This window comes from Brassica rapa, chromosome A09 (genome assembly GCF_000309985.2).
Source record: "Brassica rapa cultivar Chiifu-401-42 chromosome A09, CAAS_Brap_v3.01, whole genome shotgun sequence".
Taxonomy (NCBI): domain Eukaryota; kingdom Viridiplantae; phylum Streptophyta; class Magnoliopsida; order Brassicales; family Brassicaceae; genus Brassica; species Brassica rapa.
The window spans coordinates 29,592,737-29,736,915 of NC_024803.2; the positions used below are offsets into that span (position 1 = coordinate 29,592,737).

The following is a 144,179-nucleotide window of genomic DNA, read 5'->3' on the forward strand; positions in this document are numbered from 1 at the left end:
TCATGGATTATATTTTAGTCTTAATTTTTTTAGATAAACATTAGTTTTGTATTACTAAAAAGATTGTGATTAATATAAAAAATAAATTAGAGTTTAGTCTGCGATTTAAAAGCGCAAGAGTATTTTTAAGAAAATATAATTTAATTAAAAGAAATAAAAATGTTTTAGTGTATATGATAATGTTATATAATTTTATTGCTTCATATTTATATTAATATATATATATAACACTATTTTCTTTTGTTTTCAATCCATACTACGAATTCTCATTATGAACTATTATAAATCGATGTATTTCAGTTTTAAAAATTATGATAAATAAAAGTTTGTTATATTTTTTTTAATGTCAAGTTATTGATTAACATCTTATTTATATAAAAATTAATTTTATATGCAAATTTATTTTGTTTAAATGAACATGTTTCATATATGCAAATACAAAAAGACTAATCAGTTAATTAATTCATATTAAATAAAAATATTTTAGTTTTTAAAGCTGCAAAATTTTAGTTTTTATAAATTATTTGACTGTTTTAATAATTTTTTTATTTTATCAATAATTTGTATTAAGATTAATAAGAAAAATTATTAAAAATGTGAGACTTTATGTTTATGTTGTTTGGACACAAGTTTAATTATTAAATTGTTTGGAAACATGATTAGTAGTATAATAATGTTTTATATAATATCCTTAATGAATTTCTATTTTTTATTAATTACTAATGACATTTATGTAATATTATACATGACTAAGAGTTAGATCCAATGTAATGCTTTTATTTTAATAAGGTAGAAGGTTAAATTTTATATTTAAGGACTTAGGACTTTTAATCATAGTATAAATAGTGAGATCTTGTATTATAAGAGTCACCTTATTTGATTTTATAAAGCTTATAAGAGCTTTGCATACATTCTTGAATCTTTATTTTTGGGTATTTTTTAAGAATTGTTTGAAAATATTTATTCAGTTAAATATGGGTTTTGGTTGAATCAAATAATCAAACTGAATATAATAAGAATCTCAAATATTTTAATTAGATAAAAATTCAAATATTTGAAATGTGAAATTTTACGTACTCAATTTGTTATTATTAATAACTTACTCAATGTGCACGTGACTCGGTATATAATCTAGTAAATGTATTAAAATGGAAAGTTCAAAAAGATATATGAAATCTTCCATTAAATTATTAGTGATATAACACATCATTTAAAATATTGGTAAAATTGTCTTAAGGTGCTAAGAGCACTATTGAAACCAAAGATATGATCGCAGCTCAACAATCAAACTCAATATCTCAAACTCAAGAACTCTTTATTGCCTTTAGAAAGTCTCAAAAACTAAAAGCTCTCAACATGTTGAGTTCTATCACATCATGATAGCTCCTTATATAACAACTCATAGTTTCCTAAACTCATTAGGATAAACTTAACTAGATAACTACAAACCAAGATATTCAAATCCTAATCTCATTAGGATAACAACAAGATAACTTCAAGCTTAAGTTAGGTCAACATTCTCCCCCTTAAGCTTGATGTGTTCTTCCTTTACTTCTTGAATGCCAGTGAAGTCTCTCATCTCTTTGAACTTGCATCTCCCAAGTGCCTTAGTCAAGATATCAGCCTGCTGCTCCCTACCGGCTACATGTTTCACGGTCACCAGCCCATCCTCTACACACTCTCTAATAAAATGAAACCGTTTATGTATATGCTTGCTCCTACCATGAAACACAGGATTCTTAGTCAAGGCTATAGCGGATTTATTGTCAATCAATATCATAGCTTTGTTAGACTCGTCCACAATCTCTCCTAGAAGCTCTTGAAGCCAAATAGCTTGTTTTGCTGCCTCCGTCGCAGCCATGAACTCAGCCTCGCAAGAAGACAGAGCCACGATCTCCTGCTTCATTGAACACCAAGAAACAGGGCACTTGTTAAAGTAGAAGATAAAACCGGTTGTGCTTCTTCCATCATTAGGATCCACATTGTAGCTGCTATCACTGTATCCTATAAGCCCTTTCTTGTTCTCTTTTCTATAAAACAAACCGAGAGAACAACTTCCTCGAACGTATCTCAGCACTTGCTTTAACGCCACTGAGTGTGAGACCTTAGGATTATGCATATATCTGCTCAGAACCCCTACACTGTAGGCAAGATCAGGACGTGTATGAATCAAATACCTAAGGCACCCAATGTTCTTCCTAAACTCTGTCTCGTTGACGTCTTCTTCTTCTTCTGCCTTAGATAGTTTTACGCCTGAGTCCATCGGGATTTGGACTGCATTACACTCATTCATCCCTGCCTCTTCTAAGACCTTTAACGCATATCGTTCTTGCTTCAAAACAATGCCAAGCTCAGACTGGATCACTTCGATCCCTAAGTAGTAGGTAAGCTTGCCAAGATCAGTCATTTCAAATTTTGCCGCCATCTCTGTTTTAAACTCTCGTATGATCTCCACGCAAGATCCAGTTACCAAAAGATCATCTACGTAAACAGCAACTAATAACTCACGCCCATTCGTTCTTTTCTTGAAAAGCGACGGTTCCTTAGAACACTTACTGAAGTTTAACTCTTTAAGAATTGACTTCAGTTTGATGTTCCAAGCTCTTGGAGCTTGTTTTAGACCATAGAGAGCTTTATGAAGCTTGTACACCTTATCTTCGCTTCCTCTTGTCTTGAAACCATCAGGTTGAGACACATATACTTCTTCAGCCAAGTCTCCATGCAAGAATGCTGTCTTCACATCTAGATGGTGAACTTCCCATCCATTGGATGCCGCCAATGCAATGATAACTCGGACAGTCTCTATCCTTGCGACAGGGGCAAACACTTCTTCGTAGTCAATACCATGACGTTGTATGTAGCCTTTAGCTACAAGTCTTGCTTTGTACTTACTTATACTTCCATCCGCATTGCGCTTTATTTTAAAAACCCACTTCAATCCAGTAGCTTTACATCCAGCAGGAAGCTCAACCAGTGTCCATGTCTTGTTCTTCTTTATAGAAGCTATCTCATCTTCACAAGCTTCTCTCCAAACTTTCTCATGCTTCGCCTCGTTCCAGTCCCATGGTTCCTCATTGATGAGTAAAAGAAGTCTCTCATTCTCGACCACTTCTATTTTTAGGACGTAATCATCCAAGTAACCCGGCCGTGTGATAACTCTTGTTGATCTTCTAGGTATTGGGCTATCATTCTCCTCATCTCCACCGTCACTATCTTCTTCATCTTTTTCAGGTTCACTATCTCCAGTCTCAGATTCAGCGACTGTTACCTCTTTATGAGTTGGTAACGTGATCTCACACGTAACTCCAGAAGATTTTCTCTCAATTTTATCCCAACTCCAAACCTTGCTTTCATCAAAAACAACATCGCAACTGACTACTACCTTGCGACTCCTTGGATCATATAACCTGTATGCCTTTGTGCCTGGTTCAACCCCGAGATGTACTAGCTCTCTACACCTATCATCCAGCTTCTTAAGGAGATGAGTGTCACGTTTAGCATAACATACACAACCAAATATACGTAGGTGCCCCACGTTGGGCTTCTTCTTCTTGAGACACTCATATGGACATTGATCCTTCAGCGTTCGAGTAGCGACCCTATTGATCAGGTAGGTGGAGTGTCTCACAGCTTCTCCCCATAAGTAGTGTGGCACATTCATAGCTTTCATGATACTTCTGGTCATCTCCATTAATGTCCTGTTACGTCTCTCAACTACGCCATTCTGTTGTGGAGAATATGGCGCGGTCGTATGTCGTTTAATCCCATGCGTGTCACAAAACTCTTTGAACTCTCGAGACATGAACTCTCCACCTCTGTCAGTACGTAACGTTTGAATGGTAGCTCCGGTTTCTCTTTCAACGAGTTGCTTGAACTTCTTGAAGTGCTCAAGAGCCTCACTCTTTTCACTCAGCAAAATTGACCACATGTATCTTGAATGATCATCAATCAAAACAAAAATATATTTACTTCCTCCGGCTGTTGATGGTGAGATTGGTCCACAGAGATCACCATGAAGTAACTCTAGAATTCTTGTGGCACGGTAGGGGCTAACTTTAGGAAAAGACGCTCTTGTTTGCTTTCCCATAAGACAGGAGGCACATGTTTCTTTCTCTACACTTATCTTTGGTATACCAGTGATCATCTCCTTGTTTATCATTACCTTCATGACATCCACACCAACGTGTCCAAGCCTTCCGTGCCATAGAGCCGAGTCACTAACCTTCTCAAGTTGGAGGCACTCTGTTCCTTCAACCTCCATTGTGACCTTGTATAAACGTTTTTTTGATCTTACTGATTTGAGTAACACGTTTCCCTCTCGATCACGGAGTGTTAGGTACTCATCTCTCATCTTAACCTCACAGCCAGACTCTGTTGCTTGACCAAGACTGATTATGTTACTCTTCAGTTCAGGTATATAATACACATCGGCCAAGACCTTCCGCTTTCTGTCTCTAGTAATGAACAAAATCGACCCCTTGCCTCTGATGTCAATCCTTGAGTCATCTCCAAAGCGCACCTTTCCAGTAATAGACTCATCCAGACTTGTGAAATATTCTCGATTCCCGGTCATATGATTGCTAGCTCCATTGTCTAGGTACCAAATATTATCCGCACCAGATTGGGTCTCAAACCTACTTGGTACTACCTTTTCTTCGTTAAGATAGATCAGCTCATGAACCATCAGATCTTCAGCCTCATGTGTGCTGTCATTCTCAGTTTCCTGTGCTTCCTGCAGCTTAAGTACTCGTTCAGGACAGTCATAGACGTAATGTCCAGTTTTATCACAGCGGAAGAAAACAACTCTGGATGCATCTCTCCCTTGCGTCCAGTCACCTGCTTGTCTCCAGTTAGTTCGACCGTTATATCGTCCTCTTCCACGTCCTTTGTTGTTATAGCGACCACCTTGGCCTCTTCCTCTGCCATAACCTTCTTGTTGTCCTTTAGGATCAGTATTAGTATATAGAAGCTTCCCTTGATCATCTTGTTGATCATCATCCTGAACTCGTTCTTCATAAGCCTTTAACCTTCCCACAATATCCTCAAAGCCTGTAGTGTTGAGGTCAAGCACTTGCTCAAGCGCAGCTACAATATGTATGTATTTCCTCTTTGGAAGACTGCTGAGGAATTTCTTAACCAGCTTCGGTTCATCAAGAATCTCGCCTAATGCTGCTGATTTGGAGGATATCTCAGAAATTTTACCAGAGAACTCATCTATGGTTTCTGTGTCCTTCATCTTCATCCTATTGAACTCATCCATAAGCGTCTGTAACCTTGCCTCTCGGACCCTATCAGCTCCTACGTTCCTTGCTTTAATCGCATCCCAAACTTCCTTTGCGGTTGCTAAAGTACCAACTTGAAGAACCAAACTTTCAGGGATAGATTGAAATAAGAAAGCTCGAGCCATATCGCTTTTGTCTTCATCATCACCACCTGGATCGATTGCTTCCCAAACCTTATGCACTTTGAGTAGAACGTTCATATGCATACTCCAAACCGTGTAGTTGGTGGTGGTGAGCATCGGACATTTGATTGCCGAGGAACCATTCTCTTTAGATTTGAAAGGAGTTGTCGACAGATCCGCCATGTTTATCTTCTCTTCTCGAACGTTTTTGATTTCAATATTAAAGCTCTGATACCAATTATTGAAACCAAAGATATGATCGCAGCTCAACAATCAAACTCAATATCTCAAACTCAAGAACTCTTTATTGCCTTTAGAAAGTCTCAAAAACTAAAAGCTCTCAACACGTTAAGTTCTATCACATCATGATAGCTCCTTATATAACAACTCATAGTTTCCTAAACTCATTAGGATAAACTTAACTAGATAACTACAAACCAAGATATTCAAATCCTAATCTCATTAGGATAACAACAAGATAACTTCAAGCTTAAGTTAGGTCAACAAGCACCCCATTGGTCATTTATAATAAAGGATCTCAAGACTAAGAACTGAAAAAATACAGATAAAGCAAGAGAGATAGAGAATCGGTTGAGTGCAGAGATTTCTTTTCTGACTTTTTAGAATCAATTTCTACATCTGTCTTCATCTGACTTGTAGGGCTTTAACCAATAAGGTTGATCTAAGAAACCGCTTCGGTCGCTTACTCTAAAGCCGCGGCATAGGGAGGTGAAGGACGTCTATGTCGACGTGGATCTCTACAAGGTTCATTTTTTCCACGGATATTGACGCTTGGGATAGGAGATCCACAATTCCGAGAGGGCGGAGTGGATATCCATATAGGAGGAATGCGAACTTGGATACATTAAAAGATTACACACATAAAAATATCAGTTTAAAAATATAATAAAATATCACTAAACCACCCGTAGACGATTTAGTTCGATTTGACTTCTTGGAGTTATGCGTTAAGAAAAAGGATTACAAGCTTGGTTTTTTTTTGGTGAAATACAAGCTTGGTTTTTTTCGAGACCATTCACATTAATCTTTATAAAAGTTGTAGTATGTTGTTTATTAAGTTTCGTTCTTAGCAGAATTTTAAGTTTAAAGACCGCATCACTGATGTAGATATGGTTTAGAAAAATATAGTTTAGCAAATTCATTCAAAAAACATTATTGCTAATTATTTAAGGCAAATTTTAAGAAAATCACACATTTTTATATATTTTATATCATAATAAATGGTTAAAAGAATACCTTACCTTTTTCTGAACTAAAAAATATAAGAAAATTAAAAAATAATAGACTTTGAAGTTAGAAGAAGAAGAATAATATATTCAAAATTTATTGTTTCCTAATTTTCTGGAACTCTAAAAAAATAAGACATAATTTATACACAAATTAACAGAATACATCAAAAATATTTAAATTAGTGAAATATGCCAAAAGTAAACTTTGAACCCAAAAATTAAACTTTCAGTCTTAAAATCTAAACTCTGAACCCAAACCCCTCAAATTTTAAATTTTATTTTATCTTTAATTCAATGAAAAATATACTTAAATGAATGAGAATAAAAGAGTAATATGAAGAGGTCAATTGAGCTATTGATTATTTTAAGTAATTGTATTTTCATACAAACAAATAATAGGCTACTCTTCAAAATAAATAGTCGAAAGATCAATTGGTGTTTGGAACAAAAACTAAAATTAAAATTGTGGTATTTTAGGATATTTCTAAAAAACTTCTGACCTTCATCACGGAAATGGAATGGTGTAGCCTGCGTGACTCGAACATGAAATAGACATAGAAGTATAAGTAGACATGTTTGTATATTCTTCATCGCCATTGCTCCTCTTCTATATCACATGTTAGACTAATTTTGAGTTGTATAAATAGAACAACTGAAATTGCCAGAGAAAAGAAAAATCAATCACATATTTATTCAATAATTAATATTCAAACTTAGTTATTAGTATTACCATTGAATATGTGTTTGATTTTTCTCACCCACTTTTTATTGAGGAGACTATTATTTATTGAGAAGACAGAGGCACGGAAGAGTTGTCTTCTTTAGCTACATCTAAAGATATTTTTTAGATTTAGACATTTGGGTATTCGCTTGGATTTGGATCCGTTCCTTCGGGTTTTCGCTATTTAGATACATAGATCTAGGATTCTTTTGGATATTTTAGAATTTTGGATTGAATCACGGTTCCATCCGAGATACAATGTAAAATAGAAAAAAATGGATTCAGTTCGTTACATTTTACTCAAGTTACACGAAAGTACCCGGAATATCTGGAAAACTATCCAAAGGACTCAAAAAGCCCGGAAGTTTTTAAAAAAGTTATTAGGAAAGGGAATCCCATAGATAAAGCTTACCTTTGTGTTTACATTTATGTACTTAGGAAATATGTTAGTATTCCTTTTGTTAGGGTTTCGACCTTATACAAGTTGTACAAGTTGTATATATTCTCGACTATGTTCATGAGGTTAAGACAAGTTCATATTTTACAATATCATCACCACTTTACATGGTATCAGAGCAATAAAATTATGAGACCTTAAATCGTTGTTTCCGAAGTTCGGAAACAGTCGTCTGTCAAAAATCTTGCTTTGTGCCTTGTTCTTTGTAAGAACATAAGTTTCCCGTCATGGTCGACGGAGAAGATTCGTCTGGTGTTAAAAGCTCGACGAGTCAAGAAGAAAATGTCGTCAACACACGGACTCCTTACTCGTTGTTCGCATCCGACAATCCATGAGCCTTAATCACTTTTATGGTGTTTACGGGAGAAAACTACAACGAGTGGTCTGCGGAGTTGGTTAACGCACTGAGAGCCAAACGCAAGCTAGGGGTTATTGACGGGACAATACCAAAACCACCAGTCAATGAATTAAACTTCGAACTCTGGTCCTCAGTCAATTCTATGATTTTTGGCTGGATTCGAACGTCAATCGAATCTCGAGTTAGGTCAACTGTTACGTTTATCTCTGATTCTCACAAGTTGTGGGAAAACTTGAAGAAACGGTTTTCTGTTGGAAACAAAGTTCGCGTTCACCATCTCAAAGAACAAATCGCATCGTGTAAACAAAACAGTCAGTCAATGATGGATTATTTCGGATGGCTAGCTAAGATGTGGGAAGAGCTTGACATGTACAAACCTCTCCCAGCTTGTAGTTGTAATGCAGCCGCTGAGTATGAGAAAGAACGTGAAGAAGAAAATGCTCATCAGTTCCTCATGGGCCTAGATGAATCAAGGTTTGGGATTGTCTGTCAAAGGTGGTGTGCGAGGAACAACGTCTCATCTCTGCTAAGGATCGTGAAGCTCAGAGTAATGCTGTTGGCTTTGTTGCAAAGAAGGAATCGACGAGGAGTTCCTCAATGTGCACATTGTGGTAGTCGTGGTAATAAGAAAGCTAACTGTTGGCAGTTGGTTGGGTTCCCAGATTGGTGGGACGAAACACCACCAAATCGCGGTGACAACAAAGGAGGCCGTGGTCGTGGGTCATCTACATCAGACCGCAACAGAAACAATGGAGTTTGAGCTAACAATGCTCATGCAACATCCTCCAACTCATCCGCCTTTCCAGCTTTCACCGAGGAACAACTGCGAGCGCTTACCCAGATGATCAATGAGAAAACCAAATCATCGGACAGGCTCACTGGTAAGAAATATGGAGATCTCATTCTAGACACGGGAGCCTCTCACCACATAACGGGAGAGCTGTCATTTCTAGAGAACGTTACGAGTATACTGCCTTGTCCGGTCGGGTTTGCAGATGGGAACAAAGCATATGCAACACATACTGGCGTGTTACACTTGTCCAATAACATAAGGCTGTTGAACGTGTTATTTGTTCCTAATCTAAACTGCTCGCTTATATCTGTTGCAAAGCTTCTACGTCAAACTAATTGCTTCGCTCTTCTTACTGATACTTTGTGTGTTTTACAGGATCGTTTCACGAGGACGCTGATTGGGGCAAGTGAAGAGAGAGATGGGGTTTACTTCTTCAAAGATGTTATGGCTGCACATGTTCAAGTTGCTGATAAGCTACACACATCGGTTGATTGGTTCCTTTGGCACCAACGGCTAGGACATCCTTCGTTTTCAGTATTATCATTTTTACCTATGTTTTCCGAGTCAAATTAAACTGCTGCTCAAAGTCCTTGTGACACTTGTTTTGAAGCTAAGCAGACTATAGAAGTTTTCTATGAAAGTTTAAATAAAACTAAAGAGTGTTTTGAGCTTATTCATTGTGATGTCTGACGACCGTATCGAACTCATTCATCCTCAGGAGCTGTCTACTTTCTGACTATTGTTGATGATTTCTCTAGAGGAGTCTGGACATATTTACTCCTAGAGAAATCAGATGTTAAGATGGTTCTTCAAAACTTCTTAAAGATGACTGCGAAACAGTTCTCCAAAGATGTAAAGACTGTTTGTAGTGATAATGGTACCGAATTCATGTGCTTGTCTCGGTATTTCAGAGAGAATGGAATCATTCACCAAACTTCATGTGTAGCCACAACTCAACAAAATGGAAGGGTAGAACGGAGACACCATCACATACTGAACGTTTCTCGATCATCACTATTTCATGGCAACCTTCCAATCAAATTTTGGGGTGAGGCAATCATAACTGCTGCTTATTTGATTAACCGAACTCCTTCAGCAGTTCTTCACCATCGGTCTCCTTACGAAGTTCTGTACAACACCAAGCCTAGTTATTTTCAGCTCCGAGTCATTGGCAGTCTATGTTTCGTTCACCATAGAGCTCGTGACAAGGACAAGTTTGGTAAGAGAAGTAGACGATGCTTGTTTGTTGGCTATCCATATGCTCAGAAAGGATGGTGATCTCGATAGACATGAATTCTTCATATTGGGTGACGTTGTCTTTTAAGAAACTGAGTTCCAATTCGCCTCTCCACCAGACACCAAATCGCCTACTCTTCCGTCTCCTATGACTACTGTTGATTATATGTGATGTACAATGCCATTTGTCTTGAAGACCCATCTCTCGCGCTTCACTGCTCTGCATCCTCGTCCTCTGAAACAGTCCAAGGTAAATCACTCTATCCCTTAACCAATTTTATCACTGACGAGAACCTTTCAGTATCGCACAAAGCGTTCCTTGCGGCCATTACTGCTGAAGTCGAACCACGTTACTACTCACAAGCCGCTAAATATGAAATATGGTGTGGTGCAAGGAAACATGAAGTCTTTGCACACGAAGAGAGTGGTACATGGGACATCGAATCTCTTCCTCTAGGAAAGACGGCAATTGGCTGCCAATGGATATATAAGTACAAATACAATGCTGACGGCACTATCGAACGTCCAAAAGTGAGATTGGTTGCGGATGGAAATAAACAGGTTGAGGGAGATTATTTCGCATAGACCTTTTCTCCAGTTGTTAAGATGGGTACCATTCGTGCTCTTCTTGGTCTTGTTGATGCAAAAGGTTGGGAAGTCCACCAAATGGACGTTCAAAATGCGTTTCTACACGGTGATCTTCAGGAAGAAGTGTACATGAAGTTACCGCCTGGGTTCACACATTCTGATCCTACTAAATTATGTCGTCTGCGTAAATTATTATATGGTATTCGTCAAGCTCCGCGTTGCTGGTTTGAGAAGCTGGCAAATGCGTTAACAGAATTTGGTTTTGGGCAATCTTACTCAGACTACTCTATTTTTTACTACACCAAAGACTCCAAGAAACTTCGTGTCCTTATTTATGTTGATGATTTAGTACTGGCCAGTAATGATCTCCATCTCCTCACCAAATTTAAAGAGTATTTGGGTCAGTGCTTTAAAATGAAGGATGAAGGATGTAAGTAAACTTAAATGTTTTCTTTGCATTGAAGTGGCTCGGTCAGAGGAAGGTATCTTTCTATCTTAGAGAAAGTATGTTTTGGACATCATCACAGATACTGGTATGTTAGGATGCAAGCATGTATCCATTCCGTTAGAACAGTATCATCAATTAGCTAATGACAAAGGTTCAGTTCTGGCTGATCCGAAGAAGTATCGACGACTAGTCGGGCGTTTAGTGTATTTGTCAATTACACGTCCAGAACTCTGTTACACTATCCATCTTCTCTCAGTTTATGCAAAAGCCACTTGAAGCACATTGGAATGCAGCTCTCCGTGTGGTTCACTTTCTTAAAGGATGTTCTGAACAAGGTATACTACTCCGAGCTAATAGTGATCTTCAGCTCTCTGTTTATGTCGATGCCGACTGGAGTACCTGCCCAGAGAGTCGCCAGATCCCTCACTGCTTATATAGTACTCCTTGGAGGTTCGCCGATTGATTGGAAAACTAAGAAACAAGACACTGTTTCCATGTCTTCCGCTGAAGCTGAATACTGAGCGATGGCTGCAGCTACTAAAGAAGTTAAAAGGATCATTCCGCTCATGGCTGATCTGGGACTTGAAGCTACCAAGCCTATTAAGTTCCACTGTGATAGTAAAGTTTCTATTCACATCGCCTCAAATCCAGTGTTTCATGAACGAACAAAACATCTCGAACGAGATTGTCACAGTGTACGTGATGCGGTCAAAGCAGGTCTTATTTCTATGATTCATGTCCGAACAAAAGATCAGCTCGCAGATATTCTCACCAAAGCACTTGGTCGTCCACAGTTTGAAGTCTCATTGTCCAAGTTGGGAATTCAGGATCTTCACTCTCCAATTTGAGGGGGAGTATTAGGAAAAGGTATCCCATAGATAAGGATTGCCTTTGTGTTTACATTTATCTACTTAGGAAATATGTTAGTATTCTTTTTCTGTTAGGATTTTGACCTTATACAAGTTGTATATATTCTCGATTATGTTCTCATATTTTACAATATCATCACCACTTTACAAAAGTTGTTAAATTTAAATTAATTTTGGTAAGAGTTTAACATATATAAGTAAAGAAATTTGGTTTAAAATATCTACTACCTTCGAATGTATAATTGCATTTACTGGTACTTGGGTTATGTCAAAATTATATAAAATTAATTTTTCTGGATATATAACTGCATTTCTGATATTTCGAGCAACCATATGGTTTTCGTTTCAGTTTGTTTGGTTCCCGTTTTCTAAAATCCATCCGGGTATTTTGTCGGTTTCGGATAGGTTGGATTCCACCTAATTCAATTTGTAGGTGAGAAAATATTTACATGCATGTGATATGTAATCTTGGTCTAATCTCCAACGAATATTTACATGCATGCGATGTTTTACATTCTTCTTTTGTTCAAAGAGTTTTTTTTTTCTCAAAGAGTTATTTTACGCTCATGTATCATGAATAGTTATGATAATGTGATCTGTGGTCAGATAGTAATAACGGAAGATTGGATCTTAGTTACATGAAATGAAAATACTCCAAGATAAGTCATCGTCTTAGTCTTTCCAGTAAGAGTGATTGATAATGGGAATTGTGATTCTTAGTCAAAATTGAGGAATTAGTGGGTTAGTGAAATATCGGATTAGTATAATGATTTAATATCATTTTGAATAGAGTTTTGTAGAATAATTGTAAACTGCTATGAAATAATTTTAGTAGGTTAGTATCGTTTCGGTTTTTTTTAATAGTTTATTTAATAAATTGCAGAAAAAAAGAAAAAAAAACATACAAGTCCAAAGGCTTAAGTTTGTTATGGGCTTAACCCAGTAAAAAACTCTTAAGGAAACCCATATTGGAGGAACTAAAACTCAGTAGCATTGTCAAGGTCCATAGTGGAAGTTGTAACGGTGGAGAAGACATATTGCTTCCTTGTTTCCTCCGCAAGCAGTTATGATCGGAGAAACCAGAGTTGAGTCATCGCCGATGACGCCCTGGGATTTGCATGTCGGAAACTCTGAAGACGGTTACGAATCTGCTTATCAATAAGTGAGATTAAAGCTTCAGGCTGTTTGAAGATCTGTTGATGGAGTCTTGCGTTTCGCTCAGACCAAAGCCAGTAGATCGTGGCTTGTGTTGCTAGCAGTATGAGGCGGAGAGTGTCGCGATTCGTACGGAGTGCCTGGAGTTGTAGGACAGTGTCTTCCCAAGAGGGGAGTGCTTGAAGATCACAATGCTCCGTGATCTTTCTCCAAACAGTTTCGCTATAGCGGCACTCAAAGAATAGGTGATTCATGCTCTCATGATCAGTATTGCAAAGTAAGCATAAAGGATCAACATTTAAAACCCATCTGTTTAACATGACTTTTGTAGGACATCGATCGAGTAGGACCAGCCAAGTCATGAAGTTATGTCTCTGGATTCCATATGAGAACCAGACGATCTTTGCCCAGGGTACTTGTTGGCACTGACCTTTTAAGTATGTGTATATCTCGCTTGTGTTATATCTCTTCCTCAACCTTCCATCTATCGACCATTCATACTGATCTTCCATGTCTGAAAACACCACCGTTGTTAAGTGTACGTGGAGCGCCAACTGATTCTCAGTTCTCGCCGGAGGGAGACGCCATCGTCCACCAATGAAGAGTGATGCCACTGTTGCTGTCTTCGGGATTCCTAGACGAGTAGAGTTAGCATTCAAGAAAGTATAGAGGTTCCCAAATGGTGACCAGTTGTCAAACCAGAAGCGGGTGCTTTCACCATTACCAATCTGTTGTTTAAGCAACAGGTAAATGAAATCCCTTGCCTTTAACATCTTATTTATCAACCATGAGTAGTTCACACTTGGATTTATAGTCCAGTAGTTTGAGATGTCTCCTCTTAAGATTACCTCTTTAAACCAGCAGACCCATACAGATTTTGGTCGAAAGAAAAGCATCCAAATCAGCTTCAGTATACACGCGAGGTTCCAACTATGACGGTCTTTAACACCCAGTCCTCCCTGATCTTTAGTAAGTGTTACTGTCTCCCAACTTACTCTAGCTGTATGGTGACCCTCAATGGTCCCTTTCCATAGAAAATTCCACACAGAGAGTTGATTCTATTTATGCAGGACTTGGACAAGATAAAAGTGGAACATCCAAAGGTAAAGACTCTTGCTATCACCGTTTTTGTCAGTAGTAGCCGTCCAGCGAAATAAAGAGCTTTAGCCGACTAAGTAGAGAGACACTGCTTTGTCTGCTGTATTAGAGGCTCACAGTTCTGGAGGTTCAGTTTCTTTGTACACAAAGGGACCTCAAGATAACGCATGGGGAGGCTTCCACACGGCATACCAATTGAGGCTTGTATTACTGCAATTTCTTTATCTGTATGTCCCGATTCAAAGAAACTTGATTTATGTAGGCTTACCGCTAGCCCTGATCTCATTTTAAACTCATGCAGCATCTGGAGGACTCTCTGAACAGATTCCATAAACCCATCAATGAATATCAATAGGTCATCTGCGAAAGAGAGATGAGCCAACCGCGTTTTATGGCATTGATGGTGATAAGATAAGTGTCTTGTCCTTGCTTATGTATCCAACATCATAGACAAGTAGTTCATTGCGATGACAAACAAGTACAGAGACAGAGGGTCTCATTGCCTTAGTCCTCTATTGCCTTTGAAGAAACAACTTACCATTCCATTATAACCCACCATAAATGTTGTTGTGCAGATACAAGCTTTGAGCAGGCGAGTAAAGGGAGCAGGAACGTCTAAGTTTTCCAAAGCTGCGAAAAGGAACTCCCATGATAGAGTATCAAAGGCCTTTGCAATGTCAACCTTGATGGTAATCTTCTTTGTCCCCTTTTTTTTTATGATAGTCGTTAACAAGTTCACTCGCGAGTACTGTGTTCTCTCTACAAGCAGTCTTCCTTCCACAAATGATGTCTGGTTTGGCAAGATGAGTTGATGTAGTATAGGTTTCAAACGTCTCACCAGTAACCTAGAGATGACTTTATAGAGTGTATTCAAACAGGAGATAGGACTATAGTCTGATATACGAGATGCACCAGTGAATTTAGGAACCAACAACAAGATCGTTGAGTTTGTGGTTTTTGGCAGGAAACCTGAATCGAAGAACTCTTGGATCGAGGAGATACATTCGTTCCCCAACAGTGACCAAGTAGCTTTGAGAAAACTGATGTTAGGAGTTTTCAAGGCTCCTAAAACAAATGTTGTAATATAAGTGAATGTCGAACCAATTCTAAGGGATTTCAAAGCACTGAGAATGCAAGACTTACTTAATCTAAGTGCAACCGATGATTTAGAAGATTTCTAAACTAGTGATTAATGCTAATGCAGTTGCAGAACAATAAAAGCGATAAATGAAGTAACTTTCTTTACTAAGGGAAAAGAGAACTCATGGGCATAGGTATTAGACCTTGGGTGATCAATTTTCGAACTAAGGATGGCAAACAATCAATCAAACTATCAACCTTAAGCTTAGACACAATTCTAAACAAGCTCTATGTCTAGATGAATGTTCATTTACTAACACATTTCAAATATCAAATGTCTTTGGTTGAATAATATGAAAGCAATCATTACTAACAAGTCTAATGGCTATCTTAGCACCTCTAACAACAAATGTCTTTGGCAAAGTATGCTAAAAGCTTAGAAGAGTTGTCTCAGGCATTTCATCAAACACCTTTTGGGTGGGAAATGCCTAAAGATCAACTTTTGAGAGGCCAACTCAGAAGATGCATTATGAATACTCTACTAGCAAGGATTAAGAATGATCTATACTAAAACATCCTAGCTCTAACCTAATCACCCTTAATCTCCCTAACCCATGAATTCAAAAGGTGATTACTCACTAATCTCCATGATTCCTCTTAAACCCATATTGGATTTCAGATTAATCATGTAGAGAAATACAGATAATAAATTAGAAATCAACAGGATAACATATGATCAAATCAATCAAAGAGATGAACTTTTCAAGAGGTTTTTGGTGGTTTTCTCCAAGATAAAGATAATCTGCCTCCTTGGCTTACAAAAGGTACTTAAACTTAGGTTTAGAAAGTGTAAAACATCAAGATAAATGACCAAAAGGTTCCTGGAAAATCATAAGTTTCGACTGAGTAAATGACGCGCAGAGACTTCGTGGTGTCGCTCCGGGAAGTCGCTCTGGCTTGGGAGCGACCTCAGGTGGTCGCTCTGGAAAGTCGCTCCAGGCCTATTTTTGTGCCTCCAAAGTGATGAAAAGGCGAGTGACGTAGGTGGGTCGCTCTGGAGGTCGCTCTGGGTTGGGAGATACCTTATGGTGTTGCTCTGGAAGGTCAGTCTGCGATGCTCGACAAGGATGGATATGCCTCTAGTAAATTTATCATAACTCCTTCATTACATCTCCACATGACTTGAAACCACTTCCACTAGAAAGCTAACTCAATTTGCTGTGTTTCCAAAAATTCTTAGCAACAGAAGATTTCTATAAGGTCTCCATCCATGCTCATCTTTCACCCCCTTTTAGATCACAATGCTCCCAAACATCTCAAATCACTCCATGGCACACTCCAACACCTAATAAGGACAATGAATGCAATATGGACTCTAAAGATTCCTAATTCTTAATCTATATGATCAAAATGTACAAGAATTAATTGCTAAAATCATGTAACTATACAAGATATCATAAACTAGAATTAAGCCCGTCAGGTCCTGGCGCTTTGTTTGGGTTGAGGGAGAACATAAGTTTAGTGATTTCTACATTTGTAGGCATCAAGAAAATAATGTTCCTTTGTTGATGGCTACATCTGAACGGTGTTAGACTCCTGAACCAATCAGACGGGGTACAACAAACCAACGGTAGGTGATCAAGGCCAAGTACGGCCTTGAAATGGGCAATGGCGTGAGCACACATCTCTAACGGATCAGTAATGATAGCACCAAATAGTAGAAGGAACGAGTGGATGGCAATGAAGTTAGCTCTCACTTGACAGACACGATGGAAGTAGGTTGTATTCAAATCGCCTTCCCTAAGCCACATTATCCTATACTTTTTCTGGAAGAAGCATTCCTCTATTTGCCTCAAGAATTGCCATTTCAGGTTCAGTTCATGTTCTTCAGCAAACGTTTGAGGAGTTGGATCAGTTAGAGCGTGTACCTGCACAAGTTGTAATAAACAGTAAGATTCATTAACTCTCTGTTGAATATTTGAGTAATTTTCTTTATTAAGAGACTTGAGAGTCTTTTTATATTTTTCAGCTTCCAACACAGAGACGCAAGGTTGGCAGACACATTTCCGACGAGCAACCAAGCATTTGTAACAACCTCTAGGAAGCTCGGATGTTTGGTTAGGTAGTTTAGGAAACAGAAGGGTTGGGTACCGGCTCTGGGAAGTTGGAAAGTGATATTACGTGTATACGCACACCAAATAACCTAATGTGCACACTACCACAATCGAATGGTATGTCGATGTAGCACTTTAGGATCGAATCCACAGAGACCAATTGTTACACTTTATTTCTATATGATCAATATTAAGCTAAAACAATATGGGGGTTTTAAGATTGAGGTATTATAACAGAAAATAAAAGACTAGTTAAAAAGTTTTCAGATGATTAAAAGAGCTAGGTTCAGGGTGATTCATTGGGATACTTAGGATCATGAGCTACACAACTATACAGGAAAACAATACGAGCCAATCTAGAACTTGAACAACAAGAATAGATAAACCCACTGTCGTGGTGTCTACCAATTTATCAAGCAATCCTAATGCCTAAACTGTCTTTTGGATCAGAGAATGATGACAAGCATTAAGTTCAGATTCAATTGGTTCACGATTCGCCTTAACATCAGCTTTCGTTGGCTAAGGACAAATCGCCTATCTATGCTATTTCCAGTAACCTAAAACACTTTTGATGAATAGATTAAACTTGTGATAAGATGTTAAATGGCCAGTTTAACATAAGCAATAAGCATAACAATATACAGAGATATCAAAGAATAGCAATCCTATTTGTGTCTAGCTCATTGATCCATGATCCTTAACACCCTAAACCTAACAAGCGACTACTCAGACATGGACAAAGAAATCACAGAGAAAAAGACTGAATAAAACATCATGCAATTCAATAGAATAAGAATAGGGTTCAGGATAATCTTCTCTATGACGAGAGAGATGGAGCCTTCTCCCTTTACAATAAGCAAATCCTCAAATTCTAAAGTCTCCAATGGTTTCTTTTGTCTAGAATAGCGTAGAATGATAAAAAGAAGCAGAAAATATGATATATCAAAGCCACATGCGGCTGGGAGAGAAAATAGGGATAATTATGGCAAATCCCGTAATGATTGTAGTTTCCTTAAAAATCTCTGCCACGGGAACAGTCACTCGGGTTGCTCCGCTTGGTTGTTCCGCTTGGTCGGAGCAGTCGTCAGACTGTTCTGCGTGAAAAACTCCAAATTGTACTCTTTTCCTCCAGCTGGTCCATCGGCCATCCAATGCAACTCCAGACCTGTAATGACTCGGAAAGGACTAGGAAGACTCGATAAAGACTTGAAAACCAATTGAAAAGCATATATAAAAGATGTATAAAACACCATATATCAGAAAGCAAGGTCAATAAGGCAAGGTGCATGATCTGAAGGGACCGAGGGAAGAAAGGTAGCAGTAGCATTAGGAAAACTGGTGAGGCAGTCACTGTTGATCAAGCATCTATCAAGATTCTTAGCAGTTGGGGTGTCATCGCCTTTATTTGTCCATGTGTGAATAGGTCCATAGAACCGAAGATCAAATACACCCAACTGAAGCAGGCTATCACGTAATTGGAACATTTGTGAAGCGTGTCTACTATGACAGAAGGAGGAATGCTCATGACAGTGAAAGATCTGATTAAAGTCACCACCTATCATCCAAGGTCTTGAGTCTAGAGCATGGGCAGAGTGAAGATTCAAGAGCTCAACCCAAAGGCCAGTTCTTTCATCACTAAGATTAGATGCATAGATGAGGCTGAGTAGGTGATAGGAGTACAATTAGGTAACTCGAGTTCACAAGTAATCATTTGCCTTGACTGAGAGATCACTTTAACTTTAGCAGGGCCTTCCCATATAAGCACGATCCCGTCTTCATCAGATAGATGATTAGAGATGTAGTGCCAATCCTTGCATAGGGTAGACATCAAACGAGGTAGAGATAATTATTTAATATGTGTTTCCAAAAGGGCACCAAAATAGGTATATGGCTATAGAGCCAATCCAAAAATATCCAAAGTTTGTACACGTCATTAAGATCACGAAGGTTCCAAAAAAAAAAGAGTTACTCATCAGGAAGAAAAGAGGGGGGGGGGGGGGGGGGGTGGGGGTGGGGGGGGGATCTCTAGAAGACTGGAGAGGGTCATCAACAATTAGTAGAGGCAAAAAAAGTTTTTTTTTTGTGGAGGGTCAATGAAAGGAGAGTTAGCTAGGTAGTTCAAAGTACCAATCTCAGGGAAAGGCGAGATATGGGGAGGTTTGGAAGATTGATAGTGAATTTTTGGACGAACAGGGGATAAAAACGTAGGGGATGAACAGGTTCTTTTAAGTGAAGGCTTTTGTGGTTTGTCAGAAGGAATTTCAGTGGAGATAGGGATAGTTTTTTTTGAGATGGAGTTAAGGCAAACTGATGAGATTTAGAAGCAGAAGGACTAAAAGGTAATGAGACGGAATGGGAACATGGTGGGGGAGTAGTGACAGGAGGAGTAGTAATAGGTGGAACCGACTTCTTGACCACATACTGTTTGCTTTTTACAGTATTTACTTGAGTTTTGTTTGCATTGACTGGACCTTTTTTTTGTTGTTTCTCCAGGATCAGTCACCACATGAGGAGGGTCTTTTGGTGGTGCGTATAGCAAGCAATTTCGGATCACATGGCCAAGCTCATGACAATGTGAGCAAATGGGAGGCAGCCATGGATATTCCACTTGAACCTCAACGACCTCACCGCTTTGTCTCTCAAACTCAACAACGGTTTGGTTAGGTCCACTTCGACCTTAACATGGGACAAGGTAAGACTGACTAGATTAAGAGTAAAGTCATCCGTTTCCTTAGGATCTCCAATTAGCCCAGAAACCAAACTTAGTCCTTATTGGTATCGTAGGTCAAGGGATACACCTGTGAGATGAGCCTAGATCTTGATGGAGCTGAGAGGAGGAGTTGCGGAAGAGTGCACAGAAGACCATTAAGCGGTATGAAACATCGAATCTCCCACGTACCAAATATTTTTATCCAAAATTTTATGTCTTAGAAAGTCACTAGGAATTCTAACTAGGATCGAACGCTGCAGGGGGTTGTTATGGATCTCAAGCCTCATACCTTTACCCCACATGTGACTGAGAACGCTTTGGATTTGTTTAAATAGCGGAGGTCTGCCATTAAATAACAGATAATGAAGTCTTTGTGTAACTCAGCGCCCTTGAGGAAGACAAAGTCAGGAATGAGTGTACGGGAACGACCAGTATCAGACACCATAGCTGGGGCTAGCCTATGAAGTGATTTATCACCTCTCTCACACGAAGTTTTTCTGCGAGAGTGGGAGTGGCTGCTGAGGGAGGAGGAGGGTGATGGATGGGGGAGGATTAGTTTGTGGCAGTAAGGGAAGGGTAGGAGAAGGGTTAGTGGTGAGAGCATGATTTTTAGAGGCTTGGTTTGAAATCAAAGGAGAGTTGTGATTTAGATGAATGGTTTTTAAACTGTTGGAACTGGTTTCTATAGGAGATGGGACACGATGTTCCTGAAGAGGGGAAGAGCTAGAAGTTAGAAAAGGGTTTAGTGGATTAGGGTTTCCTGTAGAAGGAACAGTAAGTAAAGATTTAAGTTCAGCTAAGGAACCAAACTGAGTTGTAGTTGTAGAAATGGGTACAGCTGTAAACAGTCTAAAGCTTGAGTCATAACAGTGTCAGCTAAAGGGGAAATAAGATGAGATCTGCGGATTTCAGAACGAGAAGGAGGAGGACAAGAGGCTAGGGGTGGGAAGAGGTGAGGGGAAAGAGGGGAGAAAGGGTCTGGGGTCAGGAGGTAACGGTGGAGGGAGAAGAGAATCTCCGGAGGTTGAAGACGATGGTTGCACGGCAGAAGCACATGCAGGAAGAGCCCAGTGATTCTGCATCGGTAAACGTGTCAAGAAGAGTCTGACTTTTTTGATTAATGTCCCCACGTAACGTTTCGTTTTCTTATTTTCTTTTCATCAATAGAAGAAGATACAACAATTTAAACAGTTATGAATAATTGCCTAAGCTATTATACATAATTTCTGAAACACAAAAATATGTGTCATATACTGAGAAATATACAGCGGAAACGAGCTAGATGGCTCTCTATTGTAAGGGTCGTCTTATACGCTAATCGATTTGATTTAGGTTTAAAAGTCTTATAAAACATTATAGTATAAATATCTAAATCATAAAATTGAATAAAGTAAAATTAGTTAGTCTATTTAAATTATCTTTTTAGATTTTTGATATCATTTTAAATATTTTATAAAATAATATTAAAACTAATTATTAAAGGGCAAATAAGTTTTTTTGCCCAAGGGCCCTACATGGTAATGAGCCGTCCCTGATATGTTATTCTCCAACTTCATATTTGATTTTTCTTTGATGTGATTTGTATGCAGCATTTATGGCTGACATTTCTTGGTACAAACCATCTCTTGAAACCAATTGTTTAAATGTGATTCTGAAAGTTCAACGTATTGGTACCGACACTTCCGTACCATGGTCTTTCTAGTAGTTCATGACTCTGTGATTTCCTCGAGATTATCTTACAAAAATTGGGTTCAATAAGATCTTTAAATTTCTTGATCTCAGTGAATAGAATCACGTCAATTGCAATTGAAGATCTCAGTGCGCCTATGTATGTAGATATATCTTCTTCGTTCTTATTATGCTTTGTCATGTGGTATCTCATATCTTCATCTTCTAGATATACATTCACAATATTTTCTCTTCAAAAACTTCCCAAATCAGTCGATCCCTCGTATTCGGTGGAGAAAGGAAGAACAAACAGTATAAAATCCATTGTAAAGCCAACATACACATGATACAATTGAGTCATCGAGCCGGTCACAGTGAGAGCGGCAAAGCCGATGCTCATGGACCTTCTTCGTGAAACATGTTTTATGAGACACCATTTCTTAGTTATAGTCACGTCTATAGCAGAATTAATTTTGTACACCTTAAAATGCACTGCGGATTTCTACGTTGCTCATTTATTAGTTCACGAGGGTAAAAAGCAAGAATCGGGAAAAGCAAAAAGAAACACCAAACCGATTTAACTAAACCGAACCAAAACCATATCAGACTTCCAAATTAGAAACAAAGAAAAATCAAAATTTGTGGTTCAACTTTTCTGAATAAACTATGACAGTGGTTAAACCAAACCGGAAAACAAATATAGTGTAACAACTTCTTTTTTCTAAATACTACCAATATCAAACCGAACCATAAGCAATCCAAAAAGAGTTTTTAGGCTATGTCATATCTGGTGTTCAAAAAAAAAAGAAAGGCTATGTGATATCTATAAGTTTACTTCATTTCATTGTATTCTTTTATTTCCTGCAATCTGATCATTACAAAACCTCTTCTTTTTTTTGTTATGCCTCTACTTTACTTTGGTACTAGGTGATTCTTCCGTATTCATGCACGAGAATAAAATTTTAAAAATAAATAAATTATAGTAGTGAAAAATATTTGGTTTTGTATGTTTATAGGTTTTAAGTAATTTTGTAATTTGTTTGTAAGATAAAAATTGTATTAAGTATCTTTATGTTCTCATCTTAATCAGATATGTGATTTGACATATAATGTTTTGTATTAATTTAACTATTCATTACGGTATGTTGATTTGCATCTATTATTTTAAATTGATGATGATTTTTTTTGTTTCCATCAGGTTAAAATTGGTTTATTAGTAGGTAGTTCAGTTTATCTTCTTATATTTGTAAATATATTTTATAAAATTTTGTATAATTTGATATATGTTGTTTTGAAAATTTAAAAATAATAAATATTAAATCAGATATGCATTAATAAACATAATTTGTAATATTTTGAAAATTATTAAACATATATAAATTTATATATAATAGATAATTCATAATAATTGGTTGATTTAATTGTTCATATTTTGATTGGTTTTGCTATTTATATTTTGGTATTGGGTTATATCATAATTTTTTTGTTATAATTAGACTAAAATAAGAATAATATTGTTAATTATACTTTGTTTAGTTTTTACTTTGGTTGATAAATATATATATATATACATATGTATATATATAGAGATATATGTGATTTTATAAATATATTTCAATAAACTATATGTCTATATTTATAAATTTATAGATATTTCTTTTTGTTTATCATTTTTGGAAAAATAAAATGAAAAATAATATAATTTACATTTTGTAAATATTTAATTGTATTTTTTATGTGCTATTGTAAAAGGGAAATTTAAGCTAAAATTTAAGCTATAAATTTAGTTAGTGAAAAAACTAAAATTTAGTTAAAAATTTTATTCAAATTTTATCAAGAAAAAAGGAAATAAAAATAGTTGTTATTAACATAAATTATATAGAATACTTTTAGCTGTTATAATAGCTTTTAAATGTAAAAGTTTGATATATTTTTATATTAAAGTTATTATTTTTATTAAATCACATACTTTAAATATAAAAATTGATATATATTTATATTTAATTAATATATTGCCTTTTATATTAAATTCCTTTTTGATTTGTATAAATTTAAATTCGTTTTTATTAAGTTTATAAAAGCTATATGTTTATATGAAATATATTGTCTTTTCAGAATAAGGTGATTTGGAAACAAATATTAACAAAGAAAAGGTTAAATAAAAATGTTAATAATGTCATTATAATAATTAATTTAATTCATTAAAGTTATCATTGTAATTAATCATTTTAAGAATCAATATGAAAGCTACACATAGAAAACTAACTTTTTAAATAATATTATAGAGATATTTATAGTGTAATTTGATATTTAAGTATTATTGTGCACTTATGTGCATTTACAGTCTTTATTAGTGGTTAAAATCTGATCACATCTTTTTCACACTCTGACCGTCAAGAACAATAAAGATGATAGGATACAGAGTAAAACCGTTTTCCTAAGTTTTCTAGTCTTCAAAACACGTTTTTTTTTTTTGCAAACTTGAAAAGTTACTCCATTGTAACGCCGATCGACCAATCTATCGGGCGATCGACCGATCGTTGTCAAACATGATCGATCAAATCCCAAATAAGGATCGACCGATCCTCGTTACTTTCTAGCACATCTCTACTTAATGATCCATTTTGTCCCAAATTCTTGTCCAAATGCATTATTTCCTAACAAGTTAACATGTAATATAACTGAAAAGTGAAAACAATAGAACTTTTCAAGAAGACTAAAATACCTTTAAATCAATCATTATTTATTCAAAACTGAGTTTAAAAGTGTTAAAATCACAACACGTCATTTTCCAAAAGCAATTCTTAACAAGTAGTTTCAAGTCTCTTTCAACTTTTCAAATCAGATCAATTGGCTTAGCTTCAAAACATTGGAACCCCACAAAAAAACATCAAACTCATGAAGAGTCTTGGTCTTCGGTTTAAAGGAAGAAAATGGAAATTGGAAATACGTACCAGTAATCATCACTAAACCACAAGTGTCATGTCTTTGCACAATAAAATTCACCCAACACCAACCTAACTTCCCTACAACTATCAATCTATCATCACATATTATATAACACATGTTGCACAAAAAAAAAAATTAACACACAAAGAGAGAGAGATAAAACCGATTTGTTATGGAGAACAAGAAGAAGGCCAATCATGGAGATGGCTGGCATGATTGTGTCCTTCCTGTACATAGCCAAGTAGTGAAGATCAAGAAAGAGTTTGAGAAGATTCATCAGCCGCAGATGCTGAGGGTGCTTCGCTATATCACAGGTCCACAGCGTTCCCGTTCTCCTCTCGGGTTAGGGCAGAGAGACCGCAGACCTATCACCGTTGGAAAATTGATAACAAAGAAAGAGCAATGGAGATAGGTTACTATCTGTGTATTTTAGGCTCTCTTTTGTCTTTCAATGTAAATATCTTTAGTTAATGTCATGAGTCTCCTATGTCAACAAATCTTTTCCTTCTCTGGGATAAACCACAACTAATTCATAGAGAAGGGCTCAGATAAGCTTAAACAGAGGTTTTGAAACAAGCAAAAAGACTAGATAACTTATCATTATCACGAAGCATTAGGTGTCTCCTGAGCTGATAGTAACTTAACCCTTCTTCTGAGGTCTTCGATGACACCAGAGAACACTGATTTTTTCTGGATTCGGTACTTGATAATCAGTTCTGCTGTGTCTGAAACACCCTGTTTCAGTATAGCCTCGTGATCTTCCAGTTGACTCAATACAACGTTTGCAAGCACACAAAAAACCATTACAGTTTGGAAAGTGGCAATCTCGTTGGCAATTCCAAGAGGGGCAACGGAGGATAAAGATTTGAGCGCTTCTAAGTCATGCTTCTCTACTTCCACCAGTTCACCGGAAAGCAGTATTCTTATGGCTGCCAATAGTCGTCCATCTACTGTCTCTTGACCTCCTAAGGTTACCTAAAGATGAAAAGAATTAGAGAAATGGTTCAGTTTCTCTCCTTTGATTCTTATTCTATGGGAATAAAGACTGTTTCAGCTATCAAGTTAGAGAGATGAAGGTACCTTGAGGTTTGGCATTTTGCCAGCTAGATTCAATTGGGAAAGCAACTGATGTTGCCATGGAGCTGGTGAAGAGAATTTTCCGGAAGCAAAACCAACCGCCAAGCTTGCAGCGTCCAAGAGCCCTTCATCGTAGTTAAGCTCAATGGTGTCGTATGGGTTTGATTCAACCACAAATCCATAGTCCAACAGGCAACCATAATTGAGTAGCAACTGATCGTTTTCTTTAACTTGAGTCTCTGCAACAACCTGATTCACAAAGAAAGAGTGAGATAAATAAAATAAGAACACTTAAAAGAAACAGAGAACCTAAGACACAGAACCTTAACAAGAGTGTTTGAGTCAGAACCATCGTCCTGGTCCTGAATGATCTTGACATTGGGCGAGAAGCTGTGGTTGCACATATCTATTAAAGGAAGCATCATGGGAACATGATCAGAAGACCCACCTTGAACCACCTTTCTATTACCATGTAAACGAAACGCTCTAGTCGAAACAGCCGACAAGGCCCAACGAAGGTCCGATGCATTCACATCTTGACCTCTAAAAGGGTGATCACTAGCCTGAACACCTTCGAGAGTCTCTCTAACCTCTTCCTCGAAATGAAGAAGAAAACGGCATCTTTCATCAAACTGCTCCCAAAGAACAACAACCATCAACAAACTGAAAGGGCAGAGAATGAGACTGACTCAGTCATCCCGATAAGGTCTTATCTAACCTAACCTGGTATTGAAAAGGTTTAAGCGGCAAGTTCTCGATGTCTTCTGGGTGAAAGAATATGGGAACGGTGTAAGTCACAGGAAGATTGCTAATGTAAGGCCACCAGAAAGAATCAGCATTGGCTCTTTCTTGCAATAGTCTCAGTCCCAGTTTCATTGCCCACAACTCCTCTGCCAAATCAACATGATTCTATGAGCTAAGGACAGTATCACAGTTAAACTTCACATAATTGGGCCTGAGAAGCGTTAGAAGAAATCAAGCCCAAGTCCTTAAACTAGTTTAACTCGATCTTATCACTAAGCTTCATATTCAAGATGACTGAATAATCAAATTTGATTACTCTCTAAACTCACCTATTAATCAAAACTATCTCTATTATTAAAAGAGAAGTACCAATATAAATTACCCCTTAGTTTTCAAAGTTATTTACATTTGAATGCCACTAAAATAATAAATTTACCTATCTTTTAGTATTCTTGTCTTTTATAGTTTAACTAATGCATTTTCCTAAAATAAAGTATAACAAATTATGTTTATTTATTTAAAAAATGTTTCCTATAATCTAGGTAAACAATAAATTATACTTAATCAATGTCAAAAATATAACAAGATTTTATTATTACGGGGGTGATTATTTTTATTTTGGTATATTAATGACGTCTAAAAAACATAAAAGTGTTATAAAAATACATAATATAAACCACAAAATTTTAAATAAGATATTAAATTATTTAATCGTATAAATCAAATATAAAAATAGATAACCATTTTATTTTACATTAAAATTTTGATCCATAAAAAATACATTTGCACGAACACACGAGTTATATTTTAAAAATATGGTTGTAACAGTTGACGGATCAAAAAAATAAAATAAAATTATTCATTATAAATTCTAAAATGATTGTGTTTAGAAATATATTAAATAATTATTTAGTATATATATATATAAAAAATTTAAAAACATATATTACCATTTATATAAGATAAATATTTTTTTTTGCAAACCAAAAATGAATATCCGCGCGGGTGCGCGGATCAAGCTCTAGTTTAAGCTAAAGAACATTGAACAAGAGCGAGAGATATTTAACTCTTACCGGGAACTCGACGGGATAAAGCGGCAAGGAGAGGAGACGGTGGAGCATCATCTGATTCGAAGCGTAAGGGAACGTGAGGAGGGAGAGTGATTAGGTCTGTGCCTTGAGGGATTTGTTCGGTGGAGATGAGACCGAAGCCAAATGGAGTATCCTGAGACAGCTTCACGGCGTGGTGAACGAAGCCGCCTTCTCTCTCGATCCAACGGACGAGATCCGGCGGATGATGAGACAAACGGGGTGGACGCTGAGACGCGCATATTAAGCCACGAATGTTAGCTTTTAGAAACGTTATAGCTGCTTTTAATGTGGCCATGGCTAGTTCCAGTGTTATGAAGAAAGTGTTAACACTTTAATCAATGTACGTGGAGAAACAGCGAAGATTATGATAAAAGAACAACTTGGCTTACCAAAGAAGCCAAAATCTTTGGCTTCATTGAGAATCTAAAACATCTGATATTTAGTCTAGTGCTTTTAATTGCGCCTACCTACTGGATACTGTTAATGTTGGCACGATTTGCTTGCTGTTTTAATTTTGTCAGACCTTGTTAGATGAAAAACTTCTTTATCCATATATTATTTAATAAAACAGATTTGATAATTGTTAAGCATTTCTATTTTATGTAGTTTTAGAAATTAAAATTACACCTTACCGAAATTTCCCCTAATGTTTTAAAAAGTTTGATGTCCAGAAATTCAAAACTAATCATTTTCATGAAGGGTTTTCAAAAGCTTACCAACCGGTCCGACCAGTTTAGCTATGAATCATCTATGTAACCGAGTATGGTTTAAGTTAAAACCTAGATATGACTTAAACCGCTAAAACCGATCGCCACAAATATCACATTCATAGTACTACTTTTCATATTTACACTAATCACTTTTATCCGCAGTTTTACTCTTCAAGAGTAAAAGACACTTATACTCCTAGAATTAACTAATCTAGACTTAGGGTTTAAAGTTGAGGGTGAGATATGGTTTTTGGAATGTGAAATTTAAGATCTAATAAATATATAAAAAAATACTTTAAAAATAGGGCAATTGTCAATAATAGCACTTTTTTGAGTTTTTGTCTCAAAAATAGCACTAGAAGGAGAAAGTCACAAAAATGACATTCATTAAAGGGTAACATATCTTTAATACCCTTGGTTTAAAATTAAATAAACAAACAGAAATAAATAAAAATAAAAATAAAAAAATGAATTTTTTTTATAGTTTCAGTTTATATGTTTTCAGATTCGAAATTTTTTATAAATTTCTTTTTGAAATTCTTTTTTTGAAATTTTTTTTTATTTTTTTTTCAAATTTTCTTTTTATAATTCAAAAATACTTTTTGAAACTGTTTTTTAAATTTTTATTTTAAAATTTTTAGTATTTATTTTTTATTTTATAAAATTTTAAACCCTAATTCCAAAACCTCACCCTCCTTAACTCTAAACCTTAAAGTTTGGATTAATTAACCCAAGAGGTATAAGTGTATATTTACTTCTTTAATGAAACCTATTTTTGTGACTTTGAGCCTTGAGTGCTAGTTTGAGAACAAAAGCTTGGTTTGATGTTATCCTAGTCTTTTTCTCTAAAAAATATTAAAAAATTTAAAAAAATAGTTTCAAACATAATTTTTGATTTTCAAAAAGAAATATTGAAAAAACAAATTATAAAAAAGTTTGAATTTGAAAAAGTATAATTCGAAAATATTATTTTAAAATTTTAAAAAATAGTTTCAAACATAATTTTTGATTTTTTTTTATTTTTTCTATTTCTTATTTATTTAAATAATGATTTATTGTATATATAGAGAACAATGGTATAAGAGTCTTGGGTATTTTTGAAAATGTTTTTTTAGTAGTGGTAAAGATGAAAAGTGGTACCATAAAAGTGGTAAGCATAAAATTTCCCAAAAGAAAAGATTGAAACAATGATGGAATAAACTTTAGGAAGAAAAAAATAACTAGGAAATACTACAAAGCAAAAACAAGGCACATTACAAAAAAAAATTAGGAAGAAAAAAAACAATGATGGAATAATAAACAATGGATGAAGAAAACGAGGAAGACGAACATAGTTAGGGTTGGGTATTTTATCCGTTTTTTTTTTTTTTTTTTGACGTCAAAAGACCATTCTATTACTCAAACTTGAGGTGGTCTGGATAACCAAACCGGAATAAAACAACCAACAAAATGTAACTCCCTATGAAAAGATCTAGCAGTCTTAGCCAAAAAATCAGCAGTCCGATTGTGCGTCCGTGGAACGTGGGAGATTTTGAATGCTGGGAAGCATATCTGTAGCGTCTCTATCCTTTCCAATTCTGTCGAAAAGCTTGGCCACGCCTGAGGGTCCTTTACCATTGCAATTAGTTCCTTACAGTCTGTCCCAAAGCTTTGGCAGGTCGAATATTGTAGCATATTCTCCATCGCCCACCGCAGTGCTTCTACTTCCGAGTGTAAGGCTGATTCGCGTGGGGGAAGGTTCCTTGTTCCCATAAGTTGCGTGTTCCCAGAACTATCCATCCATGCCCATCCGCTTCCACTAAAGTTAGCAGAAGATGTCCAAGATCCATCTAACAAGCAAATATTTCTCAAGCGTACGACTTGGAGTTCCTCATTTATATTATCGTGTGCCACAGGTTGTACCACTTCATTAGCATCAAACCAAGCTTGACATTCCCTCTCTGCATGTCTAACTAGATCCAATGGATCTCTATCTATTCCCCTGAAGAGCTTTTCATTCCTAGCTTTCCAAATGTACCATATTATCCAGGGATATGGGTCCCTATCTTGCTCTGGCCTAATGATACTATTCTTTCTCCAGAATAGATAATCCATATTTGCGTAGACGCTCGAAACCGGAAAAATATTTGGACCTGTCGGAGTAGATGATAGAGACCACACTTGAAGAGCTGGCGGGCATTCAAAAATTGCATGTGTAACGGTCTCCTCCACTTCTCTACATCTTGGGCAATAATTATCGCACCTCATATTACGTCTAACTAAGTTCCTCGTTACTGCCACATGACCAGTTAACAACTGCCATATAAGATGACATATCTTCGTAGGAGCCTTCAATTTCCACGCAAAGGCTTGGAGCTTTGTAATACTTGGCTCTAAAACATCCTTTTCCTCCGCTACCTTTAATAGATTCTGAGCCACCCAATATCCAGATTTGACCGTGTATTGGCCATTTCTTGTAAAGTCCCAGCAGAAAGTATCACGACGATGAGTTGAACTTATTGCCAAACTCCTTATGAGTGGTATATCCTCAGGATGAACATAATTCTCCAATAGTCCCACATCCCATTCCTTTGATTCCTGATCAATAAGATCGCTTACTCTCATATTAGGATGCATCACAGGCGCTATGGAGACAGCTGGCCTCGCGGGGGTCGATGGGATCCATGGATCCTCCCATACCTTAACTTCATAGCCTGAATGAATCTTCTGTCTAATGCCCAATAATAGCAATTTTCTTGCAGCAGAAATGCTAGTCCACACATAGGATGGGCTGGTCACAGCGTTTGCTCTCAAGGGAGAGCTCAATCTATAATATCTTCCCCGTAAAACTCGAGGGACAAGAGAATCAGGAAACTGTACTAGTCTCCATAGTTGTTTAGCCAGAAGTGCCAGATTGAACTCATGGATCATTCGGAAGCCAATTCCACCCTCTTCTCTTGGTAGACACACTTTTTCCCATTTTGCCCAGTGTATACCTCTCTTTGGTGGATTCGAGCTCCACCAGAATTGGGCGATGGCACTGGCTAAATTTTCGCATATCTCCAATGGGAGCAGGAAAGTCGACATGACGTATGTCGGGAGAGCAAGCAGGATGGATTTAATCAACACTTCCTTCCCACCTTTTGAGAGCCATCTACCTGTCCATCCATTCACTCTATGCACCAGCTTATCTTTCCGGAATGCAAAAAGTTTGCATTTAGATCCGCTTATGTCTTCGGGGATGCCCAAGTATGTACCCATTCCACCTTCATTCTGTATCCCAAGTGCATCTTTGATCTCTTGTCTAGTGGTTGCATTAATCCGCTTACCGAAGAGTAAGGACGATTTATGAAAGTTGATACATTGACCAGATGCTTTGCCATATCTTCTGACTACTTTCATTACTTCTTCACATTCACGGGGCTCCGCCTTACAGAAGAAAAGGCTATCATCAGCAAAGAGAAGGTGGGATACCGACGGACACGTGCGTGTAACACGCATCCCTGTTATCTTCCCTTGTATCTCTGCATGATTAAGAAGGCTAGCGAGCGCTTCCGTGCATAGAATAAAAATGAAAGGAGACAAAGGATCTCCTTGGCGTAATCCTCTACCTGGAGTAATATTCCCTCTTGGCTCTCCATTCATGAGAACTTTATATTTCACCGATGTAATGCATCGCATGACCCAGCTGATCCAAGTCTCTGAGAATCCCATCTTTCGTAGGACAGCTTCAATAAAGGACCACTCCATCCTATCATATGCTTTGCTCATGTCTGTCTTGATGGCCATCCTTTTATTCCGTCCACTTGGTTTTGTTCGCAATGCATGGAACATTTCCTGAGCGATCATAACATTATCTGAAATCTGTCTCCCAGCAACAAAGGCTGACTGGGTTTCCGATATCAAGCCTGGTAGTACTTTTTTTAACCTCTGGCATAAGACCTTAGAGATTATCTTATAGCTGACATTGCACAGACTAATGGGCCTAAACTGAGCCATTGCATTCGGCTTGGTTACCTTCGGGATGAGACATATATTTGTATCATTCAGTCCACTCGCCATTACCCCCTCAAACAGGAATTTATTAACCATAAGAGTTAAATCCTCTTTTACTATATCCCAGAATTTCTGGTAAAAAATCGCAGTCATCCCATCTGGTCTTGGGGCCTTCTCTGGATGCATGGCAAAAAGCGCTAATTTGACTTCCCATTCAGAGACCGGGGCTGTAAGGTTGGCATTCATATCACCAGTGATCGTTGTTGGAACTTGAGCTAACGCCTCCTCAATTTCCTCTGGATTCGATGATTCAAAAATTTGCCTAAAATAACTAGTAGCTATGGCTACTAATCCTTCTTCATCCTCAACAATATTTCCATTCTCATCTAGGAGCTGTATGATCTTATTCCTTGCTCTTCTTTGCTTCGTCAAGGCATGGAAAATTTTTGTATTTCTATCTCCTTCTCTCAACCAAAACACCCGACTCTTCTGCTTCCAGAATATCTCTTCTGCTTCCAGAACATCTCTTCTGCTTTAAGGGCATCTGAGAGTTCTTTTAGGGCTGCTGCAATTTCCTCAGTTGTGGCATTATCATCTGCATACAATCCTTTCACCTTTTCTTTAAGCTCCTCCACTAATTTTGCCGAATTGACATTATTTTGCCTTCGCCATTCACTCAAGGCTCTCCTACAGCTGGAAATATGTTCCATGATAGACGCATTGGGAGGAAGATCAGGAGATTTCCATCCCTCAAGGATAACTTGCCTTAGCTCTTCATTATCCAACCATTTTTAAACTTTTTGGATCTTCTCGTTGGCTTTATGAGTATATCTGCAAGAATCGGACGATGATCCGATCCCCATAGCCTCATGTACTTTACAGCCGAGTGGGGAAACTTCTCATGCCAGTCTGCATTTCCTACAGCTCTGTCTAAACGACATCGGACTGTTGATCCTCCTGCCCTCTACCCCACCCAAGAAAGCATATCACCTGTGAAAGGAAATTCTAGCATACCACAATCATTAAGCATCTGCTTAAAAGGAAGAAAAGAACTATCAGGACATTGTCTTCCTCCTGCTTTCTCATCATGACATGTTATTTCATTAAAATCTCCTATCATGAACCAAGGTCCATTTCTTGTTGTTGAGAAACGCGTAAAACGTTCCCAAACTTGATCTCTTCTTTCTAATACATGGTCTCCATAAACAAACGTCATATAGACTTTTATTCCATCAATGACTGCCTCAATGTCAATCATACGATTATTTGAAAATAAAACATTAACTTGAAATTCATCCATAAAAAATAAAACTAAACCTCCGCTGAGTCCAAGTGGCTCAACAGTAAACAAATGATCAAATCCTAAGTCGGTCTGAATGTTTTGCAACAGCAGCCTTTTATTCTTCGTCTCAGAAAGGAACACAAGTCTTGGGCGATGCTTCTGACACATCTCCGTAAGGCGTCGAACTGTGAGGTCGTTCCCAATCCCTCGACAGTTCCAACTGAGTGTCTTCATGGATGATGTCTGGAGGTGTTTTTGGACCCCTCCAAACCAGAATCGTTGCGTGAACTGTCCCTATGGATCTTCTTATGTCCCGAACGATGAGTTTCTGAGCGTAGTACGTCGCGAGAAGATGATCTACGCAGCTTCGGAGATCCCCGACGGAGGAACTCTGCTTTCTTTTTCGGAAGGCCGAGAGGGATGCCTGCCCTGCTTCCAATTTTGCGTGAGGACGAAGCTCTAGGCTTCCCTTCCGTAGTCTCCACTCCCTCCGCACCAACTGCTGGCGCGTCCTTTGTGGCTTCAGTATCCATATCCATAAGTTCATCCCCCAGCAAGTCATCATCATTATCCACAACCATCAAAGAATTCTCGCGATCCACATCCTCCATATTACTTGTGCCAATGATCTCCATGTCATTTAAAGCCCCTATTATCTGAGCGTCATCAAGCTGTTCTTTCTCCTTAGGAGAGAAAGACAATAATCGAACTGTTTCTCTGTCTCTTCTAGTAACATTTTCATCACGGCCCTGTCGAAACGGAGTTACTATTGCACTTGCGATCTTTTTTCTGCTACTGCGATCCTCCATGCTTATATCAGCTGACCTTTGAGGAGTCGGGCTGTCAGTTTGCCTTAAGTTCATTCCATGAGCATAAGGCTCACAGTTTATCATTTCCATGCCCAGACGTTTCTCCATTTTCTCCTTAGCCTTCCATGTCTGAGCTTGTTGTTTCTGATAAGGTGCGTACCTATTGTTGCGACGTGAGAAACTCGAGCTGTATCTGTTCTCTTTTCCTCCTTGCTTTCTCGAAAAGCTTTCATTGTAAACCTCAGACCGATGATAACCAGCCCTAGCATCACTCATGAAGCCACTGTCATGCCTATGTTTCCTCTGAGGCGAGATACTTCGACGGCTCCCCTTACCGTAACGATCAGATCGCGAATAGGTCTCATATCTGTCATATGGTTTCTGGTCTCGCAGCAACGGCTCTCGAGATGTTGTGACAGTAGGGAGCTGAACCCTTTCAAAGACACCAGGTCGCTCAACACGATCTTTTCCAACTGGAAACTTCATCGGACAATAAGCCACTTCATGAGTCAACATTCCACAAGATGAGCAATGCTTAAAAAGCTTATCGTAATGAATTTGAATCGAGACCTCCTCTCCTCCAGGTGATGCTATCTTCCGTGTGAATGTAAGCGGTTTCCTAGTGTCAACGTCAATTAGCATGCGGCTTGCCGAGAGTTCGATAGTGTCAATATGGCCAAGCCGACCACCAATGTTCCGTAGATTTTTGATTGTCCATAAATGTAATGGAATGCCTGTAATCTCGATCCATAAGCAGATGATCCAAGGGTAATCGTCGTGAACAACCGGTTCCCAACGAACAAGCACGAACATACAGAAATTATAGTGAAACGGCCCTTGACGAAGGACCGACTGAAGATCATCTTCATTCGTAAAGTTTAAAAGAAACTTCCCACTTCCAAGGTCATTAGCTGCGATCCTATCTTGCATCTTCCACTGCGCTGGCATGGTTTGGATCAGCTTAACCACGGATTGTTTCTTAGGATTTAAGATCTTCCCGATCAATGACATACGATAATCCTTGATGGTAGGAGAATCATCTTCATCCGTTAGTTGGATAGGTTCGTCGTCATTATCGTAACAGATATGTTTCCCTTTAATATCAGCCATATGAGCTGAAAGTTGTCGATTCATCATTTGATTTGGTGCGAGACTCGTTGCCGTAAGGCACACGCGAGATCAAAAGATGATACCGAGATCGAAATATATCGGGATCGAAAGATGAGAGCGAGGGGTTGATCAGAACGAAGGTTATGATCAAACTACGGTGAGACTCTCTTCAGGAAAGGATGATATCGAGATCCAAATATATCAATACCGAAAGATGAGAACGAACGGTTGATCAGAGCGAAGGCTATGATCAAACTACGGTGAGACTCTCTTCAGTGAAAGGATGTCCGAGAGGTAATCCGTTGTCAAAGAACAACAGATCTGGTGATGGATCAAATCCCTAAGAGGATCTGATCAAGCCGCCATTGGAGTCGCCCTTGGAGTCGCCAGAGAGAAAACCCTAGTTACCTTTGCTCCTTACAACATAATATTAACATACTTTTCCATTTTATCCGTTTAATTTGATTCGATTTGTTATTTGTATTGATTTGATCCAAAAATTTCGGATATCCGTAAACTTCTGAAGCAAAGCAAATATTACAAACCGGTATCCGTTAAAATCGAAGCAAATCACAAATATCAAAGTTTTGGGAAGTGAATATCTGCTCCTATCTGGTAATATATAAATACATGTATATCTTGATTATATTTAAAGTTTTAAATGTATAAGCTTATATAATTATTACTCTAACATATGATTTGACCAATTCTATTTGCTTTATTATAAAAATATTACATAAAAAAAGAAAAAAATTTATGACAGTTATAACTTTTTTAAGTTTTGTGTTATTGTAATTGTTAAATAAGTTTAAAATTTACAAAATATGTAATTTAACTATTTATTTTAATTTTTATTATATACATCATGCAAAAATAAATATTTAAAAAACAATTTTGTATCGAAAATTTAAGAATAATTGTATTAATCAAAACATATGAAATATCCGTAAGTATTCGTAAATATTTTTCGAAACAAAGCAAATCGAAAAATTAAATATTCGTAACATAAAAAACAAATCATAAATACCTTAAAAAATTCGGGTATCTGATCTGTGCCCAGGACTAAACATAGTTACATAACATCACTCGGCCGTGAAACTCTACCTCCAACCATGACATTCTCGCGCCTAGATCCCATCGTCAAATAATAAAAAAAGAGATGGAAATAGGTTATTCTCTGCGTAATTAGGCTTTATCTTTTGTCCTTCAATGTAGATATCTTTAGTTAATATCATGAGTCTCTTGTTTAAGTTAATACCATGTATCAACACATCCTTTGCATTCCCTTCTAATCTTTGAACCAACTAGTTCATAGAAAACGCTCGATTGCTATATGTTTTCAAAAGTGAACAATCTTAAACAAATTATTTTTTTGGAAACTGAGGTTTCGGAACTTACAAGATGATGCTTATCATCATTACGAAGCACTTGGTGTCTCCTGAGCTGATAGTAACTTAACCCTTCTTGTGAGGTCTTTCATGACATCTATGATCATTGATTTCTTCTGGATTCGGTACTTGATACTCAGTTCTGCTGTGTCTGAAACACCTTGTTTCAGTATAGCCTCGTCTTCCATTATCTTTGTCGGAAAGTGGCTCAATGCAATCACACAAAGAGCGATTACAGTTCGGAAAGTGGCAATCTCGTTGGCAACTCCAAGAGGGGCTGTGGAGGATAAAGATTTGAGCGTCTCTAAGTCATGCTTCTCTACTTCCACCAGTTCACCGGAAAGTAGTATTCTTATAGCTGCCAATAGTCTTCCCTCTACTGTCTCTTGACCTCCTATGGTTACCTATCAGAATAAGAGAGATGGTTAAGTTTTCTCCTTTGATTTTTCATCTAGGGACTGTTTTAGCTATTGAGTCGAAAGAAAACGATTTGAATACCTTGAGGTCTTGCAATTTCCCGGCTAGATTCAATTGGGAAAGCAACTGATGTTGCCATGGAGCTGGAGAAGAGAATTTTGGGGAAGCAACACCAGCCGCCATGCTTGCAGCGTCCAAGAGCCCTTCATCGTATTTAAGCTCAATGGTGTCGAACGGGTTTGATTCAACCACAAAACCATAGTCCAAAAGGAAAAAATCGTTGCTAAGGCAACCATAATTGAGTAGCAACTGATCGTTTTCTTTAACTTGAGTCTCTGCAACAACCTGATTCACAAAGAAAGAGTGAGATAAATAAAATATAAAACACTTAAAAAAAACAGAGATCTAAGACATAGAACCTTAACAAGGGTGTTTGAGTCAGAACCGTCCTGTTCTTGAATGATCTTGACATTGGGCGAGAAGCTGTGGTTGCACATATCTATCAAAGGAAGCATCATGGGAACATGATCAGAAGACCCACCTTGAACCTTTCTATTACCATGCAAACGAAACGCTATAGTCGAAACAGCCGACATGGTCCACCCGAGTGCGGATGCATTCACATCTTGGCCGCTAAAAGGATGATCACTAGCCTTAACATCTTCAAGAGTCTGTCTAATCTCTCGCTCAAAATCAAGGAGAAAACGGCATCTTTTATTAACCTGCCCCCAAAGAACACAACAAATCTTCCATCACCTAACCGAAACAGCAAAAAATGAGACTCACTCATCTCGATTAAGGTCACTCAATAAAATCCGCAAGAAGCAGTAAGCGCGACATGGTCCGCAATGGCATACTACGAGTTGTGCACATATCAAGTCAATAATTCACATCTTGAACACCTCTTCCTATCATCGGCTACATGAAGAACACATGATCAAACATCCAACACCGTTTCTTTTCCGCTAGCACACAGTCACAAAGGTCGGAACACGCCCATGCCGGTAAACAATTCTCTACAATATATTTACGCGTATCAATATATTTGCATCCGATAAAATAGATTATCGCATTACTATCGCATCCTTTTAAGTCATCAAAGTCATACTGATTTATTATTTCGCATCAAAACTCTATAAATAAACTTATACAACCGCAAATATTTGTACACTCTTCTTGCACTATCAGTAGATCAAACCACTATAGAGATTTAATTTTCAGCCTCAAGAGGTTCGAAATCTCATCTTCAACTTTAAACTCTTACCGATTTTTACCATGCGGTCTCAAGCGACCCAAGCTCTCATCGACCTGAACCATCTTCCGTATCAAAAACGACATTGATAAACCAGCGTCCTTAAGCCACCACTGGCCCGCGAGTTAGATTCCTGATCAGTTTCCATCTCGCAAAACATCTCGAGGACGAGAGATATAATTCGCTCCCTATGTGTAGCCAATCATTTTGCATTGACTTAATGATTCGTTGGGACTATTTATATTTCCAACACCTTTACACAAACACCAAAATATCTACATAAATCAGAATCAACGTAAAATAAACTACAAAATTCACGTCGAAAGCTAATAAACAAAAAACAAACTCCATTAAAATATTCATCCATTATACCACGAGAGATCTAGGGAATTCTTCATACATCTCAAAATCAGCAACTCTATTGACAAACTCGACCCATATTTAATTTGTGAAACCCCGAGCTCGATCCAAACCTCGTCTTTGGCGCGACATTTACAACAAGCGACCTAAAACTCTTGTTTCAACCCGCAAACATAAACGATACTGATCACTAAATGATCAAACAAACTTCAAACAATTTGATACAATGCATCCGGTGGCTTGGATAGAGTGTATATTTCGGTCACGACAAACAAGACAAGATTGATGCAATTTCTTTTGTATTATCCCGCTACCAAAAGGCAAATGACTTTGTGAACTGTCTAGAGGAAAAACGACTTGGAATCATGTTGGCATTAGCTTCTCCGTCCCCCAACCTTGTCACCTCACTTGAAGGACTGGGGGACAAATGTTGATACTGGATTTCGTACTAAATCCATCCCGCTAAAAGAATTAGAAGACCGGTTAGCATTGACTCGAGTTGGGTTTAAACCTGCCCAGAGAGACGTAATTTCGGCCCATAGAGCCCGCACAAGTCAAAATGAGATCTTTGGCTTGGATCAAAGACTAAGGGCCTGACTGGTTTAACCGCAGCGGTTGCGGTTGCGGTTGCGGGAGTTTGCGGATGCGGGTGGTTGCGGTTTCTAGCGGTTTTAAGAGATTTGTACGACTGGTTATGCGGTTAGAAATTTGTGCGTTTGCGGGATACTTATGACTGGTTAACTACCAAATGCAGCAGCAGTTAAATAATAAATTAACAATATTTACATTTTATACAATTATAAAAATATCAAAAATAATAATATTATAATAAATATAAAATTTATATTTAGAAAGTTATAGTTTAAATTTTTTAAAAATATAGAAAATATTTTTATTTTAAAGTTTTATAATATTAATTTAAATTTAATTGATATATTTTAGCATTTTTATAATTTCAGTTTAATTTTTTTATTGAATTTTTTTATTTTTGTATTTATATTGTTTTGGAAAAAAAATAATTTTTTTTTATCCTCCCGCAAACGCCCGCAACCGCAAACGCTAGCTGGAACCAGCTTTTGAATTTATGAGGTTCAGAGCGATTTGGAGCGATTTGGAGCGGTTTAGAGCGGTTTGAGCGATTGTTGCAAAACGTCAGCAACCGCTACCAACCGCAAAAGCTGCGTTTGCGGGTGGTAGCGGGAAAACCAGTCATACCCTAAGTCTAAAAGATCCCCCATATCTCGGAAGGTAGCTCGTAACTTGAATAATGGAGAAAGGAGTCAAAGCTAAATGTGAGGATCACGTGTAACAAACTCACCAAACTTAAGAAGAGTCAACACCCACCTATAAAAGAAGAACGATATGGCTTCTGCAAAGAGGGCTGGAGCACTTTACTTTCCACAAAAGAAATAAACAGAATCATGAACATTGACACTAAAAATACAAGGAAGAAGACACGTGCTTTCTTGATTATCATCCCACTTCTCCAACATAAATCGAACCGACAACGGGACAAAGAGACGGGATCAACAATGTATTGTTGCTTGCTTTATGGATCAATTACAGCCATGTATTTGATCAGACTAAAATCCTTCTTATCTCACGAGACCTTAACGAGAAGACGAGAGCTCTTCATACGATGTCTGATGTAACGAGATCATATGTAACCGATCCGAGTTCCTATAGATAGATCTGATAGATTTTTACCTATCGATTCTCTTGTAACAACTCAATCACAACACTCCAAACACTTTATTGAATCAATGAGATAACGAACTACACTTTGGATCTCGAACGGTTGAGATGCGTCGGCTTAACCCGAGCACAATCTCCTCAAGAACACTGGCTTAACCCAGCTGCTCTCACTCAAGTCTCGCGACTCAATTCTAAATCCAAAGCTCCCCCCGTAAACGACGACCTTGTGCTTTTATACTTGACTAGAGATTTTGCCCGGGCTACGCCCGGGGTTAGAAAAAAATATCAATGTATTTAATATATATAATGCACAATTACATCCCTTGTTATTAAAATATAAACCAAATATTGAATTAGAAATGAGTAAAACTGAAAAATTATCATTTTTACAATCTAAAAATACATATGAAAAGATATAAGAAAATGTGAAATGAATAAAAAAAAGTTAAACCTAAGTTACGATCCCAAAAAAGGTTATGATCCTGATATGTTTGACTTTATATATGGGGTTATCATAAACACAAATTATTAATCAGAAGTAAACATGAGCAAATTCTGAAAACATGCCACATCATTTTTCTAACATAGTAGATATTCACCTATTTATATTTTTTGCTTGTAATGCTTGCACTTTTGATTTAATTGAGTTCTAAATTACGGTATTGAAAATTCTTTATGGTATTTAGAATCTATATAAGTTGATGCCACTTACAATGATGTTTTGATGACTGCTGCCCATTGTAGAACAATACTAAAAATGTGCTAGAAAATCCTCAAAGTTGTCATCAACATTTGTTTAATGCTAGACTTTAAGTGTTTATAAATTTTTAAAAAATTATGATTAATAAGTAGAAATGTATAACATAACAGATTCTATAAACTTTTTTTGGGAAAAAAACAGTTTCTATTATTTATTTTCACATTTATTTTGGTTCATATTACCAGTGATTATTAATTCGATTATCTTCTTCAGGAGTCTGCTTCATAATTTTATTCATAAGTATCTTAAAATTGTTTTTTTATCAAGTATCACTTGACTTTGTATTTTCTATACTATTTCAAAAAAAAATGAAAGGATTTTTGTCCAAAAAGTCAGTAATAAAACTATTGGAGAATTTTATATCTAATTTATTAATTAAATATTTTTCTAATTCACTATATACGTTTATTTATTGTTTTTAGTGTGTAACTTTAAAATAAACTAAACCAAAGATGTAGCCCACAATGTTGTTAGCGGCTAAACGTACCAGGTCACTATAAGTTTGAACCCTAAATTTCTGTAGAATGTATTTCTGGTATATTTTCTTTAATTGGGAATATATCTATCATTCAATTGATCTGAAAGATATAAGGATGAGCTGTTAGTCGATATTTCTTGAGCAAATGGGTTTTCGGTAGCAAATTTAGTTACATTGGTTAACAATAAAAGACATTGTTTACATTAATTTATTTTCAAAAATAAGAACAAAAATATTGAACTTTTATTTACATAATACAAATCCAGTTCGAAAAATCTAAAGACGGTTCATAGTTATGACACCATTTAAATTATAAACCATTTATAATTTGCGACAAATTCAAATCATATTCATAAATCTTGACCCATCAACCGACCATAACCACATCTCTATGCTTTGGCAACTATGAACAAATTTTTATATAGCCTACACACTCATTCAGCCTTCAAGCAAGTATAATGATTTCTCATATATAGATATATAGATAGGCATTTTTGTTTAGCCAAACTTTAAAACATAAAAAGAGATTAATAATAGATATTATTAGCAAAAGAGATCATAGCAAAGTTTGTTAAAACTGCAAACACAAATCCAGAAAAAAAAAAACCAAGCTTAGCATTAAACAAAACAATTCCAGTAAAGACAACTTCATTAGCCACATTTGGCACGCTTCACACCTTCCGACTCAATCCCATCAGCACCCCTTTTCACCAACTTATCTGCATGATCCTCACTCTCACTATCACCTTCCTTACCAACGTTCACTCCTACGTTGCCTTCGGGTTCTGGGGCTTCAAGTGGGAGCACTTTTGTCACAGTTAAAGTTTGGGTCTTGGCAGTCAGGTTGTGGGTTGATACCTTCACAATGAACTTCCGGGTCTGTCCGATGGTATCAATCATGGCTTGAGGCACTGGAACTATGTGATCCTCTCCCACACTATCATTGGCCTACAACACATTTAAACATTATCAGAATGCATGTATGTGTAAGAGTATGTTCTTAAATCACGTAAGCATACAGGCTTCATATATACCTCGTAATATCGCTCCACCAACTCAGCAGCTTTCTTTCCAGTCAATTCCTCACCAGCATCACCAAGGACAACAAAAACGGCTTGATCGCTATGGTCATATACAGAGAGCTTTGATAGATACCTGTAACAGAGAGACATTAATAACATTGCAGTCAAATAATTTGTATAGCTATATATAAACCACTTACTGCGGCACACCGACGATCTCACTCTTCCCACATTTCTTACACATAAGCGTTGTAGGACCTTTTGTTGCCTTAGTATGGCACACACCGCAGCCTATATAATACCATCCAGAACCGTTCACGACATCATAAATTGTTGCTGTGCACTCAAACCAAGCAACCTGATAAATGTTTGAAAATTCAATGAGAAACTTAGATTATCTTATTGGATGTATCAGATATTGAGAATATAATACCTTAGCGGATGCCTGATTCATATAAGAGAAGAGGTCTCCCAGTGTCGCTAACTCAGGCTTAGTGACCACCTCTGCGTTAACTCTGCTGGCAACATCTAGGTTCGAGTCCAACCTAGAAAGAATGTAAACCAGACGTTCAATGGCGGAGTAATATAAGTTGCATTCCAACACATGAAACTTAAACATTACCAGCTGAGGTACAACAGCGTTTCTTGGACATCACCATCCAGAAATACCCGTGAAGACGCCATAGAAGATATAGATAGGACGCCTATAACATAAAATAATATCAGATATGACCCAACCATAGTTGACATCTTAAAACAGGAATGGAAGTTAGCAATACAAACCTCCAAACCATTTCGGGTTTAAGGTGGTGACCAAGATAACGCGTGCAGTGCCACCAGATGCTTTATACTTTTCACAGAACTCAAACGCAACCTTGTCCCAGAGGTACAGCTTCAGCACGGGATCGCTGTAACAACACAAACTCATGTGGTAAATAAAACCATATGTGAATTTGAAGGAAGATATAGAATAACTTACTCATGTGTTTGAACGTGAAGCTCAACTCGGCGAGATTTTGCTATCTCTGACTCATCAAGCAGAAGACCGTCACCGGGGACCTTCCCATTCACAAGTTTGATGTGGCCAATATAATCTGCAAGAGAAGATAATAAAACTCAATATTTTTATCTTACCAACCCGGAAACAAAACCTAAATCTATGAGTCTATATGAAAACATAATCATACGCAAACACCACAGAACAAATAAAATCTATAATCAGATGATATCATACTATCTAAGTTTATATTAATTTAATACTAATGCAAACAGTGGAGAGTGTAATGAGGTGAGATCTTACCATAAAGATCACCTCTCAAGTCGGAGCCAGCTTCAAATTCTTTGTGTCCATGAATCCGGAACCGATCTACAGGAAAGCTGATCGAACTGTCCTCGAGTCCAGAGAGGACAGAGTTACTTGAGAAGCAAATAGTGACACTTGACTCAGCTACCCGGTAGATAGTCTTGCTCTTTGATCCGAAAAACTTGTTGAGTCGGTATGTAGCACCAGTTTTCATGTGACGCAAATATGTGTCAATCCTTCCATAGGGGATGAAGCCCTGGATAACACTCTCCTGTCGATAAAAGAACATCAATTAAAAAAGCTAGCAAGGATAGATATCTTTAGTGAAATCAAAAGCAAGACTATATATTTAACCCGAAACGAACAACTCATATAATCCTCACGACGGTACTAACAACAAATAATTATATAATCTAATCAATCAATTCTGGTCATAAAATAATCTTAATATTAATTATCTAATCTCATCAAACTATATATTAACATAGCATTGCAATCAAACAATATCATAAACTAATCTCGTAAAAAGATATCGTTCTATACCTCTTCGTCGATGAGAAGCATTTCGATGCCAATAAGCACCTTCGTCTGAACATTCCAAGCCTCCCAAAAGTGGATCAACCGGAACCGCACCTCGTCTTCATGGGGCCCGAAAGTGATGTCTTTGAAGGTAATAACCTTTTCCACGTTCTCGGAGACGATAGCTTTGCATTTATCGACGGATGAGACAGAGGCTCTGCCTCTAACACCGAGTTTGAGACCGGAGGAGGCACCAGTTTTGCCGTTTGGTTTGATCGAATTCTTCGCTTCTGCCGTTACGTCTTTTGACTTCATCGGAATGGCATCGCCGGAAGAGACATCGGTTTGAGCGACGGGTTTGACCAGACCGGAGGGGATCGGATTGACATCGCCGGAAGATACACCGGGTTGGGCGACGGGGTTGACCGAACTGGAGGGGATCGCCGCTTCGCCGTTCGTTTTCACTGTGTCGGAAACACCGGATAACTTCATCGCAATGAGCGGTTGAAAGGCTAGAAATTTTTTTGATGCAAATAAAACATCGATTAAGAGAAGTATATAGAATCTCAGAGGAAGAAAGCGATAAATCATCCATTAATGAGATTAAAAGTCTAGAGGAGTGGGGAGAGAATTGATTGTTTGCGATGAAAGATCCGTGAAACGTAGGAAACTAAGAAGACGAAGAGAAAGGAGATCGACGAAACGAAGAAGAGGAAGAGAAAGGGGATCGAGGATTGATTAAGCAAAATTAGGGTTAGTTCCTCGCGGAAATGGAAAGAGAACTTCACGCGAGGTGGGCTTCACGGGCTGTTTACTCCGAACGATTTAGGGCCTGTGAACGCGAAGCCCAAATGACATAAGTGAGCATCTGACGTGGCGAAAAGCTCTTCTCCTATTGGTTGATTATTACTGTCGACGTGGACACTCTAACTACTCAGGGTATTCCCCTTTTATTATTGTATGATTCTTGTTCAACAGCAAAGTCTCTGAACCAAGGAGAGTATCTTCTCAAATGCCAGCTCAGCATATAAAGACTTCACCAGACTTCGAATCCTCCTATCTTCTCACGTACCCAAAGCTAATACAAGCTTATCAAGATCATCATCCGTTCGTAAACGATACAAGACCGATAAAACCTACATCTCACTCGAGATGACAATAACCGAACTACGTTCAGACTTGATCCCTTGAAGGGTACGTAGGCCGCTCGATCCCAAGTTCAGTCACGATCCTTTTTCTCTTCCGAGATCTCGATGTTGTTTGACACATAGAACAAAGTCCATTTTCGACAAATAGAACCTAATTCTATCGTTATGTTCTGAGGATATTGTCGCCCACGAAGTTCTTTCTTCCCTAGTTTTATATCTCAAACACTATCAAATACTTAAGTGTAGAATTTAAGATCTACAATAAGAAGTTGAAATCATAGGTAGATCCACTGGTTTACTGATATACCATGGATTTTATCCACTTTTAGCTATGGTATAGTATTTTAATATATATTTACTACTATATAGAGTTTATTTAGAGTATTTACAGTTTCAGGGACGATTTGGAGGAAAGTGGTGATTTTGGTGTCTTTTGGAGTCTTTTGAGGTGCAGAACTGCATAAACGTGTCAGATGTCTAGCTACGGATGAAGATCTTCCGACCGTTAGATTGAGCTAATATTTTGACACAAGATATATCTGTGAGTTAGCTTTCCAATGCCACAGGTTTGAGGTCAATCAGCATTCTGTAGCAGAAATTATTCCTGTTTTACTGAGGAGTGGTCAGTCTGCCTCGCGAGAGGAAGCTGTCGAGAAGAGGAACGTATCGTCGATGCGGAACTCTTGACATCGATCGATATAGATGCCAGAACGTGGGCCAAGAATATTTGAAGACCTTTTGAAGCCCAGAAGCCACACAAAGTTACCAAAATACTAATGGACGACCAGAAACCCTATTTTACTGTTTTCTAAGTCATTGTTGACGGCTATGCTTTATACTATTCCAGAGAAAGAGAGCTTAGGATTGGAGAGAGAGATCTGTACACCTTGAGGGAAGGAAGATCTTGAACTCCCTTTGTTTCTTTACTCTATCTTGTTTTTATTATTCTATTTAAGTATTATTCAGACCATCATAACTATGTGTTTCATGAATATCTCTGAGTAGTCCTTGCTGTTAGATTTAGGTTTCTCATATAGGTTGATATATGTATTGTTAGCTTAAATTGTTGTTAGGGTGATTTAATTAGTTCTTCATCTAGTTGTTCTTATTACTAAGCTTAGGGTTGATAGATCTTAGGATTATTTGAGATCAAGCCATTGCTTGACTCAATACTTGAAAATTAACTAGTATGATCTAACTGACTAGATACAGACGAGAGTTGATCTAGTGAGTTAGAGAATATAAATCAAACCTGTCCGTAAAGCTTTCTGGAAGAAGTATCGATCGACGCAGCGATAACCCTGTCGATCGATATTTTGAAAGGTATATCGATCGATATTCATAAAGAATTATCGATCGACACTTTCTCGTGATTAACATACGAAAGTTGAAATCCGAGATCCAGATTAGACAATCAAATAGATTATATCTTAGTTTGAATTCAAGAACAATTAATATCAATAAACCCCTAAAGACCCAACTTAAGTATTACTGATCATACCTGCGAACATACCTGAATCTAGCTATTCTCCCAACTGTTAACAACCTCAAATCAAATCAATCGAGCAATTATTTTGCTCACTAATTCATTTAGTGCTTTAAAACCAGTAAATCATTTAATCTAGCCTTAATTCGAATACTATAAATCTATTGTGTAATCCTAGAGTCTCTGTGGATTCGATCCCTAAGTACTACATCTGAACCTCTTATTTGAGAGAGTAATTCACTCCTTAGGGTAATTTGAGTGATATCATTTATACATAGTAATCGCTTCATACATCTCAGGTGAAAAAAACATTCATGAATATTCCTTCTTTATGTGTATCTGATAAGCTTGAAAACTAGTAGATAGGTCCTCGAACTTGTGTATATATTCAGCCACAGTACCAGTCTGTTGAACGTTGAAGAATGGTTGACTTGGATCTCGCAGCTTCACCTTGCTGAATCTCGCCAGAAGTCGATGCTTAAAGTCCATCCAATTCAGAAACAGCTTCCTTAAGATCTCACTGTTGAACCAACTCAACACATCTCCACTCAAACTGATTGAAACCAGCTCTGACCTTCATCGCTTCACTATAACCACCAATCCTGAAATGCCTCTCCGCCAAGGCAATCCAACGGAAGTTTGATTCGGCAAATCACACCATCGCGATTCTCAATCAATGGAGGTCTATCTCTCATCGCATCAGACCTAAGACTACGGCCAGGTTCCAATTCAGAATCGAGTACCTGATTTTGGCCGTTCGTCGGACTACGATTAAGATCGTCCACCACCGGTTGCGATGTGTCTTCGTCAACAGAATGTAAAGATCTGTAAACTTCTCCTCAATACTCGTCATCGATGCTCGCAATTGCATCGTTGATTCTTGTTGCTCCGCGTAATTCATCACCACCGTTTGCGATAGCGCTTCTAACGTCATCGCTCTCGTCATCGTCACGATCGTTCGATCCAGAATACTCTCACGCACCGATTTGATATGAATTGTATCGTATATTGAAGAAGTACCTCCCAACCACCCTCTCTTAGTCTCTACAATCCAGAGAACTAATCCAATCTTGAATCTCACACTTGAGAAACAAGCCACTCGATTCCTAACAGAATGAATTCAGTGAACAAACTAACGAGCCTTTTATATACAAGACTCGTGTACAATATTCCTATTCTTTATTTATAAAGCTAGCAACTTGCCAGCTCATCACCATCTTTTCCTCCTTTCTTCTCGTTCTGGTTCTTCATTCTTGATATTTAAACTCTCATTGGCATATCAAAGGCTTGTGTGCGCCTTCATCTTAATTTTTGGATGGCTGACGGCCCTAACTTTCTGGAGGATATGTTATCCGAGCATGATGTTTACGAGGGAGTTGTTCAGTCCAACGCCAAGGTAATCGTTTTGTAATTTACCATTTCATGTAACTGGTCTTTTACGCTTTTGGTGCTAACTATTGATTTTGACATCATATGAGCTGGGTGAATCGTAACCGTTCTTACAAGATTCGTGTTGCTAGGGGGAAAACAGCCGCAGCCAAGAAGAGCGCCCTCCATTATCGAGATGTGTTGAAGGCAGAGCGGGCTAGATTTTTTTGTCATTATAAGATACTCTGAAACATGATCATTCCAATTTCAGACTCTGACAACTGACTTTAACTTTTCCGAATCAAGATAACTGGGTCTCTAGGATGATTAACCGGTTCAATAAAGTCCAACAGCACTACATTATTTTACATATTTTGTTAGAAAATTATGTTAAACTAGGTGTTTGGCCCGCAAATGCGGGCATAATCTTTTTAATTTTTTTCTTAATTTTCATAGTAGAAAAATATTATTTCCAGATAATAACATAATATATATATATAATAATTGGCTTGTTAAAAATATTTTTTTTATTTTGACAATTTATCTTTATACAAAATTTTACATAATTGATATTAAATTTGAATTTTTTTATATCTTAATTTTTTTAACTTTTATAATAGAAAATATTATTTTCAGATAACAACACAATATATATATATAATAATTATCCTTTTTAAACATTTTTTATTTTAAAAATTTATCATAATTTACAATTATCTAATATAACATATAAATTTAATATTATTAACATAAATTCGTTTTTAAATTTTATAGTAGAAAATTTTATTTTCAGATAACAACACAATATATATAATAATTAATTTTTTTCTTTTTAAATATGTTTTTATTTGATAAATTTATCATAATTTACAATTATCTAATATAACATATAAATCTAATATTATTAACATAAAATTCTTTTTAATTATATATAAAAATTCATTAAGGGTAGTATAGATATTAACCGCTCTAACTTTCAACGTGAGAGCTTGCCCGCACATACAGACATAATCTTCTTATAGATATTTATTATTTTATACTTTGTTAGTTCAAAAACAATATGTTAAATTATTATTTATATTCTTAACAAGTTTATACCAAACATAAAATAATTTATATATGACAAAAAATTTCATTAAAATATATATACTAATTATTGTGTTGAAGTTTTTAAAACACTCATATATTAGAAATGTTTTAGACTATATTTTTATACAAAAGTTTTTTCTTCATTAATATTTAATTATATATTGTTTTATATCTTAATTTTTATAATAAAAATATTATTTAAAGATAACAACATAATATATAAGTATTATTTTATTTTTTAGAAATATAAATATTATTACAAGATAACAACAAAATATATGAGAATTATATTTTTAGAAATTTAATATTATTAATATAAAATTCGTTTTTAATTAAATTATTATATATAAATTTATGAAGGGTAACAACGACATTAACATGTCTAACTTTTAACGTGAGAGTTCGATTCCAAAAATTTACTTTGCAAATAATAGTATAGATCTCATAATTTATTTGATCAAAATATTACAAACAGATGATATTTATAGAATTGTGTGTTTGACAAACCAATTCACCACGTTATATTACAGACCAGAAAAAAATAGAGTCCTAATTTTTATTAAAAACCCTTGGGACGTTTGATCCTTGATTTGGTCTTCTATGACTTGCAGGGATGTTTAATCCAGATAAACAAATCGATTCAGTTCAATGAACCAAAATCCAACTATATTCTTACAAGACAAGGATGTTTAACTGAAAGCCTAATTCAAAGCTGTATCAAACCATCCATGATAAACTGTATAATTTATATTACTCATAAACCAAAAACCGAAAACCCAAACGGAGATCAAATAGACCACCCTTATTATGCATGAGGTGGTGGACGTCTACAAGGAGTCTCTGTCACTCTGGCATCCACACTTGCAATAGGAGATCCAACAGGAGATCCACACGGCGGAGAAGGGGGAGTAACTATTGTTGGATCACGGAGAATGCGAACTTGGATACATTAAAAAAAATGTACACAAAAAAAATTATCAGTTACAAAAATAAACTTAAAGATAAGTTTTGTAGACAAAATAATAAAACTTATATACACCATAATTGACTTATCTCTATTATTAAAAGATAAGTACCAATATAAATTGCCCCTTAGTTTTCAAAATTATTTACATTTGAATGCCACTGAAGTAATAAATTTACCTACATTTTAGTATTCTTGTCTTTTATAGTTTAATTAATGCATTTTCCTAAAATAAAATATAACAAATTGTGTTTATTTATTTAAAAAATGTTTCCTATAATCTGGATAAACAATAAATTATACTTAATCAATGTCAAAAATATAACAAGATTTTATTATTACGGGGTGGTTATTTTTTATTTTGGCATATTAACTACGTCTAAAAAACATAAAAGTGTTATAAAATGCATAATATAAACCACAAAATTTTAAATAATATATTGAATTATTTAATCGTATAAATCAAATATAAAAATAGATAACCATTTTATTTTACATTAAAATTTTGATCCATAAAAAATACATTTGCACGAACACACGAGTTATATTTTAAAAATAGGGTTGTAACAGTTGACGGATCAAAAAAATAAAATAAAATTATTCATTATAAATTCTAAAATGATTGTGTTTAGAAATATATTAAATAATTATTTAATATATATATATATATATAAATTTTAAAAACATATATTACCATTTATATAAGATAAATATTTTTTTTTTGTAAACCAAAAATGAATACTTGCGCGGGTGCGCGAGTCAAGCTCTAGTTTAATTTATTCCCTCTAAAATCAGTCAATTAGTCCAGCCTATACAGACTTGAATAAATGGAAAAAATTACACAAAAAAATTATCAGTTACTAAAAAGAAACTTAAAATATCATTAAGATAAGTTTTGCGGACGAAATAATACTGTCTCCATATACAAATGTATGGTGTTCTACCATTTTATCTTATATACAAAAGATTAATATTTTAGGATACAATTAATGCAGGGTTCTAAAACGCGCTAGGCGTTCATTACGCGTTAGATGACTGTACAGCGCATATCCGTAGGCGGATGCTTAAACGCGGTATATACGAATATATACTTTTACACAAAATATAAGTATAAGATTAATATATATACATTATTTTGAAAAAAACTGAACATAAATATATTTTAAATCCAATTTTATGTATAAGTATATAGTTTAACATATATAAATAGTTTTAAATTATAAAAATTAAAGCCATTTTAAATATATAAAGATGATAAATTTAAAATGATTTTGCAACAATTATACTAATATCTACAATCATATAAATACATAAAATAAGTAAAAGTAATATAAATAATAACATTAATAAAATATAATAATAATATTAATAGTTTATTTTTTAAAATATTAATCTTTAAAATCTGTCTAGGCATCCGTGTAGACCGCATAATGTTCGTCTAAACGCTATTATTCACCCGAATTATATAAATCCATATAAAATATTGTATAACATATAAAAACAGTACGGTTGGCTACCGTATAGTGCCTAAACACCGCCTAGGCGGGCGCATAAACCATATTTTACAACACTGAATTAATGCATTTGTCTTTAAAACTAAAACCAAATTAAAAACTAAATATGAGTGGTGAAAACTTTTTGATAAAACCAAAATTTAATACTGAAAAGTATATTATTGTTTCTCGACATATGTGAAAAAACCTTAAATATCATAGATTTCTCGACATATGTGAAAAATATCATAGATTTGTATGACTTATAAAGTTTTATATATACTATAATTGACTTATTTAATTTATTGCCTCTAAAATCAGTCAATTAGTACAGCCCATACAAACAAACAAATGAATCGACATGTAGGCATTTTTTGAAGATTGAAAGAACATAAAAATACGATTATACATAATCTAATAGAATTAGGAGTTTGCTCAGATATTCACAACAGAATATCACCCTATACATTAAAAGAGAAGTCACTTTAGTGATTTTTGCTGAGGTGGCACTCATATAGAGCTTCTCAGGAAAAACGTTATAATTCTATTGGCTGGTTTTTTTGAATTTTTCTTTTTTATTTATTTTAATCAATCGCTTATGTAGACAAGCCCAAAACTATTGTCGATTTCGTTAAGCCCATATATAGCTAGGGAATAATAATTATCGATTTAGTTTAGCCTTGGGTATCCGTTCGGGTTCAGGTCGGGTATTTCAGATTTTTGGGTATTTCGGTATAGAGGTGTAGAACCCGTTCGGGTATTTCTGTACTTCGGGTCGGGTTCGGGTATTTTTAGTTCGGATTCAGTTATTTCGGATCTGGTTCGGATATTTAGATTTTGAAAAAAAATATTAAAATTTTATATTTAAAAATATAACTTTCAGTTAACTAATTTTTTATTTTTAATAGATTGAATAGTTAATAGATTTGGACATAACATTTTAAAACTAAAAAAACATTAATTTAATTATTTTTTTTTTAATTTCGGATGTAACTTTTTGTTAATTTTTTAAATAAAAAAACTTGACATGCATTTTAAGTGAGTAGCAAATCATTTTTTTCATAATTGTATGTATATCATATGAACTTAAAGTATGTGTAGTATCAATATAAATATTTTATATAAAATGAGAGATGTAAACTAAAAATATAAGGTTAATTATACATATATTCGGTTATCTTCGGATATCCATTCGGGTTCGGGTATTATCCGTTCGGTTCAGGTATCCAATCTCTCCTTATTCAATATCCGTTCGGGTATTTTGCTACTTCGGTTCGGATTTCAGTTCGGGTTTTTCGGATCGGGTTCGGATGCCACTTCGGATATCGGGTAAAGTGCCCACCCCTACTAATTAGGTTGTTTGTTTATAATAACTTACCTTTCTAATATGGATTACTTGCGCAAGTTGAAATCATTAAATATGCAAATAACTTATTGACAAAATTTGTTTTTAATAACTTACCTTTCTAATATAGATTACTTGCGCAAGTTGAAATCATTAAATATGCAAATCACTTATTCACAATATGGATTACTTGCACAAGTTGAATACATTAAATTTTATCGATTTAGTTTACCCTTGGGCAAGATTTAGAATTAAGACAAATATTAAAAACTTTCCTTATTATTCAAACGGTAAACTTGCGCATGTTGATATCATATTTATTATATTGCTTACAAAATATTTTAATGTTTCTAATTAGGTTGTTTGTTTTTAATAACTTACCTTTCTAATATGGATTACTTGCGCAAATTAAAATCATATCATATGCAAATCATTTTTTGACAATACACATTTAATATCTTTCTTTAAACGATTTTATTATTTATTGTGCAAAATATTAAAATCATTAATATGAGAATAAATCGACTGTATATATATAGGAGACACCCAAGGTCTTAAAATACAGACATTCTCTTTTCATTCTTTAAAGTATTATTCACAAATCTCTACTCTCATACTATTAAGGTATTACGACAATGCTGCTTGTGTGCTAAGAAAAATGTGTTTAGACGCAAAGGCTCCTCATCTTTAGAACCCTGAACTCAACTCTTTGTTTGTTGTCTCCAAAAAGCATGTTTGGTCTATCTTTTCCATGTGTTGAATACTGGTAACGACAATATAGTCTTCCTTTTTTTATATGTAGACCAGGTCGTGAGAGTGATAGTGATCCAGAAAACCTTGATTGAACATGCTGAGAAGCTTCGCCAAGTTAAAGCAGTTCTTAAAGAGGTTCTTTAGTACTTTCTCTCTCTTTGTTGAATATTGTCCGGGAAAGTATTACATAGTATCATTTAGTAATACTATCTTATATCATTTTTTTTGTTGAATATACTATCTTATAAGTAAGCTAGCATTATGCATTTTTTATTTAATTCATGAGGTCATTTTCTCACAGCATAGAACCTTTTGGAATGGCACAGAGAGGAAATTTCTCAGGGATATACAGGAAGGTTCAACTGAAGCCGCTGAAGTGGGATGGTGAAGGCGAAGAATAAAGACCTGTAGAGGCCCTTATGATTCTTAAATACGGCGGTATTCTAACTTATGCTGGAAAAAAACAGATGTTTACATACTCTACCATTTAATTTGTCATTGTTATATATATATATATATATGTTTTCCAAATATGGAAGAATTGTTTAATTTATTGACGTTTAACATCACTTGCCATATAGTCTAACGAATATTACAAATACCAATTTATGGAAACTATTCTCAAAATTATTGAAAGACTAATAATGTTTTACTTATTACATTTAATATTTATAACCTATAAAATAAAATGAACGAAATTTTATATAAGATAATTATAATAGTTTTATCCTCTACTTGATGAACTGTGTTCGAATATAATTATATAATAACTATTTTAAATATTACAAAATCCAAAAATATTTATTAATATTATTTTTAAATTATTTATCGTTGTTTAAAGAATAAATTTATCATAATTTTAAAATAATTTATAAAATGCTTACAAAATGTAAGGCAAAGTTGCACTTTCAAGAGTTAAGTCGAAATCTGAATTAAAAAACCTAATAACTGGTAAAGAAGGGAAGCCGAAGACAAAAACATTGAATGTTGTAAACAAACAAATTTTTCAGAATATTCCGTAGTCACGGTACGTAATTTTAATCTATTTTTTTTCAAATACAAAATTTAAAATATATAAACTGTTACAATTTTTTTTTTTTGTATTTGCCATATGGGTTGTGATGAGTTAGGAGACCGATGACGGTATGTCAGTTTAATATTATTTCATGTTCAATAAAATTTATAAATTTATAAATCTATCAAATAATGTTAACCCGTCAAATTGCTTACAAAATTTATTTAATTTTTTGCACGTTTCTAATTGAATTTGCTTTCTTTATCGAGAAATGTATTTCATAATTTATATTATTTATGGATAATATTTTGATTTTTATTATATTTTCTTTTAATATGTCTACATAAATGTTTGTTTATTATTTATGGAAAAATAATATTATTCACCTAAAATAAAGAATTACGAAACATATACAATACAATTCTAATTAATGATAAAAAAAATTAAAATTTTCATTTCTCAAATTTCTTATATTTAAAAATATACCTTTCAGTTAACTAATTTTTTATTTTTAATAGATTGAATGGTTAATAGATTTAGACATAAAAATTTAAAACTAAAAAGGCATTAATTTAGTTATTTTTAAAAAAAAATTTGGATGTAATTTTTTGTTAATTTTTTTAATGAAAAACTTGACATGCATTTTCGGATCGGGTTCGGGTGCCACTTCGGATATCGGGTAAAGTGCCCACCCCTACTAATTAGGTTGTTTGTTTTTAATAACTTACCTTTCTAATATGGATTACTTGTGTAAGTTGAAATCATTAAATATGCAAATAACGTATTGACAAAATTTGTTTTTAATAACTTACATTTCTAATATGGATTACTTGCGCAAGTTGAAATCATTAAATATGCAAATCACTTATTCACAATATGGATTACTTGCGCAAGTTGAAATCATTAAATATTATCGATTTAGTTTACCCTTGGACAAGATTTAGAATTAAGACAAATATTAAAAACTTTCCTTATTATTCAAACGGTAAACTTGCGCATGTTGATATCATATTTATTACATTGCTTACAAAATATTTTAATGTTTCTAATTAGGTTGTTCGTTTTTAATAACTTACCTTTCTAATATGGATTACTTGCGCAAGTTATAATCATATCATATGCAAATCATTTTTTGACAATACACATTTAATATCTTTCTTTAAACGATTTCATTATTTATTGTGCAAAATATTGTGCGTCATTAATATGAGAAATAAATCGACTGTATATATATATGAGACACCCAAGGTATTAAAATACAAACATTCTCTTTTCATTCTTTAAAGTATTATTCACAAATCTCTACTCTCATACTATTAAGGTATTACGAAGATGTTGCTTGTGTGCTAAGAAAAATATGTTTAGACGCAAAGGCTCCTCATCTTTCATCGACTCTGCTACCCACTTTGCCTTGGAAGTATTATATGCTACTTGATGAATCGATTCTGCCACCCACTTTCATCGACTCTGCCACCCACTTTACCTTGGAAGTATTATAGAAAGATTAATAATGTTTTATTTATTACTTTTAATATTTATAAACTATAAAATACAATGAACGAAATTTTATATAAGATAATTATAATACTTTTATACTCTACTTGATGAATTATGTTCGAATATAATTATATAATAACTATTTTAAATATTACAAAATCCAAAAATGTTTATTAATATTATTTTTAAATTATTTGTCGTTGTTTAAAGAATAAATTTATCATAATTTTAAAATAATTTATAAAATGCTAACAAAATGCAAGGCAAAGTTTCACTTTCAATAGTTAAGTCGAGATCTGGATTAAAAATCCTAATAACTGGTAAAAAAGGGAAGCCGCAGACAAAAATATTGAATGTTGTCTACAAACAAGTTTTTCAGAATATTTCGTAGTCACGGTACGTAATTTTAATCTTATTTTTTTTCAAATACAAATTTTAAAATGAATAAACTGTTGCAATTATTTATTTTTTGTATTTTCTAGATGGGTTGTGATGAGTTAGGAGACCGATGACGGTATGTCAATTTAATATTATTTCATGTTCAATAAAATTTAAAAATTTATAAATCTATCAAATAATGTTAACCCGTCAAATTGCTTACAAAATTTATTTAATTTTTTCCAAGTTTCTAATTGAATTTGCTTTCTTTATCGAGAAATGTACTTCATAATTTATATTATTTATGGATAATATTTTGATTTTTGTTATATTTTCTTTTAATATGTCTACATAAATGTTTGTTTATTATTTATGGAAAAATAATATTATTCACCTAAAATTAAGAATTACGAAACATATACAATACAATTCTAATTAATGATAATATAAAATCTGTTATTTCTAAAACTATACACTATTTATTCTATTTTTTGACTGAAAGTATCTTCGTAAACACACAAAATATTTTGTGACGTTGCAATTATACATACACACAATATCTGCCTCTTCATACAGACGTTACTGTGTTCCCTCTCGTGAGATACGGGCCGAGAGAACACAGAGTGCGGACCGATCATATTCTTATGCGCGCACAGGGTGCGGACCGGTCACCTAGTAATCCTTAAACTATGTGAATATAACGTGGGTCTGGGATAACCTTGAAATATACCGGTTCTTGGTACAGTATATGGAAATGATTAAGAAAATTGATTTGACTACATATGTTACCAAAAACGCACTAATTTTTTAATCACACATCCATTTAGAATTACAAGATTAAGCGTATTTGAGATGGAGTAGTAGAAGAAAGGTGATCCATCAGAGATTGATTCGCGATACCATGTAAATGAGGCCAAAGCACGGAAAAAAGTCATGTAGTGATTGCATAGTCAGTAAGCAATGATTTTGAGCCTTCAAAATATTATTGCACCGTCCGTCGAATAGAATGGTCCCGCGGACTGAATGAACAAGAATGGTAACCTATTAGCCGTAGGTGGGCGGAGAGTTATAAACCTGTTAATAGCAATTGAAGACTTAGTTATAAGTTTGAACAATTCACCATTGAATACATTTTGTTTCTGGTAATCAGAAAAAAGAATGTACACCTAAACTGTGTGAATACATTTTCCAAGAAGAGATGATCTCACACAATTTCAAATTAATCAAGTAGCTTACATCAAGGTAGACTCTACAAATAAATAAATCAAAAAGAAATTTGACTCTACATTTTTTTAGTTATCTGCCTATAAAATCAGTCAATTGGCCTAGCTCATACGTTAAATATTATATTATTGAATAAAATAAAGTGTATCTATGTTATTAAAATACAGTATTTACAGATTGGTATAACCTGCCAATGATGGATTTGGCAGAGAACACACAAGAAATAGTTAAAAAATCCTACACATCAACAAAAAACACAGAATGTTTACTCTTTTCATATCAAACAGATTTCAGATCTCTTATATATTAAAGGAAAAACATTGTAATAAATACGTTCACACTTAATTGGACACATGTCACATGTAGAAGCATTATAATAAATGCGTTCACACTAAAATGGACACATGTCACATGTAGAGAGTTTCTCAGCTAAAATCTACATAAATATGTTCACACTATGTACTTTACGTTTTTTTAATATAAAACTAGGTAGACCGCCTGCACGCATGTGCGGGCATTAACATTAATATTAAATTGATATTATATTTACAACTATATAATACTTATGTTACATGTATATAGTTAATATGAAAGATTCGATGTTACATATTGATATTTATACTATGTTCATATGAACAAAGAATACATTAGAACGTTTAGAAAACGATCATATTTAACACTAATCTTAAAACATCAAAAAAATATAATTGAGAAAAAAATAAATATTTCACGCATAACCCTAATAAAAAAAATCAGCCATGAAATATAAAAGGGAGATTTGAATTACCTGAGATTTATTATCATTGGTTTTATTGTAACAGCAGAGATGATTTACGGTTTCCTTCTCTAAACTTTGAGTCAGAAAAGAGGTAATTCTAACAAAAATATTTAAAGATATCAAATGATATAATTGATAGGACAACATCAATGAGTTTCAAAGTTTTTAAAAAGCTTTGAAATTACCTTTGGCTCTCAGACGTACCGAAGAGGATCACGCACAATAAATAAATTGCACTTGATTAGCATACATATCTTATATTATATTCTTGATAAGTGATTTAACTTTATAAAAAAAAGAATTAACTTTTTCGAAATGGATGATCAGTTCCTGGATAAACAGAGTCATCTCTTTTTGTTAGTTGAATCACTACTGATGCAAAAATATAGATAGAGATACAACATGGAGAGGAAGAGACCAAAAATAAACGGAGAAGAAGAATCCCCCATAAAATTACCAGTAATGGTGTTCCCGTCTATGAGTTACTTATTGATTATAATACACCTGCGAAAGATCACAAAACTAGAATTTAAATTATAACGATCAAAAACATATGAAAACTTAAAAGATAGATGCGTAAAACTAATGTGGGTGGTGCGATATTTATATAGCAAATTAGTTTAAGTTTCTAAATGACCTAGTTTTCAAGAGAAGCAATGAGATATAATATCCTCTAATAAATTTTAATTCAGCTATGAGATAAAATATCTTCTAATAAATTTTTAAAAATATTCTGATTATAATATATACATAATTTTGATAACTCAAATCTTGTTATATATATATATATATATATTTAAATATTAAATGCATGATATTAGGAAATAATATATCCCATCAGTTGATTGAAACTGGTTTTTGATAAAACAAGTCCCACTATAAGGATTTAAATAATAGATAATAAGAAAATAATAAGAAATTTTAACGTTAAAACCCTCCAACTAAGTTTGTTTTGGGAAAAAACCCACAAACTAAGTATTTAACGAAAAAACCCCCTAAACTAACTTTATTTAATGAATTAAACTCTTATAGGTCATAATTACTATTAATACCAGTAAATATTTAGTTTAGGGGTTTCTACACTAAGTAAACATAGTTGAGGAATTTTACCATTAAAATGAAAAAAAAATCAAAATATTGTAATAGCATGGTAAATTTTCAAAATACATTTTATAAATTAATAAATAAGCTTCTATAAATGACTTAGAACCTCTTATAATAATTTAAAACGTCTGACTTTTATAAATGTATTTATAATTTTATAAATGTATTTGTAATTTTATAAATGATTTATAAAGAATGCATTGAATTATTAGACATTAATAGTTATTATGATACTTTATAAACAAATATAATTCTTTCTATACGAATATAAAATCATTATATCAATTCAAATAAACACTTTTGTGTATTATTTTATGTAATTTATAAATATGAAAAAATTGATCACATTATTACTCTTTCATAGTTTCAACAATTAGTTACCATAAATAATTATTTCTAATATTATGTAGATTATTTGCAAAGTGGTAATTGAATTATCCTTTCCTTTTAGATATAATTATAATAAATAAAATTAAAAATCATCGGTCAATCAAATTATAACAGTTTGAAGAGTTCATTTATGATCAATACGTAATAAAAAATCACTTATATGACTTCTCAATCAATATATAGTAGGATTTATATTTTTATAAATAATTTATAACATTATATAAATAATTTTAAAATTCTGATAAATTTATTCTGTAAACAACGATAAATAATTTAAAAATCATATTAATAAACATGTTTGGATTTTGTAATATTTAAAATAGTTATTATATAATTATATTCGAATACAATTCATCAAGTAGAATATAAAAATATTATAATTATCTTATATAAAAATTTGTTCATTATATTTTATAGTTTATAAATATTAAAAGTAATGATATATAACATTATTAATCTTTCTATAATTTCGAGATTTAGTTGCTATAAATTATTATTTGTAATATTCTTTAGATTATATGGCAAGTGATGTTAAATGTTTTTAAACTTACCTTAAATTTTTAGATCTAATTTAAATAAATAAAAATTAAAAACAATCGACCAATCAAATTATAACAATTTTTTTGAAACTTCACCTATGAGCGACATGTCATCAGAAATCAATAAAGTGACTTCTCTTTTAATGTATAGGGGGATTAACATGCATGGTTCTTCTTTACGTTATTTGTACTGTTTACGAATACTCGAATAGAGCTGGACAAATTATTCATAAATTTTCATTCAATTTGTTATCAATTTTGATTCGAACCGAAAAATCCGGATATCCATTACTCTATGAAGCAAATCAAATACTAAAATGCAATATCCGTAAAAAAAAAAACAAATCACAAATATCAATATTTTTGGGAAAGAATATCCAATTTGATCCGTTATACGCATATACAGTAGAACATCTATAAATTAATATTCGATAAATTAATAATCTATACAAATTAATAAATTTTGTCGGTCCCAATTTGGGCCGGTGTAAAATATGAAAGAAATCGATAAAATAATAAGATAATAATATTTTAAAACTTCTTTGTAAATATATAGTCCCATTAAAATCATAAATTAATAATATATCTATATGTATTTTTATACAAGTACAAACTAAACATTATATTATTGGTTTTATATCGATGAAAATACATCTATTTTTCTTAACATTTTACTATATTTTGATAATATTTAATAAAATATATCAAAAACCACATAAAACATAAAAAATATATACCAAATAAGATAATTAAACAATATGAAAGTCAAATATTTCATTTTTTATAAACAAAAATAGTCAAAAAATAGATACAATCTAAAAAAAGGAAACTTTGGTAAATTAATATCTCTGTAAATTAATAAAATTCTAAAGTCCCAACATTTTTTATTTATAGAAGTTTTACTGTATTTTTTTTTCTTAATGCTTCTTTCACTATCGACCAAATTGTAGTAAAATTCTTTGTCTTAATAATTTTTTTTTTTAACTATTATCCGTTTAAAAAACTATAATATGAAACCATTGGTTCGACATTACGACTATCTAAGATTCATAACATGAAAACAAACAAATAATAGTAATTTTTGATTATCACAGAAAAAAACAAAAACATCAAATATTTTAACAAAACAAACCAAATAAATACTGACTTAAAATGATAGTTATATTTTAGGAGACTAAAAACCAAAAAACAACCCAAAACTGAACCGATATCCAGATTAAACAGATTAATGTCTCCTTATTAAAAAAATAATGAAATTAATAATCACATTCCGTCCAAGGCCGGGTTATTACCTAGTTGGTGTATTATTTATTTTGTTATATCTTGTTACTTTTTATTTTTTTCAAACTAATTTTTGTTTAACTTGTTTTTTTATTATATATTAGTTTTTGATTAAAAACTTATATTGTAAGTTGAAACAATAATCAAATACTCCCTCTGTATTTTTATTGTAAGTAGTTTTAGATAAATGCACAAATATTAAGAAAGTTATTAATTTTTTCAAAAATAGCATTTGATATATAAATTAGGTGTAGTTAAACCAATCATAAATAAGTATATATTATTTGATTGATAACACTATATCCAATAAAAATAAAAGTTACTTAAAATTATGAAAGCTACTTATATTTTGAAACAAATAAATTTTGCTTAAACTACTTACAATTAAAAAACAGAGGGAGTAATAAAAGAATGGATGAACAAAACGAGGAAGACGAACAACACAGAGCTCGGCCGTCAAACTCTTATCATGAGTCTCCTGTTTAATACCATGTATCAACACATCTTTTGCATTCCCTTCTAATCTTTGGACCAACTAGTTCATAGAAAACGCTCGATTGCTATATGTTTTCAAAAGTGAACAATCTTAAACAAATTATTTTTTTGGAAACTGAGGTTTCGGAACTTACAAGATGATGCTTATCATCATTACGAAGCACTTGGTGTCTCCTGAGCTGATAGTAACTTAACCCTTCTTGTGAGGTCTTTCATGACATCTATGATCATTGATTTCTTCTGGATTCGGTACTTGATACTCAGTTCTGCTGTGTCTGAAACACCTTGTTTCAGTATAGCCTCGTCTTCCATTATCTTTGTCGGAAAGTGGCTCAATGCAATCACACAAAGAGCGATTACAGTTCGGAAAGTAGCAATCTCGTTGGCAACTCCAAGAGGGGCTGTGGAGGATAAAGATTTGAGCACTTCTAAGTCATGCTTCTCTACTTCCACCAAGTCACTGGAAAGTAGTATTCTTATAGCTGCCAATAGTCTTCCCTCTACTGTCTCTTGACCTCCTATGGTTACCTATCAGAATAAGAGAGATGGTTAAGTTTTCTCATTTGATTTTTCATCTAGGGACTGTTTTAGCTATCGAGTCGAAAGAACACGATTTGAATACCTTGAGGTCTGGCATTTTCCCGGCGAGATTCAATTGGGAAAGCAACTGATGTTGCCATGGAGCTGGAGAAGAGAATTTTGGGGAAGCAACACCAGCAGCCATGCTTGCAGCGTCCAAGAGCCCTTCATCGTATTTAAGCTCAATGGTGTCGTACGGGTTTGATTCAATCACAAAGCCATAGTCCAAAAGGAAAAAATCGTTGCTAAGGCAACCATAATTGAGTAGCAACGGGTCGTTTTCTTTAACTTGAGTCTCTGCAACGACCTGATTCACAAAGAAAGAGTGCGATAAATAAATTAAAAAAAAAAGCACTTGAGAAACAGAGATCTAAGACACAGAACCTTAACAAGGGTGTTTGAGTCAGAACCGTCCTGTTCTTGAATAATCTTGACATTAGGTGAGAAGCTGTGGTTGCACATATCTATCAAAGGAAGCATCATGGGAACATGATCAGAAGACCCACCTCGAAGCTTTTTATCACCATGCAAACGAAACGCTCTAGTCGAAACAGCCGACATGGTCCACCCGAGTGCAGATGCATTCACATCTTGGCCGCTAAAAGGATGATCAGTAGCCTTAACATCTTCAAGAGTCCGTCTAATCTCTCGCTCAAAATCAAGAAGAAAACGGCATCTTTTATTAACCTGCTCCCAAAGAAGACAACAAATCTTCCATCACCTAATTGAAATTGTAGAGAATGAGACTCAGGATGTGTTATATAACCTGGTGGAGAAGAGGAGCATACTGCAAGTTCTTGATGTCTTCTCCGGGAAAGAATATGGGAACGGTGTAAGTCTCAGGGAGATTGCTAATGTAAGGCCACCAGAAAGAATCAGCATTGGCTCTTTCTTGCAATAGTCTCAATCCCAGTTTCATTGCCCACAACTCTTCTGCCAAATCACAGTTAAGCTTCAAGATTCAAGATAACTGAATAATTAATTGATTGTTCTCTAATATCAGCAGTAATCAACATTGAACAAAAGCGAGATATTAACGCTTACCGGGAACTCGACGGGCTAAGGCGGCGAGGAGAGGAGACGGTGCCGTTTCATCTGATTCGAAGCGTAAGGGAACGTGAGGAGGGAGGGAGATGAGGTCGGTGCCTTGAGGGATTTGCTCGGTGGAGATGAGACCGATGCCGAATGGAGTATCCTGAGATAGCTTGACGGCGTGGTGAACGAAGCCGCCTTCTCTTTTGATCCAACGGACGAGGTCCGGCGGATGAGGAGCTAAACGGGAGGGTTGAGACGCGGCGGAGCATGTGAAGGGACGAATGTGAGCTGCCAGAGAAGTTATTGCTAGTTTCGACGTGGCCATGACTCACTTGCAACTAGGCTCTGACTCTGTCCAGAGATGAAGATAGATCCGGAACAGAGCGAACGGACCGGGTTTAGTTTCTATTCGGGTCGGGTGATATACTACGGGTGCCTCAAAGATCTCTAATGGGCTTCACTAAAGTTGATAACTGATTTTTTCTTGGGCTTAAAACTATTTTTACATCACAAACTTATGAAAAACTACAATATAAACTCTATAAATTAATACAAATTAATAAATACTATAATTACTAAATTTTTTTGATTTCGAGTTGGACAAATCGATAAAATAATAAAATAATAAATTTTTAAAAAAATCTTATATAAATATATGCTCCCATAAAAATCATAAATTAATAATCTAACAATATATACATTTTATATAAGTACAAACTAAACATTATATTTTTCGTTTTATATTCACAATGAAATTATCTCTATTATTTTCTGGATAATTCAATATATTTTGATAATATTTAGTTAAATTTTATCTAAAACACATTTAAATTTTATGAAACATAAAAAAAATATATACAGCAAATAATATAATAAAATAATAGAAGTCAAAAATTTAAAATTTACTTAGTGTAAATACAGTAAAATTAACTATTTTCTTATTTTATAAATAAAAATCTAAAATATCTAAAAAAACTTTAAAAATTAATAACTCTATAAATTAATAAAATATCATAGTCCCAACATTATTAATTTATAGAGCTTTTACTATATATTGAAATAATTTGCTACAATGAAATTTAGTGGTTTTGGTCAACGAATCGGGAGAGAGGAGATAGCAGTCCAATATAGGAGAGATAGAGAAGAATGAGAAGCATCCTTTTAATCGTGCAAACTCTTGAATTCGGTTGAGAAATTATACCATGCTTTATTCTTTCGAGTGGTATATAACATCTTGATTCTTGATCATATCTCGACAATCTGTCTCGATGCTTGAGAGTTGGAAAACCAGAGATGGCAATCGACGTGACTGATTACGGGCATTTAGCATACAATGTGAGTCATCCAACCCCCAATCCCCATACACAGCCATTTGATACCATTGAAGAGAATGTCTTGATGTCAAGAACAATCAACAATCAATGAAATATACATGTCCCTCAAACATACGGTTTGAGGATAGGAAGGGTTCTGAAGCAACCTCAAGTTTTCAGTACTTAAGTTTGCCTCATACCATGCTCAATACTAACTTGTTGCATGTGGTGCAGTGTGGATTAATTCGTAGTCAATACCTTTAAAAAGTTTGTCATTGTGAGCTTTCCAAAATAAACCAAACAATCCACAAATAAAAGTTTTTGGACTCAAAACTTCTGATTAACATTCTATTTTATATAGCTTTATAAATTAAAGTTATACACTTAATTTGTGTTACACAATTCTTTTAATTTGTGTTACACAATTCTTTCTAAATAGTTAAAGATGAAAATATTTGTATTCACACAACTTTTCACTGTTCAATTATTCAATTCTAGGCAGAACTGAAACATAAATTTTTAAAAAATCACGTTAGCTTGAAGGGCAATGCAGTCCTTCCAAAGTACAAGAAAAAAAAAAGATTGAAACAATGATGGAATAATAACAATGGACGAACAAAACGAATACAAAGACGAACAAAAACATCACTCGGCCATTAAACTCTCTACCTCTGACCACCACCACCACCACCCATGACATTATCACGTCTCGATCCCATCGTCATCATAATCTTAAACTCCTCGAAATCAATCGTCCCATCTCCATCCTTATCCACACCACCAATCATCTTCCTACACTCCCCGATCGAACACTCATCCCCCAAACTCCTCAAAACCTCATGCAACTCCTCCGCCGATATCGATCCGTTCCCGTCGATATCGTAAACAGAGAACGCGTCCTTCAGATTCTCAAGCACGTCGTTCTGATCCATCCCTTTCGTGTTCAGCTCAACGAACTCCTCGAAGTTTATGTAACCGTCTCCTTTCCGATCTATCTCCGTGATCGCCTTCTCCAGGACCTCCTCTGGAACCTCGTTACCTAGGCTCGCCATGATCGCGCCGAGCTCCTTGGATGAGATCTTGCCGTCTCCGTTCACGTCGAATTTTTTGAAAACCGCTTCGAGTTCTCGGATCTCGGTTTTACCTGAGCGTGCTTTTTGGAGGTACGGAGAGTCTGCTCCGGTTCGGGATACCGAGCCGCCATCGCCCGAGCCAGTGGATTGATTTTTCTTGTTGAACATGGTTGCGAATCTCGTTGGTGTGAGAAAGAGAGATGTATTTGTATTTGTGGTGATTCTTGTGGAAGCGAATGAATCTCTGGATAGCTTAAGCTAATTTGGGATTCTCTCAACTAAATCAGGAATAAATCTCAGATTGTGTGTAAATTGATTTTAGTTGTTATTATTAGAATGGTTATATATAAAGCGAATGTATTTGAATAAAACTGATATTCAGGGAATGGTAGGCATGTTGATATAAGTACTGCTCTTCCAATTCTCTAAACCAGCTTCTAGATAACTAACAAGTGGACGATGATGGTTAATAGATTCGTTAAACTATTCATCATCATTTCAATGTCAAAATGGTCTTAAATATACGCTGAATCTGCCAAATGACCAAATTAAAAAAATAAATTAAGTGTAAATCATTGATTTTGACATAATTAAGTATAACAATTATGTCAAGTTTTATTCAGTACTAATTTTTTTGTTCAAGTTACCAGTAATAGATAGAGAAAATTGATGACATCGATAATTTGACATTCCACAATTAAGTATCACACGTAATATAACCAACATCACACTTTATTTTAACACATAAATATGCATCTGATTTTTATATACTATATCACTGAAATATAATATGATTCAAAATCCACTCAAATCTAGTAAATACTAAACTTTATTCCAAACCTCAACTCCTAATACTAAATCCTAAACTTTAAACATCACTCTTCCATCTAAATACTAAACCCTAATTACTGAACCCTAAACTCAAATATAAACCTTAAACCCAATTATCAAAATCTGAAAAATAAGATCGGGTGATTGTGGTCGAGTGGTAAGGAGGCGGGGCTGAGACACCAACATGTTTCAGGTTCGATCCACCTGCTGCGCGAAACTAAGTCACAATTATCCTGGTCACCCAACACGGATATGGGTCCATGCTTTAGGGCCCATTTGAATACCCGGAGAGAGGGTCTATCCGTGGGCTGCACCTCCCCTTGGGGATTAGTCTGGGCCTCTCCATGTGCATGGGATACCCCCAGGTTAATCAAAAAAAAAAAAAATCTGAAAAATAATATATAATATTATGTAATATTAAACTAAATCCAAACCTAATTTTTGAATAGTATAGGACTCCAATCCAACACATAACTGCTCAATGCTAAACTCAGACCTAACTTTTGAATACAAAAACAAAAATGCTATCACTAAACCCAAACCTAAAGTCTCACCTTCCAAATACTAAACCCTAAATCCTAATCACTAAACCCTAAATCCAAGTATAGACTCTAAATCCAAATAGAATGGAACAAAATATATAGTATAGTACAAATTAGTGAGCAAAATAGAACACTCTTTATTAATTGTCAAATGGAACATACATAATATGGTCACTAAACCCAAACCTCAACCCCTACCTTCCAAATACTAAACCCTAAATCTTAATCTCTAAACCCTAAACTCAAGTATAAATCTTAATCTCTAAACCCTAAATTGATGTATTCTAAAGAATGTTTTTTTATGTACAGTGTTTTGCGATTTCGGTTCATGCATGGTTGTGATTGCTATTGCAATACTACATATGTGTGATTCATGTATAAAGAACTTATAATCAATGTCTCATATCAAACAACAATTTTTATTAGTCTGATCTTTATATAGATCTAACTTTTTTGCCTCTCCTCAAAGAAAATCAAACATAATATCATCAATTCAGAGAAGATTTTTTTTTTAGGAGAGAGGGGGGGGGGGGCTGAAATTTTACATGTTTTAAAATATGTCTGCTTTCTCTATCCTTTTTCTATCTAACTTTTTATGTTTTTTTATCTTACTGGGAACATGCTTCTGCTCCCCCCCCCCAACAGGCCCGTAGCGATATTCAGTTGCAACGGTTCTTACACAAAGGCAGCAAAGGTATAAACCTTTATGGAAACATAAGACGGCGTGATATAAGTTACTACCCAGAGCCAAACAAAAGGAACTAAAATCGATTCTACAAACTTATAAAACCAAAAGAAGCTAATAGGCTAATAGAAAACTGGAGAAAAAACATAAAATTCATGAAAGATGAAGCTGATCGAAGCCGGAAGTATGATTGAGTGGAAAATCGAAACGCACCTAACTTATTAGAATTGAGTCGAAATTCTCACAACCGTTCCCAAAGGAACCACGAGGAACCAACACACTTACCACTTCTTAAACAAAAGAAGCCATCCGAGAACAAGCCTTCAACCCGAGCAGCCAAAGATGAGACACATACACGTTTGACAATCAACAACTCCAAGACCATCGCAATTGAGCATAAGCTCCAAAGCCCCTTACAAAGAATTTTGGAAAACTTGTCGGTTGCAAACTAAGTCACCGCACAACTTCCCCGCTTCAACGCTTCATCAAATGATTTCCTAAATTTAACATGAGGTTAAACGACGAGAACAACCAGTACTACCTGTAGCAGAGACCGGATGCCACAAGGAAGAATAAGAAAGCCAAGACCACAATAGACTCCAGCCGAAGGCCTAGTCAAGATCTCCTTCCAATCAAGTTGCAAACCAAACAAACTCCAGTCTCCTAGAAACCTCAAAACTTCCTTTACATTACGAAATAGAGATTGAGATACAAGCTCGATAAACCACAAATGGACGCTTGAAGGCTGCTTGACCAGGATCGATGGAAGAATTAGAAACCCACATCAGAGTCGGCTATAACCTGCAACCGCCCACCTGAAAAAAAATCGACACTAGAAAAGCAATCCAAGCTATCCATAGAGCGATTACAATACTCGACGCTCTGAGGAATACTCTCCAATGCCACATCAGTCATCTTTATCAATGGGTATGGGACCATCATCATACAAAGGCAGAGAGCGAAAGGGCACTAGTAGTATGATGCAACATGGAGGTTATCTTGACGGGCCAAACATCAGATATCTTGGTAAAGAAGCTTCCAGCAAGATGTCTTGTCATGATCCTGACCTGTATCCTTAAAAAAGAGAGAGAGAACCAACTTATTATCTCTCTCCCAATGCTTGAGTTTGCATCATGAAACAATCCCTTATATGACACATCATCGATAGTATCTTCTTCAGAGTTTACTAGCAATTTCCTTGACCTTTGGTATATAATGTATGATCATGAGTGGGATGATGACAAGAGGTAGAGAATTGAACGGAAGCGGAGAGATCGGAAATAGACTCTTGATGATTCAGAGTATACAGTGACAGTCCTGAGATCCTTGGATGTGTATTATGAATTTTTCTTTTTATTGTGCTTTAAGAATTATTTTGGAAAATCAGAATATTGATTGAGAGAGTTATAAACACATCTGATATGCTCAAATTTTGAAAAGACCATAGATTTATTTGATTAAAAATCCTGTCTGCTATAACTCATTTTTGTCTATTGTAGTTTTTTTATTGTTTTAGACGACAGTGTGAGCTAAACCGTCCAATTTTTTTTTTACTCAAAATCAACTTTCATGATCCAATTTATAAACTCAGTATTACAACCACATAAGTTTTTGATCTTTTGATCTGACGTACAAATGATGCAATCTACTAACACTTGAATCACTAAGTTAGCTTCTACGCTAACTAATTAAATTATCTCTGTAACTTTCACAACAACCGAACCGAGTTCATATACCACTCGAGATAAACCGGCTCTTTAACTCTAATAGAGCCCAAGGCGAACATAATAAGTTGTAAGAAAGACATGACACAAAACCGGTAAAACAATCTAATCCAATTATTGAACCCCTAATTAATGATTTGCATTCAATACATGTCCCAACAGATTCGACACCACCGGTGCATCCCATCTTACCTTCTGGCTATCACTATCCCTCTTCTAAGCCTGAAACAGAACAAGGACATCCGGATTGAAAGCGGACCTTGATGACAACAAAACGGGAATGCATCAATTTTTGGTCCCAAGTGTAAATGCTGGACAGCATCAATTCTTTTGTCCTAAGAATAACATGTCTCAAATTTTTTTTAGTACTATACTAGATAACTTGAACACTCAGTCCCTGATAGAAAGGATTCAATGTCAACAATGCCATACCATCAGCTTCGGTGAAAACAAAGATTAATATCTTGAGTTAAGAACATCAGTCACAATTTTGACTCGCTCAGGTATTGGCCTGCCTCGGGTCTGGTTCACAATGTTCAACAACTTTGGAAAATATGGTTTTGCCTGGTTTTGACCCAGTATGAGTACAATATACAGTGAATTAAAAATGTTTGAACCACCGTTTTCAGTTATTTTAGTGTACAAAGTACTAATAAATCCTTTTGAGATTGTCATATTACCAAGTTCAATATGATAAAGGGTCAGATTATTGAATGAATCTCATATCGTGTATCCACACACGTTTTCTAGGCACAACAAGACATTTAATCGATTGCCCAAAGCCTACAAGATCTTTCAAATTTCTTAACCGCACCAGCAATTTCTCATTACAAAATATACAAAGATCAATACAGTCTAAAGGACAAGACTTGTTTGATGCTGCAAATTTTTTAATTTTAAAACTAGTAACAATCACGATAACAAAAATTAAAACTTGGATCTGTTAGAAACTCTTCAGTTCAGGTCTCCATTATTTTTCAGCACATTGAAATCTCAGGAGAACGAAAGTTAATAGTTTTAACATCATAAGAGTATTTCATTCAAATAATTTTTAAAATCTTAGTTTTGAGAAAGCAATTTAGAAAAATATAAGAACAGTTTTGAAAAAGAGATGCCTCCACTCAGTTCAGGTCTCCATAAATTCTCCGCATGATAAAATCTCGGAAGAACGAAAGTTATGTTTTCATCATCATCGGAGGCAAACTACTTCTACACATTTATCAAAACGAATATATAAATCTTTATAGAAAGACATAGGATCTAAAAATTCTATCAAGAAAACTCGAAGAGAAGCAACGAAGGTGATGCACGGTGTTAGGGTACGATCTCATCACTACTGTATTTATATGCCACTAGAATGAGGGGGCAGGACTTGTGAGTAAACCCTAGCTCAATCTTTGGGTCATCTTGGTCTATAATGAATGGGCTTTTTGTTATTAGGCCCATGATTTTCTTGGTTGTGCTATTATTTTTTTTTCTCAAAACTTGTGGACTGTTGGTACGTTAAAGAGAGCAAAAAGTATATGAATAAACGCTTTGAACAAAAAAAAAGGTATATGAATAAAAGCATTTTATAAGAAAAACATATATATCAGCAAACCCAAACATACAAACGAATAATCACACAAGTACTGAAAGTAGAGTACAAACAAATAAGGAATCAGAGTTGCACAAACTCAAAGCCAATACAAAGGCTCTCTAAACCTATACACACCCAAACACAAACTACTAACTTCCCGAAAAGGAGACGAACATGTTATCCAAAATGTCAACATTTCTCTCCTCCCTCAGGCTTTTCTTCTCACTTCTCTAACCAACTTCAAACCCCATCTAACTCTTCTCTTTTATAGGTGTGACGATAGGATCATAAGCATGCTAAGTTATATTGGCAATACAATCAAGTAAATAACAAGAGCCTATAAAGATTCTTTAACTTGCTATCTCACTGGCTACTCTTGGTTAAGCCGCTTCGTCCAGCAGCTCTGCACATACCCCAAACACCATATTCAGTTTGAATAATCAAAGTGTATCAAACAATAAACCATCAAAGTTAAAACTAGACCTTGACGCAAGAATCTGGGCAGTGTTGGAAGAGCTCTTGCTATTTGAGAACCTTTTGGCTCTATTGTCCTGATCTTTCTCCACACGCATAGCAGCAACTTCTTTCTCCATTGCAGATACTTCTCTTCTCATCTTCTTCGCTTCAACCTCCATCGCCTTTGTTAATGTTTCCACCTTCTTCGCCAGCATCTACAAACAAGCCTCAAAATTATCATATACTCACAACTCCCTTTACAACACTTAACATTAGAAACAAACACATGTAAAAAAAAAAAACTATACCTCGATAGCATCATCCTTGTCTTTGAGGCTTTGGTCTTTTTCATGAGATGCTTTCCTCAAAGACACTACTTCTTTCTGCAGCAAATCATACAGAACACCTGGGACGCTATCCTCAGTTGCTGCAGGGTTTTCACTTTGTGGCTTCTCCTCAGAAGTTTCTTTCCACCCATTAGCTGCTAACTCTGGCTCCTTAGCGGCATCATCAGAAGCAGGCTTGTTGAAAGAATAGTTCCCAGGTCCGTTTAAGAGTGCCTTCCCCCTGTCCAAAGATCTTGTTCCTCCGTCAAATGACTTGGATGTTCCTTTAGCATTCTTCAGCACAGAAGTTGAGTTTATAGACAAGGAGTGTCTCATCTGAGAAACTGGAGCTTTCTTTGAAAAGGAACCGTTTGATGGAAACTTTTGTAAGTTGTCAGATCCACCAAGTGATTGCCTGCGAGAGGTGGGTCCGTTACTCATGCTTCTTGCCTCCGGTGTGTTCCTGCTTGAGGTTCCTCTAAGTGTCTCCTCAAGTACTTTAAGCCGTAGTTGAAACTTTTCCTGGTAATTGCACAAACTTTTACTTGCTGTTTTATGTAACAAAAGATTAAATGAGAGAAGCGGACTAATGCATAAAGATACATTACTTTTAACTGTGCTTCGGATTTAGCAGCTCGGTCTGTTATGGCAAGCTTATCGCGAAGCTGTTGCATTTCTCCCTGCAAGGAATTAGAGAATTAAGAGGTCAGAATGTTGACATGATACTTTGCATCCTAAGAATCTAGGAGAGGGTATTAAACCTGTAGGAACCTTCTTTCTTCAAGCCATTGCTTCACAGGCATCACTTTATCATTACCATCTTTCCACTCGTTTGCTACCACCGTGGCAACTCTGTTTGCCGTAACCTTCGCACGTGCGAGCTCTCGGTCTAGAGTTTTCCTCTCTTCCTGAAAGACACATCAAGAATGCAATTTCTTCATCAATAGACAATTCTTGTAGCAAGAAACCATAGAGACTTTATTGGCTTTATATTTGTGTGTGTATAGTTTACATTCATCTCTTGGAATTTCCGCTGGTAATCCCTGACGGCATTTGCAGCAGCGCCACCTGCAAGAACAGCCTCTTCCAGCTCTCGTACTGTCTGAGTGAGCTTCTCAACTTCAGCGACTTTCTGCCTGTGCATCTTGTCTAGAATTTTGTTTTCTTCCTAAAACATAAATATACAATTAGTCAGATTGTTTTCTAGAGTGCTTAGAGTAAGAACAAACAAAAAGATGATAACTACAGAACCTGACAGATCTCTATTTGTTTCATCAACTCCTGATTCTTATTTTGAAGATCATCAACCATGGCTGCTTTAGCCAGGGCACCTTCAATGGTTCTCTCAGCATCAAGCAAGGCAGCTTCTTTTGATTTAGTCAGACGATCCAAAGCCCTGTTGTCTTCTTGAAGCTTCCCAATCTATTCAGAAACACAAAGCAGTTGAATAGTGACTTCAATATAAAGCTAGAGAGAGAGAGAGGGGAAGGAGTTAAACTTTTAAAAAGGAAATGTAAAAATACCTCTGAGCGTGCAAGCTTAAGCTCAGCTTCTAATGGAGCAAGGATGGCTTCTATTGGAGGCATGTCATCATCTTTTTGTGCAGCATGGACCCTTCTTAAGGTGGCTTCAGCAGCAAACTGAGCAGCCATCGAGGCTTTCTTCTCCTCATTGATTTTCTTGATTTCTAGATTCTGCAACACGGTTATTATATGTATTAATAAATTGAAAAGTGTAACATAATCAAAGCTAAGGAAGGATTATAAAGCCAATACTTTAGTTTGGAGAATGGATTCGGTCAACTTGAGCTTCTCGTCCAGCTTAGCAAGCTCCTCCGTAAGCTAACACATAAGAGGAAAAGTCAATATAAATAACAGGTCCAGTCTTCAAAACTCTTGACAGTTTATAGAAGTCAAGAACAAAACACATGATGTAATAATTGTTCGACGAACTAAATGGCAGTAAGATCATGAATGCACTTGGGATAAATGCAACTGAACCATTTCATGTTAAAAACTTAAAGACTTTGTGGTGAATGAAAGATCTAAACTCTGATGTGGAATGTAGCAACCATTATTAATTAACTAAATCCAAAAAAAAAACAATCTACCAAAAACAAATCAAGAAAATGATTGAACTTTCTTTAAAGAATTTCTAAATCTCAAAAAAGAAACAGACAAGAAAAACAACAAAACAAATCAGACAAGAACTTCCTTAAAAGAATTGCTAAATCTCAAACGAACACAACACAAAAAAAAAACCAGAATCAGACAAGAAGAAGAAGAAGAATAAACCTCTTCAACAGCTTTCTCTCTCTGTCTCTCAGACAACCTAAGCGCTTTGATCTCAGCGTGAGCTTCCCCTAACTCTCGATCTTTGTCTGCACATCCGAACACACAAGAAAACTAAATCAACCAAAAAAATAAAAATAAAAAGAATCAGAATCAATAGATCGAAGCAAAGCATTGTTCATTTCAAACCTCTAACTTCGTTCTCAAGTCGATTAAGCTCCACTTTAACTGGATCCGAGCCATGAAGCTGAGTTATGAACTCATTGTCGGCCGCTGCGTCGAAGCTCGGCCTAATTGGCCTCCTCTTCGACGAGCTTTTTCCTCCGCCTCCGCTCTCCTTGTAAGACGCCGACACAGTCAGTGACGGATACGACGCCGTGGCTGGTTCAGTTGCATTCGCCGATACATCTCCGTCGCCGGAAACATCCGACATCTCCGATCTGATCCAAAATGCTAAGACACCTATACAGTCCAAAAACAAAAAAAAGTATCAGCAGCACTGTCGTCAGTGAGTTGAATAATAATGCAGATTTCGAGAGAGATGGAGAGAGTTCTGCTCCCACACGAGGAGAGAATGATGCTAACCTAGAGGCTAGAGAGAGAGAGAGAGTTGAGAGAACTGTTTCGTCTTCTTTCTTTCTTTTTTTTTTCTTTTTTCTAGTGAGAGAGATGAGAATGTGAGATTAGAGATTTAAATGCTGTTACAGTTGTTTCTCTCTCTCTTCTCTCCAATAGATTTGACAAGACAGCGAGAGGATGAGGGAAAGATTAGCATTAATTAATCTCATCATCTTTTTCATAAACATTGAGTTCGAACATGCTTACTTTTCAGATTAATAAACTATGTTTATAAAATTCTATATTAGTATTTAGTACTATGTTTTCTACTGTTTTTTCTATAGTGGTTTACAGTGATTTATGTTTCCGGATCTCTTAAAATATTAATTTTTTTGTTTTAACTTTAAACATAAAAAAAGGAAACAAAGTTTATACAAAAGTAATTGTATTTTACGGAATTTATATCAGGATTTTGGAGGATAAAGTTTTAGTTGAATTTATTATGTTGGCAACGGTCTCCAACTTTTTCTTTAAAATTTATTTTAACTAAGAGCATCTCCAAAAAGGAACTCTATTTTGAAGTTTCCAGAATTCTATATTTGAAGTTTCAATTTGTTCTTCTCCAAAAGTAAAACTTCAAATATAACTTCAAAATTATTTATATTTTACACTATAATCCTTATATTTGTTATAGTTGATGTAAATTCATAAAACTTCTATAAATAACAGTACATATATATATATATATATATAAATATTACAGAAATATTAATTAAAATAATTTTACACTAAAATATAAAATTATAAATAAAAGTATATTATTAAATATTAAACTGCAAGCAAATACTACATTATTCTATAAAATTATTTTCGTAATGCTCTGTTATATGATCAACTAGTGCAATTCGAAGTAAGAAATGATTCTCTTTATATTTTTTTTGTAGATTACGAGCCAAAAATTGTTGAAATAGGATATCCTCATAATATACCCGCTGATAGTTTGATATCATCAAACGAAAAAAATCCTTGATCTTTTAAATAAAATTACAACAAGCAGGGAAAAAGGTCATGAGATGATTGAATTACGACTGCAAAATGAAACAAAAAAAATTAGCTTTTAAAGAAGTAAAAGAAGAAAATAAAATATTGCTAAAAAACTTAGCTTCTATCGATGATCTTAATATTCGTGAATACATTCGATCTGAACAAGAAAGAATCGTACGAAAAAGGTGTCAAGAGCAACAACAACAATCATCTTCATTACACAAATTTTGTTTGGGCAATATTTTGGAGATTTGGGAGGTTTTGGAGCAAATTTACCAGACTATTAGTGTTGTTATAATATTTAAATTTGAGTAATAATTATGTCTTCATGTGTCTTTTTAATAAGTTTTTATTATGGTTTTTTGTAATATTCTTGTTGTTTAATTCTAGTTTTAAAATATTATAAATCTTGTTTTAATTTTTTTATTTAATTTCATGTGTAAAACTTAAATTTATAAAAAAAATTAAAATATTTATGAGATATAAAGTTTTAAGGATTAAAACAATAAACAAAAAAATATTTAAGAATTATAAATATGATCTATAATTGTAAGGACCAAAATGCAAATAAAAAGATGAAACTTTAAATTTGAAGTTTTGAAAAGTGAAACTCTATATTTGGAGTTTCACTCTTCAAAACTTCAAATTTGAAGTTTTGAAGTTTCTTTTTGGAGAGCAAAAAACTCTATATTTGGAGTTATAGAGTTTCTTTTGGAGATGCTCTAAGGTTGGACGGGCAGAATATTAGTTAATTTGATATTCATTAAATGCTCGAGTTGAAATTTGTTTTAAGATTCAAGAATTTGGTTATATGTTATGTGTTACTTATTAGTATGCGGTGGTATAGTTGTTTTTCGATTATTCTTGTTTTGGTATTGTATCAAATTAACTAATTGTCCAACTCATAATTATAGATGTACAAATGTGGATTTTTGATAAAGTTTGATGACAATACTGTTTTTTTTTTAATTCTTATTCATAGTGGAGTGTGCATGTGTTAGAAAGAAGCCTATAACAACTTTTATGTTTTTGCGTATGGATTTTAAATATATATTATTTTGTATAATGCATATTTGCTCTACAACATTTGCTTGTAGACTAAAAAAACTGTTTTCTATATTTTTAAAAAAGAAAATATTTAGTCTAGAATATAACATGGACATATGTATTGACTATATATAGAAGTTGGGTGTTGTTTTAAAATGACATATGTATAGAGGTTTTTTAACCATTACTTCACTGACACAAAACATTTATAACTGTAAATACCTTCTTTTAAAAGCAAAACTAATAAAAGCGTGTACAACAAATGTATTTTGATATATATTATATGCATCAATTTATAAAGGTTGGAAACATTGCAAAACTGTTTGGAGCAAAGTTTTTAACTTCACGATCTTCATCTTGACGTCAGTTCAGTGTCGGCCCCGACCACAAGCAGAAGAAGCATGGGCTTCCAGCCGACACGATAATATATATTTTCGCAGCCACATATTTATAAAAAGTGACTTTATCCTAGTGGTTCTAAGAGAAATTATCAGTGCTAGAAGTGTTGGGTTCAATTATCCCTGACTGCATTTATTTATTTTGACCTCAAATATAAAATGGGACACGTGTCACTTCCATAACGCACGACTTGATGACGTGACATCATAGCAAAGAAACAAACATATTTATATATATATATATATATATATATATATGTCATAAGATTTGTCTAGAAGGAGTTTAATGGCAGTTTTTCTTGTTCAATTTATTAATTTGCTTTTATGTTTCATTAAGACTATCCGTTCCACAAGTTATATTTTTAGATTTTTTTTTTTATATATTTTTGATTATTTGCATATATTTTTACATTTATATTTGAGTTTATATTCTTTTGACAAATGATAATTTGCAAAAAAGAGAACATAATTCAGATTTTTTTAGTGTATCTACTAAATTAAGAAACAATTTCTAGGATACATGGTGAGACATATCTAATTTCTACTATTCACTATATTTTTAAAATGTGTGATCTTTTAGATAAAATAAAATAACAAAAACATATTTTATATAAATATTAACATTATAGTTAAATAATTTGTGTTACCCTTTTAAATATTAAAAAATAGAAAAATATTTTATTTTGTGAAACACGAAACATTGTCTACAACATAATACAATTTGAGGAACTAATGAAACATAAGGTAAATGTAATAAAGGTAATAAAATATAAGGTAGATAGTCAAAATCATGGTTAAAATATGTTGACGTAGTCCTTGATGGGTTTTTTAACGCTGGATAATTATGATATTACAACTATGAGAAATATTACAGACAATTCTAGAACCGACAATTCTACATGTCGTATGAGTATTCATGCCTGATTCATTCCTTGCGCTATGTTGCAGATCTCTTGTAAGCTTTTTCTTTTTAATTTTTATAATTTCGCTTTTTCCGGGAATTTACATCTAGATCTTCTGGTGTATAAACATTAATAAACTATTGGTCAACCTACTGGATTAAGAAAGCTTCCACGGTCACTAATGTTTAATTGTATGTATGATTAGTAAGAAAAATGTGTAATTAGTAGTTAGTGAAGATTAGATGCTTTGCGCATGAAAAGAGGGAAAATGTTCGATGTCCCAAATATATGTTTGTTACCCATTTTTCCTGTTAGTACTATGTTTTCTACTGTTTTTTCTATAGTGGTTTACAGTGATTTGTGTTTCCGGATCTCTTAAAATATTTTTTTTGTTTTAACTTTAAAAATAAAAAAATGAAACAAAGTTTATATAAAAGTAATTGTATTTTACGGAATTTTATATCAGGATTTTGTAGGATAAAGTTTTAGTTGAATTTATTATGTTGACAACGGTATCCAACTTTTTCTTTTAAATTTATTTTAATGTCATAAGATTTGTCTAGAAGGAGTTTAATGGCAGTTTTTCTTTTTCAACTTATTAATTTATTTTTATGTTTCAATAAGACTATCCGATCCACAAGTTCTATTTCATGTATCTACTAAATTTTATAGGATATATATATGGTGAGACATATCTAATTTCTACTATTCTCTATTTTTTAAATATGATCTTTTAGATAAAGTAAAATAACAAAAACATATTTTATATAAATATAGTAACATTTTAATTAAATAATTTTTGTTACCTTTTTAATATTTTTTAAAATAGAAAAAATATTTTATTTTGTGAAACACGAAACATTCTCTAAAACATAATACAATTTAATGTTTAAAAAAACATAATACAATTTGAGGAACTAATAAAATATAAGGTAAATATAATAAAGGTAATAAAATATAAGGTAGATAGTCAAAATCATGATTAAAATATGTTGTCGTGGTCACTAATGTTTAATTGTATGATTAGTAAGAAAAAGGTGTAATTAGTAATTAGTGAAGATTAGATGCTTTGCGCATGAAAAGAGGGAAAATGTTCGATGTCCGAAATATATGTTTGTTACCCTTTTTCCCTTTTCGAGGGATAATGCTTCTTCTCTTTTCTCTCAAGTAAGGTTAGTTGGGTTCGTAAAAATCAATGGACCACGAGGTCCACGACGATAAGAAAAGTATATGAACTTGTAACTGCTATTTTTCACTAACATTTAGAATCATATTCTTAGAGATATCACCTAAGAATATCAACCTTTAAGTTAGGAATAAAGAGCCATATCATCACTTTTATAGAAGTGTAAATATGCAATATAAGCAAATGAATGCTACTTTCCCGGTCTTATATGAGTCTACATATTTTTTGGTTTCAAAGCAAAAATGACAAGAAAACTTTGCTTCACACTCTCTAATAATTCTATAAATTTTAAGAGATTCAGAAAATTTTGAAGCTGTTTTAGTGTAGTGGTTAAATTCAGGTCATGTAGGTGAATAGTTCTAAAAAACTACAATAAAATGAAGATTTTCCAGGAACAAGAATTATAAATTAAGCACCTTATATAATTTGATACTCTTTGAGTCGGAAATTCTGCAATCTTACGATTTTTTTTAATCTAACTAGAGTTTTGTGCTCACATGCTTGCTTCCACTACAAACACAAAGGGGCTAAAATATTGCTGTAAAATACCAATACATTGGGTCTAGTACTACTCGGGAATATTGTAATATTTTCTTTTGATATATTTACAATCTGTTAGGGTTGGTTTGTGGCTACCAACTCAACTATAACATGCGGAGAACGCTTTTTGAAAACGTTTACGAAAGTGTCGAGGAGATATACAGTTTTAGGACAAACAGCGACGTCATTTCCTTGATCTGCAATAATAGGTTATGTGGGCAGTAAACGGATCTTCCTAAACAATTATGGCGGACGAACCGCGTTCTGAATTTTACGGCTAATCATTATATGCATTTGTTTGAAAATATATATCATTTCAACTACTTAGAACACGTGTAACATCACTTAAGAGAATCAATTTCTCTAAAATTATCACATATCGTCATTCTAGAAAATCTTATGATATGTGTGTTTGAGATATAATAGGTCTAGAACCACAATGTTTCAAAATTTGTACCACCACCAACACTAGGGTCAACTCTAAAATTTATAGGATTTCAAACAAATTCAAATTTGAAGTGAGGTGAGGTGATCTATACATATACTATTTTCTTATATCAATTTGAAAGATATAAAGACACTAATCATTTAAATTTTGGAAACTAAGTATATTTTTCATCCACTATGCTAAAGACCAGTCATGGCTAATACATTATTCTAGTCTCTAGAATCTATATCTTCATCAAATTATCAGGTGTTATCACACCTGCAGGTAACACATAAAAATGATATTGTAATTTCTTACTTTTATAAAACCATATAGTTTACGTTTTGTAACACAATCGGTCTAGAAACCAATTTCATCAATCAACCGTATCGTCATCAACCGCTAGCTCTTTCTTCCTTTATCTAATAACCCGTATCGTCACCAGATTTTTTAACGTCGCCAATTAAATTTGAAAGGAAAGGGAGGATAAAATAAAGTAGAAAAGGAGAAAAGGGAAGCAAGGGTAGAAAGCTGCATGCACCCATGTGCCACTTCTTTGCTATGCCTTGAAGAATCAAACAACGCTAGTGGAGCGTAGAGACTTTGATCCTAATACCACTCCTTAACATATGCCCATCCTATCATCATTTCACAGCGCATATGTACTAATGTTATAATTTATTTCCTTAAAATGATATAGCATATTAATATGGGTTCCAATAATATAGGACGGTGATTTGCTTCCCCTCCATGTTACAATAAATTCAAATATGCCACATGCAGGGAAGAATATGCATTTTATAAATAATATTTATAGACTAAGATTGAATTTGCAAAAAGCACAACACTCTAACAAATTGGGGAAAAAAATCTTATTGTAAGTCTTAGTATGTATATTTTTTTCGTACAAGAGAATCGCAAAAGTCCTAAATAATAATGTGTTTTCCATATACACTTTGAAATAATATAACAAAAAAATAATGTAAAATTCCCTATATATTATTTGAGAAGCATTACAACTTCTTTTTGTAGCCACGTGTCATCACTAAGATGATTCTTGGAATCATTAGAGAAATATGATGATCCATCTAATTATATATAAGTTTTTTTTATTAAACTAACAATAAATTCATTATTAATGTACTTTATTATTTCCTTAAATATAATTTACGGAATTGCCTAATGTGGTTAAAGTATATATGATAATTAATGATTTTGAATAATAAAGATTTGATAAAAAATTAGTGTATCTTCTATCATATTTGTTTAATTTAAAACTATTAAATAAATCAAACAACCACAATAACCATATAATAAAAATTAAATTTTTTTTGTATATGTTATATTTTGAATTTTAGAAAACAACTATAAATTACTAAAGCTGTTAAAAGCCTCACTTTCAAAATTTGTGATCCATGGTTTAAAATTTTTGTTATGACAAAATACAAATGATTACAAATTATATAAGTAAAAAGTCTAATTTAATTAATTATTAAGATTAATATATATATATATATATATATATATATATATCGTTATAATTAAACTATAAACCATATAAAATACATAAATATTTAGTTTCAAAATTTACTTTGAACAATTTTTTGATAAAAGTTTTGAATGAACATTGACAACTTATTTTTTAAAAAATATAAATTACTAAAACTATTAATCCCAAATAAAATTTTTGTTATCAGTAATTTAAATTTTTTTCTATAAAATATACAAGTGATAAAAAAAACTATATGAGTAGAAATCATCATTTAATAGACATTAATATTAAAAATATACTAAAATATACTATGTATGTTAGTATCATCTAAATTTAATTACATATCCTATCAAATATAAGAAAAATATTTTGGATTAATAAAATTGATTTATATGTTCACACCAATTTAATTATATTTTAATAGTTACTAACTTTTAATTATTCAATATATATTTATTATTTAATAATATGTAAAAATATTTAATACATAAAATAATTTTTATATATGCGCGGGTCTTAACCTAGTAACAAAATAACAAAAGTAATCAGAAAATTTAAATTGTGGTTAAAATGGACAACAAATTCAAACTAAATGCAGCGGTTTTGTAGCTGCAAAGCATTCTGCTTGGCTAATGAGACAGAAACCGTGTGACCATTGTGTGTGCCAATACAAATTGCCTGATCTAATCCTGGTCGCTTGGCAAATTCTTAATCCATAAGTAATATGATCACCATAGCACTTGTTAATCTATAAGTAATATGATCACTTTGTTAACTCTTTTTGTATATCTCTAGTTTGCTTTGAAGCAAAATATCTATTTACAATGAATACGTTTATTTCATATATGAATGGTAGTGGTATCTCATGGAAAGTATTTAAGGGAAGCTCATCAAGAAGTAGAGGAAAGAAACACAATGCGGTGAAACTAGGAACTGATGAAATCACCAAACCTCTAAAAGACTCGCCACATCTTTAATGAACATTGCTAAAGAAGAGGTTGCATCAGTGATTTCAATCCATGTGTTCATCTTGACTACTGTAATACAAATTTTGCTAAAGAAGGAGGAGACACAGAGTTCAATTGCTGAATGATGTAGAAGATGAAATTGATGTTCTTAGAGGGAGGCTAAATCAGGAGGATGATGTACCATTATGGAAGCATGATGAGGACAAATATCCAAGCAATTCTCTACGAAGAGAACTTGGTTGCATATGCGTCAACCAAAGCCGACTTGTGATTGGAGCGGGGGAATTTGGTTTCCATATTCTACACCAAAATACTCATTTTTAGTATGGGTAGCAATAAAGAACAGGCTGCAAACTTGTGATAGGATTCAGCAATGGAGCAGTAACACCAACGGTATTTGTTTGCTGTGTCAAGAAGAGCAAGAAACTTGTCAGCATCTATTCTTTAGCTGCCGATACTCTGGGAAAGTATGGAAAGACCCATGCAGGTGGGATTATGAGAGAAGATTATACTGCAGATTGTAGGATTCTAGACATTATATCAAATCCTAGAGAAAATCCAACAGATATGTTCCTCATTCGCTACTTTTTCCAGGCCTTGGTGCATAGCATCTGGAGAGAGCTGGAGAGAGAGGAATGATCGTCGGCATGGAGAACAACCGAAAGATGAGAGCACTATTACAAAAATAGTTGATAAGATGATCCGTCTGAAGCTGCTACTTGTGAAAGGAAGAGGCAAGAGATATCTAGAGGAAGGATTGAGTAAGTGGTTTGAGACAAGAACATGAAGCATAAGGGACCGGATTCTCTTATTTCTTCTGATCAGTTGATTTTGTAAAAATCGAAAAACAGTAGCACTTGATGTAAAAATGTTTTGACTGAATAAATTTTACATTCGTTCAAAAAAAAAGAAAAAGAAGAGGTTGCCTCAGTGATTTCAATCCATGTATGTGTTCAACTTGACTACTGTAATACAAATTTTGCTAAAGAAGTTGCATCAGTTTTCTGTTGAATCAATCGAAACTTTATGATAAAAACAACGTGAAGATGACAAGGAACATTTTGCACTGGCAAACTTTATTACAGGAACACAGCTTAATCTTTTCTGATTGAGGAGAGCCCTAAGTCAACTTCTCTCAGCCTCTTTTTTCTCTACAAGTTTGATGAAATTGCGGACAATAGTCTTGCCTTCAGTTGTTATAATGCTCTCCGGATGAAACTGAACTCCCTGTGAACCAATTTTTACAAAACTTTAACAGTACTGTTTATTTCTTTAAAGAGGATTCAAGCAGAAACATGAAGCAATTGAGAGAGTTCTTTCTACCTGTATATGCTTGTGCTTCCTGTGTCGGGCTGCCATGACCAAACCATCTTCTGTCCACGCAGTAACCTCTAGTTCATCACTGGGAAACGTATCTTTCTCAATCACTAGGCTGTGATATCTACCTACAAGGAAAGGGCTGAACAAGAAACACCAACAAGATTTGTTTATGATCAATAGTTTTCAGAGAAAGCTTATATTAGAAAACAAAGAGTCATACTTGGATAAACCAGAGAACAAGCCTTCTTCTCCTTTCTCATCATAGTGAACCATGGAGCTTTTCCCATGCATCACACCATATGGTGACCGCACGATCTTTCCTACACGCCAAAGTATACAACCATGTTATAGAACACTGATATAGGAAACTAAGACGTCTTTGTTTCTTATGCAAAACTAACCTCCAAATGCTTCTCCTATACACTGCAAACCCATACATACTCCAAACAAAGGAACACGTGGTCCGAGTTCCAAAACAGTTTGTAAGGAAATCCCAGAGTCTTGTGGGGTACCTATCAATCAATATATTAAGAAAGCTGTTTATCTCCTTCCTAACAAGATTCATAAAAAGATACAAAACAATGTCAGAGGCTAAAGCATTTTTACCAGGCCCAGGAGAAATCAGAACTCCTCTTGGATTTTTACTGTACAAGAAAAGGAAAATCAACACTCACTGATTTAAGCCAGATTACAGCTTTGTTTTAAGCAGAATGAATATTGGTTTATTCTCACTCTTTTAGCTCCTCTACTGTGAGTTCATCGTTGCGGTAAACTTCAAAATGGCATCCTACCTCTCCCATATACTATTTAATAAAACATAGGAATGCAAAACCATAAGCCTGAGAAAGACAAATTGGATGCACTTGACACCATTATGTGTGAAGGAGAGCTAGAAGTCAGACATGAAGGATCCAGAGCAGCAAATGAACTTCACTATACTCTTAGAGAACTAAAGGCTTTCCACAATAAGATTCAACGTGCGGACGTAACGACACTCAGTGATCACATAACACACGAGAGAATCATCATCTTACACTAGTTCTGTCCAACGAAGATTAGATTTGTAAAATATTAATAATGAATACTTGAACACCATTCCTATAAAGCTAAGAGCTTGCAATGGGGCAGGACCCTAATCTATTGAGACTTGATGGATCAAAACCAAAACTTTGAGGGGGAACCTGACAGAGATTGTAGGTGAAGCTGTCGTAATTATCAATCACGATGATGGGACCACCACCCTTGTGCTGCTTACTAGACGAATTGACAACAACCGAAGAAGAAGGCGTCGAGTTCGATTGCGACATTTCGATCGAAGCTTTCGTAACGACATATCTACGACTCTTCCCCAACACCGAAACTCCTATCACCACCAGAGGGAAAGAACAGCAAAGATTAAACTTTTTTAAAATCCAATAACGCATAAGAAACAGCGACTTCTTACTGGTCGGATTCGGACAGTGCTTGACGAGAGAGGAAGGGTTTAGGCGGGTGGTGGAGCCGGACTTGTGTTGGAGAAGACAAGAAGAAGACTTGTGCAATGTAGTAGCCGCCATTTGTCGGAAAGCACAGATCCTCCTTAGTCCTTTCTCTGGTTCGAAGAGAGAGAGAGAGAGTGAGGAGATTTTATAAAGAAGGAAGGCTCTGTGAGAGAGAGAGAGCGAATTGGGAAGTGGCAGGTAAAACGATGCGTTTTATGTAAAACATGGACCACGTGTTTATTAATCAGTAGGTGAATCATATTTCTAATATGGTTCTTTTGTGGGCAGGGGAGGACCCACGTTAAGCAAGGGTGGGGCATGTGTCCCATACTGATTATTTTACTTTCCTGAGATAATACCGTAATAGTTGTTGCTGGTCCATTGGGTTTGTTGATTGCCCGTGACTTCAATAGCCCTTAGGAATTAGAGTTCAATTCCCACCCACATTCATGAGTCTTGTGTTTCACATTTTTATTTTTATTATCATTTTCTCTTAGCCATATCTCATTTTTTCTTTTCCTTAATCTTTATATTATCATTTCTACTTGTTACATTTTATATTTTCAATATACATCTCTTTATCTCTCATTTTTTGTCAATATGTTATTTGAGAATCTAATAAATTAATATTTTAGAATCATATTTTATATGAAGCTATTTTATTACTATATATGTTGGTCAAAAACCATTTTATATTAAAGAAATCTACACATTAATGAAATTTTTTTTTATTAATTTTTAAAAAAATTCAGAATTTAAAATAGTTATAAGTTTAATTTTTCCAAATAAAAGTTGCATAAATGTAATTTTACTTATAATTACTTTAACTTTTTGTTATGTTATTTATTTGTGCCCCATACAAATATTTATTCTGGATCCGCCCCTGTTTGTGGGTCAAAGTCTAAGTCTAACCATAATTAATCTAATGCTAACAGCGGGTAGGCCGGTGCGGAACAAACTGATTGGTTAGTACGGTACGGTTTAAAAACGGTTTGTATTAGAAAAAATGCAAACTAAGCGGTTCAAAACCAAATATGAATTGTGACATGTATATGAATAGTGGAACTGCGGGATACACATAATATATTTATTTTTACAAACTAAAATATCTACTAATATTATTTTCAAAATAGCTATTTTTATTTCAATAAGTATTTTATATATCTGAAATATGAAATTTAATATAGAACTATTGAAACTTTAATTATATATTTAATAAGTATTTTATATATTTATTAGTCCTTTCTCTGGTTCGAAGAGAGAGAGAGAGAGAGAGGAGATTTTATAAAGAAGGAAGGCTCTGCCCATGATCTCTCCAACCTGGGTTCGACCCTCACTGGATACATTTCCATGTTTCTTTAAGTGCAACACCGTCTTTATCGGGTACCCGATTGATTTCGGGTAAAAACCAAAACTGAACCGATATCCGTGGATAATCAACAGCAGTAGGCATCAAATAATTATGGTATGACCGAAACCGAACCGGTCCATTCTAGGTCGGATGCGGTTCGAGTATTTGGTTTTGGTTAAATGTCGCAGGCTTAATTTGCAAGTTGTTTTTAAATAACATTAATTAATTTTGTTATTTAAAATAGAAAACGTGAAAGTATATATCAAAATTTTACTATTGAATCTTTATTATGTAATTTTATAAATCATAGAACAATCGATAATTGTTTTTGTATCATTTTTTTGGTTTTCGGTTCGGTTCAGGTAACAAAGTCAGGAACCGAGAAAGTACAACAAAGTTTAGCCAGTCTAGTGGTACTGCCCATGATATTACGCATCTCCAACCTGGGTTCGACCCTCTCTGGATACATTTCAATGTTTTTTTAAGTGTACTGCCGTCTTAATCGGGTACCCGATTGATTTCGGGTAAAAATCAAAACCGAACCGATACCTGTGGATAATCAACAGCAGTAGGCATCAGATAATTATGGTATGACCGAAACCGAACCGGTCCATTCCGGGTTGGATGCAGTTCGAGTATTTGGTTTCGGTTAAATGTTGCATGCCTAATTTGCAAGTTGTTTTTAAATAAAATTATTAAGTTTGTTCTTTAAAATTGAAAACGTAAAAGTATATATCAAAATTTTACTATTGAATCTTTATTATGTAATTTTATAAATCATAGAACAATCGATAATTGTTTTTGGTTCATTTTTTTGGTTTTTGGTTCGGTTCAGGTAACAAAGTCAGGAACCGACTAATATTTGAAATGAACTTGGATCCCATTCAATTCCAATTCAGTTCCGTTTTATGGTTAATTCGGGTTAAAAAGTACGAAAATTTGAATTTTATAAAATATCAGATTATTAATTAAAAATTATATAATTAGGATAATTTTAAATATTTTTGACAAAAATATTCTAATAATTCAGTTTTGGGGGTATTGTTTTTTTTTCAGTAGGGTATTGCAGTTTAGAAATAGTATTTTTAAATTGTTTGATTATTTTAAAATTAAATATAGTGAATATTTATAAGTATATAAATTATATTATAGAAAACAAACTATTTTATCATAATTTATTTGTCAACTGAATAATACACATTGAAACATGAATTTATGTGTATTATATAAATAAAAATACTAGCTAGTAGGTAAATAATTATAAACAATAAAAACTAAATTCATTTATAGTGGGCTGTTTGAACCACACCATATGACCTTCTTCTCGAACACAGGTGTGGTCTGATCAAATCTTTCGGGTTTTAACATTTTTCTTTTAATTTATTATTTAAAAAAATAAAATAAAACATAACAAAATAGTGATGAATGGTGACACATTTACCTTTCCGCTATGTTGTATGCTGGTCCCGCACTTAACATTCAATACCTAAAATGGAATTGAGAATTAGTAGTAAGCTGAGTCAAGCAGCCATCAAATCTAATACGGAGTTCTTGCAGGAGACGATTTTGTATGACTGGTCTATGATTGTGTTAGTGCCATTCATTACTACAAACAACATCTATATATTTTTATTAGGTTAAGAGTTAATATCTGCGCCTCGCACAAGATGAACATTATAAATATATATATATTATTTATGTATTATATGTTTTTCAAATATTCAGAAATAATAAATATATATACATTAAATAAATAAAAAGTAATATATATATATATATATATATATATAATATTGAATAATTAAAAGAGAATTATTCTTAGATAGCCCTAAAAAGTTTTTGTCACAAATATGAAAAAAATTGTCTATTTCAACATGGACTTTACACATCTTACCTTTTTCTACACGAACTTTGCAGTAATGCGTATTTCATCATGAACTTTCAAAAAATTCAAAAATCCTATATTAACTCTCAAAATCGTGCCTATATATATATTGACTGTCAAAGGTATTAGTCAACTGTTAAAATCAAAATCTGCTTCTTCCTAGTTTCAAACCCAAGCACTAAAACACCTCAATGAACATCTTAACCGCTAGACTAGAGAACCTTTCTTGTTTTAGTAGTGTAAACATTAACACTTATATATATGTTTTGATTTTATCAAATAAAGCTTATCAATTATTTTTGTTTGTTTTAATCTTATCAAATAAATATATAAGTATATATATTTTTTAAGAAAAGTTTACGAAACCTTATTATTTTATAAATTTTAATTAGTTACCATTTGTTTCAATATTTAATTTTATATTGTTTATAAGTTAAATTTGACTTTATATTGTATTTTATTTTATTTTGTTTATAAGTTATTTTATTTTATGCCGATAGAGTTAAATTTATAGGTTAAATTCGACTTTATATTTCTTTTTTATAATATTACAATATATCTAAATTAGTTGTTTAATATATTTCATTTGTAATATTACAATTTTTAATAGTATTATAATTTGACTTTATATGTTTATTTTTAATAATACTAAAATTAAATATTTAAATCAACAGTAATTAATTTAAATTTATAAAATAAGGCTTCATAAAATTTATTAAAAAAAAATAATTATATATTTATTTGATAAGATTAAAACATTAAATAAATTGATAAGATTTATTTGATAAAATCAAAATGTATATATAAGTGTTAATGTTTACACTACAAAAACAAGGAAGTTACGCAAGTCTAGTGGTTAAGAACTTAAGATGTTCATTGATGTGTTTCAGTGCTCAGGTTCAAACCTAGGAAGGATCTGACTTTTGATTTTTTAAATTTATCCAAAACGACGTCATTTTGATAAATTAACGGTTGACTAGCACCTTTGACGGTCAACATATATATAGGCACCATTTTGAGAGTTTATATAGGATTTTTGATTTTTTTTAAGTTCATGATAAAATACGAACTACACGAAGTTCGTGAAAGGAAATGCACGATGCGTAAAATCCATGTTGAAATAGGATATTTTCCTCACAAATATAGCCCTTGCAGTTCAAAATGACAAAAATGTTTCTTAAAAAAAAATATACATTCATACTCATAAGTTTAACTAATCTAGACCTTAAGATTTAGAGTTAAGGGGTGAAGTTTTGGTGTGAAGTTTAAAATTTTAAAAATTAAAAAATCAAAATTAAAATTTTAAAACAAAAATTTAAAATAGCTTTAAAAAAAAATTTCATATTTCAAAAAGAAAATTTGAAAAAATAAAAAGATTAAAAATTTGAACTTTTTTTTCAAAAAGTTTGAATTTAAAAACATATAATTTGAATCTATAAAAACATTTATATATCTAGGGTATAAGAGTTTTTTTGTCTATTTACTAAAACCTATTTTGGTTATTTTATTTCTTGGGGGCTATTTTTGTGACAAAACAAAAATGTTATATTTAAGAGAATTGCCCCAATTAAAAAATCAGTAACTATTATGTATATAATTAAATTGGTGTGAACACATAAATAAATTTCATTAATGCAAACAATCACCTTTTCTATTTTATATGGTATACAATTAAATTTAAATGATATTAACATATATATATAGTGTATTTTTAATATTGATATATATTAAATGATGCTTTTTACCCATATGGTTTTTTGATCATTAGTATATTTTATTACAAAGACTTTAAATCAGTGATAACAAATTTTTTATTGTGAGATTAATAGTTTTAGTAATTTGTAATTTTTTTAAAACATTCACTGGAAAGTTTAAAATTTAAATATTAATTTTTCAATATTTTTTCAAAGCTTTCAAAGAAAATTTCAAAATTTATATGGTATATCATTTAATTGAAATGATAAATATATTATTTTAATCTTAATATTAATTAAATGAAATTTCTTACTTATATGATTTTGTAATCATCTGTATCTTGACATAATTTTTTTTTAAATTATGGAACACAAAAATTTGAATGTGAGATTTTAACAGTTTTAGTATAGCCGTTTAAAAAATCAAAATATAACATATACATAAAATCTAAGTTTTTATTATATGGTAAATGTAGTTGTTTAACTTATTATAATATTTTTAATTAAAACATATGGTAGACGATACACTAATTTTTTTATTAAATATTTATTATCCAAAATCATTCATATCCACATTAGGCAGTTTCATAATTTTTTTTTAAAGAAAGAACGAAGAGTATTAATGATACATTTATGGTTTATTTAATAAAAGCTAATTATATATATAGATGGACCAACATATTTTTCTAAAGATTCTAAGAATCATTATGGTGATGACCCGGACTACCTCAAATGTTGTAGTGTTTCTTTTTTAATATATAGATGATGTCTTATAAGGTGTTAGATATTCCAAGACTTGTGCAGCAAGTTAACTTATTATTAAGTGTTTAATAAGTTAAATACACAAAAAGGAAATCTAAGATTAAAAAAAGAAGTTTACTATTTATATTATGTTTGTGTTTTTATATTCCATATGTAAAAAAAGTGTCTTTTACTATAAATAGATATCTAATGGAGAGGTGTTCAATAAGATCAAAGAGAAACATTGAGAGCTTTAGTTTGGAGAAGTTTCTAGAGGAATACAGAAGGTTGTTCTTATAATTCTTTGTGTTTATAGAGATTTTGAATTGGTTTCAAAGCTTAAGTTGATTCATCGATCACGTAAGCAAGATGGCCGACGTGACTCGAGTTGCGCCTCGTACAAACGACTTTTGAGCCGAATCCATCCAATGTCCAATGGTGTCATCGACAAACTATACGGTGTAGTGGATGAGGATGAAAGTTTTGCTGTGTGTTCATGAAGTGTGGGACACAATCGAACCCGGTTCAGATAATCAAAAGAAAAACGATGCTGCGACTGCTTTTTTGTTTCAGTCCGTTCCTGAAACTTTGATTCTTTAGGTGAGAGAATAAACCGCTTCAAAAGAGATCTGTAACGCCATCAAGTCACGACACCTCAGAGTCGTGTAAGAGAGGCGAGACTTCAGACATTGATAACGGAGTTTGATAGGGACTCCTTTGACACTAGTACATCCAGATCGTAGCATCTATTGAGAAATTCCTAGACCTTAATTCTATGGGTTTTGAAGATATAGTTGGAAGGCTAAAGCCATATGAGGAGCATGTAGGGGAAATACCCAGAAAGAAAACCAAGGGAAGCTTATGTTTTCAAATAACGACCATGGAAGAGGACGAAATGGAAGAGGCAACGATCGAGGTCGGTTAACAATCAGAACCATGTGTCACACACCGAAGAAGGATCGTTCAAAGGTGATATGTTAGAGATGTGACAAGCCGGATCACTATACAACTTTCTATCCCGAGAAACCGATAAAGAATCAAGAAGCCAACCAAAACGAGACACAAGAGGCCGACGCCCTCTATGTACATCAGGTGGTGTTTTTGAATGAAGACAAAGTGATTCCGAAGAATCTTGATATCGACAAAGGCAATGCAATTGTTTGGTATTTAAATAATGGAGCAAGCAATCACATAACAGGAAACAAGGAGCTCTTTTCGAGTTTGGATCAAAACACCAAAGGGAAGGTGAAGTTTGGTGATGGTTCATGTATTGATATTGTAGGAAATGGTGTGGTTACTATTGTGTGCAATACCGGAGAGGAGAAGGCACTCAAAGACATATATTACATACCGACCTCAAGCATAACATATTGTATCTTGGACAAGCGACATAAAACGGATGTGAGGTTAACATGAAAGACATCAATTTAACACTCACATATTCATGTCGAAGAGTGCTAGTATGAGTTACGAGATCTTCAAACCGTATCTACAAGATCCCAATGGAGATTAGCTACATGAAGTGTTTACTTGTCAGAGATGAAGATGCTACATAGAGGTGGTATGCTCAACTAGGACATATAAGCTATGGAGTTATGAACACCATGGTAAAGGGAAAACACATTTACATTATATGATACATATTCTTATATACATCAAATAATCTTATGAAAACATGATGAAAGGGAAAGTTTAGATTATTTAATATATAAACCATGCCAATAATGATTTTTATTTAAATATAAACAGAAAGTTTTGGTAAACTAATACTATACCATATTTACACTATTATTAATTACATAATTTTTATTGTAAAATAACTAAAAAGACATAATTTGATGTTTATATGTGTTATAGGAAACAATATATTATTGATATTGACAAGGTTATTGATGAGAAATGTTTGTCTTATTGATTTTGAAGATGAGTTGGCCAATAATGCAAAATATATTACTGACATTGTTGTCGTGTTGTATCTTGGCAAATGGTAGTTTAGACTACTATATGTTTAAGTGATTTTCACGTAAAACTTGTATTTTTGGTAACAAATAAATAATATAATGTCCGTCTCGGTGCTAGTTCTAATTAGATACATAATTTTTAAAATCTTATGTCATATTATATTTTATATTATAATATTCCATACAATATTTTGACAATTATATATTTTTCTTAAGGAAATCTATATTTTTCCTATATTATATATATATATATATATATATATATTCTTAAGTAAATATATATTTTTCATATAACTAAGAATATATTTTTATTTATTTATGAATCTATAAGACAATTTTTGAGAAAATAAGAACTGTTATACAAACTATTACCTATAACATTATTTCACTTCAGTAAATGTATGCCCAAATTTCAATATATCTATAGATTACCCATTAAGAATGGACGAATATTTTTTTTCAACTATACAAAATTAGTAAATAAAAAAGTAGTTGCTAATTTCTTGCTAATTAATTATGGCCTCATATTTAATCCATACAAATTATACACACACACACACACACATATATTATATATATATATATATATAAATGAATGTCATTAGTTGGTAATTTTATGTGGTGATATATCCTATCAGAACTAAAATGAAAATTTGGAACAACTATTCCACATAAATATTTTGGAATATAACGAAAATAAAATTAATAAAAATTATAATTTCTAGTTTTTCGGATCATCTTAGTACAACGTTTTTTGTGGCATATATACATGTCCATATTTAAGGTTATTGAAGAGAAATTAGTAAATGCTAATTTGGTAGCTAATCTGTTGCTAGTTGATTTTATCCACATATTTAATCATTCAACGTTGCGTATATACGGTTGTCGCTAAATGGTATTTTAAGGTGATGACATATCGTAAAAAAAATTAAAATAAATGTTTGGAATAAAATTAAAAAAAAAATAAACCTAACCAATTATTTTAAAGCTGTTTTTCCGGATAATCCTAAAAATAGTTTTCAAAGACTTATATATATGTATATGTTCACATTTAAGGTTTTCTACAATAAACACACAAAATATTTATTTACAGTGAAGAGTTACAATGTCAACATCTAAATTTGCTATATTTTGTATTGTTCTGGTGTTTCTTGCTAGTTGTCATGAATGTATGTCATATATTTCTTACATTTCGTCTAATCTCCTTTTATCATTATCATTAAAATAATAATAATACCCTCTGTCATCTTTTTAATTTTTGTAAATTTTAAATTTTATACAGGTGCCGACCTCAACAGAGGGCCCAAACCAACATGCTCTAAAACACCAAAGAATGTTTGGTGTTGCAGCAACAATTCACACTGTCGGGAAACCAAAGCGCTATGTGAGAAGATTTGTTGGGTCCGCGGTTGAATTTTTCTGAAGAGAACTTCTATAATTATTTATTCCAAATATTTTTGTACTTCCATTAGTCTAAATTCGAATAATAAATAGTAATTCTTATTCCAAATAAGAATCTAGTATTATGAATTAAATAATTTGTTATACCTTCGAAAGAGATCGAAATATATATTGTTGTTTATGGCTTTCTTCAATTGTATTTTAGAAGTTTATAAATGTTATGTAAAATTGAGAATAAAACTATTTTAGACTGTTTAACTGAATTTAAATGTTGTAAACAATTGGCTTATAAAATAAAATAAAAAATATATTTTTCAGAACCTAGTATAGAATTTATAAAATAACTAACACCAATATTAATAGTTATCACCAGTCGTGGGTTGGCCTGATTCAAAATATGACACAATTATTTAAGATAATATATACTACAAAATTCATAATGGGGGAGGTCTTTTCAAATATGGTCTCATTAAAGTTTTATAATAATAAATAATATGTAAAATTTGTATAATTAAAAAAATCATTGTTTTTTTCACAACGTAGTCCATCTCTAATTATTCTTAAAAATTCGAAATTTTTTATATTGTTTTATAATCTTACATATAAAACACATTTACATAATATGATACATATTCTTAAAGACATCAAATAATCTTTAAAAAACATGATGAAAGGGAAATTTTGGATTATTTAGTATATAATCCATGACAATAATGATTTTTATTTGAATATAAACAGAAAGTTTTGGTAAACTAATACTTTACCATATTTACACAATTATTAATTACATAATTTTTATTTTAAAATAACTAAAAAGACATAATTTGATGTTTATATGTGTTATAGGAAACAATATATTATTGATATTGACAAGGTTATTGATGAGAAATGTTTGTCTTATTGATTTGAAGATGAGTTGGCCAATAATGCAAAATATATTACTGACACTGTTGTCGTGGTGTATCTTGGCAAATGGTAGTTTAGACTACTATATGTTTAAGTGATTTTCACGTAAAACTTGTATTTTTGGTAACAAATAAATAATATAATGGCCGTCTCGGTGCTAGTTCTAATTAGATACATAATTTTTAAAATCTTATGTCATATTATATTTTATATTATAATATTCCATACAATATTTTGACAATTATATATTTTTCTTAAGGAAATCTATATTTTTCCTATATTATATATATATTCTTAAGTAAATATATATTTTTCATATAACTAAGAATATATTTTTATTTATTTATGAATCTATAAGATAATTTTTGAGAAAATAAGAACTGTTATACAAAGTATTACCTATAACATTATTTCACTTCAGTAAATGTATGCCCAAATTTCATTATATCTATAGATTACCCATTAAGAATGGACGAATATTTTTTTTCAACTATACAAAATTAGTAAATAAAAAATTAGTTGCTAATTTCTTGCTAATTAATTTTGGCCTCATATTTAATCCATACAAATTATACACACACACATATACATTATATATATATATAAATGAATGTCATTAGTTGGTAATTTTATGTGGTTATATATCCTATCAGAACTAAAATGAAAATTTGGAACAACTATTTAACATAAATATTTTGGAATATAACGAAAATAAAATTAAAAAAAATTACAATTTCTAGTTTTTCGGATCATCTTAGTACAACGTTTTTTGTGGCATATATACATGTCCATATTTAAGGTTATTGAAGAGAAATTAGTAAATGCTAATTTGGTAGCTAATCTATTGCTAGTTGATTTTATCCACATATTTAATCATTCAACGTTGCGTATATATGGTTGTCGCTAAATGGTATTTTAAGGTGATGACATATCGTAAAAAAAATTAAAATAAATGTTTCGAATAAAATTAAAAAAAAATAAAACTAACCAATCATTTGAAAGCTGTTTTTCCGGATAATCCTAAAAATAGTTTTCAAAGACTTATATATATGTATATGTTCACATTTAAGGTTTTCTACAATAAACACACAAAATATTTATTTACAGTGAAGAGTTACAATGTCAACATCTAAATTTGCTATATTTTGTATTGTTCTGGTGTTTCTTGCTAGTTGTCATGAATGTATGTCATATATTTCTTACATTTCGTCTAATCCCCTTTTATCATTATCATTAAAATAATAATAATATCCTCTATCATCTTTTTAATTTTTTTAAGTTTTAAATTTTATATAGGTGCCGACCTCAACAGAGGGCCCAAACCAACATGCTCTAAAACACCAAAGAATGTTTGGTGTTGCAGCAACAATTCACACTGTCGGGAAACCAAAGCGCTATGTGAGAAGATTTGTTGGGTCCGCGGTTGAATTTTTCTGAAGAGAACTTCTATAATTATTTATTCCAAATATTTTTGTACTTCCATTAGTCTAAATTCGAATAATAAATAGTAATTCTTATTCCAAATAAGAATCAAGTATTATGAACTAAATAATTTGGTATACCTTCGAAAGAGATCGAAATATATATTGTTGTTTATGACTTTCTTCAATTGTATTTTAGAAGTTTATAAATGTTATGTAAAATTGAGAATAAAACTATTTTAGACTGTTTAACTGAATTTAAATGTTGTAAACAATTGGCTTATAAAATAAAATAATTTTTTTTTTCAGAAACTAGTATAGAATTTATAAAATAACTAACACCAATATTAATAGTTATCACCAGTCGCGGGTTGGGCTGATTCAAAATATGACACAATTATTTAAGATAATATATACTATAAAATTCACAATGGTGGAGGTCTTTTCAAATATGGTCTCATTAAAGTTTTATAATAATAAATAATATGTAAAATTTGTATAATTAAAAAAATCATTGTATTTTTCACAACGAAGTCCATCTCTAATTATTCTTAAAAATTCGAAATTTTTTTATATTGTTTTATAATCTTACATATAAAACACATTTACATAATATGATACATATTCTTAAAGACATCAAATAATCTTTAAAAAACATGATGAAAGGGAAAGATTAGATTATTTAGTATATATAATCCATGAAAATAATGATTTTTATTTGAATATAAACAGAAAGTTTTGGTAAACTAATATTATACCATATTTACACAATTATTAATTACATAATTTGTATTGTAAAATAACTAAAAAGACATAATTTGATGTTTATATGTGTTATAGGAAACAATATATTATTGATATTGACAAGGTTATTGATGAGAATTGCTTGTCTTATTGATTTTGAAGATGAGTTGGCCAATAATGCAAAATATATTACTGACACTGTTGTCGTGTTGTATCTTGGCAAATGGTAGTTTAGACTACTATATGTTTAAGTGATTTTCACGTAAAACTTATATTTTTGGTAACAAATAAATAATATAATGGTCGTCTCGGTGCTAGTTCTAATTAGATACATAATTTTTAAAATCTTATGTCATATTATATTTTATATTATAATATTCCATACAATATTTTGACAATTATATATTTTTCTTAAGGAAATCTATATTTTTCCTATATTATATATATATATATATATATTCTTAAGTAAATATATATTTTTCATATAACTGAGAATATATTTTTATTTATTTATGAATCTATAAGATAATTTTTGAGAAAATAAGAACTGTTATACAAACTATTACCTATAACTTTATTTCACTTCAGTAGATGTATGCCCAAATTTCATTATATCTATAGATTACCCATTAAGAATGGACGAATATTTTTTTTCAACTATACAAAATTAGTAAATAAAACATTAGTTGCTAATTTCTTGCTAATTAATTTTGGCCTCATATTTAATCCATAAAAATTATACACACATACACACACATATATATATATATATATATATAAATGAATGTCATTAGTTGGTAATTTTATGTGGTGATATATCCTATCAGAACTAAAATGAAAATTTGGAACAACTATTTAACATAAATATTTTGGAATATAACGAAAATAAAATTAATAAAAATTATATATTTTCTAGTTTTTCGGATCATCTTAGTACAACGTTTTTTGTGGCATATATACATGTCCATATTTAAGGTTATTGAAGAGAAATTAGTAAATGCTAATTTGGTAGCTAATCTATTGCTAGTTGATTTTATCCACATATTTAATCATTCAACGTTGCGTATATATGGTTGTCGCTAAATGGTATTTTAAGGTGATGACATATCGTAAAAAAAATTAAAATAAATGTTTGGAATAAAATTAAAAAAAAAATAAAACTAACCAATCATTTTAAAGCTGTTTTTCTGGATAATCCTAAAAATAGTTTTCAAAGACTTATATATATGTATATGTTCACATTTAAGGTTTTCTACAATAAACACACAAAATATTTATTTACAGTGAAGAGTTACAATGTCAACATCTAAATTTGCTATATTTTGTATTGTTCTGGTGTTTCTTGCTAGTTGTCATGAATGTATGTCATATATTTCTTACATTTCGTCTAATCCTCTTTTATCATTCTCATTAAAATAATAATAATATCCTCTATCATCTTTTTAATTTTTTTAAGTTTTAAATTTTATAGAGGTGCCGACCTCAACAGAGGGCCCAAACCAACATGCTCTAAAACACCAAAGAATGTTTGGTGTTGCAGCAACAATTCACACTGTCGGGAAACCAAAGCGCTATGTGAGAAGATTTGTTGGGTCCGCGGTTGAATTTTTCTGAAGAGAACTTCTATAATTATTTATTCCAAATATTTTTGTACTTCCATTAGTCTAAATTCGAATAATAAATAGTAATTCTTATTCCAAATAAGAATCTAGTATTATGAACTAAATAATTTGGTATACCTTCGAAAGAGATCGAAATATATATTGTTGTTTATGGCTTTCTTCAATTGTATTTTAGAAGTTTATAAATGTTATGTAAAATTGAGAATAAAACTATTTTAGACTGTTTAACTGAATTTAAATGTTGTAAACAATTGGCTTATAAAATAAAATAAAATATACATTTTTCAGAACCTAGTATAGAATTTATAAAATAACTAACACCAATATTAATAGTTATCACCAGTCGCGGGTTGGGCTGATTCAAAATATGACACAATTATTTAAGATAATATATACTATAAAATTCACAATGGTGGAGGTCTTTTCAAATATGGTCTCATTAAAGTTTTATAATAATAAATAATATGTAAAATTTGTATAATTAAAAAAATCATTGTATTTTTCACAACGAAGTCCATCTCTAATTATTCTTAAAAATTCGGGATTTTTTATATTGTTTTATAATCTTACATATAAAACACATTTACATAATATGATACATATTCTTAAAGACATCAAATAATCTTTAAAAAACATGATGAAAGGGAAAGTTTAGATTATTTAGTATATAATCCATGACAATAATGATTTTTATTTGAATATAAACAGAAAGTTTTGGTAAACTAATACTATACCATATTTACACCATTATTAACTGCAGAATTTTTATTTGTAAAATAACTAAAAAGACATGATTTGGTGTTTATACGTCTTATAGGAAGCAATATATTATGGATAGTGACAAGGTTATTGATGAGAAATGTTTGTCTTATTGATTTTGAAAATGAGTTGAGCAATAATACAAAACTAGACTTTGATCCGCGCGCCCGCGCGGGTGTATTTTTCAAAAATATGTTACTGTTTGTTTTTCATGTCACTATTAGGATTGTGCAAAAAACCTGAATCCAAAAAACCGATCCGATCCCGATCTAAAAAAGTAGTATCAAATCTGAACCGAAATTGATTAAATATCTGAATTATTCAAAATTTTAGTATTTAGAGAACTGAAACCGAATCTGATCCAAACTAAAATATTTCGGGTATCCGAATATATCCGAAATAGATTTATATACTTATATATATTAATTGTTTATAGATTTAATGTATATAAAAACATCCAGAATATAAAAGATACTTTTAAGTTGGTTTAAATACTTGAAAATATATACAAATTGTCAAAAGTAAACATCTAAAATCGTTAAAGTATACTCAAAATACTAAAAATACTTAAAATAATAATTAATTCTCTATCTAAATATTTAAACCAAACCAATTTATATGTTAAGTTTAGGTATCCTGACAAGTGTTATTCAAATTTATATGTAATATATTATTTTATTTATAGATTTTGAGAAATTTAAAGTATATAATGAATTTTAAAATTTTAAAAATCATTTAAATGAGTTATCTGAATCTGAACCTAATCTGCAATGATTCAAACCGAACCCGAATCAAAATTTAGAAATATCCAAATGGGACTAAAGTCTTTGACCCCAAAAATCTGAAATCCAAAGAGACCCGACCGAACCGAATGAGTATCGTAACACCCATCCCTAGTCACTATTATATATCATATATGTATCCTCATATAATTAATCGTATTTTATACATATCATCATATAAGTAATCATATAATTAATAATATTTTAAATATATCATCACATAAATAATCATATAAATTATACTTTTAAAACTTAATGTGAAATATAAAAACCATTACTTAAGATGGTGTTTGAAATTGAGCTTTGTATTATATTTTTCTTATATATATTGAAAACATTTTTTTGATAATGGTTGTTGGAAAACATTTTAGTAAAAATCAATTTTTGAATATATGTATATTTTTGAATCAATTTTTGATTTAAAATATGTATATAAAATTTATTTTAGAAAAAAGATGTTTTAGGTTATTAGATTAGACCATTTTCGTATATTTTAAAGATAGTCTAAATATATAGTTTCTCGTAATATAATAGAATTCACATAAGCCCATTAATACTTTTTTTTAATATACTGCTATTCCAAACAATATTATATATATTTTTAAAAATGTTATTTATGCTTCTAAATAATTTTCAAAAGTACTTATATTTTAATAAGATAAATATTATTTTATTTGTTCGTGCAGATTATTGTAAATAATTATGAGGGCATCCGACAAGTTTTAAGGAAATCATGAGATAAGAGAGCCAAAAAATATCTACCTTGGAGAACAAAAAACGTGAGAAGAAAGTTTAGGATGAAATAATTAGGTAATATTCTGTTGCTAAGATCTGTTGCTAAGATTGCACGAGAGATTCTTGCTATTAACCTTGCGATTTTTACATAGACATGTTAGTTAGCTAATTATTGTGTCCATATCTAGAATTTCTATTTTATGAGCGTGTTTTTCAAAATTGTATGGTTAACTAAACCAGTTGGTTTAGGAGACAAACGGGCCAAGAACCAAAATTGTAATTCCATTCATTTCGATTTGGTTCATGCTTTATTCATGTTTCCAAACAATTTGATTTAAATTGCTATACTTGTTTCCAAACAACTCTAATGTGTACTTCAGTTTTAATAATATAGATATATTACTGACACTGTTGTCGTGTTGTATCTTGGCAAATGGTAGTTTAGGCTACTATTTGTTTAAATGATTTTCACGTAAAACGTGTCTTTTTGGTAACCAATATATAATATAATGGTCGTCTCGGTGCAAGTTCTAATTAGATACATAATTTGAAAATCTTATGTCATATTATATTCTATATTATAATATTACATACAATATTTTGACTATTATATATATATTTGTTAAGGAAATCTATGTTTTTCCTAATATATATATATATATATATATATATATATATTCTTAAGTAAATCTATATTTGTCGTAGAACTAAGAATATGTTTTTATTTTTTTATGAATCTATAAAATATTTTTTGAGAAAATAAGAACTGTTATACAAACTATTACTTATTATATTATTTCACTTCTGTAAATGTATGCATGAATTTAATTATATCTATATATTACCCATTAAGAATTGAAGAATATATTTTTTAACTATATGAAATTAGTAAATAAAAATGTAGTTGCTAATTTCTTGCTAATTACTTTGGGGAAAACCCCAGAAAGAAAACCAAGGGAGGCTTATGTTTTCAAATAACGACCATGGAAGAGGACGAAATGGAAGAGGCAACGATCGAGGTCGGTTAACAATCAGAACCATGTGTCACACACCAAAGAAGGATCGTTCAAAGGTGATATGTTGGAGATGTGACAAGCCAGCTCACTTTACAAAATTCTTTCCCAAGAAACCGATAACAATCAAGAAGCCAACCAAAACGAGACACAAGAGGCCGACGCCCTCTATGTACATGAGTTGGTGTTCTTGAATGAAGACAAAGTGATTCCGAAGAATCTTGATATCGACAAAGGCAATGCAATTGTTTGGTATTTAAATAATAGAGCGAGCAATCACATAACAGGAAACAAGGAGCTCTTTTCGAGTTTGGATCAAAACACCAAAGGGAAGGTGAAGTTTGGTGATGGTTCATGTATTGATATTGTAGGAAATGGTGTGGTTACTATTGTGTGCAATACCGGAGAGAAGAAGGCACTCAAAGACATATATTACATACCGACCTCAAGCATAACATATTGTATCTTGGACAAGCGACAGAAAACGGATATGAGTGAAAGACATCTCTTTAACAGTCACATATTCATGTCGAAGAGTGCTAGTATGAGTTACAAGATCTTCAAACCGTATCTACAAGATCCCAATGGAGATTAGCTACATGAAGTGTTTACTTGTCAGAGATGAAGATGCTACATAGAGGTGGTATGCTCAACTAGGACATATAAGCTATGGAGTTATGAACACCATGGTAAAGGGAAAACACATTTACATTATATGATACATATTTTTATATACATCAAATAATCTTAAAAAAAACATGATGAAAGGGATAGTTTAGATTATTTAATATATAAACCATGCCAATAATGATTTTTATTTAAATATAAACAGAATGTTTTGGTAAACTAATACTATACAATATTTACACTATTATTAATTACATAATTTTTATTGTAAAATAACTAAAAAGACATAATTTGATGTTTATATGTTTTATAGGAAACAATATATTATTGATATTGACAAGGTTATTGATGAGAAATGTTTGTCTTATTGATTTTGAAGATGAGTTGGCCAATAATGCAAAATATATCACTGACACTGATGTCGTGTTGTATCTTGGCAAATGGTAGTTTAGACTACTATATGTTTAAGTGATTTTCACGTAAAACTTGTATTTTTGGTAACAAATAAATAATATAATGGCCGTCTCAGTGCTAGTTCTAATTAGATACATAATTTGTAAAATTTTATGTCCTATTATATTTTATATTATAATATTCCATACAATATTTTGACTATTATATATTTTTCTTATGGAAATCTTTATTTTTCCTATATATATATATATATATATATATATTCTTAAGTAAATATATAATTTTTCATATAACTAAGAATATATTTTTATTTACTTATGAATCTATAAGATAATTTTTGAGAAAATAAGAACTGTTATACAAACTATTACCTATAGCATTATTTCACTTCAGTAAATGCATGCCCAAATTTCATTATATCTATAGATTACCCATTAAGAATGGACGAATATTTTTTATCAACTATACAAAATTAGTAAATAAAAAAGTAGTTGCTAATTTCTTGCTAATTAATTTTGGCCTCATATTTAATCCATCAAAATTACACACACACACACACACACACATATATATATATATATATATATACTAGGGTCGGCCCGCCCTACGGGCGGGATAATAGTTAATTTGATATTCACTAAATGCTCGAGTTGAAATTTGTTTTAAGATTCAAGAATTTGGTTATCTGTTATGTGTTACTTACTAGTATGCAGTGGTATAGTTGTTTTTCGATTATTCTTGCTTTGGTATTGTATCAAATTAACTAATTGTCCAACTCATAATTATAGATGTACAAATGTGGATTTGTGATAAAGTTTGATGACAATATTGTGTTTTTTTTATTCTTATTCATAGTGGAGTGTGCATGTGTCAGAAAGAGGCCTATATGAACTTTTATATTTTTGCGTATGGATTTTAAATATATATTATTTTGTATAATGCATACTTGCTCTACAACATTTGCTTGTAGACTAAAAAAATTGTTTTCTATATTTTTAAAAGAAAAAATATTTAGTCTAGAATATAACATGAATATATGTATTGACTATATATAGAAGTTGGGTGTTATTTTAAAATGACATATGTATAGAGGTTTTTCAACCATTACTTCACTGGCACAAAACATTTATAACTGCAAATACTTTCTTTTAAAAGCAAAACTAATAAAAGCGTGTACAACAAATGTATTTTGATATATATTATATGCATCAAGTTATAAAGGTTGGAAACATTGCAAAACTGTGTGGAGCAAAGTTTTCAACTTCACGATATTCATCTTGACGTCAGTTCAGTGCCGGCCCTGGCCACAAGCAGAAGAAGCATGGACTTCCATCCAACACGATAATAAGTAGTTTCGCGGCCACATATTTATAAAAAGTGACTTTAGCCTATTGGTTCTAAGAGAAATTATCAGTGCTGGAGGTGCTGGATTCAATTATCCCTGACAGCTTTTTGTTTTATTTTGGCCCCAAATATAAAATGAGACACTTGTCACTCCCATAACGCACGACTTGATGATGTGGCATTACAGGAGGGAGACGAACATATTTTTATATATATAGATATATATATATATATATATATATATAAATAAATGTAATTTATTGGTAATTTTATGTGGTGATATATCCTATCAGAACTAAAATGAAAATTTGGAACAACTATTTAACATAAATGTTTTGGAATATAACGAAAATAAAAATAATAAAAATTATATAATTTCTAGTTTTTCGGATCATCTTAGTACAACGTTTTTTGTGGCATATATACATGTCCATATTTAAGGTTATTGAAGAGAAATTAGTAAATGCTAATTTGGTAGCTAATCTATTGCTAGTTGATTTTATCCACATATTAAATCATTCAACGTTGCGTATATATGGTTGTCGCTAAATGGTATTTTAAGGTGATGACATATCGTAACAAAAATTAAAATAAATGTTTGGAATAAAATTTTTAAAAAATAAAACTAACCAATCATTTTTAAACGGTTTTTCCGGATAATCCTAAAAATAGTTTTCAAAGACCTATATATATGTATATGTTCACATTTAAGGTTTTCTACAATAAACACACAAAATATTTATTTACAGTGAAGAGTTACAATGTCAGCATCTAAATTTGCTATATTTTGTATTGTTCTAGTGTTTCTTGCTAGTTGTCATGAATGCATGTCATATATTTCTTACATTTCGTCTAATCCCCTTTTATCATTATCATTAAAATAATAATAATATCCTCTATCATCTTTTTAATTTTTTTTAAGTTTTAAATTTTATACAGGTGCCGACCTCAACAGAGGACCCAAACCAACATGCTCTAAAACACCAAAGAATGTTTGGTGTTGCAGCAACAATTCACACTGCCGGGAAACCAAAGCGCTATGTGAGAAGATTTGTTGGGTCTGCGGTTGAATTTTTCTGAAGAGAACTTCTATAATTATTTATTCCAAATATTTTTTTACTTCCATTAGTCTAAATTCGAATAATAAATAGTAATTCTTATTCCAAATAAGAATCTAGTATTATGAACTAAATAATTTGGTATACCTTCGAAAGAGATCGAAATATATATTGTTGCTTATGGCTTTCTTCAATTGTATTTTAGAAGTTTATAAATGTTATGTAAAATTGAGAATAAAACTATTTTAGACTGTTTAACAGAATTTAAATGTTGTAACCAATTGGCTTATAAAATAAAATAAAATATATATTTTTCAGAACATACTATATGTTGGGATCAAAATTGGTCACGACGAAATCAATGTCTGAAATTCAGTAAAAATCAGCATGAACATTTTTACGAAAAGTAATCCTCGTAAAGATATCTTTACGAAGAGCCTTGCGGTAAAATATTGTTCAAATCTCAATCGAACCACTAAATACGATTGTCCGAAGGCAACAGACATGTATCCAAATCGGCCGCGGACAAGCTCGAGTATGGCAATCGGACCGCAGACAAGCCAAGCTCGATCAATACGCGGTGACCAAGCATGCACACAGCTCGGTCGCTACGTAGCGACCGAGCATCCGTCCCGCTCGGTCGCTACGTAACGATCGAGCTCGAGCCATGCTCGGTCGCTACGTAGTGACCGAGCGTCCGTCCCGCTCGGTCGCTACGTAGCGACAGAGCTCTTCTGAAACGTCGATACGACACCAGTCCATGCATTCTCGTCTATCCTTCGATGCTATGTCCCGAAGACCGTAGCGAACTCAGTTCATGTTATCCGCCATTCTAAATCATCGATCAAACTTTGCGGTAAAAACTGCGGAAAGTCCGTTCTTTATCGAAAGAAGTCGCAATAAACGTTTCGAGTCGGAATATGGCCCAAAGGAACCTAAGACACGACTCGAGGCCTATCTTACGATTTCTTAACCAAAAGCCCATAAACCGTAGGACGGTTTACGCTTGGTTCGCAAGGGAAGATAAATGTCAAGTTTCCGCGGATAAATACAAAATTTTGAAGATAATTACGAAGATCGGAAAAAATGGAATATCTCCATTTTATGCTATGACGGCTTAAGGGCAGAAGAGTAAAAGCGTAAACCGACCTTGGAGCGAGTATATAAGGAGTCCTAGGCGAGAGGCATGGAGAAGAGAACTTTTTAGACTCGGAATTCTCTGCACTTAGAAACTTTAGGCTTTATTCTCGACAAGTTCGGTTTCTATGACTGGCACTCAATTACTATACGAACTCTCCCAGGCAGTTCGATCTCTTGTCCAGCTCTATCAATTGAACTACGTTCGGCTTGGTCCTCGAAAGGGGTACGTAGGCAGCCTTTAACAAGGTTCAGTCCGAAATCAATCAAAAACCTTTTCTGTATCTATTTCGTCTTTTGTTATCGAGCTGCGACTCAACTAGGTTTGAGCTATTAGGCCGCCGGAACTAAGTAACTCGCTGACAGCCTTTGCGGCCAAAGCTTTCATGATCTCTTGTAATGATCGCAACGCTCTTACGCGGACTCGAAATAAGATCTACTGTTTTTTCTAAACTCGTTTGTTATCTTTTCATGATTTCCGCATATATTTGGTCACTTGTTGTTGGCTCTCGCAGAGATCCGGGACCTCTGGAAAATTAGGGTTTTCCTAATTTCCTAATTTAAACGGAAATCGACAGTGCGAATTTCGGTTCCCACAGTATAGAATTTATAAAATAACTAACACCAATATTAATAGTTATCACCAGTCGCGGGTTGGGCTGATTCAAAATATGATACAATTATTTAAGATATTATATTCTATAAAATTCACAATGGTGGAGGTCTTTTCAAATATGGACTCATTAAAGTTTTATAATAATAAATAATATGTAAAATTTGTTTAATTAAAAAAATCATTGTAATTTTCACAAAGAAGTCAATCTCTAATTATTCTTAAAAAATAGAAACATTTTTATATTGTTTTATAATTTTACATATAAAACACATTTACATAATATGATAGATAATCTTAAAGACATCAAATAATGTTTAAAAAACATGATGAAAGGGAAAGTTTAGATTATTTAGTATATAATCCACGACAATAATGATTTATATTTGAATATAAACAGAATGTTTTGGTAAACTAATACTATACCATATTTACACCATTATTAACTGCAGAATTTTTATTGTAAAATAACTAAAAAGACATGATTTTGTGTTTATACGTCTTATAGGAAACAATATATTATGGATATTGACAAGGTTATTGATGAGAAATGTTTGTCTTATTGATTTTGAAAATGAGTTGAGCAATAATGCAAAATATATTACTGACACTGTTGTCGTGTTGTATCTTGGCAAATGGTAGTTTAGGCTACTATTTGTTTAAATGATTTTCACGTAAAACGTATCTTTTTGGTAACCAATATATAATATAATGGCCGTCTCGGTGCAAGTTCTAATTAGATACATAATTTGAAAATCTTATGTCATATTATATTCTATATTAAAATATTCCATACAATATTTTGACTATTATATATATATATAAATATATATATATATATATATATATATATATATATATTGTTAAGGAAATCTATGTTTTCCTATAATATATAAATATTCTTAAGTAAATCTATATTTTCATAGAACTAAGAATATATTTTTATTTATTTATGAATTATAAAATATTTTTTGAGAAAATAAGAACTGTTATACAAACTATTACTTATAATATTATTTCACTTCTGTAAATGTATGCATGAATTTAATTATATCTATATATTACCCATTAAGAATTGAAGAATATTTTTTTAACTATATGAAAATAGTAAATAAAATTGTAGTTGCTAATTACTTTTGGCCACATATTTAAATTTTCAAAACTAGACACACATATATATATATATATATATATATATATATATATATATATATATATTTAATTGGTAATTTTTATGTGGTGATATATTTTATCAGAACTAAAATGAACATTTGGAACAACTATTTAACATAAATGTTTTGGAATATAACGGAAAAAAATTAAGAAAAAAATATCTAGTTTTTCGGATCATCTTGGTACAACATTTTTTGTGGCATATATACATGGTCAGATTTAAGGTTATTGAACAGAAATTAGTAAACGCTAATTTGGTAGTTAATTCTGTCGCTAGTTGATTTTATCCAAATATTTAATCATTCAATGTTGCGTATATATGGTTGTCGCTAAATGGTATTATAAGGTGATGTCACTCGTACCAAATGTTTGGAATAAAATTTAAAATAAATATTTTAATTTAAAAAAATAAAACTAACCAATCATTTTAAAACTGCTTTTCCGGATAATCCTAAATATAATTTTCAAAGATTTATATATATATATATATATATATGTATACGTTCACATTTAAGGTTTTCTACAATAAACACACAAAGTATTTATTTTGCAGTGAGGAGTTATAATGTCAACATCTAAATTTGCTATATTTTGTATTGTTCTAGTGTTTCTTGCTAGTTGTCATGAATGTATGTCATATATTTCTTACATTTCGTCCAATCCCCTATTATCATTATCATTAAAATAATAATAATATCCTATCTCATCTTTTTACCTTTTTTAAGTTTTAAATTTTATACAGGCGCCAACTTCAACAGAGGGCCCAAACCAACATGCTCTAAAACACCAAAGAATGTTTGGTGTTGCAGAAACAATTCACACTATCGGACAACCAAAGCGCTATGTGAGAAGATTTGTTGGGTTCGCGGTTGAATTTTTCTGAAGAGAACTTCTATAGTTATTTATTCCAAATATTTTTATACTTCCATTAGTCTAAATTCGAATAATAAATAGTAATTCTTATTCCAAAGAAGAATCTAGTATTATGTACTAAATAATTTGGTATTTTTTCGAAAGAGATCGAAATATATGTTGTTGTTTATGGCTTTCTTCAATTGTATTTTATAAGTTTATAAATGTTATGTAAAAATGAGAATAAAACTATTTTAGACTGTTTAACTGAATTTAAATTTTGTAAAAAATTGGTTTATAAAATAAAATATATATTTTCCAGAGCATAATATAGAATATATAAAATAATTAACAAAAATATTAATAGTTATCACCAATCGCGGATTGGGCTGATTCAAAATATGGCACAATTATTTAAGATAATATATTCTATAAAAACTCACAATGGTGGAGGTCTTTTCAAATATGGTCTCATTAAAGTTTTATAAAAATAACTTATATATAAAAAATTTATAATTAAAAAATCATTGTATTTTTTACCATGAAGTCAATCTCTAATTATTCTTAACATCGAGACATTTTTATATTGTTTTATCATTTTACATATAAAACACATTTACATTATATGATACATATTCTTATATAACCCAAATAATCTTAAAAAAACATGATGAAAGGGAAAGTTTTGATTATTTAATATATAACCTATGACAATAATGATTTTTATTTGAATATAAACAGAAAGTTTTGGTAAACTAATACTATACCATATTTATACCATTATTAATTGCAGAATGTTTATTGTAAAATAACTGAAAAGACATGGTTTGGTGTTTATACGTCTTATAGGAAACAATATATTATTGATATTGACAAGTTTATTGATGAGAAATGTTTGGATTCTTGATTCTGAAGATGAAATGGTCAATAAAGCAAAATATATTAGTGACACTGTTGTCGTGTTGTATCTTGGCAAATTGTAGTTTAGACTACTATTTGTTTAAGTGATTTTCACGTAAAATGTGTCTTTTTGGTAACCATTAAATAATATAATGGCTGTCTCGGCGCTAGTTCTAATTAGATACATAATGTGTAAAATCTTATGTCATATTATTTTTTATCTATTAATACTCCATACAATATTTTGACTATTATATATATTTCTTTAGGAAATCTATGTTTTTTTCTATATTATATATATATATATATATAATATATATATTTCTTAAGTAAAGCTATATTTTTCATATAAAAAAGAATATATTTTTATTTATTTATCAATCTATAAAATATACTTTTTCAGAAAATAAAACTGTTATACAAACTATAACCTATAATATTATTTCACTGTAGTAAATGTGTGCCATGATTTCTTATGTTTTTATGTTTGTAGAACTTAATATGACTATAATTAAAATACCAAAGCATATCTGAATTCTCAGTTTAAAATTATTTAAAATAAATTTCAATTTACCATTTAATAAATCTAAGGCATATAATTATGGGGGATTTACCAAATATGATTCAAAACTTGATTTTGATTGCAAAAGTATACCCAAACTTGAATCAAATGCAAAAATAATCCAAAAGCATTGTGAAATTACAGCCAGTCTCTTGTGACCAAAAAAAAAAAACAGAACTCATTTTTACGAATATAGCCCCGCTAAGTCTTCTGAGTCTTCTGAGATTTTGTTAAGTATTTTGGACGATGTCCGCGGAAGTCGTCTGATATAGTTGATCTTAAAATTAATTTATAAATTTTGTAAAAAGTATTTTGATAAGCAAAAAATTAAAACCATATAATTATAAACAGTTTTTAGTGATATAAATTAAGATATAATAAAATTAAACTGTTTTCAACATAGATGAGTGAAAGTAGTGAATCATGATATACTTTGGTCTAGGGTTTGGCAACATATGTTGTAGTATTGTATGTATTCTTAGGGTTAGATTTTGGAAAGTTTAAATGTTTTTTTAAAAAATTAAATTTTTACTACATGTGATTATTCATGTGTATAGTAAACACTTTTAACTTTAATTTGATTTTATGAAGTGTTTAGTTAGTTAATTTACTTTAGGAATTATGTTTAGGGTCTAGACGACTAACATGTAAGTCATCTGGCGATTAGAAGACTTCTCTGAAAGTCTTCTAACTCCCGCTAAAAAAAAATTAGTTCCCCTCTAAAAATATTGAAGTCTTGTGGGCGACTTACAAGTAAGTCGTCTAGTAAGTCTTCTGATCGAAAATATTTAACCTTATTAGAATTTTTGTCTCCATATATAAAGAAATATTTACACATTTTCTCTCCTCCTCTCAAATGGATGTAACAAAAATGGTATGTTCCTCATTCTAAAACTTTCTAATCTCTTTGAATTTATAAGCACCAAACCTTATATCAATTTATTGTTTTTTTTTTCTCATGTCTTTCTCACTAGTTTATCTTGTTTTGCAGGTTTTTCATCACATGGTTCTCATCTTTCACTCATTTAAAGATATATTTATTAATTTTATATATGTATTTTTGTGTGTTCTATAAAGGTAGATCTATCTAATCTTTCACTCATTTTCTCTATTTTTATGTCATTTGAACGTTTTTGGAGATGCATGTTTTTCAGATCTGGATTCGGATATGCAGATTTTTCAGATCTGGAAGACTTATGGGCTAGAAGACTTCCAGACGACTTCCAAGAAGTCTTCCAGACAACTTCCAAGAAGTCTTCTCACAGAGCCTTCTCTCATGTCTTCCTTTCATAATAGATTTGAACGTTTTGGTATGTTTTTATGTCTGATTTTTCTTCATTTGGTAACCTCTTGTTGCATAAAATTCATACATTTTTCCTAAACTAAAACTCCTCAAACCCACTATAATCTCTTTGACTTGAAAATACTAAATTTTATATGAATTTTTTATTTTTGTCTCATGTCTTTCTCAATAATCTATCTTTTTGTTGCAGGTTTTTAATCAGATGGTTCTCATCTTCCACTTGGATATGTATTTTGTGTGTTCTATAAAAGTATGTCTATCTAATTTTCCACTTATTTTTTCTGTTTTTAAGCCATTTGAACGTTTATTGATATGATATGCATGTTTTTCAGATCTGGATTGATATACATGTTTTTCAGATCTGGATCAGACTTTGGAAGACCTATGAGAAGTCTTCTCGGAAATCTTTTAAAATATAATGCGCTAGAAGACGACTTCAAGTAAGTTTTCCAGAAGTCTTCCAGACGACTTCAAAGAAGTCTTCCAGACGACTTCCAAGAAGTCTTTTGACGGGGTCTTCTTCTATATCAAGTGGAGTCTAAGCTTGTATTTGTAGAGGAATGAACTATAATAGTTTCGTTTGTGGTATGTTTTGTGATTTGCATGTGTACTCTTTTAGTTGTGACTTTTTTTTTTGTAAATTTGAAGAGATATTAATGAAAAAGTTTGGTAAATATGTTCATTTCCACAATATTACCTTGCCAAAATTACTTGACATAATTAAGTTATTGATACAACTTCAATAGCAAAACACAATAACACAAAAAATTAATCAAATTTATTATAGGTAAGGGAGAAAAATTCTCAAGAAAACTTAGTCAAATTCACAAAAGATTCAAAGTTAGAACACTTTCATTAGATACATGAGTAAAAAGTATATCTTATGATCTGAGAAGACACATTAAACCATGTTACTTGATATTCTTGAAGTTAAATAAACATATCTTAAAGTTACTTAACAAATTTACAAAAACTAACGTAGATTAGCTAAAACTTTACTAAGCATGAATGTTGGTAACCTCATAAATATCACCAATTAGGTTATAAATTTCATTCAGTAGCCCCAATATTGACTAATATACATGAATTAACAAAAAAAAAATTAAAAAAATCTTTATAGTTTTAGAGAAAATGAAAGTTTATTAAACATTAACGCATACGATTTCCACGGAGGTCGTCTGGTAGACTTCTAGGAAGTCTTCCATTTAGGTTAGTTTTGCAATTGATTTTTAACCTAGACGACTTACATGGAAGTCGTCCATCTTTGTTTATTAAAAAAAAAACTCGAGACGTTAGTTATGCATTTGATCAGATTGTGTCAGAAATTTGACTTTTTCTAGACGATTTACACGTAAGTTGTCCAATAGAAAATTTTAAAAATCAATATTTTGTTATACCTAGACGACTTCCATGTAAATCGTCTCAGGTTAGTTTTGCAATTGAAAAATAAAATAAAAAATCATTTTTTTTCTAAATCTCAGAATAAAATCATGCACAACTTCAATGTAAGTCATCAGACGAACTTAATAATTAATGTATATTTTCTATGCAATATATATAATATACACCAAGTAATATAATAAGATGAATATAAATTTCAAATTTCAGAAAATAATAACTAATGTATATTTTTTATCTTAAAATAAATATATCTTAAAATAAGAAATAAAATAAAAAATTTTATAAATTAATATCTCTATGAATTAATAAAATTTCAAATTTCCAACATTGTTAATTTATAGAGGTTCTACTGTATAAGGACAATTTTCATAAATGGACCATTTTCAAGTTTTAATCACAAAAATAGATCCTAAGGAGAAAAATGACCAAAATGTTTTATTTTTTATATATTTTCAGATTTTATGTTTTCAAATTCCAACTTTTTTATAAAAAAATTCTTTTGATTTTTTTATTTTTTTTCCAAATTTTCTTTTTGTAATTCGAAATACTTTTTGAAACTCTTTTTAAAAATTTTTTTTAATTTTTTAATATTTATTTTTTTTTTATAAAATTTTAAAATTTAATCTCAAATCCTCATCCTTTAACTCAAAACTCTAAGGAGGGTGTATTGAATTGGGAATTGAGAATGCTTGGAGGGATTTTAGTTATGGTGAGATTTGGGAGGGTTTTGAGTAAATGAGATGATTTTAGTAAAAAATTTAAAACAAAAACAAAACCCTATTGACGATTTGGTAAAAATTATTTTGAGTTTTCAGAATAGTTTATATGATTTGGGATCATTTATAGCTTTTTTTGACAGTCCGAACAACATCATAGTTGCAGTTAAACTTGTCATTTTCCAAACTCCGAATTCTTATATTTGACATCGTAACTGAAATATAATACCACAGAAAAACATTATAAAATCCTCAGTTTATTTAAGTAAACAAGCCGTGAGATGCAGATCAATACAACTATTATATGGAAATTCTGTCAAAAGTAGAAAAAATAGAGGTATAGTTGACTGCAGCCTGTTTTCGATCATCCAATTCGATTGTCCAAAAGTAAGCAAGATCAATAAAAAATAGTTGCATTTTCAAAGTATTGTCCAAGATACTACTTTTGCAATCCTAATAAATTTACAAGACAGTCCTAACAAAAATGTGTTAACAATGATCCTTGTGCAAGAAATCCTTCTCAACGTCAAATACTTCTTTTTTTGCGAACGTCAAATGTTTTTCACCCACAACCTTTAACTACTTATGGTAAAAACAACTCATATTCTATACTTTCTGTTGGAAGACATACACACACTAAAATATACATATACTTATCATTTATACACCACATATCAATACTATTAAAAGGAAAGGAGTCTAAAAAAATCTACCTATAAAAGTTGTTTGGACCCTTTCATTTAACTTATTATTTTTTTGGTCTTACCTCAAATTTATACTAACAATATGTTACCATATATTCCTCTAACAATAATTTAGTCAATTCTTTTATTTATTTAAATCTCACTCCTAAATCCTAATCATTACTATTACTATATTTATCATTTTGTTTTTTTAATCATAAAAACATTGAAAATAATATTTTATATTATCACTTTTATCATATAATATATGATTTAAAGCAAGATAAATTACAAGACATATATGTGTACATTCTAACTTCCTCTTTCGTTTATAATAAAGCAATCATATCATATATAAACTTTTCCACTAAAATCTCATATCACACACTAAACTTTCAACCGTCTATAGTTTGATAATATTTTCATATTTAAAAATTATTTTTCTGAATATTCATGTTACCTTCACAAAAATAAAAAAATTCATTGGTTCTATTAAAGCTAACATGACTTCACGATATCAGTATTGATTATTCAAGATTTTGAAAATTATTTATTTAGATATTATACTTTTTTATATTTTTCACTTAAAACGAATCAATACTATTAAAAAGGAAAGAATTTTTAAAAATCTAATATAAAAAAGTTGTTGGAGTTATGTATAACTATTTATTATTTTTCTTATAATACATTAATCATTCTAAACATACAATATTTTAAATATTTTTAACAGATCTTAATATTATTTCTTATGATACCTTTACACAGAAAAATATTTCATCAACCATGTTTTTATACAATAATGTTAAAAATCTATATCAAAAGGTTGTTGGACCTGATATGGACGTAATGGGTCCACATCTGTTCGGGTATTTAAGATCCTAAAAGAATTTGAAATATATGAAAAATCTGAAAAATATCCAAAACACGAAAAGTATTTGAAACTCCAAACAAATACCAAAAAAATTCAAATACCTAAAAATTTAAAATCTTATTCAAAATCTGACACGATGAACTGAAAAATACCCAAAATTTTATCCAAATACCCAATTTTTTTTTTTAATTTGAAAAATTTACCTGAAATCAAAACTCTAATCGTAAACAAAAAACTTAAAACAATATCCATAATACCGGAAACATATTCGGAATATCAAAATATACCTAATAAACACATATTTATGATCGGGTCTAGGGTAGGACCCGGACTCAAACAAAGACCTGCGGGTCAAAAAAAAACCAATAGGTTATCTTCTCTGGACCTGAACTAAACCTATAATTTTTGGATCTGTTCGGTTTGTTTTTTGATCGAGATATAATTCTTATGTAGAAAAGAAACTTACGTAAAAGTGTACATATAAAATCTCAAATAAACTAATTTATAGAATATATAGCTGTTAAAAATAATGTTTTTCGAAATAATAAAATTTTGTATTATAATATAATCCAACAATCCCGCGCTTTCCAAGCGCGGGTCAAAATCTAGTGTTTACTTAAACTGCTATAGCCAAACCATAAGCTGAGACTGTCATTTTCTTGACTGGTACCTCACTATCATATCACAATCAACTCTTTTGTGCCCTCAATTCTATAGCCGGACTCGCAGTTCTCACCTGTATCGAACACACAAAATCTCAGTGTACCAACGAATCATAAAGGTACCATTCAAGATAAGAGATATTCACAATCCCAAACCTTTGTATCTCTTTTAGCAAAAGATAACACTGCTTAAATATGTTAATGTATTTTTAACATCAATCTCATCATAAGAGACGGAGTAACTACTACCAATGATGACAAAAGCGATGAAAATAACTAATACTTCCTTCTGTGTATCTATTTATACATGGGCAAATACAATCATTATAGAACAAAACATTGATCATTCTCAATGTTTGACCGCTCTCTGAATCAGACAAGGTATAATCAAGGCAACAAACACATAGTCAGAGAGAATTAGCAAGCAATCAGCTAGGAAATAAGATATATGATGGGAACACACCGAGGATAAGATCTGAATTGTTGTCTTTGTCCAGAAAAAAACTACCACTGGGAAGAACACGTAGCAGTCATAGAAGAACAGAGGATCTCGGCGATCAAAGGGCTTGAGAATATGGGGGATGAGAAATCAAGGATGTTGTAAGAGAAAAACAAAACCCAATGTGAACGATTGATTATAGAGAAAAGGGGAATTGAGCTAGGCTACAATAATGCATAATTAGGTTGGTAGACAATTGCCCTGGCTTTTCTATACAATTTTATGTAATGTTGCTGTTTTGTCCTTAACTCTTAAGCTGAAAAGAAAATTAAATTTTTTTTTTAATTTTTAATTGAGTAAACTAACTTGTGGCGCTATTAGCATCACATTGGGGGTGATTAGTTAGGTTGTAGGAAGTGGCTTTAACTTTAATTTTCATCTACAACCTTAAATACTATCAATCATACTTTATCTTGCTTTTTTAAAGCTACAACCAAAAAATTAAAGCTACAACAAAAACACACAAAAAATGGTTGTAAAAGTCTTATTTTCTAAAGCTTCATTTTTTTAGCTGTAGGAAATTTTAAATCTACATCACTTAAAACTAAATCAAAAATCCTACAGACAAAATGCTAAAATAAATTTTCTACAGTTACAACCCAACCAATCACCTCCAATATTATCTTTTTAATTTGTTCTGGTAACTTTTGAGAAAGTGAAGATTGTCGTGGACGGCTTGCTCACCTTTTTCTAACCCATTGATTTTCTCTCCCCAATCGCCATTGTCGGCTTCTTCAGCGTTTCTTTGACTCCTCGAAGTGCGTTGCAAAGGGAAAATCGCCTCTGCTTGTGAAATTGGTTGCGAGAAAAGTTCGTAAGTGTGATCGGCATGAACGACTACCATAGCCTCATCTCCTTCATATCAACAATTAGGTTGAGATATGTTGCAAAATTGTAAGTTCTCTGTTTTGTGCCATAGATTATACTATTTCAATGCTATCCCCTTATTTGGAATAGATTCGGTTCTAGTCTATTCTAAGTTGATAAATCTAACCCATCGTTTCTGTTGCATGCCCGATTTAGTAAACTGATCAGGCAAACAAATTGATTTAGGATTGAACTTTTCTTGGTTTGTCGTACTCATTTGTTTACCGCGAAGGGGGATAGTCATTTTAGAATGAAAAGTCCTTTTACGATAAAACAAGTTTAGTTCTCTGTGAAATGAAATATCTTATAGAAAATGTGCTATTTGAAATGAAAAATCTTAGTTTTAGAGACTGGTTACTTGCCATTCCATTATCTGCTATTTCTGAAGAATCGTATCAGAACTAATATACTATTCGTTTTCCATTCCATCTGACCATCAGTTCTTTTCCATATATCTATATATTCTACATTGTTTTAGATGGTATAATTGTAATTGCATATGTTACTTCTTTACTCGCATAGACTATTTTCGATTGACACAACAAAACATTTAACCTAAGCGTAGACTAATTCATATACTAGTAGCCTATCTCATATGCTAACATTTCCTTCCAACTTGTATACTAACATGTGCTTCTCTTTCATTGTGTTCTTCAGGTTTTGTCATGGATGAGCTGGAAGGATAATAGTATTTCTACACAATTTTATGAAATGAAATAACTCTTCTCTTATTTGTCATGTTTATTATTATATAATGTATTATTTAGTAAGTTATATTTTATTCGATGCTTGAAAGAAAGGGTTTCAATCTTGTTCTTTGTTGTTACATGTTCTATTGATATGAGTTTTAAATTGATGTATACATGTGTTTTATATTAGTCTATAAATGATTTTGTAAAGAGAAAATAATATATTGAACGTAAATAGAACATAATTTATTATGACATCAAATAAAATAGAAAACATTGTGATGTTGAATGAGAATGATATTCATATTATGTTGTCTCTTCCACCTTTATTAATGCCATTAATCTTTATTTATTTTCCCTACAATCAATCTGAATTTGGTGTAAGCATTACGTCATTCCATGTAATTATAGACACTTCAAAATTTGATCCAAAAAAAAAAGACACTTCAAAATTTTGGATAATATATATGTAATGTGCTATATTGTTTGTTACATTTTCTATTCTATATGCTCATTTAGAATGAAAATGCATGTTATTTGCATTTTTAAATTTGGATTTAATTTATGAAAGATTGAGGTTGAGATTGGATAAATGTTTATATTCCATATAGGGTTTAGTGATTAGTGACTAGGGTTTAGTTTATTAAAAATTGAGGTTGACATTGGATTAAGGTTTATATTTCCGTTTAGTTTACGTACGGTTGGGGTTGACAATGTGGCAAGTATTACCCTCTTCCATGAAGGCATAACAATATCAACATTTGAGAAATATGTTAAGATGTCTTTAGATTATAACTATATTTTCAGATTTTTTATTCTATATGTCTCATGTAGAATGGTAATGCTTTAGATACTTTTAATTACTGAACTTAATTTTTTTGAATTTCAGATACCATATAATTTTATATGCAAACCAAATAATTAACAAATTGTTTTAAAGATAATAACTAACTAAGATAATTAAAATACAAATATCTTATGATTATCCTAAATCAACGATGCATCATAAGGTTGTTTTTAAAATTTAGAAAAAGGAAATGAATAGTTATTTTTTTTCAAACAACCCTTAGAAAAATAAGGTAGTAAGACAAAATTAATAACAAAATAAAATAAAAAGGCTATATACATGTTGGGATTCTTTTTTAATATTGGATATCAGAACAAAAACTTAAAAAAATGAAAATTGTTTTAACAAAAAGCAAATATGTTTTGGGTTCTCTTCCTATTGGGCCCTAGGGAAAGACATCTAATGTTGTCCTTACCTCGCAGTCGTTGCTGGATTAGAAAAAAACAGACTTCTTGTTTCAGAGATTGATCGAGATGGAGTTCTGTCCAACTTGTGGGAACTTGCTGCGTTACGGTCAATCACAGTTCTTCTGCTCGACATGTCCTTACGTCGCCCGCATAGAAAGACAGGTTTTTCTTAATTCTTACTTAAACTAATCAAAAACCACCCCTTTGTTTGAGAGGTACAAGTCGTTTATCTCTCTCTCTCGCTCTCTCTGGGTGCTTTTTTTGAACAGGTTGAGATAAAGAAGAAGCAATTGCTGGTTAAGAAATCAATTGACCCGGTTGTGAAGAAAGATGATATACCAAAAGGACCTGAAACTGAAGGTATTCTTTTCGCTTTTCGGTTAATGATCTGTTAGTATTCTTAATGTATCGTTGATTGGTTGATGATAGAAATAGCAAATCAATAAAAATTGGTAGATGATAGAAATAGCAAATTAATAAAGATTGGTAGAACACTTGAATTAGTGAGTCAAAAGTACAGCGTTGATGTCTCTTAGTTATGAAAGCGTTTTATCTCAATTGTTTTTGCTGGTTAAACATAATGGATCCCATTTATTTTTCATCTTTGATCTTCTTTGATTATAACCATTTATTGATTGGATTCTTTGTGTGTTTGTTTGTCAGCACCGTGTCCAAGATGCGGGCACGACAAGGCATACTTCAAAACAATGCAGATTCGTTCAGCGGATGAGCCAGAATCGAGATTTTATAGATGCGTCAAGTGCGAGCAAACTTGGCGCGAGGAATGATCCCTTTATACTTTTCCATTCACAAGAAAAGAAAGCCAATCTATCTAATCATTAATTTCTCTCTTTTGAGTTTTTTTTTTGTTTGTTGTTGTAACACTGGCAATTTTCGATAGCTTTCGGAGTTATCTGCCTTTGTTTTGTTTGGGAATGTTTCTGTGTGATTTAAGCAGTTTTGATGTTTGTTTACAGTTTCTTATAAACCACAATGAAACATTCATCTGAATGGATTTTCTTTGTATTTGATTCCGAATCAAATCTTATGCACAGTTTTGTTCGGACAAAACGATGACGTACATATCTTGTCTTGTTTGTTGACTTTGACAAGCTGTTAAATAACTTCCCTCTTCTTCCTCTGACCACTAAACGTCCAGATTTGATTTTCCTCGAACCAATAATGATAGCTGTCAATCTGTCATCTATCAGCGGCTTATCATGCGACTTTAGCCACTTCCTAATCTGCATATCCCCAAACATCTCAGCATCCTCAAAAGCCATTGCAGATGTTATCAGAGGTTGAACATCAAGTTTAGCTTCTCCCATTATGTCATCAGCAGAGAATGTGTCATAATCATACACTTGCTGCAATCACAGACAAACCACATAAGTGGCATTCAGAATTAAAAAAACAGCCATATGCTTTAGGATCGGTTTACCAGTTTCATTGGACCATAGCTCTCAGGAACAGATAGCAATATTGGGTTCAAGTTACTATGCACAACTGTTGTTTGAAGTTTCTGAACAATCAACACAAACAATAATTTTAAGATCCAAAAAAGTCCATTGTATAAACAGTAAACAAAGAGATGAACTTACTTGCTTCCCTAGATTCAAGACAACATAAGGATCACTTGACATCATGTCTCTGATTGCTAAGTTAGTACCTTTCTTAACGGTCACCTTCAACAAACCAATAAACTCTACCATTCCTTCCTCAATCAAACTTATAAATCTCAGTTTATAAATAGAAGAAACTTGTAAAAAAGATTGCATGTTGGAGACTTTACTATCTTCTTTGATGATGAATTTGCGCGAAAACTATCCATGAACTTTGTAGAAATACTTGAGTTAAGAAATGATGGTTTCTTTGTTGAGCAAGCTTTCCCTGAAGTTATCCGCAAGCTTGGTTTCAAAAACTCTTGATGTTCATACTTGGACCTAAACAAAGATTGAGTAACTCATTAGAAAGAATTACAGATTTGTCCTGTCACAAGTTCTTTTAGAATAAGTACCTAATGAATCTCATACGCTGGTCATGACTAACATCAGGTCCAGGCTTAGAGCTTCCTTCAGGTACAAAAGCTTCGTAAATTGAACTAGCAGAAGCATATTCAATCATGGAGTCGACTTCCTCATCAGACCATTCATCTTGTGTCACAGACAAGACCTGTAAAAACCATACCAAACTATATGTATGAGTACACAACAAAGAAGAGATAATATTGTCTGAGTAATAAAGAGAAGGGACAGCACATAGAAGCTATATATTTCATATCAACATTTTAAGCAAATGAAGACTCCAATATTTGGTGATCTGAGAAAGAAGCCACAAACTGATTAAACAAAAGAAAGAAACATAAAGAGGCAGAGAATCACAACTTAAACACAAGCATGTGTTGTAGTAGCTTTTTGTGATGATTACAAAAATGGTGAGAATTCAAAGGTCGTATAAATTTCAAGCTAAATGAAGACATAATATATTAACTTGATTAGACATATTATATGATCAAATGGCTTGGAAAAGTTTGCAGCTTTCAATAGCAAAAACGTTGTAATCACAAATGAAGAGGAGGAGGGTGAAGAACTTACGCCCATTTAGGATCAGGAGCGCTACAATCAGAGCGCAGACTCGGTTATCAGGTTGTTTAAAAAGATCTTTTATTCTCCTTTTACCTGGTAAATACGCAACCTAATAATCATCAGAAACCCTAAAGATCATTTTGTGAATTCTCCAGCCATTATTGTAACTACAGAATGTGAATTTTCTCTAAATTTGTAGAATTTCATCACAGTAATGAAAACACAAATGATGTCATGAAAAATGAAAATTCCACAAATCAATATTGTGTCATACCTGAACCAGAGTTACCGAGTCCGGCTGTATAACTGTCCACTACACCACGTTTACAACTCAGTTATCTTACAAAAATTTAATATATAATACGCCACATTGCTTATATAGTAACATATTACATATACCCTTATATATATATATTGAAATGTACATGTAAAAGGCTTGAAAACTAGGCCCCGTGTACTTCCCGTTTAATCACCGATTTTTCGGTAATTCGCTAGGTTTGGACCAGCCTCCCGATTCACGCCTAGCGTAGTTTCAAACCTAGGTTTTCTCTAAGTCGGTTTGTGACATAGACGAGACTATATTTAAGCTTTGACATTGCTAGCTTCTTTGTTTATTGGCTTTTGATAATTAATAAACTAGAAAGTTTCTCTTTTTCCTTGTTTTTGATTTGATTAAATTCATCAACACAAGAAACCGGTCTCAAGCGTGGTTCTTTGGATCCCTTGATTGAACAAAACAGGTCCCAAAGAAGATTATCAAATCCCTTGGTTGAGCTGATTATCTAGTTCGTACGCTGCGCTAGATTGACAAGGCCAAAGAGAATCATGATAGAAGGTGTGTGCTCTCGTGTAATGGGACACATTTTTTTCTTGTTGAAGGGCATGGACAAATATCATGATATAAGGCGTGTGTATCTTGTAACACTCTTGTGTACATTTTTAAGCAAAAAAAAACACTCGTGTACCTTTAGTCTTTAGAGGTTTTGCATTTGAGGTTTGTAATTGTAAGTTTCAGCCATTCAGGCTTTTAGCTATATGCTTCTATAAAATATGCCAACGTATTATTCTCTGTATCTTTGAAGCCCAGTACTTGGTGCCTGAAATTATGCAAAGTCGACATGCTTTAGTTTTGCGAATCTACTGAGGTCAGGATTCACCCTAACAAACCCACGATACTGTTAACAGTCGCAAATATTATATATCACTAAGATTTCAAGATTTGTAGAGTACTTCTGGACCTCTGGAATGTTCCCAGCTTTAGTTCTTAATTATAGCATCATAAGATTGATCAGATAATATATTAAAAGTAATGAAACTGTGTCTTTTAAATATCTTATTTAAAAGTCAGTTCTTAGTTTTTTCAGTTAAAAACTAAGAGACGATTTCTTATATTCCGCTAAGAACTCCACCCTAAAAACCCCCCATTAATCATGCTCTAATAAGGCCGACGTGCACAAAACTAAGCAAAAACATGAAGCGGATCACACGTGCCAGCTTGTATTTATATACAGCTTCTGTCTGAAATTAAAAGGAAAAAGTAAAAGAAAAACCGGTTACAACGGTCAAAAACAAAGGTGGCAAAAGATTTAAAACCTTAAAATAGAGACAAAGGTAACGTTTGGTGGGTTTGTGAGAAAGAGAAGAAAGGAAAAGAGCGCAAAAAGAGGAGGAGGAGGAGGAGGGTGATGATGAAGCTGTGGAAACGAGCTTCCGGTGCTCTCAAAGACCGTAAAAGCTTGTTTTCCATCAGCTTCTCCCGTAAAACCTCCTTCCGCAACCCTGACCTTGACTCCGCCATTATCCACGCAACCTCTCACGACGACTTATCCGTCGACTACCACAATGCCCACCGTGTCTACAAATGGGTCCGCTCCTCTCCCGCCAACCTCAAGCCCCTTGTTCACGCGCTTTCCTCTAGGGTTAACCGTACAAGAAGCTGGATCGTCGCCGTGAAAGCCCTAATGCTTGTCCACGGTGTCCTTTGCTGCAAAGTCACGTCCCTACAAGAGATACGTCGCCTCCCTTTCGACCTATCTGATTTCTCGGACGGTCATTCACGTCCAAGCAAGACTTGGGGTTTCAACGCTTTTATCCGAGCCTACTTCTCGTTTCTTGACCAGTACGCTTTCTTCTTTTCCGAACAAATCCGTGGTCGGGGCAAAAAAACTCAGGATGATTCTGTTGAACAAGAGCTGGAGAGGATCCAGAAGCTTCAGTCTCTTCTCCATATGCTACTCCAGATCCGTCCCATGGCTGAGAACATGAAGAAGACGCTTATCCTTGAAGCCATGGACTGCGTTGTCCTCGAGATCTTTGACGTTTATGGAAGAATCTGCAGCGCCATTGCCAAGCTTCTCATCAAGATCCAGCCAGATGCTGAAAAAGCTGAAGCTGTGATGGCTCTGAAGGTTGTAAAGAAGGCTACATCTCAAGGAGAAGACCTAGCTCTCTACTTTGAGTTCTGCAAAGAGTTTGGTGTCTCAAATGCTCACGACATCCCTAAGTTTGTCAGAATCCCCGAAGAAGACATTGAAGCAATCGAGAAAGCCATTAACGGAGTCGAAGAGAAAGAGGAGACAAAGGACGAGCAAGAGGAAGTAGAGGAAGAAAAGAGTATCATATTAGTGGAGAGACCAGAGTTCAAGACAATCATAACTGATAAATGGGAAGTTTTCGAAGATGACTTGTGTTTCACATGTAAGGATATTAAAGAAACTGACCAACATAGAGAGTACAACGTGGATCCGAGTCTGCTGCCTCTTATAGTTATTGATGAGCCAGTTTACTTCACTCACACGTTACCGGATTTAATAACCTTCTAATGGCAATTTGATCAGATTCCTTTTTATTGCTTGGTTCTCTTATGATATAATGTTCTTTTTGTTGGATGTGGGGATGATAATAAACATTAGATATATCTCAAAAATTCCCAGGATTTCTGAGTACACATTTTTTACATTTCATTTAGGCATTTGAGAATATGATATATTTCCCCTTGTTAAATATGTTAGTTAATAACTGGACATTGATTAATATACCTCAGAACAATATATTTTTGTTACCATGAGATATATTAGCATCTTTCGAAACTTCTAAAGTCCTTTTTACATTGACTTTGATTTTCCCCCTACAAGTTATACCAAACAATTATTATATATTGATATATTTATTTTCTCAAACAATGTATTTGGTTATGGCTTTCAAACCTGTGATTATTTGTTCAGAATTAATCAATGTTTTCTACCTTACTCATATAATTAATAACATAATATTAATGTTTTAAAAACTGGACAAGACATATCAACTCATTATAATTACTCGATGACTGGTCGAATCGGTCTAACTGGGTTTTCAAAATTATATATATTTTCATTATATTCATATATATATATATATATATATATATATATATATATATATATATATATATATATATATATATGTATATATATTTTTTTTTTTTACGTGTATGATTATTTGAAAATATGATATATATTTTAAATACTTTACTGAGATTTTTTTAGTATTTCATAAATTTATTGAAAAATATATTTAAAAATATTTACAAAATCAAAAAAGTATATGGAACCATTATTGTTTTTAGATCCCCAATCCAGTATATGAATAATAAATATAAACCGAAATGACTAGAATTATTTAAGTAAAGTTATTTCTATTAATGCTATAATAACATATAGGAAGTGTGTATAATGAAAACAAAATAAATGTGACCAAGGAAAAAATGATTTTGGTTTCCAATCACAAACGATTAAAAAATATGAAACTAATCAAGAAATGTCATTTATGTTAAATTTTTAGAAGCAAAATTAATCCATTATATTTTGTATTTGGTTGAACCGGGTTTTGTGATTAGTCTGCTGGTTTTGTGCCGATTTTGGTTGTTTAATTTAAATCTGAGTTTTAATTCAGCTTGGACTTGGTTTACTGATTCACTATTGAACTGGTCTGACCGGCCAGTCCGATTTGGCTTTCAAAACACTACCTAATATAGTATTTTCCATATATATAATAAATAGATGTTAAAAACATAGAGTTAAATTATGTTTTAGATTTTATATAATTAAACTATGTATGTTATACGGTGTCAAGTATAGAAACCAGTTAATATATATATATATATATACGCTGTTAAGTATAGACATATGATATGGTTATTATTCTTTTGACTAAGATGATAGTCTATTTATTATTTTTGTATTTGTATTCGTATCATTATCAAATTTGTCTATCAGATTACTTTATATGTATCTTTTTTTAGCCTCTTTACCAAATTGCATGGTGAATATTTTATTGTCTTTCATTTCGTACTGGAAATTTAATCATTTTGATTTGACTTGTTTGATATGAAATGTTTGTAAATTTGTAGTGAAAGCAATAACTTAGATGACAGATCGCTATCGATCACGAGAAATGGTATGGCCAGAGCAAAGACTTTAAGAATGGACCATAAATTTTGGAAGTGTTACTTTCTTTCTAGTAATTATTATAGACCTCAACCAGAATTTACTAAAAACAGAATGACTAAAATGTTGGTACAATTGTTTTGTTTTTAGAAGGGATAATTGTCATTAGGCCTAATTCTGATGCAAGCTGCAAAACGAATTCCAAAAGCCTAATTTGCGTCTCGTGATTGGTTTTATATGAATAAAATGAAGAGAAAATCATAAAAATAACTTCAAAATTTTCGTACGAGTATGTCTTATACTCACACCGGACTTGGTCGTCTCTATCGTAAATTTTCTTAAATCAAGACTGATTAAACAAATATGTAAATATCAAGGCAGATATAATGAGTATTGTAAGTGTTGTAGCCATATACATTTTGTTTAGTTTGTCAAAAGTGAGTAGGTTTATCAAACTTTTGCTGAATTTTCCAAAACTTAGCACAGAGTTGATCCTGAGAATTTGTCAATTTGAAGGCCGAAGACCAAAATGATAATTAAACCCTTCTTTTTTTGCTAAATGATGATTAAACACTAAACCCCACTAATTAAAAGATTTTATGTTAATCTAAAACATGAGAAAGTCTAATTGTTACATCTATACTATTAAAAGAGAAGAAGTTTTGAAAAATCTACCTATGAAAAGTTGTTGGACCTTTTCATTAGACTTAACTATTTTTTTTGTCTCACCTTATATTTCTCTAATTATCTCTAACTATTAAGATCTTACCATATATTTCTCTAACTATAAAAAATCTACCTACTCATTATTAATTATTTCTATTATATATAACCAAAGTTTATAAGTACGTTTATATTCTTACGTTCTCTTTCAGCAGATACAAACTTTTCATTCAGCCAAAAATACCTACAAGAAACAGACTCACAAAATAAATATTTATTGCTTCACTGTGTCTATATTAATAATTCTTTGAAGCTTGGTGTTACAAAATAAATATCTACACGACTTCAAATGGTAAAGGCGATGATTCTGATAATGGCATCATGTACTTGGTGCTTTGAAAATGTTATCATTTACGAAACTATATACTCTTCATGGATTATCGGTTTAGGTAGAAAAATGGTTCTATATATTTTTAAACTTTCACATATCAATATTTGGTGAATCTTAAATATGTATTATAATTAATTAAAATATAAAAAATAACATTTTAATAAATTTTCTATTTTTCAACTTAACAACTTTAAAATATCCAAATATTTTTATGTCATTTTGTTCATTCAAAATATCTAAGTCAAATAATTAGCTCAAAATATAGTAATATACTAAATCATTTTCTAGATTTTTCATTAGATAGTAGATCAACAATTGTCAAATACGGAAATTCATCGTTACGGGTGATACTTTATTTACATTCTAATATATTGAATCAGTTATAACAAATAAATGCATAAATTTATTTATGGAACTTGAAAACATATTTTATTGACGAGAGATTTAGTTGGAATTGCACATCAAATCTTTACTATTAAAAAGGAAAAGATTTTTAAAAAAATCTACTTATACAAAGTTGTTAGACTATTTCATTAGACTTAACTATTTTTTTTGGTTTTACCTTATATTTTTCTAACTAGAAAAACACTTTACATATTTTTTTCTAATTTAAATGAACTCATTTATTATTCTCCTATAATCTGTTATATAATTACTCTAACAATAAATTCCTATGAATATAGACAGATTATTCGAACATGTTTATACATAACGTGATCATTACCACATATAGTTCAATTATTCGTATAAAATTTTCAATGGCTTAGTTATGTTTAATATAGGTTTTAATGGAGAATCCTCTGGTTTGTAACAATTTTTTTTCATTTTTCAGTTCGGTTTATATTTTTCGGTTCAAAAAATATATGATATGCTCAGTTATTTATAAAAATTCAGCTTAATTTTAGTTTTTTTTTCCAGTTTGGTACGGTTCAGTGCACGCGGGTAAATATACTCAAACCTATAAAATATCTTATATAGATATTGTATAAGAAGAATTTATTTAATTTCAAAAATAAATTCGCGCTTTCTAAGCGCGGGTCAAAATCTAGTTTCCTTTAATTACAAACTTCACCACTAAACTACAAGAAGATTTTATAAGATATTTATAAGGAAATTTCAAAGATAGTTTCTCCTATTTTTGATTTTTTTTCTTTTAATTGTAAGATATTTATAAGGAAAACTTTTGAATAGAGATACTTTTAGGCTTGGGTCCTTTTATTTATTAATTTTATCTGCTGCCAAATTAATAAAATCTTCTTCTAGTTTATTTAAAATCTTCTTGACATAAAAAAAACTACAAGAAGATTTTATAATTATTTTGGCAGCAGATAAAATTAATAAATAAAAGGACCCAAGCCTAAAAGTATATCTCTTCGAAAGTTTTCCTTATAAATATCTTACAATTAAAAGAAGAAGAAAATCAAAAATAGGAGAAACTATTTTAGTGAATAAATATCTAAGTACTTGATATATTCCATCGTTAAAATAATCTTTCGTTTTTATTTTCACTTATTTGTGAGATATTTTTGCTTGGGTTGAGGTTGTTGTTTTAAGTCATGTCAAAATATAGTACAAGTATGTGTAGAGTTGTCTTTTGGGACACTTCTAATTTTAGAATTACACTTAGCTTTCTTATTGTCCTTTTTGGAATTAGCAAGATCTTTTTTAAGAAAATTATCATCAAAACTGTTATGAAAAAAAAATTGTGGCAAAAATTAGTTCCTAAGCATAATAATATAGTAAAGACGAAATTAAAGTTTTTTATAACAAAGTATTGAGACAATGCCTAAATAATTTTATGTGTAATGATACTAACGAATAGTCTAATTTTGGATTTTCTAATTTTAGCAACTTAGTTACTAACTGGAAATTAACTAATTAAGTTACTTTAGTCAAATTATATGGGATTTGGCCATTTGGGTTATATATACGAACAACTTTTCCAAAGGCCGACAAAGAATTTCTGTAAGGCAACATGTTTTGCTTTTGTATTACTTTTTCTCATCTTAGAGCAACACCAACTGAAAGAACTCCCTTATTTAACTAATTAAAACTAAATATTAAAATTTAGTTCTCAAAATACAAAATACAAAATACAAAATATTAGTTTAACAAAATTTATTTAACTAATTAAAATTTGTTTATTTATTTAAAGTTCAGCCAATACAAAACCAGCATGTGAACTATGAATTCTTACCCAACTAAATCTCTTATTTAAAAACTTTTGAACATTTTCTCTCTTTAATTTTAATCACAAGAAAGAAACTCAATAAAAGCTTCCTGTTCAAACTGCTTATATAATCTTTTTAATACCTTTCATCTTACAGTTTATTTATGTTTTCGGACGCCTTTGTCTACAGATAGTTGTTGAATAGTAAATAGAACGGATTAAATGGCAAACAGACTAATCGTCATTTGCAAAATATTTAAAAAAAAATTGCTTATATATCATTATTACGTTCATTCTTTTATTAAATGACCCGATTTACTAAAAAGTATAATATGAATTCCATCATATTATGAAATACTCCAACTTTAATGATAACTAGACCCTGATCCGCGCACCAGCGCGGATATGAAGTTTTGGTTTTTGGTTACTTATTTAACTAAATGACGTATTTGTAATATTTGATGTATTATATTCACCAAGTAAATATTTTTTTTGGCGTCTTAAACCATCTATTTATGACGAATATTTGATAACATATAAAAAATTGAACAAATACAACGTAATTAGAGAATTGAAGATGATATATAAAAACAATGGTTATTAATGTAAAATATGAAAAAATATTATATTATGACTTAGTAAGGCATAAAAGATTATAAATTAGTTATACATGTTTAAAGAAAATACAATGATTTTTAAACTTCTATGAAAAATTTAACATATAAAAAAAGGCGATGAATTGGTTATCAAATTGTAAATAACTTCATAATTTTATTAATAATAAATTATTTATAGTTTTTGTTTTGCGTCAAGATAATTATTAAATGTTCATAACATTAATATGTTAAAAGACCATATTATGAAAGCCTATATTGTAACCGTTTTTTTCGGGAAGTGTAACAAAAAATTGTTTTTAACTCTTCGTTTTGTTTAAGTTTTGTGTCGGTAAAAAATAAAAAAAAATTATCTATCTTTTTTAATGTTCAATCTCAAGCTTATTATGTGAAAATCATACGCAAATATAGACAATTGGGTTGAATCTCTATATTTTTATATTCTTACAAAATTTAAATTTATTGTTTCTTCTTCTGCAAGTAAATCAATTACCGAAGTAATAGACCAATTGGTTGGAATCAAATCTATTCTTATAAATAGTGTAATTTTGGTTACAGTTTATATATTTAATAGGTACATTAAAGATACGACATTGAAGATATTTTGTTTTGATTAATAAAATATATTAGATTTTGAGTTTGTATTTATTGATTTGTTTTTTATAAAGCTTAGAAAATCAATAGGATGATTGGTTGGTTGATACATCCTATAAAGAAAACGAAAACTATAGGTGGTTTGAATGTTGTACATCGATCAATGCATGATGTAAGTTGACTCTTTAAAACTTGAGCATGATCATTTCAAACTAAAGTATAGGTAGGTTATATGCATTTGTTATATTGTAGTTAATATATTTTAAATATTACATACGTAAAATGATTCACGTTTTCGTAAAAATCAAATTCAAGTTCATTATTGGGTTGTACTCGTCTGTAATAAACTATGTTAAATATGTTGTATTTGTAGGTTCATTTAATGACATTAAGTTTAATTTGATTAAAGAAAATTCATTAATTTAACTGAAAAAGACAAGCATTAATATAGATAGGTTCATTTAATGACATTAAATTTAAATTTAATTAAGAAAAACTCATTAATTTAACTAGAAAAGACAAACATTAAAATAGGTAGTTTAATTTAATTCTCTGTATCATGGAAGTGTAAATAAGTTAGAAAACTTAGGAGTATTTTTAATGTGTACTTCTCTTTTAATAATATAGATTATTTGGTAAAAACCTAAAATACGATAGTAGGAAAATCAAGTTTAACAATTTTTTTATATATTTTTGGGAAGATTACAAAAAGAATAGAATCGATGAGTTTGGTTACATATCAAAAGTGTAAGTAAAAATATATAATTACACTTAAATACAAAAATTTAATATAAATACAAGTGTAAGAAATTTTTTGTTTTAACTTGGGATAAAAGCTAACAATTTTTATATAAATATATATCTTTTTCGAAATAAGAACATTTTCAATAAAATTCAAAATTTATGTATATTTAAATATCCCCAGACATTATCTCTAAAGTAATTTAAAAAAAAAAATTTGTGTCATCACCACATCCATTCTTATGAAAACAGTATTACATTGCTTAATGAAAAATGTGACATGGTTTCCATCACATTATGAAAGTACAAATTTTAATGATATATTTTTGGCAAAATTTCTAAAATAAGGTAATAGCTAAATTTGGCTTAATGATAAAAAAAATGTTTTCGTAAGAATCCTAAAAAGAGATAATAGGTAAATTTGGTTACGTAACAAATGAGTAATTAAAAATACATAATGATTGATAAAATACTAAAAATTAATAGAAATAAATTTAGAATAAATTTTCCATTTTAACTTAGATAAAATTTAACAATTTTTTATAAATAACTAAGAAAAAGTTAGATTCAAAAAAATATTATATAAATACGATCAATCGAGTTTCTAACAATTTAAAATTATTAAATTTATTCATAAATATAGAGATGTAGCGGGTCGCGATCACAGGTGAAGCAAGGTAGAAGACTGTGGGTGCATGTGCACTACTAATTTTTCAGTTTCTGATCATATTATAAGAGAAAATGAAAATAAATTATTATTCCAACGGTTGACTTCATTTCTATCTTCAAAAGTTTACTTTCTTCAAAATGAAGAAAAAAATAAAGCAACATTTACTCGAGTGGTTTGCTTCAGTTTTTTCTTGTAAAATGAATATTTCAAATATATTTCATCTCCAATTTATCATTAATTACTAGTAAATACTTATATTTAATATATTTACTTACTTTACCTAACTATTTTGTTTTTACAATAATCCAACATAATTATTAATTAATATAAATTAAAAAATTTCATATAATAAATTTATTACATAACAAGAATAAACAAACACAAAATATCATAGTTTGTAAGAAAGCGCCATATATATAATTTTTCTATAAGTGATTAACAAAAGTGTTTAGAAGTAAGAGATACGATTATTTATCTTTGATTCTTTTTAATCAAGTTGAAAGTTCTTAAAAATGAATATTCATATGGTCTTTGATATAAACATCTGATTATATGAAAATAATAGTCAAAATTTTGAAATTGATTGGATAATATTAACGTATATAATTATTTTTGGCAAAATATAAGAATAAGTAAAAATTAAGGTCGAATTCACAATATAAAAAGTTCATCTTAAAAAAATAAAATATGTACGATAGATCTTCAAATTTGAAGCAACATTGTTCACTATTTCATTTTGAAGCAAGAAATGAAGTAGAGTTGGAGCAAATATCACTTCAAAATGAAGCATAAAGTAGAAAATGAAGTGGGGTTGGAAATGGTCTTAGAGTTACACTCATTCATCCATATTGTAAGAGAGTGTTATTCAATCAATGATTTAAAATCATTATCAGTGTTTTATGAACCAACACATTTTAAATTTTATGATAGTTTAAGTTAGTGAATTCTAAAATCTTTACAATATTCCTTGAATTTTAATTACAATCATTTATTCATGAGACTTCACAACAAATGATTTGAAATTAATTTTAAATACAATTTTTTTTTATAAAGTTAAATAAGACTAGATTTCAAATATTGGATTTAAATCATTTATTGAATACTATTTTAACTAAGATATATAAATATTAAATCCAATAACAATAGATTATAAAACAGAATTTAGAATCATCATTTGAATAACGGTAAATTGTGTTTTGGATTTAAACTCCAGTAAAATAATTGAACAACACCTCCAAGCTTTGTGCACCCAATAAAATCAACATTATACGTCACTGGTCGCGGTACATATCAATTCATCTGTTCTCAACAAATTTAAAATAATTTTTTTTTTGACATTTTAATATGGATAATAGTTCGCTAAATCCATACGTGTACAATCCATCCAAAATATATGAAAATAGATTTAATTCCATATCAATGAGACAATCAGACAAAAACAATGATCTAAAGGTCCATGTTAGGACTTTGTCAAAAAAAAAGGTCCATGTTAGGAATTCTACATCAGAAATAAGAAGGGAGCAACAATACTATACAGAATTATTTATCATTTGGTATTGAATTAAGAACCTATGATTCCTTATCCTCACAAGTACTAATGATGTCCAATACAAATGTTAAGTTCTTACGGCAAGCTAATACTATCTACTACGTACATATATGTGGGCGCATCTATATTAAAGGATTTAATAAAAATATTTGGAATTTTTTTTATTAACTTGGAGATATCCCAAACCTATAGAAGAATTCAGACTAATTCCAAATAGATATGGTAGGTGCAGTTCACGAAATGGCTACTCTTTCCGGATATTCAAATTGACCCTAAAAATTATTTGGAAGTTAGGACAAATCATTACTTATTATTACGTGTGTCGTGGGCACATAATCAACTCATGTCTCTGCATGGGTGGGGAATGTAAACCGGAATCCATACAATGTGGTGTCATCATATGATCATATCATATAGTATATTCCACGGAGTAAAAACTTGCATTGATTTGGAGTGTCATGAAAGAGCAAATCATTTTAAAAGTGTACAAAGACCAGGTCCATTTGAACACACGGGCCTAACTAATTAAGGTGGAACACGGATCCGCATTGATTATGTTGAAAGCTTGCTTTATAGTATAATTTATTACAACTGCGATGAGATTTTTTGTTTTTTATTTTGGTTAAAAAATCTATCTCTTCGGTGAGATCATGTTTCTCCAATCGATATCTCTTGTATCCTCTTTGTTCATAGTTGATCAGCGTGTGTTGCATGTTTTCCAAACGTATGTATGGCTAATCTGATTGTTTTTAAGACCCGTGATGATTTCAAAATGTGTATGCAAATTGTTTTCGCATCAAAGATTTTGTAAGAATCAAAGGTTTTGTAAAAAGCTATGTTATCATGATAAAAGAAACAGCATTAAATATACCATATTGCTACTTTAATTATTATTTTTGAATGAACATCTGCTACTTGAATTCGTCTGAGATATAAACTAGTGTTGTTTGCTTTTCTTTTTTGTTCAACAATAAACTAGTGTTGTTTTCTAGAAACATGTTAATACGTTAGCAAGAGACGTTTGTCAGTTAATTATGAATGTCTGAATGATTTTTCTGTTGCACGACCAAATTTACATTATTTCTCTCTCTCTCTTCAAAATATGCTTCGTGCTTGACTGCTGAGTAATGGGTAGCTGCATCTTATGGAAGGACTCAAGATCCTGAGTTTTAATTTGAAATCGAACTTGGAACTTTTCGTAGCGTAATCCTAATTGGACTGGAATACCCTAACGGAGATGATAGACTAGTCACTGGTTGGCACGTAAATCTGAACATATTTTCGTACATATACAAACGTATATTTGCAAGTAGCCATTCTTACGAATTTGGATTCTAAAGTTACTTCTATATCACTAATCACCATTTGCAGAATTCTTCGTACATTAAGCTATGAATTTTTCCGAGTGTTCCACCAAAACATTTTTCTTCAGTTTATAGATAAGCTTATATCTTTACAGTCAACTTGGTATATAAATAAATGAAGAAACTATATATTCAAGACAAAAAATGTTATCCAGGAAATATTAAGAGCTGGCATGTTTCTTTAGTTGAAAAGAGCTTGCATGTAGTTAACTGAAAATGATCTCTTCGTCAGAAATTCACCATTCAAAAAATTTATTCGAGCATACTATGTTCCAAATTTTCTGCTGATCGAAACTCTAACAGAATTTTTAACACACAAAAATAAGCACAATTGTTAATTTAGTTGATACTTAACGAAGAGGAGTCATGATAATATGGTCCCATTGGCTTTTTGCTTTTCAAGAAGTAACAATGGAGGAGGTGAAAAGTTCTATTGACAACCCATAAAGTAACCCCAAAAAAATTGTTAACCATTTAGATATTAAAAACTGACATTGTCTCTACGTCGTCATCTTCATAAAAAGCATTACATATCCCATGCCCACATGGGAGGGTAAGCCTTTAACATTCTCTCTACTTGACGCTATCATCCATTTAAATAATGTTAATTCCCGAGAATTTTTCGAAGAGTTTTCTTATTAGTTATTGAAAATTTTATCATGCAAAATATACTTCTCAGATTTTTTTGGGGGTACATTGCCGAGATTTGCTCGGAATTTTCGGAAAACTAGAGTCCTAATTCTCATTGGAAGTGAGAAGTTTTCGTGTAGTGATCATTTGGTAACATTTCTGTCCAAATTTCCGATCGAAGTTTTTAGTCTAATAGTTCGTAATAATGTTGCTACATTGTCATAATATGGATTTAGACAATGAAAAACATATACACATATCCAAATAATAATGAGGAGTAATTTGTGGAGAAGAAGATTCTGTGATATGAAATAATAATGACTTCGATTTGTTTTGTTGTGAAATAGGATGTTTTTTGTTTCTTTTCCAAATATCTGTGGGCTCTAAGTTTCAACCCCGTTTCCTTTAGGTCACATGTATGTAGATTGTAGATGTATATGTATGCATATACTTAAAGAAAGAGAACTGAAAAAGAAGATGAGTGTATGCAAAGAAGATTAAACAATCGAAAACCATACAATGCCTTCTCCAGGTAAGGTGCGAGGTCAATGAAACAATTAACATAAAGAAGAAACCTTTTTCCAGGAAAATAAGAAAAAGAGAGGAAGCAAAGGCAAAAAAGAAAACTTTTAGGCCTCGGAAAAGAGAGCTGAAACAAAAGTTGATTTCAGAAAGCAAAACCCTTTGTTTCTCCCTCTTAACTCATCTCCCTTTCTTCCTCTATTAGATAAAGCTGAGACAGCACTATCCACCAAATAAAGAGAAAACCTCTAATCTTCACATGAAAAAACAAAAGATTCTTCGATTTTGCTTTTCTTTTTCAGTAGTCACACAGTAATAGAGGTACACTTCTTCCAATACCACAACCGTATAGAAAAACAAAAAGAGATTATTATAAACCACATCCGATGATAGACTTCGAGAAAAACATCAACCATCCCTCTTCATCTTCCTCCGATCTCCTCCTTGCCATCAATGGAACCACAGTGAACAACAAGAGGAAACGGAGACCAGCAGGGACACCAGGTTTGCTTCTTTAACAATTCATCTTAAGTCTTTTAATTATCTACTATTAGGTTTTCAATAATTCAGCTAAAATAATATCCCAAATAAATTATGTATATGATTATTTTGTGGATTGCCTTTTCTAAACTCAGCTAAAGATTTTATTAATTTTGTGTGCTGGATAATCCAAATAGGTTATATATAATATTTTCAAATCTTGTGTATCGGTGGCAACAGATCCAGATGCAGAGGTTGTATCTTTATCTCCACGAACGTTGCTAGAGTCAGATCGGTACGTGTGCGAGATCTGCAACCAAGGGTTTCAGAGGGATCAGAATCTCCAGATGCATAGAAGAAGGCATAAAGTACCATGGAAGCTACTGAAGAGAGAGAAGAAAGATGAAGAGGTGAGAAAGAGAGTTTATGTGTGTCCTGAGCCGACTTGTCTCCACCACAACCCGTGCCACGCACTAGGAGATCTGGTCGGAATCAAAAAGCATTTCCGCAGGAAACACAGTGCTCACAAGCAATGGGTTTGCGATAGATGCTCAAAAGGCTACGCTGTTCAATCTGATTACAAAGCCCATCTCAAAACATGCGGCTCACGCGGTCATTCCTGTGACTGCGGCCGTGTTTTCTCCAGGTTCTTCAGTTCTTCATCATCATTATCTCTTAATGTATAAAAATAAGTGGGGTCAATTTACTCGATGTTCTGTGGAAACCCTAGTCAGTTTTTCTGGTGCTGATGATTTAATTTCTTGGGTTTCAGAAGTTGGACTGTTTTCTTCTTGATAATTTATTAATACAATTTATCAACTGAACAAAAAAATGTTTTCTGTGATGGTGTGTAATGTTGGTACATTACAGGTATATCTATATATTATCTATAACGCACATAGATTTGTGTTTTTTGTTTTTGTTTTGAATGTGCATATAGATCTACACAACCTACCAATAGAAGATCAGTCTTTTGACTGTTGCCAGATATGCTTATTTCATATAATTATATAAATCGGATAGTTGTATGTTTTAGACTTTAGTATGTGATCTCACATTGACCCCATTATGAACTTCCATTACAAACACTTTGTTGCATTTATTTAATACGCAAACTAAAAAGTTTTAGTCACGTAATCCCTTTTCCAGATACCTAAATCCATAATTCATTTCTATTTTATATTATTACCTTTGATTACGTACGTACTCCATCAAGCATATATATTCCTCTTGATGTAAACTCTATTCAATTTTTTTCATTTTAGTTTAGACCATATATATATGTATACACTACACTAATTGTCTCTCATATTTATATATATGAACTAATTACAACTCTTTCATTATTGATTCATTTCCTGTCTTTTAGGGTTGAGAGTTTCATAGAGCATCAAGATACATGCACCATCCGGCGACCTCAACCCAGCAATCCCCCGCGTCCTCTAAAGCAGAACACATCGTGCCATGCAACTCCATCAATAACCCTTTCGACCACAAGCATTGGACCTTTACTCCATGGACTTCCTATGTTAAGGCCACCACAAGCGTCCCATCAACAGTCACTAGCTTTCGCTTACCCTCTCGATGCTTCATCATCTTCTTACGAAAGCCTTCAGCTTCAACTATCCATAGGAATGGCCAAAACATCATCAAACCTAAAGAGAAGCGAAAAGGGAGAGATGAGTTTACCATTGGAGAGAGCGAATGAGGAAGCGAGGAGAGCGGATGAAATGAGACAAGAAGCGAAGAGGCAGATAGAGATGGCGGAAATGGATTTTGAGAGGGCTAAGAATATAAGGGAAGAAGCGAAAGCCGAGCTGGAGAAAGCTCAGTTTGTTAGAGAAGAAGCAATGGAGAGAATAAAGACAACAATCTTGGAGATCACTTGTCGTTCTTGCAAGCAACTGTTCCAGCTCCCCGTTATGGCTGATGAAAGTAAGACGTCTCTTGTTATGAGTTATGTTTCCTCGGCGAGAACGGAAGGGGAATTTGAATGATTCTATACTTCTTCATAAATCCCCACAAGGCCGGGCGAAAGGAAAAACATAATGGTTTTAAATGAAATGATTGTATTTTAGTGGTTGCCATTGTGTGGATCCATTTTTTACTATATGCATCATTTTCTGTGTCCACAGTAAATTCCGAGAATTATTTGAAATTTCTGTTAAAGATCTTATCGGTTAAAAAAAGTTAATTAATTTGTTTGTTTTGTATTTATCTGATTTTAGGCTGATATTAATAAATATTTTCCCAAACCAAAAAACAGATGGTAGTTATTGGTGTGGGGTTGGTTGATTGATTGGTGTAAGTTGAAACTTATGATTATGGAACATTAAGCGTAATAATAAGGTTTAAGAAAATGTTTTGTTCTCTTTATAAACTAATGGACAGTTCCATAATAAAACAAAATTAAATGATAAAAAGCCCTTTTTCAAAAAAAAAAAAAATTAAATGATTATGAATTAATCACTGATTGAGGAGGGGAAACATCACTTAATTAGCATTAAATGCGAGAGAAAATTGGTAGATGGTCGAAATTGTGTGCGTAAGATTCTCAGGTATAAATGATTGATGTTCACCTAATAAAATATGATCACGAGTCACCTCTTTCTCTTTCCCATCTTTACATTACTGTAGTTGTAGCCTAGTAGTCTTAATTCGACCAAACGAGAAACCATCTCTCTCACATAGAGAAGAATCTTCTAAGAAACCGTTGCAGGAGTTAAATAATTAGAAATTTTGTTTTTGGTATATCGTTTCTTCTTAGCTACCTGATCTTAGAACTTAAAACAGTATGAAATTTACAAAATAATATCTTAGTTATTTTATGTAACCAAAATAAATTATATAAAAATTATATTTTCTTAATCTTTGTGCAAAAACTTTAAACACCATTTAAAGCGATATAAGGAGAGTATTGTATATGATAAATTGAAGTAACGAGTAGTATTATCTAACGATCAGCTTATGGATATTGAAAAGAACAAGAGTATATCATTTGTTGAGAGGTTAAAAATTCTGAGCTGTTGAATGGGTAAACTAATACTATAGTATATCAAAAAAACTATTGGAGACCGATCAAGCATGTGCTATAAAATGGGAGGAACAAATTCAAAAGATACCATCATGAAAAAAGCCAAAATCAGTGTCAAAGGGAGTGAAAAAAATAAAGATATGCAATGATGTAGAGAGGTAGGGAAGGAGTAAATGCCGTGTTTAAGAGCAGAAGTAGTTGTCGTTTGCCTTTTTAGAAGAAAAAAGTAAAGACATGAATTTCAGTGCCAAAAGAGATTGGTTAGGAGTCAGGCTTCAGTCTTTCTCACCTGACTCTTCCCTCACTTTCATGATTTCATTTCTTATCTCTCTCTGTTCACTTTTCTTACACCTTTAAAGCCCCACACTCTCTCTTCGTGATCTCCACAATCTTGCAATCTTTTCAAAGATGAATTTTCTAAAATATTACTCCCTCCGTTCTTTTTTAACTGACGTTTTACAATATTTGTTTTGTCTCCATTTACTTGTCGTTTCCAAAAACCAAAGCAAAAGATAACATAAAGTGACTTGTTTTACCCTTATACTTGTGAGTTGTCGTAATAATGATTTAAAGTTAATTCATATATAAAAAGGCTAGAATAGGTATTTGGATAGCTGCCTAAATATGTGTAAAAAGTTGTAAAACGTCATTTAAATTAGGACAGAGGGAGTATGTATATTAAAAATATAATGAACTTTTACAATTAAATTTTATTCTACTTTTACTAGAAACTTTATAATAACTTGTAACAAAATAAACAAATTATTAAAAATATTTTAAATTTATTTTAAAATATACAAATTATTAATAAAAATTACTAAAAAGCACTTCCTCCGCTCCTAAATGTAAGACGTTTTAGGTAAAACACGCTTATTAAGAAAATCTATTTTTATCTAAAATATATTATTAAAATTATAAATTAAAAACAACTGAACTAATTACAAAATAAAACCATTAAATTTGATTGGTTACATAATTTTTGATAAAGTTCAAGTTGTCTTAAAATATGAGAATATCTTACATATTGGAACATAAAAATTCTTCTAAATACTATATATTTAGGGATAGAGGGAGAATTTTTTTATGGAATAAACTGACAGAGTAATATGTTTGATAGTTTTGTGTATAACGACAAGGAACAAAATTCTAAAAAGGATAAATATATGAAACTTGTAACAAAATATATGAAGCTCGTTTTAAAACCTATTTTAGCTACCTTTGTATAGGACATGCAAGTCGTAAACCAAAATTTAAGGCCCAAAGCGATATAGCAATCTGCGGTGAGGTGGACACTTCGATTCTTGATTCGGATTCCATTCGGTTCGGTTCTAGATTTTTTCCAACTGAAATAAACTATAATTAGTTTGGTTTGGATCGGTTTTGGTTTTGTTTGTATTCGATTCGGTTTGTATTCGATTTGGTGTGTTATGGTTCGTACTAATCAAGTTCACTTAGTTTAATTCTTTTAAGAGAACTAATATTTTAAAACACATGGTCATGCAATCATTATAGTGAATATGAAAAAATAAACTATATAAACTAAATCTAATATAAAATTAAAATAAAAACTTTTAAAACACAAAAAACTATAAAAACGTAATTAAATCAAAGTTAACTAAAGTAAATAGAAAAATAAAAAACATCATTAATATATAATGCTTCTTCTATGTAAATTAAATCTAATATAATACTGAAAAAGTCTAGTGTTAGGATTTTAGTATATTTTATAATGCTAGTATGTTTAATTCAAATAATAACAAAAACATATTGGTTTAATTCGCTTCAGTTTAATTCGTTTCGGTTCGGATTGGTTTCGATTTGCTTTGTTCGGACTAAAAAATATTAAACCATAATTAGTTTGGTTTGACTCAATTCAGTTCGGTTTTTTTTGCCCACCCCTAATCCATGAATATAAAAAGGAATGGTCTAATGTTGGGCTTGGATATACTTGTTGATACTCAATTTGATATATATTATATATGGAAAACCTTTTTTGCTATTACATAAATATTATATGAAAAGTATGGTCTAATATTGGGCTTGAAAAGTGTTTAATCATAGTATTTGTCTAAAT

At 32.1% G+C, this 144,179-nt stretch overlaps 12 protein-coding genes, 3 long non-coding RNA genes and 2 other non-coding genes across 20 annotated transcripts; 7 read left to right on the forward strand and 10 right to left on the reverse strand.

The window, feature by feature from the left end:
• The first annotated feature begins 15,939 nt into the window (after window positions 1-15,939).
• On the forward strand, window positions 15,940-18,228 carry LOC117128302. Its single transcript, XR_004451571.1, has 3 exons — window positions 15,940-17,232; window positions 17,329-17,406; window positions 17,487-18,228. It is a non-coding gene; the product is annotated as an uncharacterized LOC117128302 (long non-coding RNA).
• A 5,360-nt stretch (window positions 18,229-23,588) lies between these two features.
• On the forward strand, window positions 23,589-25,395 carry LOC103839083. Its single transcript, XM_033280404.1, has one exon. The coding sequence runs from the start codon at window positions 25,071-25,073 to the stop codon at window positions 25,308-25,310; it is 240 nt and encodes a 79-aa protein (XP_033136295.1). The 5' UTR covers window positions 23,589-25,070; the 3' UTR covers window positions 25,311-25,395.
• Window positions 25,386-28,793, reverse strand: LOC103839082 (actin-histidine N-methyltransferase). The gene is made up of 5 exons (XM_009115575.3): window positions 27,793-28,793; window positions 26,699-26,865; window positions 26,299-26,607; window positions 25,979-26,224; window positions 25,386-25,873 (listed from the first exon to the last, which is right to left on the reverse strand). The coding sequence occupies exons 1-5, from the start codon at window positions 28,103-28,105 to the stop codon at window positions 25,502-25,504; spliced, it is 1,407 nt and encodes a 468-aa protein (XP_009113823.1). The 5' UTR covers window positions 28,106-28,793; the 3' UTR covers window positions 25,386-25,501.
• A 1,072-nt stretch (window positions 28,794-29,865) lies between these two features.
• LOC117127969 lies at window positions 29,866-33,984 on the reverse strand. The gene has a single exon (XM_033279123.1). The coding sequence runs from the start codon at window positions 32,739-32,741 to the stop codon at window positions 29,919-29,921; it is 2,823 nt and encodes a 940-aa protein (XP_033135014.1). The 5' UTR covers window positions 32,742-33,984; the 3' UTR covers window positions 29,866-29,918.
• A 2,972-nt stretch (window positions 33,985-36,956) lies between these two features.
• On the reverse strand, window positions 36,957-65,361 carry LOC103839084 (actin-histidine N-methyltransferase). 3 transcript variants are annotated; one of them, XM_009115579.3, is made up of 5 exons: window positions 64,861-65,361; window positions 64,583-64,749; window positions 37,921-38,223; window positions 37,583-37,846; window positions 36,957-37,488 (listed from the first exon to the last, which is right to left on the reverse strand). In XM_009115579.3, exons 1-5 carry the CDS (start codon window positions 65,174-65,176, stop codon window positions 37,114-37,116), a joined length of 1,425 nt encoding a protein of 474 aa, XP_009113827.2. In that variant the 5' UTR covers window positions 65,177-65,361; the 3' UTR covers window positions 36,957-37,113. The 3 variants fall into 3 exon arrangements, with proteins under 3 accessions (XP_009113827.2, XP_033135015.1, XP_009113825.2); XM_033279124.1 differs by lacking the exons at window positions 37,583-37,846; window positions 37,921-38,223 and adding exons at window positions 63,860-64,123; window positions 64,201-64,503 and having other exon boundaries at window positions 64,861-65,258; XM_009115577.3 differs by lacking the exons at window positions 36,957-37,488; window positions 37,583-37,846; window positions 37,921-38,223 and adding exons at window positions 63,194-63,765; window positions 63,860-64,123; window positions 64,201-64,503 and having other exon boundaries at window positions 64,861-65,254.
• LOC117127970 lies at window positions 41,699-43,902 on the reverse strand. Its single transcript, XM_033279125.1, has 2 exons — window positions 43,081-43,902; window positions 41,699-42,994 (listed from the first exon to the last, which is right to left on the reverse strand). The coding sequence occupies exons 1-2, from the start codon at window positions 43,225-43,227 to the stop codon at window positions 42,698-42,700; spliced, it is 444 nt and encodes a 147-aa protein (XP_033135016.1). The 5' UTR covers window positions 43,228-43,902; the 3' UTR covers window positions 41,699-42,697.
• Window positions 65,362-66,603: 1,242 nt separating the features above from the next.
• Window positions 66,604-69,101, reverse strand: LOC103839085 (probable calcium-binding protein CML25). Its single transcript, XM_009115580.2, has one exon. It carries the CDS (start codon window positions 67,403-67,405, stop codon window positions 66,830-66,832), a length of 576 nt encoding a protein of 191 aa, XP_009113828.1. The 5' UTR covers window positions 67,406-69,101; the 3' UTR covers window positions 66,604-66,829.
• Window positions 69,102-71,967: 2,866 nt separating this feature from the next.
• LOC117128728 lies at window positions 71,968-72,053 on the reverse strand. Its single transcript, XR_004452121.1, has one exon. It is a non-coding gene; the product is annotated as a small nucleolar RNA Z159/U59 (small nucleolar RNA).
• A 79-nt stretch (window positions 72,054-72,132) lies between these two features.
• On the reverse strand, window positions 72,133-72,219 carry LOC117128729. Its single transcript, XR_004452122.1, has one exon. It is a non-coding gene; the product is annotated as a small nucleolar RNA Z159/U59 (small nucleolar RNA).
• Window positions 72,220-72,570: 351 nt separating this feature from the next.
• On the reverse strand, window positions 72,571-76,423 carry LOC103839087 (microtubule-associated protein 70-2). The gene is made up of 12 exons (XM_009115581.3): window positions 76,257-76,423; window positions 75,861-76,133; window positions 75,675-75,760; window positions 75,156-75,221; window positions 74,904-75,074; window positions 74,632-74,802; window positions 74,393-74,548; window positions 74,142-74,288; window positions 73,989-74,060; window positions 73,363-73,902; window positions 73,082-73,269; window positions 72,571-73,001 (listed from the first exon to the last, which is right to left on the reverse strand). The coding sequence occupies exons 2-12, from the start codon at window positions 76,102-76,104 to the stop codon at window positions 72,962-72,964; spliced, it is 1,881 nt and encodes a 626-aa protein (XP_009113829.2). The 5' UTR covers window positions 76,105-76,133; window positions 76,257-76,423; the 3' UTR covers window positions 72,571-72,961.
• An 8,677-nt stretch (window positions 76,424-85,100) lies between these two features.
• On the reverse strand, window positions 85,101-87,251 carry LOC103839088 (anthranilate synthase beta subunit 1, chloroplastic). The gene is made up of 8 exons (XM_009115582.3): window positions 86,998-87,251; window positions 86,735-86,916; window positions 86,286-86,356; window positions 86,160-86,197; window positions 85,955-86,065; window positions 85,774-85,873; window positions 85,557-85,692; window positions 85,101-85,460 (listed from the first exon to the last, which is right to left on the reverse strand). Exons 1-8 carry the CDS (start codon window positions 87,107-87,109, stop codon window positions 85,359-85,361), a joined length of 852 nt encoding a protein of 283 aa, XP_009113830.1. The 5' UTR covers window positions 87,110-87,251; the 3' UTR covers window positions 85,101-85,358.
• Window positions 87,252-92,332: 5,081 nt separating this feature from the next.
• On the forward strand, window positions 92,333-102,420 carry LOC117128378. Its single transcript, XR_004451680.1, has 4 exons — window positions 92,333-95,835; window positions 95,949-98,156; window positions 98,270-100,498; window positions 100,612-102,420. It is a non-coding gene; the product is annotated as an uncharacterized LOC117128378 (long non-coding RNA).
• A 4,708-nt stretch (window positions 102,421-107,128) lies between these two features.
• Window positions 107,129-107,755, forward strand: LOC117128201. The gene is made up of 2 exons (XR_004451421.1): window positions 107,129-107,197; window positions 107,374-107,755. It is a non-coding gene; the product is annotated as an uncharacterized LOC117128201 (long non-coding RNA).
• A 13,750-nt stretch (window positions 107,756-121,505) lies between these two features.
• LOC103840544 (DNA-directed RNA polymerase III subunit RPC10) lies at window positions 121,506-122,689 on the forward strand. Its single transcript, XM_009117045.3, has 3 exons — window positions 121,506-121,836; window positions 121,944-122,034; window positions 122,338-122,689. The coding sequence occupies exons 1-3, from the start codon at window positions 121,741-121,743 to the stop codon at window positions 122,460-122,462; spliced, it is 312 nt and encodes a 103-aa protein (XP_009115293.1). The 5' UTR covers window positions 121,506-121,740; the 3' UTR covers window positions 122,463-122,689.
• Window positions 122,533-125,416, reverse strand: LOC103840543 (probable ADP-ribosylation factor GTPase-activating protein AGD13). Of its 2 annotated transcripts, XM_033279682.1 has the most exons (4): window positions 123,692-125,416; window positions 123,276-123,617; window positions 123,116-123,196; window positions 122,533-123,041 (listed from the first exon to the last, which is right to left on the reverse strand). In XM_033279682.1, exons 2-4 carry the CDS (start codon window positions 123,450-123,452, stop codon window positions 122,646-122,648), a joined length of 654 nt encoding a protein of 217 aa, XP_033135573.1. In that variant the 5' UTR covers window positions 123,453-123,617; window positions 123,692-125,416; the 3' UTR covers window positions 122,533-122,645. The 2 variants fall into 2 exon arrangements, with proteins under 2 accessions (XP_033135573.1, XP_033135572.1); XM_033279681.1 differs by having other exon boundaries at window positions 123,276-125,416.
• A 280-nt stretch (window positions 125,417-125,696) lies between these two features.
• Window positions 125,697-127,104, forward strand: LOC103840546 (putative clathrin assembly protein At1g25240). The gene has a single exon (XM_009117047.3). It carries the CDS (start codon window positions 125,945-125,947, stop codon window positions 127,079-127,081), a length of 1,137 nt encoding a protein of 378 aa, XP_009115295.1. The 5' UTR covers window positions 125,697-125,944; the 3' UTR covers window positions 127,082-127,104.
• Window positions 127,105-127,741: 637 nt separating this feature from the next.
• On the forward strand, window positions 127,742-141,332 carry LOC103840548 (protein indeterminate-domain 16). The gene is made up of 3 exons (XM_009117048.3): window positions 127,742-139,095; window positions 139,312-139,717; window positions 140,441-141,332. Exons 1-3 carry the CDS (start codon window positions 138,978-138,980, stop codon window positions 141,066-141,068), a joined length of 1,152 nt encoding a protein of 383 aa, XP_009115296.1. The 5' UTR covers window positions 127,742-138,977; the 3' UTR covers window positions 141,069-141,332.
• The last annotated feature ends 2,847 nt before the right edge of the window (window positions 141,333-144,179 follow it).

Coding starts and splice junctions, on each gene's coding strand:
- LOC117127969 (XM_033279123.1), bottom strand. CDS start 32,741: ATGAATGCCAACCTTACAGCCCCGGTCTCTGAATGGGAAGTCAAATTA.
- LOC103840544 (XM_009117045.3), top strand. CDS start 121,741: ATGGAGTTCTGTCCAACTTGTGGGAACTTGCTGCGTTACGGTCAATCA. Junction 121,837..121,943: donor TCGCCCGCATAGAAAGACAG/GTTTTTCTTAAT, acceptor TTTTTTGAACAG/GTTGAGATAAAGAAGAAGCA. Junction 122,035..122,337: donor AAAAGGACCTGAAACTGAAG/GTATTCTTTTCG, acceptor TTTGTTTGTCAG/CACCGTGTCCAAGATGCGGG.
- LOC103840546 (XM_009117047.3), top strand. CDS start 125,945: ATGATGAAGCTGTGGAAACGAGCTTCCGGTGCTCTCAAAGACCGTAAA.
- LOC103840543 (XM_033279682.1), bottom strand. CDS start 123,452: ATGCAATCTTTTTTACAAGTTTCTTCTATTTATAAACTGAGATTTATA. Junction 123,197..123,275: donor TCTTGAATCTAGGGAAGCAA/GTAAGTTCATCT, acceptor TTGATTGTTCAG/AAACTTCAAACAACAGTTGT. Junction 123,042..123,115: donor GCTATGGTCCAATGAAACTG/GTAAACCGATCC, acceptor CTGTGATTGCAG/CAAGTGTATGATTATGACAC.
- LOC103839083 (XM_033280404.1), top strand. CDS start 25,071: ATGGAGAACAAGAAGAAGGCCAATCATGGAGATGGCTGGCATGATTGT.
- LOC103839085 (XM_009115580.2), bottom strand. CDS start 67,405: ATGTTCAACAAGAAAAATCAATCCACTGGCTCGGGCGATGGCGGCTCG.
- LOC103840548 (XM_009117048.3), top strand. CDS start 138,978: ATGATAGACTTCGAGAAAAACATCAACCATCCCTCTTCATCTTCCTCC. Junction 139,096..139,311: donor GAGACCAGCAGGGACACCAG/GTTTGCTTCTTT, acceptor CGGTGGCAACAG/ATCCAGATGCAGAGGTTGTA. Junction 139,718..140,440: donor TGCGGCCGTGTTTTCTCCAG/GTTCTTCAGTTC, acceptor CCTGTCTTTTAG/GGTTGAGAGTTTCATAGAGC.
- LOC117127970 (XM_033279125.1), bottom strand. CDS start 43,227: ATGTTATTAATGTCTCTCTGTTACAGGTATCTATCAAAGCTCTCTGTA. Junction 42,995..43,080: donor TGGTGGAGCGATATTACGAG/GTATATATGAAG, acceptor AATGTGTTGTAG/GCCAATGATAGTGTGGGAGA.
- LOC103839084 (XM_009115579.3), bottom strand. CDS start 65,176: ATGGCCACGTCGAAACTAGCAATAACTTCTCTGGCAGCTCACATTCGT. Junction 38,224..64,582: donor ATGCTCCTCTTCTCCACCAG/GTTATATAACAC, acceptor CTTTGGGGGCAG/GTTAATAAAAGATGCCGTTT. Junction 37,489..37,582: donor GGAAATTGCAAGACCTCAAG/GTATTCAAATCG, acceptor TTATTCTGATAG/GTAACCATAGGAGGTCAAGA.
- LOC103839082 (XM_009115575.3), bottom strand. CDS start 28,105: ATGGCCACATTAAAAGCAGCTATAACGTTTCTAAAAGCTAACATTCGT. Junction 26,608..26,698: donor TTAAACCTTTTCAATACCAG/GTTAGGTTAGAT, acceptor CTTTGGGAGCAG/TTTGATGAAAGATGCCGTTT. Junction 25,874..25,978: donor GCAAAATGCCAAACCTCAAG/GTACCTTCATCT, acceptor TTTCATCTTTAG/GTAACCTTAGGAGGTCAAGA.
- LOC103839088 (XM_009115582.3), bottom strand. CDS start 87,109: ATGGCGGCTACTACATTGCACAAGTCTTCTTCTTGTCTTCTCCAACAC. Junction 86,357..86,734: donor TCACCTACAATCTCTGTCAG/GTTCCCCCTCAA, acceptor TTTATTAAATAG/TATATGGGAGAGGTAGGATG. Junction 85,461..85,556: donor GGAAGCACAAGCATATACAG/GTAGAAAGAACT, acceptor ATTGGTTCACAG/GGAGTTCAGTTTCATCCGGA.
- LOC103839087 (XM_009115581.3), bottom strand. CDS start 76,104: ATGTCGGATGTTTCCGGCGACGGAGATGTATCGGCGAATGCAACTGAA. Junction 74,803..74,903: donor TTAAGCTTGCACGCTCAGAG/GTATTTTTACAT, acceptor GTTTCTGAATAG/ATTGGGAAGCTTCAAGAAGA. Junction 73,002..73,081: donor GCCCAGATTCTTGCGTCAAG/GTCTAGTTTTAA, acceptor GGGTATGTGCAG/AGCTGCTGGACGAAGCGGCT.